The 131,977-nt window shown below is 40.2% G+C and overlaps 1 protein-coding gene and 1 long non-coding RNA gene across 8 annotated transcripts; one reads left to right on the top strand and one right to left on the bottom strand.

Moving 5' to 3' along the window:
- Nucleotides 1–21,192: 21,192 nt before the first annotated feature.
- On the bottom strand, nt 21,193–54,384 carry HMGN3 (high mobility group nucleosomal binding domain 3). 7 transcript variants are annotated; one of them, XM_047763444.1, is made up of 7 exons: nt 54,128–54,373; nt 34,796–34,846; nt 27,895–27,924; nt 24,133–24,183; nt 22,249–22,362; nt 22,088–22,130; nt 21,193–21,676 (listed from the first exon to the last, which is right to left on the bottom strand). In XM_047763444.1, exons 1-7 carry the CDS (start codon nt 54,365–54,367, stop codon nt 21,663–21,665), a joined length of 543 nt encoding a protein of 180 aa, XP_047619400.1. In that variant the 5' UTR covers nt 54,368–54,373; the 3' UTR covers nt 21,193–21,662. The 7 variants fall into 7 exon arrangements, 6 of the variants coding, with proteins under 6 accessions (XP_047619400.1, XP_047619393.1, XP_047619418.1 ...); XM_047763437.1 differs by having other exon boundaries at nt 22,031–22,130; nt 54,128–54,370; XR_007132644.1 differs by having other exon boundaries at nt 22,088–22,362; nt 54,128–54,364.
- Nucleotides 53,211–105,302, top strand: LOC125117539 (uncharacterized). Its single transcript, XR_007132649.1, has 3 exons — nt 53,211–53,269; nt 71,618–71,818; nt 105,159–105,302. It is a non-coding gene; the product is annotated as an uncharacterized LOC125117539 (long non-coding RNA).
- The last annotated feature ends 26,675 nt before the right edge of the window (nt 105,303–131,977 follow it).

Below are 131,977 nucleotides of genomic sequence, written 5' to 3'. Positions count from 1 at the left end.
CCTATCGTGGCCCAGCGGAAACGAATCCGACTAGGAACGCTAGGTGGCAGGTTCGATCCCTGGCCTCGCTCAGTGGGTTAAGGGTCCAGCATTGCCGAGAGCTGTGGTGCAGTTCACAGACATGGTTCAAATCTGGCATTGCTGTGGCTCTGGCATAGGACAGTGGCTGCAGCTCTGATTAGACCCCTAGCCTGGGAACCTCCATATGCTGAGGGTGCGGCCCTAAAAAAGGACAAAAATACAAAAAAAAAAAAAAGAAAAGAAAGTTTCCAGGCTAGGGGTCAAAACAGAGCTGTGGCCATCTGCCTATACTATAGTTACAGCAATGCCAGATTCGAGCCACATCTGTGACCTACACCACAACTCAGGGCAATGCCAGATCCTTTAACTCACTGATTGATGCCAGGGATGAAACCAGAATCCTCATGGATCCTAGTTGGGTTTGTTACCACTGAGCCACGATGGGAACTCCTAAAAAGCCAATTTTAACATTCATTATTTCATCCTGAAGTTCATTCCATAATCTTTTGAATAAATTACCTTTTTAATGCATGCTTTGCCTCAAAGCTATAATTGTTTCCTTTGCTGATCCACTTATAGAGCCCATATTTTGTTTTTTTTTTTTTGTTTTTTTCCAATTTTTTAAAAACTATAGTCGATTTTCAATATTGTGCCAATTTCTGCTGTGCCACAAAGTGACCCAGTCATACATACACATACATTCCTTTTCTTACATCATCTTCCATCACGGTCTATCCCAAGAGGCTGGATAGAGTTCCCTGTACTACTGTGCAGTAGTGAGCCCATATTTTGAATCCAGAGTGGCCATTAACTTTCTATGTTTGAAGAGTTTCCATAACTCAGTGTCATAAATGAAAATCGGGTGGCTTATTTTGGAAACTGGCAAATATTTGTTATCAGTGATGACAACTATAACGATGCTTTTTTTTTTTTTTTGGTTTTAGGGTCACCTGCAGCATATGCATGTTCCCAGGCTAGGGGTAGAAATGGAGCTGCAGCCACTGGCCTATGCCACAGTGGCAGCAACACCAGATCCAAGCCGTGTCTGCAACCTACACCACAGCTCATGACAATGCCAGATCCTTAACCCACTGACTGAGGCCAGGGATGGAACCTGCATCTTCATAGATACTAGTCAGATTTGTTTCCACTGAGCCACGACGGGAACTCCAATGATGCTTTTTCGATGAAAGACTTTATTCCATTTGTTTTTTGGGGAATTATAATCATTTTCACATTGACAACTATGTAGAACTTGACACGTTGAAAACATCTCATCCTCTCTCATCAAAGAAGAATTGTAGGCTGTCATGTAGAATAAAGGAAGGATACACTTTAGAAACAGGTAGAATCTGATGAGATTCCCTCTAAAATTTTATTACCTTTGGGCAAGAATTATTCCCAAATTCCTGTGTTTTTTTTTTTATCTGTAAAATAAAAGCAAAATTCGCCTTAGATTTATAATGAAGATTAAAGGTCATATGTATGTAAAATGCTCAGCACAGTGCCTAGCACTGCAAATCTACAAAGTTGCTCCTTGTGGCCTTAGACAAGATGCTTGAGTTTCCTCACTGACACTTCTTTCCCCAGGGTTAAGACAAGTTTGTGCTGAGACCTACTATAAGGACATAGATATTCTTCTTCTTCTTCTTTGCAAATAGTCAACTTTCTTTGAACCAGAGTATTTGGCTAATATACTGCTCCTAAATTATGGCAGATAACAAAGGCTTACTGTATTTTTCATAAGTCTCTCAATATTTTTCAACTATAAATATTTTGAAAGAACAAAACAAAGCTTAAATAAAAATGGCTACAGGCCCACTTGCCACAGAATCAGTTCATGAACTGTATTGTTGCATTAAAAATTTTTTTTTCCTGTGGAGCACCTGTTTATTTTAATCACCAGAGCATGGGAGATTATATCTGAAAATTTTGCCTCTGAGCCCGGAATCTAAATTTACTTCTCTGATGGTTTCATGATATATCTAGGCAGGAAATACAAATCCTTCATAAAAGTATTAAATACTCTTACAGTTGTTCCCAGGAATGTTTTATGTTTGCAAATGTGATTTGAATTATAAGTGTCTAGGGCTCTACAAAGCCTACAGCAGAGGACCATTGGTGGGAACTGTGCCATTGACATTTTCTGCAACGATCATCTGTAATCCTCAGGACTGTGTTTTTGTCTTGGTCTGCAAAGAGGTTGGGAGTTGTAGAGAGCTGAGTGTTGGGAGTTGTGGAGAGCTGAGTGTTGAAAGTTGTGAGTGTTCTATTCATTTTGGTTGTCCAAGCCAAGATCCCTGTTCTGGTCCAAACTGCTGATTGCATCTTGGAAGTTGAGGAGGTAGTTTCCTTCCAAACAACTGGTGCCTCTTGTTCCATTAGGGTGCAACCCACACAAGGCCAGGGAATACAGATCCTAAGCCCTCATAACTGTCCTTGGTCTATTTCTTGGTAACCAGACTCATCAGTGCTCAGCCAGATAAACAACAAAAGAAGCATGATTGTCCAAGTCCCACCCACTGGTGTCAGTGCTGACGTTTTTATGCTGACACCTCTCACCTTCTATGCTGAGTGTGACCTAGAAATACTTTAGCCCAAGCCCCAAACTTCAAGGCTAAAGGATTGGACACAAGAGATTATAACATAGAAATTAGGAATAGATGATAAGTAATATCCTCTTTTCGTGGAAAAAAAATATTGTCTTTTATTGCCTTTTAATATCCCCAATTAAAAAAAAATCTTGAGGTATAATTTACATACCATAAAATACACTCATTTTAAGTGTAAATTAAATGATTCCAGGGGGCTAATTTACCAAGTTTTACAACAATTGCTAAAATCCACATTTTGGATTGTTCATTGTCAGTATATAGAAGTACAGTTGATTTTTGTATACTGATCTTGAATCCTAAGCTCTTGTTGAGTTTATTTTTTCTCATTAGTTCTAACAGGGATTTTTGCATGTTTTTGCCTTAGCATTTTCTACAAATGGGGATCCTGTTGCCTCTGAATAAAGGTGGTTTTACTTCTCCCCCAATTTTTAATCCAACCATAGATATCAAATCTGGTCTCTTCCTGGGAAAGAGGTTCTGGGAGGAGATACTGATCTTGGCTCATACAAGGCTTCGGAGGGTGTGTGGCAACTGATAAAAACCAAGAACCTATTCTTTGGTTTCAGGAATAGACTACCTTTTCACAGTTATTTATTTATAACTGTGGTTATTTATCAAAGTTAACAGGGTGTTTTCTTTCTTGCATTGAAAAAGAAAGGAAATGCAAGACTGGTAATTCAAATACCTTTCAGTGGCATTTCTGGATAGAACCTGTACGTTTCATATTATAATTTCTCCTAGGAGTTTATCACTGTTACTTCTTACCCAACTGGACAATGAAAGAATCACTCACCACTCCTCCTCCACAAAACTGTTTCCTTTCTTTTCCTTCATAATGTCTCAAGAGCCCTCGACAACTTTATAAATTCCCTTTAACTTCATGTCCATTACTGATGTGTGGCTAAATCTGACTCCTTCTTCCTTATCATATCACTTGCTAGGCTTATCACTCTCCTTTACCATCTGGAAAACCGAAGGTATTTTCTCCATTATTAAAGCTACTCAACATTCTTCCAGATAAAATATCAGTCCACACATTTCTCATTTCCCTTCTCAAGTAATGTACATTACTCTCCTCTCCTCTTGGCCTTACTAATAAATCCCTTCCATTCACCAAAAGTCATTTTCCATCTTTGTTCTTAAAAGAACGAAACTTTATTGGCCTCCTCTTTTGCTAATTCCACTCCCAGGATCTTCATTATCTTGTGAATCTTGTTTGTTTTGCATGTGTAACTCTTTCAGTCTGATCTGGCTCATCTTTTAAGTATGAAGGTGCAAAGCAGCCAAATACGACAAGACATTGGTCTCTGTGTAGCTTATCCTCCTGAAATCATTGCTTCTCTGTCCATTTCAGAGACTAGCACTCATATATGTCTTTTTTCTTTTTTCTTTTTATTAGAGTATAGTTGATTTATGGTGTTGTGTCAATTTCTGCTGTACCCAGTGACTCAGTCATACATATATACACATTATTTTTCTCATATTATCTTCTATCATGGTTTATGCCAGACTGGAGGCCTGGAAGCCAGGGAATGTATTCTGTCCTGGTCACCCATGTACCCAGGCATTTAGCACAGGCACTAGCCCAGAAATGGCACCTCCACCTTCTACCTGATGACCTGGTAGGATCTGGGAACAGAAAGGGGACTGAGAAGCTGCCTAGGGCTTAGATGAACTCAGGATCTGACTCTGGGCAGGTGAAAAGGACAACTAATGAGTTACTGTGATGAGTGCCAAGGTCAAGGCACCAACAAACTTCTGGGGGAACTCAGAGAACACATTTCAGGGAGACTGTCCCCTTGGAATTGGCCTTTAAGGAGATTTGCGAGCAGGAAATCTAAGCAGAAGGGTCCCATGGCACTTCCACTGTCCAAGCAAGGTTGAAAACAACAGTCTAAGAAGAGCGAATGTGCTGGCTGAGCTCTAGTCAACTCTCAGCTATTTGACAGTCCTGTGGTCTTGAGCATATCACTTATCTGTGTTCCAATTTCCTTCCCAGGTGGGGACCTGCTGTGTAGCACAGGGACCTATACTCAGTGTCCTGCCATAACCTATGGTAGAGGAGAAACTGAAGCAGGGAATATATGTACATATGTGCATGTGGCTGAGTCACTTTGCTATACACTTGAGACTGGCTCAGCATTGTGGATTTGCTATACTTTATCTTCCCTTTTTTTTTTTTTTTGCCATTTCTAGGGCCGCACCCGCAGCATATGGATCCGAGCCACATCTACAACCTACACCACAGCTCATGGCAACGCCAGATCGTTAACCCACTGAGCAAGGCCAGAGATCAAACCTGCAACCTCATGGTTCCTAGTTGGATTCGCCAACCACTGAGCCACGATGGGAACTCCGATACTTTAATTAAAAAAAAAAAAAATGGAGTTCCCATTGTGGCTCAGTGGAAACGCATCTGACTAGTATCCAAGAGGATGCATGTTTGATCCCTGGCCTTGCTTAGTGGGTTAAGGATCTGGCGTTGTCATGAGCTGTAGTATAGGTCACAGACATGGCCTGGATCCAGTGTTGTGGCTGTGGTATAGGCCAGCAGCTACAGCTCCAATTTGACTCCGAGTCGGGGAACATCCATATGCCTCAGGTGTGGCCCCAGAAAGACAAAAAATTAAAAAAAAAAAAAGACTGCTTGACTTTTCAGCCAGAGAAAGACAAGTATCATATGATATTACATATATGTGTAAGCTAAAATACAATACAAATGAACTTATTTACAAAATAGGACCAGATCCACAGACATAGAAAACAAACTTAGGGTTACCAAAGGGGAAGGAGTCAGGAGGGAGGGATAAATTAGAAGTTTAGAATTAACATATACGCACTACAATATATAAAAGAGATAACCAGGAAGGGCCTATTGTATAGCACGGAGAACTATACTCAATAATTTATAATAACCTATAGCAGAAAAGAATCAGAAAAAAAAATATATGTGTGTGTGTGTGTGTATATGACTGAATCACTTTGCTGTACACCTGAAACTAACACAACGTTGTAAATTAAGTATACTTCAATTTAAAAAGTCTATTATTTAATAAAAAGACTACTTTACTTTTAAACCACTTGTTTTAAAAATAAATAAAATCAAGAAGTTAGAGTGGAGAAACAGAGAAGGAAGTTTATCTGTGACCTCAAACCTTCCATTCCATAAAATCCCCAAACAGGATCACAGACCCGACCCCTTGGGGCCTGACCTCACACCTGAACTCCCACCTTGACTTCACAGGGGAGGTCTCCAATCTTCTAGAGTGGTATTTCTTAGTTTGGGCTGTACTCTGCTCTCAGAAGGCACTGGAGTCACTTTAGTTGTCACCATGACCAGAGTAGGGAGGTACATGGGGCAGGGCTGGAGGGGGTGACTGGCATTTCCTGGGCAGGAACCAGGAATTCCAGATGTTCTGCAGCGTGTGAACAGTCCTAAGCAGCACAGCATCGTCCTCTCTCATGACTTTCATGTCTGCCTGGACATTCATGTAGATTTTTTTAAAGAATCCTGACTGAAAGTTTCCAAGCCTAGAACCTAACTCTGTTTTATATACACACTGAGTATTCCGAATACTTTTTGCTCAGTTTTTATTTATTTATTTGGCCACAACAGAGGCACATGCAATTTCCTGGGCCAAAGACTGAATTGGAGCCACAGCTGCCACCTGCCCCACAGCTGCTGCAACACCAGATCCTTTAACCCTCTGGGCCGCCTACTATGGATCATACCTGCACTTCCTGAAGCCACTGCGGTGGGATTATTATTATTTTTTTTTTAAGAGATGCACCCCAGGGTATATGGCATATGGAAGTTCCCAGGCTAGGGGTCAAATTGGAGCTATAGCTGCTGGCCTACACCACAGCCACAGCAATGCCACATGACAGCCGTGTCTGAGACCCACACTCCAGCTCACGGCAACTCCAGATCCTTAATCTACTGAGTGGGGCCAGGGATCAAACCAAGTCCTCGAGGATATTATTTGGGTTCATTACCACAGAGCCACAGTGGGAAATCCACAGTCAGATTCTTAATCCACTCCACCACCACAAACTCCTGCAGTTTTTTTTTTTTTTCCTTTAAGGCATCACCTGCAGCACATAGAAGTTTCCAGGCTAAAGGCCGAATCGGAGCTGCAGCTGTAGGTCTACATCACAGCTCACAGCAATGCCAGAGTCTTAACCCACTGAGCGAGGCTGGGGATTAAACCTGCATCCACACAGAGACAAATGTCAAGTCCTTAACCTGCTGAGCCACAATGGGAACTCCACTCCTGCACAGTTTTAAACATTGTACTTAGTTTGGAACTTTAACACGTGTTGGGCAACATTTCAGGAAATCACATCACCCACAGCAGCCATTTGTCGTGTTGGCATCTCCAACGCAAATGCAGCTGTTGCATCACCATGATTCCATGCTTATGTATAAACGTGTCAACCTCCTATTTAAAGTCTCAAGTGTAAAGTATGTTGATAACTCACTGAATATGTCTTTTCTTAGACCAAACCTATTTTATGCATCTGTCTATGATATCATGTCTTCTTGTGCAGTCACACCCAAACTGTTGCATACGAAAATACATAGTTTATTTACTTTGGTTTAATTACTTTGATTTTAATTCTTCTTTATGTTATGGTTAGGGCAGTCTATTGAGATTTTTTTTTAAAAACCGAAGTATAACTGACCTACGTTAGTTTGAGATGTACAACATAATGGTTCTACTATCTACTGCCATGTGATCACAATAAGTCTAGTTAATATTCATTACTATATATAGTCACAGACATTTTTCTCTTAAGATCAACTCTCTTGGAAGCTTTCAAATATGCAATTTGTTATCATTCACTATAGTCATAATGCTGCACACTATATCCACATGACTTACTTTTTATGTTTTTTATAGGTGGCTGAAATTCTGTCTCTTTTGACCACTTCACCCTTCCCAGTCCCTCAATCCCACCCCACAACCACCAATCTGTTCTGTTCTCTGTATCTATGACCTTGATTTTTCTTGTTATGTTGCTTATTTGTTTTGTTTTTTAGATTCCACATATAAATGAGATCATTTGGTCTCGGTCCTCCTCTGACTTATTTCACTTACATAATATCCTCAAAGTCCATCTATGTTGTCACAAATGACAAGATTTCATTCTTGTTCATGGTTGAATAGTATTCCATCCCAATATCTCACACTTCTTTATCCATTCATCCGTCAGTGGACACTTCGATTGTTTCTATATATTGGCTACTGTAAATAATGCTGCAATGAATCTGACAATGGTGCTTATATCTTTTCAAGATGATAATTTCGTTTCCTTTGGATAAATACCCAGAAGCGGAATTGTGGGATCACATGGTAGTTCAATTTTTAATTCCATACTGATTTCCATAGTGGCTGCACAAATTTACATTCCCACCAACAATAAGTTTTGAAATTATGCCTATAGGTGTGTTATATTGTTAGAAGCTTCAGTTTAAGATAGTCAAGGTGTGTTATATATTTGTACACAAAACAATAGGGTTGAATACAACTATTTAGCAAGGCCCGAGGATTCTTTGTATTACAACTGGGTCCCTCCTGTCACAGCTTAAAGCCATTTTCACTTTCAGTCTTTTTTTATTTTTTTTATTTTTTTCTTTTTCCTTTTTGTCTTTTTATGGCCTCACCCACGGCATTTAGAAGTTCCCAGGATAGGGGCTGAATTGGAGCTACAACTGCCAGCCTATACAACAGCGGGATCTGAGCTGTATCTGGAAACTACACTAGAGCTCACGGCAATGCCAGATCCTCAACCCACTGAGCGAGGCCAGGGATCGAACCTATGTTCTCAGGGATACTAGTTGGATTTCTTTCTGCTGAACCACAACAGGAACGCCCTCAGTCATTTTTCTTTTTGGAGATAGAAAATAGCTTCTGAAAATGGCCTTAAATTTTTCTTTCTTTTTTTATGTCCCAAAGTGTAAATGATGTAATAGCTTATGCTCACTAGGTTTGCCATTATGAAGCCTTTTCTGGGGGTATAAAGATGATTTTGCTGGGCTCAAAGTTCAAAACCCGCATTCCTGTGGAATCAGCAAAAAGACAGCAGCAGCTTTCCTGCAGAATCTTCAAGGCCGCCTTTCTCAAGCATCCCTGACCGGCTACAGGAGGGTTCCTGCCCCGTGATCGGTTGGGCCTCGTGCATCACTACCCCTAGAGCTGAGCCTGCTGCACTGCCCATTCTGCCTTCGCACCATTCATTCACCAAGCTAATTAGGCTAGTTAAGGGCCCACAAAGGCAGAAATCTGTTGGAGTAGAGTCTCATTCATTTCTTTCAGAAAAATTTGCAAGGAAGCTCCTGTCAGCTTTTGGAACAGGAACAGAATCTCACAGGCTTGGCAAGAGAAACAGTTGAAGGCGCCAACCTTCCAGGCCAAAGATTCTAGTCACGAAGAGTCCCAATTCAACTTTTTCCCTTGAGACAAACTTCAAAGTATGCAGCAATCAAAAACTCATATAATGAAAATAAACCAAAGGATAACACTTAGCTGAGACTTGCTAGAAACACATTTCTCCCACTATACCTCAATTCCGCCTGCTTCCAGAACTGCCTCGTGGTACTTAATTACTCAGAAGGAAGATAAAGGTGGCTTTGCTGATTCTCACTAACTTTATTCCTCTTGTGCCTGCAAAGTTTCTTTTACTTGTATTTAAAAACTTCTTTTAAATGAGGTTATATAGTTTACAGCCTGGCACTATTCTGAGCACTTTAAAAATATTAATTCATTTAATCCTCATAACAACTCTGTGAGATTGGCACTTTTATTTTATTATTTTTATTTTAGAGATGAGGAAAAACATGTAACACTGTTTCCTATTTTCTGTTGGTTAGGGTTCATGGTTCTTTCTTTTTCCCTTCCTTCCTTCCATCCTTTCTTTCTCTCCTCTTCATTTTTTTCATACATAACATTTTAGGACTGTAATAATTATATTCTGAAACCAAAAAAAATTTTTTTTGACCATTAACAAAATTTGGAAAACAACTATAGCAGAAATCAGAGCAAAGCATTATGTCAAATACAAGGTTTGGAGTTGGGGGGTTTGTTTATTGCAGGGGAACCATAAGCCACTTAGAGAATTCCACAGAAGAGCAAACTAAAGCCTCTTAGAGATTCATTTGCCCATGAGGCTCACGTGAGCAGAATAAAGCAACACCAGAGATTTAATCTCTTGGATTTCTCTTGGTTATTGTTTATGTGCTCTTGGTGTTGCCTAAATTCCCCCTACTAGTGAACTGCTAACCTCCAGGCTTCTGGAAGTAGCAAAGGAAGAACAGCATCTTCACAACCTGTGTCAGAGCATTTGCTCACATATCAGCATATATATTCAAAGAGCAAATGCCCAACTTCATGACCACTGCAGAGCACCACTCACAGCATTTGCTGGCATCTATATAGCACTACCTCTCTGGATGCTTTTGTGACAATTTGATGAACATTTAATGCACATTTAGCTGGAGGGTTTACAAAATTACCAAAGTACTGGCAAAGTATTGGCATTTGTAGCCTGTTCAAATTAAACTTTTCCTATTGGAGTTTTTTTGAATTTTGCAAAAGAGGAGTTTTCATGAGCTTCACTTATATAATTTCTTTAAAGTATTGACATTTTTACCACCCTTATTTTTGAATTCTGAAGCACATGCCATTGAGATCTGGATGACTGTCAACTATCAATTAGTGGAGAGAGGTGTGGGGCTGCTCTCTCTTTTAAAGCATTTTTTCCATGCCACTGAGATTTTATAGCAAGTCTCCTATTAACTGGGATGGCTAGAGAATGGGGAGGTCTTATTACTTGGACAAGGGAAAAGTCTATGAGAAAGCCCATTATGTTAGAACCCTTGGACTTCTTTACAAAATTAATTAGCCCACTTAATGACCTTAGAAAACAAAGTGTGTAGTATTAAACATCACTAAATCTTTCTTTCAGGGCTTGGTGTCTTGCTATGCCTCGGGGTCTTCATTCTGAAGGTTTATTGTTATTCTACAGAACTGCAATTAGAGAAAGGAGGAGACAGGACCCAACCTGGACCTACCTACTCTGGAATTCTCTTCACTAATATCCCTGGGATACGCTTATTTCCTTTGCATCAAGATGCACAAGTTCTGGAGCAGCCTGGCAAGGGTTAAATTCTAGCTCCACCATTTACTATTGCACATGTATAACCTTGGGCAGGGGAATTATCTGTTCCTAAATTTTTCTAATCCGTAAAAGGGCAAACAATAGGTCCTATGACAACTCATTAATGTTCATGTTATGAGTAGGAAATATTCAAACAAAGTATGAAGGATTAGCCAAAATGAACAGCCCAAGGGCACAGTCCCCAACACAGTTCCCACTTCTGACACCAAACTAACTTCTGAACAAGGGCAGTTTCAGGGAGTTCTCAAAGCCACCCCAGATTTGATAATGGGATAAACCTCTAAGAACTCACAGGCCTCACTGAAGGCCATTACACTCATGGTTACAGTTTATTACAGAGAAAGGATACAAACTGGAACCTGCTAAAGGAAGAAACATGTAGGGAAGAGTCTAGGAGGGTTCCAAAAGCAAGGCTTTCATTGTCCTCAGTAAGTGTTAATGCCCCATATTGATGTCTGACAATACACAGGAGCCTGGGGTGTTCACCTGAGCTGTGGTGTGCAGAGTTTTTAGTGGGGCTTCCTTGTATAGTTATTACTATTTTTTGGCTTTACCCAAGGCATGTAGAAGGTCCCAGGTCAGGGATCAAACCTGCACTACAGCAGCGACCTGAGCCACTGCAGTGACAATGCCAGATCCTTAACCCATTCACCCCAAGAGAACTTCCATGCAGGCATGTTTGATTGATGGATTGTGCATGTGGTTGAACTTGGTCTCCAGTCTCCCCACCCCAAGTTTGGACTGAAATCACATGGCCCAGCATCCCACCCTGAATAACAGATACTCTCTTCACTTGGGGGAATACCAAGGGTTTAAAAACTACCACTCAGAAGCTGAGGACAAAGCCTGAATTGCTTATTACATAATCTGGCAGAGAGTAAGTACTTCCCTAATATGTGTGATTATCATTATGATGTAAGGAATAACTGTTACCCACTACTAGACCCAACAATGATCATCTTGCTATATTTGTTGTTGACTCTTTATAGGTAAATATATGTGTACAAATGGTGTACACACATATATTATACAATATATATGCTTATTTTCAAACAATTCAGATGTAGATATAGGAATATATATATATACACACAAACATATATATGAATTGTTTGAAAATAAGTTGCAGCTCTCACAATCCTTCATCTCTAAAAAAAAAAAAAATTAGCACATATTCCAAGAGAATAACCACAATACCATATTTCACCTTAGAAAACTAACGATAGTTCCCTAATATGCAATATCCAGACTATATCCTAACTAAAAGGAAAATATGAGTTAAGTGAGGAATCCAGTTGGCTGCCGAACTCCTCTTCCCAGAACTCCATGCTCATCCTGTCTCTCCCCTGTGGAAGGGTCTATGGGGGCTTACATTTCACGTCTAAGCACTGGTGGAGGCCTCTCTGACCATGGGGACGGCACCTGCCCAGTCTACAACAGCTCGCTCCCACAGACACGACAGAAACTTTCCCAAGGGCTTCCTGTATGTCAGGCCCAGCCCCTGCATGCACTGCTTGCCACTAGCAACCCTCTCCTCCAGTCACACGGGTTTCCAACTTTCCCACACAAACTGTGGTTCACTGACACCTAGGAGGACATGGCCTCTCACCCAGGCCTTTAGAAGTGCCCTAGGTCAGTGCATTTCTAATGCACAGGTCCAGCCAATGAGCCAATGAGCCTTAGAAGCTGGCCAAATTGGTGAGGTGATGGCTACCAAGACGGGTCTCACATGCCCTGCAGTCACCCTCCCCCATCAAAAAAGGATAACTGGTATCCTGCTTCTCTGAAAAATGGTTTTAAAAGCTATTGCTGGAGTTCCCGTTGTGGCTCTACGGTAATGAACCTGACTAGTATCCATGAGGATATGGGTTCAATCCCTGGCCTCACTCAGTGGTATAGGGATCAGGAGTTGCTGTGAGCTGTAGTATAGGTGGCAGATGTGGCTGGGAACCTGTGTTGCTCAGGTAACCAAACCATGGTTTTGGAAGATGAATCTATTCCAGGTATGTCTTATGTCACGTTCTTCCCTCCAGCCTTGGTAAATTTTGTCCCCTGTCCGACAAGTCCTTCTGCTATTCCCGGACTTGCCCTGACCTCCTTCAAAAATAGGGAGCACACATGCTTTCTTTACCACAATCCTGCCACAGCTGCTCAATGTGGTTCTCTTCTCTGGTCTTCCAGGCCTTTTCAGGCTGAACTGCACACATTGAACACTTGAGTTTTTTTTTTACCCTGAATTATTATTATTTTTTTAATGCACATGAGTTTTGCCTCCCTTCAAGGTAGTAGTACTTTGAGTTTTTGTTTGTTTGCTTGTTTTTGTCTTTTTAGGGCAGCACTCTCAGCACATGGAGGTTCCCAGGCTAGGGGTTGAATCCTAGCTGTAGCCGCTGGCCTATGCCAGAGCCACAGCAACACCAGATCCAAGCTGAGTCTGCGACTTATACCACAGGTCACGGCAATGCTGGATCCTTAACCCACTTGAGTGGGGTTGGGATCGAACCTGCATCCTCATGGATACTAGTCAGATTCATTTCCACTGAGCCATGACGGGAATTTTGGTTGTAGTACTTCGAGAGTGGGCCAAACAAGCAGGACTTTTCATTTGGTTCACCTAAACAGTTCATAAACACTAACTACTATGTACTGGGCACCGGATTATAAGAATGCTTTGGCAAATATAAGAAGGAAAATCTCCCTGCCTTCAGAGGCTCCAAAATCTACTTGAGGAAATAGATAAGGGAACATGGTACTTCAGTACCAGACAGAATGGATAAGTATACAATATTGGTCAAGACAGGTGCTCTGAGATTGCACAAGGCAAAGCAACTCATGCTGACAGAAGAGATCAGTCAAGTGTCAATTTGTTTCTGTCCTCTATGTAGTCACTCATTGTAGTCACTCGCCAGTTGTTGATTAACTGAGGATTTTATGCAATTTGATGAATCAGTACCCAGCTCACTGTAAAAAGAAACAAACAAAAACCCAGAGGTGTATATGGGCCAAAGACCTGTCTGTTATTACTTCTTTAGTAAAGTGCTCAGAGCACAATTAGCTGCTTGACAGTGGCTTGTTAAATGTTGTTCATGGGGGTTTTGTATATGCTAAGTACACCAGTTTTTAAGAGTCCCATTCATTACCAATTACCCAAGTTGAATTCCATCAAAAAGAATGCCAATTTGAAAGTTCTACCTTATCCTGATTTAGATCCTACAATGAGAAAACCTCAAACACTTCACAGGAGAAAAAAAAAAAAAAGCAATTCTTTTGGAGTTCAAAGGAGACTCGTCTCTAAGAACAAAACTGCATCAGACAGGTACCCATAAAGGTTGGTTTCATCTTTGAGGCCTCCGTCCTCCCATCCTCCACTCTCCCCAAATTCTGTTTTCCCTTTCAAGTCATTCCAGTTGTGTGATGGACTAGAATCTTCTAGTTCAAACAGACACTGGTGGAAGAGCCATAGGAAGAACTCAAGACCAATTATTTCCAGGAATTACAACTAAACATTTATGCCAAACCCAAAAGGTCATTATTCATGGGCACTCTACAGCAACCAGGTGAATAATGTTTTGAAAATACTATTCAATAAGTTAACTTATTTCATTTTATGTGTGTGTGTTTATGGCTCAAATCTGTTGTAAAATGAAATCCATTAGAATAATTATACAAAGGTTTTATTGTGGAACAGGTTAGGATTCGGTGATGGTTCTTATAAATACACATTTATTTGTGTTACTAAGTAACTAATGATGTTGGCTTTCCCACTAGATTCTAAGCTCAGTAAGAGCAGGACACTGACCTTCTCACCACTACAAACCCAAAGCCTTGCAAAATGCCCAACATTTAGACATTCTGTATGTTCTTAATGAATAGATGAAGGTGGAAGACAGACTTTGGTGCAAACCTGAAGTGCTCTTTGCCCTGCAAACATACTTATTACAGATCAGGATGAACTCACCAGAAGAGACACTAACAAAATTTGCACAAGGGGTAAAGACTGAGGAAAAGTACCAGTCAAACCACGTGAAATTGCTGTTTTTAAATTTCATAGAGAAAATAAGATGAGCATTTCATATAGATCAACCTAATATGATTGTTTCAAAATTTTTCTGCTCCCATTTCTCAACCATCTGAATTCATGAGAAAAAGTTTTTTTGGCCAAGGCGTGCAGTGGCTTGATGTAGGATCTCGGTTCCTAGGAATTGAACCCAGGCCTCAGCAGTGAAAGCACCAATTCCTAACCACTAGACCACCAGGGAACTCCCTGAGACAAATTTAAATACATTACATTTTAAAAAGAGATAGCAATCTTGAAAGGATATCTATAGATATCCTATCTATAAAGATGGCTGAGAGAAACCGAGGTGTTTCCAAGGAGATGAAACAGGTGTCTTCAGATGTTTGGAGGACTGTAGGGGGATGAGGAGAGAATCAGTTCCCCCCAACCCCAGTAGACCTGGTGCCAACAGCTGGAATCTACAAGGATACAGTTCTCAGCTCAACAATAAGAAAGTACTTTGTAACCCTCAGAGCTGTTTCAGTGCTAACTTATTCATGACTGAAGGAATTCTATAAATTTGAGAAAGTTTGCTTGTCGTGTTATAAAGGGGAATCTAAACCATCTCAGAGGGCAACAAGATGACTGCAAGGGCTCCTCCCATCCTCAGCATTGGTGGCTCGGCTTCAAGAAGTCCCATCAACCTCAGTCCAGGTGTATTTATCTCTAAGTGAATATTCTCTGTTCAACTGTTAAGTAATTTGTGATCTCGAAAGAAAAGTATTATAGGAAATAGTGTAACTGTTCAGGAAAAGTGAAGTTGGGTCTGAATTAAAAGTGAGTATACAGGTCAAACTAATGCTGTCCTAAGAACTACTGTTATTATTGTTAAGAAATACTGTTGTCCTCAACCAACAGAAAGATGTTCTTCAAGTATCAGTGTTTTAAAAGGCTTTAGCTTAGGAGTTCCCATTGTGGCTCAGCAGGTTAAGGACCCAACACAGTCTCCATGAGGATGTGGCTTCAATCCCTGGCCTCCCTCAGTGGGTTAAGGATGTGATGTTGCTACGGCTGTGGCGTAGGCTCGCAGCTGCAGCCCTGATTCAAATCCTAGTCTGGGAACTTCCATATACTGCAGGTGTGGCCATAAAAAGAAAAAAATAAAAGGCTTTAGCTTAAATACAAATAAAATGAAATAAAGGCAGTTTAATTTTGGCATTAATTCCAAGGAATACTAGCCTGAATGTAGTTTATCAGTTTGCATGACACTGTCCGATTAGCTGAATTTAGAAACAAACATAGTAATGGCATAATCCTGAGCTTGGTTTTTCCCTGTCTATTGATGACCGCATTGGGTTCAACAAATATTTATTGTTTCTCTACCATGTCTCAAAGGTGAATGAGATCACGCTCACTCCTCTCAAGGAGTTAACATTCCACCTGCTCCATGCTTTGACTCAGAATACTTCTGGAACACTTACTTGGGACCACTGAACACCTGTAACACCCTATAAAGTAATTGCTATTTTTATTCTCATTTATGGATGGAACTTCTAAGATACACAGAGTACAGAGAGACTGAGTAATCTGTTTATGGTCATACAGCCAGTAAGAAACAAAGACAGGATTTGAACCCAAGCAGTCCAGTTTCCAAGTTCACAAGCTTAACCATTACATGATAGTGCTTTTGATATGAACCACAATTCTTCCTTTCACACTATTGAGAGGAGACTCACTGACCCAAGGCTGACTGCTAGGACAGACAGACCTGACACATGCTCATCAGAGCGTATCTCTAAGAGCGTATCTACAAGGCCAATTTCCACTCAGTTGGCATTTACAGAAAACCTACTGCATTTTAGGCATTCTTGGGATGTGATTTCAGAGTGACTATTTCATTCAACCTAACAGCTTTGTCAAACAGATACTATCTCTGCTCTAAGGATGAGAGAATGAGAGGCAGAAGTTAAATGACCTGTCTGGTCCATGCAATTAGTGAGAAGTGGTGCTGAGATTTAAACCCAGACCTTCTGATTCTAAGACCTGTGCTTTCAATATCTTTATAAATGCCACTTTAAAAAGTGTACAAGTTGGTGGTTTTTAGTGGAGTCACAAGGATATGCAACCATCACAGCTAATTCCAGAACTTTTCATCATTCCCAAAAAACTCTGTACCCATTGTCAGTCACTTCCCACTCTCCCCTCCCCTTTTCTTCTGGTCACCATGAATCTACTCTCTGCCATTGTGAATTTGCCAGTTTGCGTCATTTCATATGCATGTAATCATATACTAAGTGATTTTGGTGACTGCCTTCTTTCACTAGCATGATGTTATTGTGGTTCACCTTTGTAGTGGTCTGAACCAGTATTTCAGTCATTTTTATGGCTGAATAATATTCCACTGAGATGTTCAGTGAATGGACTCATCCATGAATAGACATCTGGATTTTTCAACTTTCTGGAAAATAAAAAACAACTGCTATAAACTTTCATGCACACGTTTTTGAGTGAATATGTGTTTTCAATTCTCCTGGGGCTATATACTGAGGAGTAGAATTTCAGAGATATTTAACTTTTTGAGGAGCTTCCAAACCCTTCTTCAAAGATGCTGCTTTACACTATTCACAATAGCCAAGACATGGAAACAACCTAAGTGACCATCAATAGATGAGTGGATTAAGTAGATGTGAAACATATATACAGTGGAATACCACTCAGCCATAAAAATGAACAAAATAATGCCATTTGCACCAAAATGGATGCAACTAGAGATTCTCATACTAAGTGAAGTAAGTCAGAAAGAGAAAGACAAATACCATGATATTTAGACTCCACTTATATGTGGACTCTAAAATATGACACAATGAATCTAAGAAACAGAAATAGACTCACATAGAGAACAGACTTGTGGTTGCCAAGGGGGAGGGGGAGGGAGTGGGATGGACTATGAGTTTGGGGTTAGTAGATGCAAATGATTACATGTAGAATGGATAAGCAATGAGGTCCCTACTGCACAGGGAACTCTATCCCTTGTGATAGAACATGATGGGAGATAACATGAGAAAAAGAATGTATATATATATATGACTGGGTCACTTTGCTGTACAGCAGAAATTGACACCACATTGTAAATCAACTATAATTTAATAAAAAAATTAAAAAATAAAAGAAGAGACACCTTAGCACAGGTGACTGCTATGAATTGGATGACCTCCGTAGGCTTGCTGGGACTGGCAACCTGAGGGATGACACTTGTTGTCTAGCCAAGGGTGATGTCCCCTAAAATTGGGGGACAGGAAGAAAATCTTCATTTTATAACCGAGTTTCAAAACTCCTTAATTATGTAAATGCACATTCAAGATTTTATGAAATAGTCCACCTACTGTTGGACCAGTGTATCTTGATTTTTAGTTTACACTATCTTTTCACAGAATGTAAACTTGGGAATTTCAGAGCTCTCTGCTCCTGGAAGCCCACTCTTCCTTCACCACAACCCATGGGCCGGCCTCAGGGAGAATTTCAGGACTACCACTTACAACTGGACAAGCCGTGCGCTGCTCAACTGCAGGGAGGCACCACTTGACTCAAAGTCACCGTAGATTCCTAGAGTTGCTAGGATTTGGCAACATATTAGCAGACAAGTATTTTGGAGAACATGTATTTTTCTAATGTACATACCCACCAAAGGAGTAAGCAGTGTGCAATGGATGGGATTCCCAAAACTTCCTTGCATCTGCAGGCAGTGTAGCTGTCAGGTCTTCATGTTCTAGGGAACCAATGCAGGGCTCCTGGGTTATTTTGGTAGCTGTTTGCTTTGTAGTATTCCCTTGCTTTGTCAGTATGACAGTGATACCAATAAACTTTAAGAGACAAATACCATACAGAACCCCTGATCTTTGTGTTTGAACTAAAAGTAATGGCATCAATGGTCATTGTAAAATAATGACTTAAAATGCATTGAGGTTCCTGTCATGGTGCAGTGGAAACAAATCCGACTAGGAACCATGAGGATGCGGGTTCAATCCCTGGCCCCACTCAGTTGGTTAAGGATCTGGTGTTGCCATGAGCTGTGTTGTAGGTCGCAGACACAGCTCAGATCCTGTGTTGCTGTGGCTATGGTGTAGGCCAGCAGCTATAGCTCTGATCCGACCCCTCGCCCAGGAACCTCCATACGCCACAGGTGCAGCCTTAAAAAGCAAAAAAAGAAAAAAAAAACAAAAAACCGCACTGATTTCCCAACAGGAAAAGAGAAAACAATCTCAATTCAAAGAAAAAATTCAGGTGACATTAAACATGATAAGCTCATATGTTTAGTAATAGTAATAACATAAATTTAAATTTAAAACAGTAAAGCATTTAGTTTTCATTTACGAGACTGACCAAAACAAAGAGTGCTGACAAAGGCAGGAAGTGATGGCATTTATGTGCTGTCGATGGAAGTGGGTGAGAACCATTTTTTTGGCAATCGTCAAAACATCAAGTGTATATTTCCTTTGATTTGGACATTCCACTTCTAGGAAATTATTTAATTAGTAAAAATATATGAGTAGGCAAAGCTGTGTGTACAAGACTGTTTTACTGCAGTACCAATGGCAGCCCTACAGTACTAATCTTTATCTCCAAGATTTACCAGTTGAATTAAATTCCAAATAGAATGTATAGATTCCCTCTTTTAAAAATTGTGTATATGTACATGTGCAAATGTGTGTACATATACACACGTGGACATAGAAAATACAGAAAATGGTAGGCAGTGATCACCTTTGAGAGAAAGGGATGGTGAAAAAGGGACTTCAATTTTTTAACTTACATATCATTGTAACCTCTGCTGTTTTTTTTAAAAAAATGCCTGTATCACTTCTGTAATTTTTAAAAAAGTAAACCTAGGAAGTTTATACTCTACTTCTGAATTGGAAGCTAGCCAGGAATGAACTTCAACTGTGTACTATCTTCACGTTGAAAATATCTTTGTAAAGTGTTCACAGGAGAGCAGCTATTTCTCTTTGGGGCAAAAGTGGTTTGGGGTATAGCTAACACTCATGAGTTCATAAGATACATTTCAGAATCAGAAGGCAAAGAAACTATAAATGAGATTATTCTGTACCTAATGTGGTTGATATCTGCCAGAGATTAATGGCAAACTTAGGATAATGACACAGGTATGAATTCTGAACCCAAAACATCCACCCGAGAAGGGAGCTTATTTTTGCTCAGAACCAAAACAGATGCGCATCAAAGGCCCAGAGGAACTGCTGCCACCTTTTTACAAGAGTTCCTGAGCAGCCCAGGCAATAATTATTCTCCATCTTAAAAGATTCAAGTCTTCATCTAAGAGCCATATGCAGATGTCAGCTTTTCTGGGATGTCCATGAAGTTACCAAACTTCTCAGGAATGCAAACAAACAAAAAAATACGTGCATTTATAAAACAGCTCCTCTGCTCCTGGGACTGCTATGTCCTTCCAGAAACAGGAGGATACTGCTAGGTTTATGTTCTTCCGAAGTTCCTATGTTGAAATCCTAACTGCCAAAGATGATGGTGTTAGGAGGTGAGGCCTTTCGGAAGGTCTTAAGTTGTGAGCCTGGCACCCTCGGGAAGGCCATTAGCATTATTAGAAAAGAGATCCACAGTTGGAGCTCCCCCATCTGAGGCCTGAAGAGGACCCTGCCCCTGTCCTTCTAAACCCTGATCTCAGACTTCCAGGCTCCAGAACTGTGAGGAAGAAATTTCTGTTGTTTATAAGCCGCCCTGTCTGTGGTATTTCGTTATAGCAGCCTGAACAGACTAAGACTGACGCTATCCCAAAGACCAGGTTCAAGTCCCCATTCTTCTCCTTCCTCTGGGCCTGAAGCAAAGTACATATTCTATTTCTTAGCTTAGAAAGCAGCTCCAATAATACCTAGCCCAACTGTCTTAGGTTGACACAAGGCTGCAGTGGGGTCATGCCAGTAAAGAGCTTTGAAAATTGTAACCAGTGGGAAAATATTTTGACACAAGTGTAACTTTGTATTATTTTGAACCTGGGAATACTGTGAAGGCTGAGTTCTTGTTTATGGTTTTTCACTAGTTTGGGTTTAGCGGACCACTTTCCTATTTATAAGGATTTCAACAAATAGTGTTTTATTAAGTCTTATTGTATGGTAACTATCGCTGGCCACTTCTGGTACAAAGTATATTAGGTGTAATTCTTTTACATTGGCACTCCTAGATAACTTTATGAAAACGACACTTTCAAAGGCCAGAAAATTAAGAAACAATCCTGTTTGACTTATTAGAGAGCCCATCATGGGACAGACTGGAGAAATTCTTTACATCTTCTGCAGCAATAAAATGAAACACTGTCTAAAACTGAGCAAAGACACTACTTAGAGGCAGGTATTTTGCAGGCAAGAAAACCTTTTATTTTAAACCACAAATAGTCAGCAGGTGGCCACAACTATCCACGTTTCATTAAAATCACATAAAACCTAGGTACAAAAGCACCACTGATTATTGCTCTAGAAAAACTGCATGAAAAAATTCAAATACGCACAGTAAAAACACCACTGTATGCACAGGACTACATTTTTAAAGCAAGTGCATGGAATGCTGAATCAATCTTACAGACAGCTTCCAATATGAAATTGATATTTATTTTACTCCAGGATGATGGAAATTTCCAAAAAGCATGACTACGAGAAGGTAAAATGTCCATCCTTATATATTTTTGTATGCCAACTAGTAGAGTCCTAAAAAAATTAGCATTTACAAAATCCTCGGTAAAAATAGCTTTTAAAAGTTGTCCCAAGAGGTACATAAAATCAACCCCAATTTTCATGACAATTCATTCGCCCTCGTTAGCTACAGATTCAGTTTTCTGTGCCTGTGAAAAAAAAGAAAGGAAAACAAGAGAGAGATTGTTACTATTAACCTACTGATAAGCCTGAGAAACGTCCACGTCCACCCCACCCAACACACACTCTCCGGAACACCTGTTTTTGAGCAGCTCTCCTGCAAAACCTACTTCAACTCTGGGTGTAAAAACAGGCAAGGCAGGAATATATTATACAAACACTTGGCTGCATGTATTGCTTTCTGCTTTGCAAATAACCACAGCAGCTTTACCTGCAAGCTCCCGCTGTTGGTCATTAAAAAAAAAAACAACAAAAAACAAACCACACCACCACACTCCTATCTGATGCTAGTCACTGCAAACATGCGGAATTGTCTACTATACCCTTAACTCGCACTGTTTCAATCTGCCCCTTTACTGACAGTGTGCTGGGTGGGGTACCTCTGGAGGCTGACACATTAACAGCTGAGCGAGAGATGTGGATCTGCAATAACATTACAGGCAATAAAGAGACATGATGAACGTGGGAACGCCGGCTGGAGGATCGAGCAATTGCTTTCAAGACACTGATTCGATCAGTGGGAGGTGGTTAAGGAAAGTACCTCTTCAGCTTTAGTTTCACCATTTTCAGATGGTGCAGTACCTTCCTTTCCAGCTTCGTGCTTTTCCTCCTTCTTCCCTTTAGCACCTTTGTTCATCTTTGTTCCAGGTTCTTTCTAACAGAGGATCAAAGAAAGCACAGGGAAATGGAGTGTGTCAGATGTGGTGTGGTGTTGGCTAAACTCACCAGCCTCCAACCAAAATGCAAGAAGAAGCATGACCAGGGCCAACAGGGTGGTTTTTAAGGGGAAATGGAAACCCAGTTTCTCTGAGCTTTCAGTGAGTGGCACTGAGGCTCCATGAAAATGTTAACAGGTGGCTTAGAAAGTCCACTGGACTATCCCTCCTGGGAAAGTGATGATTCTGCCTATGTGCCTGTTTGGTGAGCCTCTCTCTTGCTAAAGCCAGAAGTGGTCCTGCCGTGAGCAGGCAGCAACGAGGGGATGTGGTGAAGGCAGGGCAGATTCCAGCAAGAGAAACAATGCACGTGGGGGCCTGGGGCTTAAGTGACAAGAAAGCTGAGAAAGCCCTTGAGGATGAAGGCCCAGGATAAACAACAAGGCCCTACCATAGAACACAGGGGACTATATTCAATATCCTAAGATAAACTGTGATAAAAAGAATACAAAAAAGAATGTATATCTATGTATAACTGAGTCACTTTGCTGTATAGCGGAAATGAACACAACGCTGTCCATCAAGAGACTTCAATTAGGAAATTAAATAGAGAAAATTAAAATAAAAGCATACCTCTAATTTTCAGATCCCAAAAAAAGGAAAAAAAGAAAAAGAAAGAAAGAAAGAAAGAAAGAAAGACAGACAGACAAAGAAGGCCCAGAGGAAGAAGAATGCCTGATTTTAAGACCCAGCCAGCCACGGAAATGAGCTCCACTTCAGAATCACCTACTCTCACCACAATACACATTGTTTCAAACACTCCACAAGGAAGGTCGCTCTGAAGGGCAGGGCACAGAAAAGCCATGTGAGGGGGTACATTTCTTAATAACTCTGCTGCAGTTACCTCGTCTGCAAAACAGGATATGTGTACCCACCTCCACAGGACTGCTGTGAGGGTTACACGCGAGAAGCAATCAGTACAGGGCGTGGCACAGGCTAAGGGCCTTATAACTGTTGGCTGGTATTGACCTGCTGGCATTCATTGTTCTCCGATCATTACTAGGCATATCAGTCCAGCCTCCTCAGACCAGTTATATGAAGTCAGAAGCTTCTCCCAATCCCCCCAGCTGTGGGCAGCAGTGTCGCCCAGCCTGGCTCACCCTGTCCCAGCATTGGGTCAACTGTGAAAGTAGTTTAACTGCAAAGGCAGTAAACCACAGAAGGCAGCTACCAAACCCTGCCCTGGACTTGAGGCATCTCAGAGCCACATGCTCCAACTTCCTCTGCTTTGTGGACCAAATGGACAACACACTCCTGGTAAAGCCTAACACTGCTCTCTGCCTCCTGAGAAAGCCTGTATGTGCCTATGGTAAGTTTTCTGGTCCATGCGTTGAGCCCGAATCATTTTTTTATTTGTCTTTTTTTTTATGGCCACACCCTGGACGTATGGAAGTTTCCAGGCTAGGGGTGGAATTGGAGCTGCAGCTGCCAGCCTACATCACAGCCACAGCAACAGCAGGTCTCAGTTGCATCTGCAACAACCTATACCATAGCTCATAGCAATGCCAGATCCTTGCCCTACTGAGTGAGGCCAGGGATCGAACCCACATCCTCACGGACACTACATCAGGTTCTCAAGCCACTGAGCCACAATGGGAACTTGGAACCCAAATTGTTAAATATGATCTTTCCTCAGGCAACTCTGGGATGTGGAACTGTAACTTATTCACTGATGAAAAAGCCAAGGTCGGGGAGGGAGCAGTTCTTACCTTAGCAGATGTTTTTCTTGGTTTAGGTTCAGGTTTTGGTGGAGCAGGTTTCTGCAAAGATAAATGATACAAATACTGAAAAAGCCAACCCTGGGCACCCAGAGGAACACAGGACTGCCAAAGACAACAGTCCGTTTGGACTATGCCGTCATTCATTTAAAAAAAAAAAAAAAAACTCATCCTATTTTCAGCATCAGGTAGCAGCATAATGATCTCACATTTCAGAACTATTTTCATCCTGGGTTCTCAAGTGAACAGAGGTGAGATCTGAAAGCCAACTCATGATTCTGGGTCTAGAACACTCTCTGGGAACAGGTTGGAGCTTCTACGCCAGATGCCTCTGTACTTCCTTTTATCACAGCACAGCAGCAAGAGGAATGACTCAGGCCCTCGGCCAAATGACTCCATGACTTTGGTCACACAGGCCCTCCCCACAGTCCAGAAATTCTAGCACCACGACAGGCAGAGGCCACTCAGGAATGATGGCGGCTGCCTGGGAAGTATTTCAAAACCAGTTCCAAATCCTTCTGCCTCTGATGCAGGTTTCAAGGTCCTGTAACCAAGCTTATCCCTACTTTCCTCCTCCAAGGGCAGCTGAAGGTGAGAATCTCCTGTTCACCCGGGCCCAAGGCTATCTGCCCCTAGAGCTTATTATTAAGAGCACAATTATAATGATTCAGTGTTAGCTCCCTAAGTTCAAGATCTCTCCCAGACCTGATCAGCCAAAGAGCCCACCAGGCAACTATTTTTCTCTGGCCTTGTGTGCTTCCTCCCACTTCTGGGTGCAGAGCCCACCTGCTCCCTGGCCCCAGGCCCTTCCACCCAGGGCTTCAGCCCAGCTGCTTCCTAGGGGTCTGGGATGGGTCTCAGAGGCGCTGGGGAAGCTGACACCCAGGCTTTTCTCTAGCAACCTCAGGGTAAATATTTCTCTCATCGAGCAAGAAAAAAATAAGTGTATGTCTCTCCTGGCACTGGGGAGAATGGTCTTTAAATAGAAAACACTGGCTGGAGTCCCCGCCTGTGGAGAAAAACACACCATGTTCCTTTCCAATGCCTCCAGGTGTTCAGGATGATATTGAACTTGGCCCTTTCCATCAAGGGCATAAACTGAAATTGTAGTCAATTCATTTCTCAAAGACTGGCCATTAGACATGACTTCTCAAATCAAAAAAGCAAACTGAGCCTAAAGAGTAGGGGCTGTTTTTATTAATCTTCTGACCACCTGAAATTTGCAGTTTGCTCCCCAAATGTATCAGCTTGCATAGCTCCTCAATTTTTACGATTTAAAAAATTTTAGGAGTTCCCTGGTAGCCTAGTGGTCACTGCTCTGGTGTGAATTCGACCCCAGGCCAGGGAACTTCTGCATAGTGTAGACATGGCAAAAAATAAAAAATAAAATAAAATAAAATTTGGGGCTTCGATATATATTTTTTTCTTTTTCAGCTACACCTGAGCCATATGGAAATTCCAGGCCAGGGATCAAATGTGAGCTGCATCTACAAGCTCTGCCATAGCTGCGGCAACCCCAGATCCTTAACCCACTGCACCTGGCTGGGGATGGAACCTGCATCCCAGCAGAGACAATGCCGGATCCTTAACCTGCTGCACCACGGAGGGAACTCCGTTGGCTTTGATATATTAGCATGCTCTTGTTTCCTCGATTTACAGCAAACATTTTACTTTCATATTATTTTCTATAAGACAAACCTTTCCCCCAAACTCAACATTTGTGTTTTGAAGGGATGGGAAATGATGAGATTTTGTAGCCTGTAATCCCGCTAGCCTCTGAGGAGGCTCTGTTTCAGCATCACAGGTAATGATGTCAGTGGAAGGGGCTTATGTTGCTGGATCCTGGTGCTCAGGAAAGCCCTTCTTTTAAATTCTGATTTATTTATTTTTTTTGTCTTTTTAGGGCTGTACCCACAGCATATGGAGGTTCCCGGGCTAGGGGTCAAATCGGAGCTGTAGATGCTGACCTATATACCACAGCCACGGCAATGCTGGATCCTTAACCCACTGAGCAATGCCAGGGACAGAATCTATCTCCTTATGGATACTAGTCAGATATGTTTCCGCTGAGCCACGACAGTAGCTCCTAAATTTTGATTTTTGACTTAAAAAGCCTACCCCCAGATAGACTAGATAAGGCTTTCAGTATAATCTACAGTGAAATTTTAAAAAGAGGTAGAACATAACTTCTCTACCATGGTGAAAATTACTCCTGGACAAGCACACTGACTTTGAGGGGTTTGGGCAGAATCTGGTTTAACTGGGAAATCACAGCCACACCTCCCAGGCCTTCATTACCCTGTGACTCTGATACTGGGGCTCATGTGAAACACTGGCTCATGCAACCCGAACGTGGCTATTCTTCTGAACTTGTGAGTGATCTTCATATCCATTTATTTTCTTTTCTTTTAAACAGAAATAAGTTTTAGCAAAAATATATTGAGAAGAAAAGCCAGAAACAGTTTTTTGGTTGTTGTCAGTTTTTAGGGCTGCACCTGCAGCATATGGAGGTTCCTAGGCTAGGGGTCAGATTAGAGCTGTAGCCTCAGGCCTACACCACAGCCACAGCAATGCCAGATCCTTAATCCACTGAGTGAGGCCAGGGATTGAACTTGTGTCCTCATGGGTACTAGTCACGTTTGAGCCATGACAGGAACTCATGTGGTTATTTTTGGTTTTTTTGTTTGGTTTTTTAATTTGTAAAACTAGTTTCCACTACCCATTTCTGCTTGGATTCCCTACACTGTGCCAGGCCCAGGTGTGGGCTGAGGAGGAAATCCATGCTCCCCTGGAGGCCCAAGTATCTTGCAGGTCCTGTGCCATCCAGTCTGGGCATCCATGCCGTCGGCCAAGAGGTCCATGCCTTCCCCCCTACATGGCAGTGGGCAACCCAGGGAAATTAACCAAAGTCTCCCACCAGAGAGCCAGGCTGACCAGACTTGGAAGAGAAAGACTGGTTGGTACATGAGCAGAACAGCAGCAAGGAGCAGTGGAGCCAGCCAGGAGCACAGCGTGGTGAGAAGGGCCGGGCATGTTGGGCTAAGGCTTGCTCACACCTGCCCACTCCAACTGCAATGATCTTAACCCTTGTCTCTTCCACGGCCTGGCCCACAGAGGGAGACCCCAAGTAGCAAACTGGTAATCATTACTTTCTCAAAGATTCTCCGGTTCTGAAGTGAGGCTAGAGCATGTAGATTCAGACAACTTTCAGCACATTCTAAGGTATGAGAAAGAACCAGAATTCCTGTCTCTTTTAGCACATCGGGGATAGAATGCAAGACTAGGACTTTGTTTCAGGTGCTTCTGAAATTTTATGGAGTTCCTGGGTCAAGGACTGAATCTGAGTCACAGCTGTGACCTATGCTGGATCCTTTAATCCATGTCACCGGGCCAGGGATAGAACCCACACCTCTGCAGCCACCGAAACCACTGCAGTCAGATTCTTCTTCTGCACCACCACGGGAACCCCTTAATGTGCTTCTTTTGTCACACGGATCCAGCAATATCAAACAACTCCCCGAGTTTGCATTCCCGCCAATGGGGCTGGCACTGTTTCTCTCCAAAACCTCCCATCAAGTGAATTGCTTGGCAACACCGGTCAAAGTTGCTAGAAATTACGACCCAGGGGATTTCCAAAAAAAAAAAAAAAAAAACCTCAAGGGAAATACCAACATAATCTTCCTTCTGCTGCTTTGCTCCAGGCAGAGGGAAGGTTTGTTCATAAGAACTAACAATAGGTTCCAGAGTACTCACCGCTGACAACCTGGCAGACCGTCTGGTGGGCTACAAAGGAAATGAAAAAAAAAAAAATCTGTTGTTGGTAATTATACACAACCAAGTTGACCTTTAAACATTCAATCTTACTGTCTTACTTCAATAAAGAACAGAATGCATGAGTAGCATTACCTTCTCCAGGTGAGCACAGCGAAGCATACCCCAAGAGCCTTGGGCACTGGGAAACTGAGAGGAAGTGTTTTTAAAGAGGTGCAGGTGCCCATGGCCTTTTGTAGTGGGGGTGTTGTGGGCAGGGCAAGGCAAGGAAGATGCATTTGGACCCCAACTCAAACCATAATCGACCTTTGTGATAAAACTGGTAGCAGGAGCACGGAGGTGCTATTTAGGAGCCAGTTCCAGTCTGACTTGCGTTCCCTGCCCACGGAACTGAAGCTTATAAATGAATACAAAAAGAGACTTATATAATGGTGCAGAAACCGAAATAGCAGGAGTCCTCTGCCTTGTTGCTATATTAGAAAGGAGAATGACGACAAATCTGAGGCAGTTAACAAGAGTCTCCCTTACCTGTGACAAAATAAACACGTTTCTTTATCTATGAAAGGCAGGTATTTAAAGACCTAAAGAGTATAAAAAACTCACCCATGTTTTCATTCGGAAGTTTACAAATTTGGAGAAACTATGTTGAGATTGCGATTTTTCAAGGAAATCTCTTCTTCAGGGATGGTGCAGGTTAACACCAAACAAACAAACAAAAAAACACACCAAAAACAAAAAGGCTGCAAAGGATATTTCTAAGAGCACAACTGTTGTAGGTATTTCAGAAAAAAAAAAAGCCTACAGAATCAATGAATATATCTTCTTCCCATCAGTAAAAGATAGATCCCCACGGGATTTCACTTTCTAAAAGTACAAATGCCGTTCTTTAAACATGTTACAGAAGTAAATACTCCCTACTTTTGTCTGTTTTATTCACTGCTCTATCTTTCGTAGCAGAATAGCTTACCACCTAACATATAGCAGATATGCAAGAATATTGGCTGAAAAAAATGAACTCAAGCTTTTCCTTTATTTGCTGCCTTAGGCAGACTCTGCCTCAGGACAATAGCTTAAATGTTTCAAAGTATCTTTTAAGGGGGTCAGCAAAATAGTGAGCAGGTGCCCTGCCATGACTGCAAGGCATCATGGGATTCTTAGGTCAGTCTAGGTCAGCTGGTCAAGGCCAAAGTGGAAGACATAGTTCTTGTCACCTCCACATCTAGGAACATTCTAGCTGAAAATAGCCAGAGGAAGCTAAACTCATGTTTCTTTAAACTATAGAAAGAGATGAATAATGGATAATTAAGTGGATAACTTTAACCCTAGGCTCTCATGGATAGCCTGGAGTTGGACTGGAGGGTAAGAATGTGCAAAGCTGGATACACAGCATGGAGGGGTGCCTGGAGCAGACATTCCACAGGAAAATACCACGGGGTCTGCTGGATTATCACAGGGGCATTCTTTCTGGGAACCTGAATCCCAATACTGCGATGCAATCCCAATCCCAGGATGGTTAATTTAACCGCATGAATTGGGTATCTCCAAAGAAAAGGCATCACAATAGCAATTAAATGGGCAGCAAATGGGTACATTGTGCTTCTTCAATGTGCTTTCAGAGCAGGAAGGGGCATGGAGGACCCTCCAATTACCAAACAGAGCTTGTCTTAAGGCTTCTGTGTGGCCTCAAGGACAAGCCACGCCACTTCACCCATGAAGTGCAGCCAGCAGGAGAGCTCAGAAGAATGCCCTCCCTCCGAGAGGACAGCTGGCAGCCTCTCTGCTAAAGAGGGGTGAATGGATCCTGTCTGAATCCCTGTGCCCTGGGCGTCCCCTGACGTGTACCACGTTGGTCTCCCCTCCCCTGTGTCTCACGTCTGGACCCCTTCTGCATGGAACCACCTTCTCTTGCATTTCTGAAGCTCCAACGTTTACGGGACCCTCAGTAAACGTGGAGGTGAGGGGGATGGGGAAGCCCCAGACACGGACAGTGAGTGTGAACTTGCCGGGGGAGTGTCAAGGACACTACTCGCTTGCTCTCCAGTTTGGGGGCTGAAAGGGGGCAAACACGTTAACTATCGCTTATAACTGCCTCCCTATCTACCAATGAGTTGTCTGGAGTAAGATCTCATTGAGGGGAAGCCCCTCCCTCCTCTCCAGGCACACAGGCTGAAGAGGCAGTGATGTTAGAGCTTACCCCCCCTCACACACACGTATTTCCAGACACACATTCCAACCAAAGCACAGTTCTGGGGGGCCTGGAAGCTGTTCCTCCCCAGAGGACTCACCCCCCTTTCCTGATTCAGGTCTAACACAAGAATTTCAAAATAAAAAGCCTAGGAAAGTAATGCAAAACCCAAGGTTGCTGTTCAGGCTGTCTAAACCGACCTGTCTTTAAAAAAACACATCTTTTACTGTAAAGTCATTTTATTATTTCCTGCCTAAAATTTACCAGCTCTTCTTGCTACGCTATAGATTAAAAAAAAAAAAAAAAAGATTTCTCTTAAATGTCCCTTTTCAGTAACCATCCTAAGGGACTTTGTTCTTCACTGCAGGCAGTGGAGGCTAAGACAAATGTTCGCTCCCAGACAGCAGTACTAATTATGCACCAAGTCTATACACCTTCCCGGAAAGTTTCATCAGCTTTCACAAGCCTTCCAATCTATAAATGACTGGGCTATACTTATTGAATATAAAATAGACTAGACTGCTCTTTTCCCCCCTGAATTTGAAGGATTCATTTGAGACTCAAGATGGTTGGGCAGACCTACTATGGAAAAAAGAATTTTTCTCAATTAACAGCACCAATTCACTGTACAGCACAGTGAACTATATTCCGTAGCTTATAACAAACTTTAATGGAAGGAATATTAAAAAAAGAATATAGGCGGAGTTCCTGCTGTGGTGCAGTGGGTTAAGAATCCCACTTTGGTGAATATGGTTGCTGTGGAGGTACAGGTTCGATCCCTGGCCCAGAGCAGTGGGTTAAAGGATCTGGCATTACCACGGCTGCAGCTCAGACTCAATCCCAGGGCCAGGAACTTCCATATGTCATGGGTGAAGCCATAACACTTTTTTAAAAAGAATATATATATATATATATATATATATATATATGTATGTATAAATAACTTTTCTATATGCCTGAAACTAACACAACATGGTAAATCAACTATACTCCAGTAATAATAAAAAAAATTCTCTCAATTTGTTGATTGTGGATCCTCAGGAAAAGTGGCCCAAAGTATGGTTCTCAGGAAAAAAAGAAGGCTTTCAGAATGACAGGTTGCTAAGAGTTACAGAAACAATGTAAGGGTTTGTCACCACCACGGTACAGAGGTGTCAGGCACAACAGAATTATTCAGTAAGCATGTATTGATTAACTGATCATTCCCTGGGTTGCAGAATATTATGGTGAAAGCTACTCTGAGAGACGTGGAGCCTTTTACTTTAAAGTTCTGGTTGCAAAAGCAACATGTAAATCTAATCTTACTGTGACAAAATTCCCTGGGAGGGCCAGATGCCAACAGGATCACTGGACTTCACTGAATACTGCTTGAAATGTACAGGCCATTCTGTTGGAATCTGGAAGTATATTTTTATGAGATTTCTTAATGCTTCTGAGCTTCACCATGTACTCCCAAGCAAAATCCACAAGCTAAGTTGCTTTTAACTTTCAAAAACAAATGAAGAGCTAAGTAGAAATTACCTTATTTGCAAAACTGGGAAGGGGGGTGCGGGTGAGAGATGTATATCAGAGCCATGGCTAGGGGAGGAAGACAGAAAAGGTACCTACTGGGTGACCAGATTTTTATGATGATCCCCAAAAAGCATGGAGGACAGGAGGTTTTGAGTCAGAAGACTCAGATGTCTTTCTCAGGTCTGCAATTTCCAAGTTGTGACGCCTGGGGAAAACCATATATTTCTCTGAGAACCTTGTTTGCTCTCATAAAATGGGGATAATAACTCCAGCCTGTCTGTTGACCAAAACAGGGCTTCTCTGACATAAGGACAGTGAGCTTCCTCTCACTGCTTTATTTCTCTTCATTGCAGATTTCCAATCATTTCATTTTACTCTCTCCCCATCCCCACCACCACCAAAATGGAAGCGCCACGAAGGCAAGGATTTTTGCTCCTTTTGTTCACCGTGGCATCTGCAGACCCTCTTGTCTTCAGGTGCTCCCTAACATTTTTGATTGCTTTGGTTGGATGGTGTCTCTGGATATCTCAAAGGGGTACTCTGCCTGGACTCATCCCAGGGTAATTTTAAGGATCAGATCAAATGATGGATGTAAAAGGGCTTTGTAAACTGTCCAGGGTAATGACTGTAACATACTGCTTTGGTCATTTATTGATCACATATGATATTCTGCACCAAGGTCTTCAAATACTGTGGAGTGGAAGAGGATTGTCAAAAGAGGGTTCCCATCATGTCTGAAGCTCTTCACTGTAGAGCTGTGTGCGTACTTAATGACACAACTAGAAAATTCAGTCAATTCAGAGGGGGAAAAAAAATCCATCAAGAACTGTCAGACATGGAGTTCCAGTAGTGGTGCAGCAGAAACAAATTTGACTGGGAACCATGAGGTTTCGGGTTCAATCCCTGGCCTTGCTCAGTGGGTTAAGGATCCAGCGTTGCCATGAGCTGTGGTGTAGGTCGAAGACGAGGCTCGGGTCTGGCATTGCTGTGGCTCTGGCATAGGCTGGTGGCTATAGCTCTGATTAGACCCCTAGCCTGGGAACCTCCATATGCCGCAGGAAGCGGCCCTAGAAAAGACAGAAAGACAGTAAAAGAAAAAAAAAAAAGAACTGATGGACAGTTCTTACCCCAAAGCACCACTAACTAACTGAACTTTCCAAACAATTGTGTTGATGTTCTGAAGGCCAAGCACAAGTTTTAATCTGGTCTTGGCTTCAATAACAGAAAAAGAGTCTTTTCTATGATTTTTGTTAGCAATAATATAAGACCCATAATCATGAAAATATTAAAAATAATAATGTAGAGATGGAAATAATAAAAATTCTGAGGCTAAATGAATATGCATAAGAGAGTTGTATAAGCAAAAATCTTTTACATATATTCTAACCAGCGTGATGGCTTTTAGTGTAAAGGAAGGGAAAGGCTGTTTTCAGCCTCCAGGATCTGCTGTGTGTATGACGGTTTCTTGGTTTTCTGACTGACAGATCAATTTTATTTATTTATTTATTTATTTATTTATTTTTTTGTCCTTTTCTGTTGTTGCTGTCGTTGTTGCCGCCGTTGTTGCCACCATTTCCCAGGCTGCTCCCGCGGCACATGGAGGTTCCCAGGCTAGGGGTCTAATCGGAGCTGCAGCCACCGGCCTACGCCAGAGCCACAGCAACGCCGGATCGTTAACCCACTGAGCAAGGGCAGGGACCAAACCCGCAACCTCATGGTTCCTAGTCGGATTCGTTAACCACTGCGCCACGACGGGAACTCCTGACAGATCAATTTAAATAGCTGTCCCTAAGGAGAAACCCAAATGCATTCTGTGCCCAAATCTACAAACACTAAGGTGCAATATACTTAGCCAACTGTCCTACAAATTGTATTCTGCCATTTTTCAAGAAAATTCAAGCATCTGAATTTTGGTTTGATAACACTGTTCAGTTAGTTCTAGACATTTAATGACTTGACTCTGGACCACCAACTTTTATCTCCCTATCTCTGTTAGACACTGAGTACTGGACAAATGGGTGTTGGGGATTTGGCTATAGGCAGTTCTGTTTGTTCTGCTTTTCAATTATCTCTCTATAGATTCTGCTAAAGATTTTCCTCTCAGCAGAATGAACTTCCTTGTACAAATCTTGTGTAGGGGTTTTGGTCTCATGACAGCCTCTGAATTATTAACACAATATGAATCACCCAATCTGAGAATCTGTAACTAGATACTGTTTTTGCCTCTCTCATGACCCCTTTTAGTTTCTTAGTTCAAAGGTTAAGAGCAGCAGTGTCCACATACTGTAAAGCTCTGTGCAAAAGTGAACAGGTGGCATTGCAGTTACCATCTCATTTGCTTTTTAGCTTGTCCTTTAGAAGTCTGTGATATTACCACGAGGGTCAAATCCAAGTTCCTGGCTTTTCAGTTTTCTGTATTTTCATACCAAACTTCTTAGAAGTATTGTCTAATTACCAAGATTTAAGCATTTTCCTGATTAAAATAAAATTTTTAATACTGACATTTTATTCATCCTTCTGTAGTTTTTGACTTTAGAGATGATTCTGTTTAGGCAAATTTTCAGAACCCCCAATACAGTTTCTGGTTCATTCACTGGGAACCAAGAATTTCTTAAATCAACAGTCTTTCATTTCCTTGCTGTGAAAGGTGGACTTTGTTCTCCTTGATGAATTTACCTATTATCTCGCTCTTTGCCCAGAAAGAATTCTCAGTACCTGCTTTAACAGACAGCAGCACCAACAGGTAGAAACATAAACCACAGAGTAAGTGGAAAATGCTTCATGGGTGCCCTTAGCTGAAACCCACCCAGGCTAAGCGAGGCTTTATCTCTGGTTTACATGGTTTCCGAAATCTTGTTTACTTTTTTTACTTTTTATTTTTTTTCTTTCTTTTTTGGCTGCCCTGCAGCATATATGGAAGTTCCCAGGCTAGGGAATGAATCTGAACCACAGCTGCAACCAAGCCACTGTGGAAACCTGTGCCACAACTGTGGCAACACCAGATCCTTGAATTCACTGTGCAGGGTCTGGGAAAAAACCTTTGTCCCAGCGCTTCGGAGACTCCCGGATCCCGCTGTGCCACAGCAGGAACTCCTCCACAGTCTTGTTTAGAATAGTGCTCATTCAGATGACAATATTAAAACCTCCAGTTAATGATTAAATACAGGACATCAAAGATACACTTACCTCCTGTTTAGTTACTTTGGAACCATCCTTTCCCTCTGTATTCTCTGGAGACTAGAAAGAAAATATTTTGGTGAATTGTATTTAAATTGGAAAACATGTATTAAAGGACCACATAAGCCAACAATACTCTGCAGGGAAAGGTAATTTTCTAAGAGGATATGTTTTAAATACACACACACAGAGAGAGAGCATTTATCTGCATAACTGCTCTAATTTTAAACCAGGAGTGTTGCAAGAACTGATCTGAGCCCCTGTTCTCAATGTACATTAGAGTGCTAATCAACGTTCACTGATTGCACCACCAGGCAAAGAACAGGGACCCAGCGGTCAGCAGCAGGGGTGCCTAGGATCCAACATGTGTTTCAGGCACTTTGTGTCTTTAAAGACGAGAGCTGCATGCTGGGAAAGCCCAAACCAAGTGCAGAAGCACATTTTCATCCCCTACTAGCTTAGCTTTGATTTCTGGCCTATTTTTTTGATACGACCTGACAACTTGATGATGAATTCTTCTTTTTCCATGATCCACCCAGTGTCTCTCCCACACTCCCAGCCTTGACTGGACAGCCAAGCACCCTGCCTAATCCCCTTCCTGATTTTGATCCATTCCTTGGGCCAGCACCTGCTCACTCTCCTGACAGCTTCCACCTGACACCTTTCTAGGCTGCAGCCAATAGGGAAAATACACTTCGATCTATGAGATCCATCAATTACTCCAGTCTATTTTGACTGGCTAAAGACAATAAATAAGATTCAAACAATGAAATGAATAAGTAAATTAACACAAGAGAGGAAGAGAGTTTCCGGGGCAAAAAAAAAAAAAAATACAAATAGTAAAACAACATTTGGCACGTTTGGCTTAAGAAAAGAAAACAGGTGTAGGTAATGTCTCATCTGATGAAATGAGAAAAACATTTAAAAGCTCATAAAACCCACTGTTTGCTGGGGCTGGTGACAATATAAATTAATATAATGTTTTCAAAGAACAACCTGGCAATATGAAAAAGGCACATAGGACTGACCATATAGTGACCCAGTAATTCCAATTTGGGGACCGAGACTCAAAGAAAGAAACCACATAAAAACACAGTTTTGTGTCCTGTTTCTAATATGAAATAACTGGAAACAACTCACAGGACCAGTAAATATCAGAGAAATATTTGAGGAAATGAATGAACTACTAATGCAATGGGATCGAAAGTAGTTATGCTATGTGAATACACGGGAAATCCACATAAAATAATGGTAAATTTTTCTTTTTTGGCCGCACCCACAGCATGTGGAAATTCCTGAGCTAGGGATCAAATTTGCAAATAAGGCTACATTTTAAAACTTAGATTATAAAGCAATATGTAAAACACAGGTCTGAAGTAGATAAAGTCTCTGAGAAAGACAAAAGCTTTTCTTCAAGAAAAAGGACACTGGGAACTTTCTCTTCTCCCCTGGGGCTGCCTGTTAACCCAGAGTCCACCAGTTTCTCTCTTGTCAGAACCCCCCATGTCCATGCAGCTCTCCCTAGTTCACAAATCAACCAACTACTTCCTAAGAACATGGAAACTTCTTTATCACGAAGGCAAAGAGAGCTCTTGCACAGATCTTGTGCCATATCAGCCAGTTGAGTTGGAGACAGAAAAATCTTAGGAAGTCTGAGCATTTGGCTTTGCTCACTTCCATGGCTACAAACGTGACCCTCCTGGTCACAAACCAGACTCTCTCTTGTCTAAAGTGCTGGGCTCTCATTCTTACTTTTCAGGCCACTTGGCAGATTCAATCTTGGGTACCTACCCTCCATCTGTAACTGATAGCCTTCCTTCCCCTCTCCCCACTTTTTAGGGCCACACCCTTGGCATATGGAAGTTCCCAGGCTAGGGGCAGAATCAGAGCTGCAGCTGCCAGCCTACTCCACAGCCACAGCAACACTTTTGCATCTGTAATCTACACCACGGCTCACAGCAACACTGGATCCTTAACCCTCTGATCAAAGCTAGGGATCAAACCTGCATCCTCATGACCACTATGTCAGGTTCTTAACCCTCTAAGCCACAGTGGAAACTCCCTGATAGGCTTTTAAAGAAACAGCACAAGAGTTTCCATTGTGGCTCAGCAGTAATGAACCTGACTAGTATCCATGAAGACTGGGTTCGATCCCTGGTCTCACTCAGTGGGTTAAGGATCCAGTGTTGCCATGAACTGTGGTGTAGGTCGCAGATTTGGCTCAGATCCCTCATTGCTGTGGCTGTGGTATAAGCCGGCAGCTGCAGCTCCAATTCGACCCCTAGCCTGGGAACTTCCACATGTTACAGATACGGCCCTAAAAAGACACACACACACACACACACACACACACACACACACACACACAGCAGCAGCAGCAGCACAAAATTACAACTGATGCCAAGTGGCATTTTAACAAATTTTAAAAACTGATGTTAATAATGTTACTTTCAATATTCTTCTAGGCAGTGGATCTGTGACAGCAATGTGACTGAAAGTTCACTCTCTAAACACTGAGCCAATCATGTTTGTAGTAGATACAAATTATTGAAAAAGAGAAACTTGGAAAGAACCCCTATAAAAAAAAAGCAGGTATAACTGAGAATGTTAATGCCTTCAGACAAATGCATGTAAAACTGGAGACATGAAGGCGTACAGCTCCAGCAACGCTGGTTTCTCTGGCAACCTCTCTACAAAGCATTAGATGAACAAAGCCAAGTGACCTTTACCTTGGGATCAGTGGGGCAGTGTGCCATGCTCGAATCTTGGTTCCCTACCTAGAAGCTGTGTGATCTGGGGCAGTGACTTGATCACCTGGCTCAGTCTCTTCATCTGATAGATGATAATGTCTCACAGGGTCATGTTCACGATCAGATGAGATGTTGGGGAGAACACTTCCCAGATTGTGAATTGTTATACACATGTTATACAACACAATACCTGAGATCTTAGCGAGTCTTCTGAATCACCACATATGAAATTATATTCAAGAGCAGAAAAATCATGAACTGTCACAGGCTGCTGAGGAATTCGCCCAAAATGCAATCAAGAGCAATAAAGAGATGAAAAACATAAAAAAGAGGTTGGGGACACGGTGGTTGATCACAAGGTCCCACGTCTATCTAAAGACATTCAGAAGCAGAGAATAGAGATACTAGTGGGAATTTGTGCAAAGTCATAATGGGTGAGAATTTCCCCAAACTGAAGTCGTGAGCCTCCAGGTGGAAAACTCACACCAAGGCACAAATGGGAAACAAACCAAACAATGAGACATCACAAAACTATGGAAAGACAAGGAAAATGAGGAAAACCTTTCGAAGTTATCAGACTTAACAGATGGGTTATCTACAAAGAATTATTTCGCACCAGCATCTGTAAATGTAAGAAAACAAATTTCAGGATGCAAATACTAAGAGCATTTACTCTTAACTGAGCTTTTCTTTCAACAAGGATCTATCACTAAAGGATCAAATTCAGAGATAAGAAAAATGAATTAAGATGGAAGAAAAATAGGAGTTCCCGTCGTGGCTCAGTGGTTAACGAATCCGACTAGGAACCATGAGGTTGCAGGTTCAATCCCTGGCCTTGTTTAGTGGGTTAAGGATCCAGTATTTCCGTGAGCTGTGGTGTGGGTCGCAGACGCAGCTTGGATCTGGCATTGCTGTGGCTGTGGCTGTGGCTGTGGCCGGCAGCTGCAGCTCCGATTAGACCCCTAGCCTGGGAACCTCCATATAAAAGGAGGAAAAGACAAAAAAAAAAGATGGAAGGAAAATATATAAGAAAAATACATAAAATATGCTGGCAGATCTAATTATTGCCTACGGAACCTATTTTTGTATGTTTAAAAATATTTCAGCAGAAGGCCTAGACCGGTGCTGCCCTATAGAATTATAACACATAATCTCAGATTTTCTAATAGCCACATGAAGAAAGTAGAAATAGGTGAAATTAATTTTAGTAATGTATTTTATTTAGATGACTATATCTAACATCTTACCATTTCAACATGTCATCAACAGATAAATTACTGAGATAGTTCACAAACCTTCTTGGCACTAAATCTTCAAAACCTGGCAGGTATTTTACACTTAACAGTATACCTCCATTCAGATACTGAGTTTTCACCAGGAGTACCTAATCCATATTTAGAGGTCATAAAGTTTATAGTAGTTTCACGTATCTGGGTTGTTGCAAACATGTTTAAAATTTCTCAATAATTGAATCTCATATCAGTTTTTAAATTTTTGTTTTTGTTTTTGGGCTGCACCCACAGCATATGGAGGTTCCCAGGCTAGGGGTCAAATCGGAGCTACAGCTGCCGGTCTACACCACAGCCTCAGCAATGCGGGATGCGAGCCACGTCTGCAACCTATACCACAGCTCATGGCAACGCCAGATCCTTAACCCACTGAGGGAGGCCAGGGATTGAACCTGCATCCTCAGGGATCCTAGTCAGGTTCGCTAACCGCTGAGCCACGAAAGGAACTCCCCAGTTTTAAATTTAAATTGAGCAAAATTAGAATTTTAAAAATTCATCTCACTCTTTTTAAGTGGCTAATAGTCTCAGCAGTTAGTGGTCACCATATTGGACAACACAGTTGTAGAAAATAACAACCACACAAGAGAAAAAGGAGTGTGACCAGACCACAAGTCATAGCACATGAAGGTCCTGGTTTTGTCCTGGAGGATGGCACAGACACAGAATAATTTCGGACTTTGTTAAAAACAAAATTTAAAGACAGGCTTTCAAAATGTTAAGAAAATAAAAAGGATATAGAAACTTACAAATCAGGAACAGTGGGAATAAGGCAAAGTTTACAAATCAAAGACAGAGAAGAAAAGAACAAAACAAATGAAAACGTGATAAATAGAAACCACAAAATAAGTCATTAGAAAAAGTCCTAATATATTACTTATAATATACCTAAAGAAGCCATACTCATTTACTATGATATCAAATAACAGAAAAAAACAGAATAATACAGGTACATAATTCCACTTTTAGAAATTTTAAAAGATGTACAAATCAGTATTATGGATTTATAAATGACATACACATCAGAAATGCATAAAATCATGGACTGGAAGGACACACATCAAATTCATGATAACGGTTACCTCTAAGCTGACAAGGAAGGGAACCAAGGGGGTGTTTTTAGAAAGAGTTGAAGTAAATGGGATCCCAAAAATGTGGAATTTCTGAGTGATGAGTAAATAGGTATGTCATATTATTTCCTGGATTCTTCTATATTTAATGTCCCCACAATGTTACCAATATTAAGGGGGGACACTAAGTGCTAAGCCCAGTTGGCAGTGGCTCAGTTGGTCATGGTCTGCCCAGGACCATTAGCATTTTCTGTATTTCTTAAATGGCTTAAAGTCTGGCTCACACACAACCTCTTCCTTTTCTGTTCAAGACACATAATTCACAGTCATTTCTTTGGTTGATGGTACGAAGGAATCTGGAGTTGGCCCAGATGAGAAGCAAGAGCCCTACAAACACTATTTCAGAAATGCTCCTCCTGAGCGGATGTAGGAGCAGAGCTGGGAGGAGGGGGCAAGCGCTCCTCAGCCCACTGCACCCACATTCTCACTTTACACCAAGATGCCAGGATCCTGCATCCGAGGACCTAAGATGCATTGCAGGAGCACAACTAGATTTCCTTAAGACTACAGCCGGACCTCTAGCCCTTCTCAAGAACCCAAGAAAAGAAATACAGAATTTTTATTCTGTTGACCATCTTGTAGGAATTAATAGGACATATCACCAACTGCTGAGTTTGCCCTTCAATAAATGGCTGTTACCACCTTCTAGAGGGGCTCCTGTGGGGGCCACGAACCCAACTTTCTCTGTCCAAACTCAGGAAGGTATCAGAGAAGATGAGAAAAGGCCTAGGCCCTTCAACAGATGCTTGAGAACAGCTCTAGGTGGGCTTAGCCTCTGAATTTGCCACTACAGAGAAAAATACTGAAGGTGTGACAGGAACCTGGAAACACAGGGCTGGAACTTCCTGGTGCCATGTTTCTCAGCCACAGGAGAAGAAAGAGGAGGGCTCTGGGTCCTGAGGAACGAGAACTGGATGTTAAAGTCTCCAAAAGGCTGACTGCTAAGTGTGGGCTCTTAGAGTTTTCCTTCCAGGATTTGAAGGGACAGGAACTACTGTCCCTTATAACTTAAGTGAATTCGTTCAAAGCCTGGAGTATATATGAAATCCCAGGAACCATGAGTCGGCAGCCACGGAGCAAGTCCTGCCTTAACTCTTGGGTTTTCCACACTGATACAGGAAAGCTTGGAGCAGAGGCAACACCACAAATGAACCAACAATCACTTCTTTTCATCTGGGAATGGATTACTTTGGGTGGGGTCTTCCCTATCTTGCTGGCCAATATGTTAAAGTTTTTTCTTTATATTTTCTTTTTTGGCCTTTCTTGGGGCATATGGAAGTTCCTGGGTCGAATCAGAGCTGCAGCTGCAGGCCTACGCCACAGCCAGGGCAATACCAGATCTGAGCTGCACCTGTGACCTATGCTGAAGCTTGTGGCAATGTGAGATCCTTAACCCACGGAGCGAGGCCAGGAACTGAACCTGCATCCTCATGGGTACCAGTCAGATTCTTAACCCAAAGAACGGGAACTGAGCCACAACAGGAACTCCTAGGTTTTCTTTTAAAATTAATTTATAAAAAAATAAAATTAAATTAATGTTTTCTGTTACACACTTAAGGCTGGGGAAACGAAAGCATTCCAATCGTGAGCTAGTTATCCAAGGAAAACCATTCTAGGACAAAAAGATCCAAATAACACATCCAGAGAACGACTGGAATGTGTCCATGATTAACTCTTCACTCTTCTGCTAAACTTGACACATAACTCAATTGTTTGATTAACACAACATTAATTTCCCTCCACAAATGGGGGCACTGTCCATGAAATTCTCATGAAGTGTCCCAAATAACAGGTACTGCCCTTAAATTCAAATATTCATGTATTTGAATTTGACACATGAAACAGACCCTGGAATTTTTATTCAAAGTCACAGGGATCATTGTTTAACATCAGAAAGACTAAAAACAGCCTTCATTCATTCTCTAGGTGTATATTTGGGATCCTCCAATACTGCCTTGCTTTTTAAAATAACCCTTTAAAATCCAGAATTTGGAATTGAGAGATCACACGCAAAGTAATCAAACTGGTGTTAAATTTCCTTATTACCTTCTTTCTCCCTTGCCTGTGCCTATTAATTCAATCAACATCTATAAACCCAAATAGCTAATTAAGGCCATGAGGCTAGTATGTCTTTCCAAAATAAAATAAGATCAAAGTGAGTAAAACTCTGCTTTAACAGACTCTGGATGAACTTGAAATAAACAGCAACTCTCCCTTTTCTGACGCATATTTTTAGGGAAACCATCTCACATTGTATTCAGTCACAAAAGATAACTGAAAGAAGGAAAAAGCCATGTTCAAGTGTGTTCAGTGACATTTTCTTGGTATAAATATGATAATTTAACAATGGAAATTATATTAATACAATATTGTCAGTCAACTATACTTCAGTAAAGAAAGAACATCAAGTCTTGCATTAAAGATAAAATGCAATTAATTAAAAATAAATAATGGAAGTGTATCATCAAAATGACATAATTTAAAATTCTGTACGCATCTCTCTGGTCCGAGCCACCTCTTTCACAAGTTACCCTCTTCCCACATGCTGTGCTGATGGGATTGTAGAGGAAACTCCTGGATGAGATCAGAAGCCTGCCCCTAGTCTGGCTTGTATCTTACAACCCTGGGCTTGAGTTTCTTCACAAGTAAACATACGGGGATGGACCCAAAGATCTCACTCGTCTGAATGGATGCTGGTACACATGCTAATCACACAAGGGACGTGTATACTGTAAGGATGACGTAGGGGAGTCTTGGAAAATGACAAGAGAAGACCCATAGGAACAGTCACAATCTTAAGAAACATGGGTACTGCACTGTACTTATGTGCAGAGCAATGATCTAAATGAGCTCATCTCACCCCAATCCTGTGAGTCTGGTAAACAGCATCATGGCCACTGTATAAAGGAGGAAGTGAAGCCAGAGAGGTTAAGTAACTTAACTAAGATGACCCAGTTGGTAATCTTGGTGGTAAGTGGAAGGGATTTAGACCTGGGTAGGCTGGCTCAGAGTTCCTCTTCTCACCCACGGTGCCACTCTAAGTGGTTTCTGCTGGCTGTCCTAACTTGGAACTTGGATGCATATCTGGGATGCTAGGAGAGCAGAGGGCTTCCAGTTTGGGGAATATCTTAATCTGTAGACCCACGGAAGCAGCACCCAATATGTAATGGAGTGTTTCCTAGTCCCCTTCATTTATGAGCCTCTTGGAATAACAAGAAACAATTTTCCACTAAAAATACATGTTGGGATGCATGTTCATTTACTATTCTGGGTTTGTAAAAGGTCACATATATAGATGCAAGGATGCTTATCTCACTATCAAAAGTAAAGACCAAACATCAAATCATTTCCACCATTTTTTATAGCACTTTACATTTCTCTATGTACTTTCGTACTGCTGCTGTATTTGATCCTCTCAATAGTGCTGAGCTACACAAGGACTGTCTCAATATTCCCATTTTGCAGATGAAGAACAGAGGCTCAAAGAAGTCAAAGAACTGTCCCCAGTAAAGACTGGTGGAGACCACACCAGATCCCAGTCTTCTAGCTTTTACACCAGGGCTTGTAAAGGGGTGTTATCAGATGATTACTTCATTTTCCTGTTTGTCCAGATAGGAATCAACTTCTAATAAATGGTAAACACAGTTATGGTGTCATTTCTATTTCTGCAAAGCTAATCAGGTGGCTCTGACATGATGGACATGTGACCACTAAAAGGGGGAATGGTAAAACTAAAAATTATAATTAAGAGAAGAGGTAAAAGAAAGCAAGACGTAGACAGGAAAGAGAGTTTAAAAAGGTATTATATAGCATACATATGGAACTTCAGAAGCAGTCTTTACAGCTTCACACTTTGATCATGTCTTTAGTGTGTTTATCTCCCACATACAGCAAACCTAATACAACTTCCCACAAAGTCAAATTTAACAAATAACTTTTGTACTCAAACACTAATCAATTGGAAATCCAGAACTCTGAAATAAAAATCCATCCAGTCCTAGGGCCAGGAGATCATCCCAGCTATGAGGCTTTTGTTCTTATCTGATGAGTTCCAAAAACATAAGACCTGCTCATTTTTGAAATCCGATGCCTAAGCAATGGTGGCTTAATATTTACATCATAACCTCTCATTATACTATATAATGTACAAGGGTGTTTACATGTTCCTGGTCACAGCAGACTATCCCTATGATGTGAAATACAACAAATTAATGAAGATACTACATCTTGAATAGAGCAAATCCAGCAGTTTTTGAATTTGAGAAAATAGGAAGTTTCATACTCTCAATACTCAGATACCAATGCATGGGTGAAGAAACTTCACATATACACTTGTGTATGACCTACAGTCCATTAGTTACTAAAATACTCATATATATATATGCTGAAATACCCAGCCTTCATATATATGTATACTCAAAATATATATATACTCACATATATACTTCATATATATACATATATGTGTATATATAAGTATATATATGTCTATACTTATAAGTACATATATAAGTATATATTCATATATATACCAAAAAATATATATACGGAAATACCCAGCCTTCATATATATATATATATATACACACTTCATAAATGTATATACAAGTATATATCTGTATATAAGTATATACATTCATATATATATACACTTCATATATATATTCATACACACACACACACCCCAAAATACATATATATACAGAAATACCCAGAAGCCTTCATGATACTGTGCCTCTTTCAGAAACCAGAGCCCTGGGCCCTGGGGAGCAGCCTTGAGGCATAATCAGAGACAATAAGGACCTGTTGGGTAACTTTCTATGGCTGGCACCTAGAAGCAAAGGCCTTGGCCTCTATCTTAACAAAGACAATGTCTGAAACAGAGGAACACTCACATCTTTACATATAAAGATACCTCTTGCATCATCCTTGCTTCATTCACTGGGCACCTTTCTTTACACATGAATACATGAGGGTATTAGAAAGAAACATTCAGGTACTGCGGTGTAACGGCCGGGAGAAAAATTCTTGAGTAAAAGAAGGCTGGGGTGGAAGTCCTGGTTCTATCACCTCCCAGATGTGTGAGCTGGGGACACGCCTTTCCCTTATTAAATCCCATATATTCCCCCTGTGGATGAGTCAGGCCACAGGGCAAAGGAGGTCAAGACCCTGCTCGACCCTCCCAACTTACAGGGCCTCTGAAGGTCAGCACCCACCTTCCAGGGTGGCAGGGGATGGGGGGGGGGGTGTTGTGAGGGGAGCTTCAGCTCATTAATGTAAAGCACTGGGAACGGGGCCTGAGTCACAGAAAGCCACCTTGGTGTTGCTGACGGTGGCTGTCCAAACCGTGATCTGTGGGATGGGCCTACCCGCCCCCCCAGAACTGGTGGTAGAATAAAGTGATATAATATGAAATTAACACCGTAATACTGCCCAGGAGGATTTACGTATAACAACTTCACCTATTTTAATTTAAGCTAAGCTGTCTCGTGACTATAAAGCACAAAGTCCAAGTTGGGTACAGCCAAGTTAGTCAATAAATGGTAGCCACTTAAAGTTTAATAGTAATAAAATATATGTATATGTTGTTACTGACAGAGGATTCTCTTAAAAGATTACATTTTGTGGGGGCGGGGTTCCCATCGTGGCTCAGTGGAAATGAATCTGACTAGCATCCGTGAAGACGAAGGTTCGATCCCTGGCTTCACTCAGTGGGTTAAGGATATGGTATTGCTGTGGCTGTGGTTTAGGCCAGCAGCTGTAGCTCTGATTTGACCCCTGGCTTGAGAACTTCCATATGCTGCAGATGTGGCCCTAAAAAGACAAAAAAAAAAAAAAGAAAAAAAGATTACATTTTGGTACCACTTTGGAGATTTAAAACCTTTTTCTCTCTTTCCCTACTTCTGAATATGCCTATTATGTCCTTTTTGTGACCAAACATGCATTTGTCTCCGGCAAATCCAAATGGTCCTGTTTCTGGCCATGCTCACAGGATTGTAAAAACACTGGACTTAATAAATACGTTGACCAGGAGCCAACACACAATTTGACTGAAGTCTTCTAAGGAGGCAGTGAAATGTACAATAAATAAGCAGCCAGTGGGAGAAAAAAAATTTCAACATTTTGATTTGGTTTGTTATCTTCAACACTGATTTTTAAATTACTCAGGAGAATAACATCATATTTCAACATACTAGGTACTGTGAAAGCAGACAGCTTAAATGGTGTTTGTTTCAGTCACCATTTCCAAATTGTACCCTGCAGGAAAGTGGAATATTTTTAACTCTGGTGTCAACAAATGCATGTTTTAGGGGGAAGATATAGGAAAAGAGGATCACCTGATAACTGATTTGCCAAGTGAATTCTAATGTTATGCGGTGATATTTTTAAACATATTTTTTTTCTGTGAGAAAAATCAACCATGTAAAAATGCACCAGATGAAAGCTTATGTTCTTTCAAAAACACTACACTTGCTATTTGCTTGTTGAACATCTCCTTCTATAACTGCAGTTACTTAGACATACAGGGTGAGAGATCTGTGTGCCATTTGCCCTACAAAATAGAAGCATAGCTTATTACAAGCCTATTATTTCACTGCAGTTCTCTTCATAACTAAAAATAACCAGCATCACAATAAGGATCATCCATTGACTGTTTCACAGGTGTGAGGCGCTACGCTAAGAATCCTGCATTCACCATTTCTTTTAATTCCTTGAACAATCCAATGAGGTAGACTATTTTTAGCTCATTCTTACAGATGAGGAAACTGTGTCTCAGAGAATGAGGGACTTAGAAGCTTAGGAAGGAGGTAAGTAACAGCCTTCAATCACACAGCTGGTAAACAGTAAAGCTGGGTCCTACTGGACTATCTGTCCAACAAGGATATGAAATCATTAAAGTTATCACTTTCCTCCCTTGAAAACAACTGGCTTAATGCATTCATTCGACAGTTACTGTACCCGTGCTAGGCACTGTGAGGAATTAAAAAAAAAAAAATCAGAGCCTTTGAATGGATAAGCAAGGAGGTCCTACTTTATATTTATAGCACAGGGAACGCTATCTAATCTTTTGGGATAGACCAAGAGGGAAGATAATATAAGAAAAGGGATGTATATATGTATAACTGGGCTGCTTTGGTATATAGCAGAAATTGGCACAACACTGTAAATCAGCTATACTTTAATAACAAAAATTTTTTTTAAAAGACCAGAGCCATCAAGTACTTCATGGCCAAACAGAATCAGAAGGATTACAAAGTTGATTCAAAATTTGGTAATCGGTCAAATAACATGTGGCAATTTAGAAACGCGGTCCCAAACAACTACCTTTTAAACTGAAGAGGGTGATTTAAAGAAAAGCAAAGGGACCAAGAAGCCATGAGATCCTGCTGTGTAGCACTGGGAACTATGTCCAGTCACTTATAATGGAGCATGATAATGTGAGAAAAAAGAATGTATACATGTATGTGTAACTGGATCACCTTGCTATACAGTAGAAAACTGACAGAACACTGTAAACCAGCTATAATGGAAAAAAATAAAAATCATTATAAATTGCAAAAAAAAAAAGAAGACAATACATCTTTACTAGTAAGGGAGGGGAGCTACCGTACTCAGTCTAACCACAGCTGCTATAACAGGCCTTGAATTTAACCTCGTTCTACTTCAAAGATAACAAGACTTAACAAGTCACCTTTATTAACAAACTAGCATTGATCCTCTTGAGATAAAAAAAAAAAAAAGCTAGAATGTCCAACCCATTTAACCAGACAACTTTTTGTCAGTGTTTGTCCTTTGGATATGCAGTACAAATACTCAGAGCTTTTGAATACTTTTGAATACTTTAATACTTCTGAATACTCAGAGCTCATAGTTTTTCTTGTGGCTCATTATCACTGCTTGCCATGAATTATAATACTGCCATATGTATATTACCTTCCCTGTTATACTGAAATATCCTTAAAAATAAGGGCCTTTTCTCATTTGCTTCAAACAATAATTCACTTAATTTCCCAAGGTGATGGTACTTTACCTAAAGGTGATTCCTGATAAATGTTTATTTACCATGAAGTGAGTGAATAAGTGGATAAAATGTATAACCCTTCCATTTTGGAGCCTTTGCTCAAATACAGGCTTTATATTAATATTAACGCAATTAAACTCAGCAGGTATTTGTGGATGGCACACTATAGTCAGCCCCTTTTATTTTCAGACCAGGTAACTCAGTATGGCCAAGAAGGCAATTCTCTCCAACTTGACTTAGAGAGTCAATTCAATCCCTATCAGAATCACAGCAGGCAGGCTGTAGAAATTTACAAACTGATTCCAAACTTTATATGGAAGCACAAAGGATGTAACAACCAAAGCAATTTTGAAAGAGAAGAGTCGGCACTATCAGCACCAAAACTTATTATGAAACCATGGTAATCAAGATAATGTAGTATTAACATCTGAATAAACACAGATAGTGGAATACAACTCAGAGCACTGAAATCAAATGTTAACATTTATGATCAAAATGATTTTCAACAAAGGTGCCTGGGCAATTCAGTGGAAAAAGGATGGTCTTTTCAACCCTTATCTTACCTTCTACACAAATTTAACTCAAAATGGATCAAAGACCTAACTATAAAAGCTAAAGCTATCAAACTTCTAGGAGAAAACATCTGTGACCTTAGACTAGGCAAAGATCTATTAGATATGATATTAAATGGTTTTCATCAAAATTAAAAAACTTTCGTTCTTCAAAAGACATCAACAATTATTCTTTCAGAAAGCCACACACCAGAAGAAAAGATCTACAAATCATATATTTGATAAAGGACTTATATCCAGAAGATATAAAGGATGCTTACAACTCAAGATGAACAATCCAACTTAAAAATGGACAAAATATCTGAAAGGACATTTCACCTAAAATATCCATTACGCTTGTAAACACGCAAAAAGATGCCCATCATCATTACTTCTGAAAATGTAAACTAAACTAATTAGAAGGCTACAAGCAGAAAAACATGACACTACCAGCTATGAGCACAGATGTGGAGAAACTGGAACCCCCTTGCCCTGAGGGTACAACATTTTGGAAAACAGGTTTGAAGTTTCTTAAAACGTTGAAGACAGAGTTTCATACCATTCACCAGTTTATACCCTCGGGAAACTTCCCAAGAGAAATGAAAATATGTCCATGCAAATACTCACATAGAAATATTCACAACAGCCTTATTTCTAAGGACCCCAAGCTGAAATAATCCAAATGCTCATCATTTTGTGAGAGGATAAACAAAGGTCAAATATCCATACAATGGACTATTATTGGTCAAATAAAAAAGAATGGTACTGATACATGTGATAACGTGTGTGACCCTCAAAAACATGACACTAAGTGAAAGAAACCAGATACAACAGATATTGTTTGATTCCTTTCATATAAAATTTCCAGAAAAGCAAATCTAGAGACAGCAGATCAGTGGTTGCCTGGGACTCAGGTGGGAGTAGGATTGCCTGCAAGCAATGGGATAGACCTTTTTGGAGTGATGGGAGTGGTTTAAAACTGGATGATAGTTATATTACACGATGCTCCAAATTTATTAAAAATCACTGATTTGTATACTCTGAATAGATGAATGGATATTAAACACATCATACCTCAGTATGATTTTTTTAAGGAAATTATACTCTCCTCCATATTGCTTGAGAGTTGTTTAAATAAGTGTCAATGTCACTCAATCCTGGGCATTGATTCTTTCAATCTTTTTTTCCAACCAGACAGGTTTGAAAAACTCACATCTCATTATTCTTAATAAAACATTTCTTTGATTTCTAGTAAACCTAAGTATTTCCTTCTATTGAATTTGTTATTTTCTTATAAGGATAGACATGTTTCCTACAAGGACATGTGAGGCTCTTCATCTTTTAAAAAATAGCACACTTTTTTCAGTGATATGTGGTATAAATATTTTTTCCCAGTTTTTCTTACGTTTTAAGATGTTGTTAACAGGATTTTTTTTTTTCTTGGCCATATTAACCTATTCACTTTCATGGAGACAAATTCATCTGTATTTTCATTTACAGAGTCTGTCTCTGGTGTTATGTGATATACTTTTGAAAGAAATCAGAAATTTTGCACCCCTATGTCAAACTCAGCACTACTGGGCTTTTCCATTTTATGAAAAGAAGTAAAACATAATTTCAAATCTCAAAGCTACAGATCAACAGACTTTTCTTCCTAAACCCTCTTTTTTTTTTTTGCTTTTTGGTGCTGAAAGTGCAGCATACAGGAGTCCCAGGCTAGGAGTTGAATTAGAGCTTCAACCTCTGGCCTATACCACGGCCACAGCAATGCCAGATCCAAGCTGTGTCTGTGACCTACACCACAGCTCACGGCAACGCAGGATCCTTAACCCACTGAGCAAGGCCAGGGATCGAACCTGCATCCTCATGGATACTAGTGGGATTCGTTTCCATCTCACCACAACGAGCACTTCCTAAACCTCCATTTTTAAGTATAGAGAGACACTGGTGTTTATAACCCAAGTCCCTGGAAAACTGCCTCATTAGAGAACTTCTGATGTGACACGCTAGACATCTCCAACAGTTCCATTGAGGAGGAACTGGAAAAATTAAAAGATGGATGTGAAAATGGGTTTGCTGTTGCGAGTCATACCAGGACCATGGCTCTGGGCCTCACTGGCTAAGGCCTCTCTGAACATCAGATCATCACATAACAAGCATTTGCAGATGTCTGACCAGCATAGTCTAGAACTAAGCCATTCATTGTCCCGCCACTACCTGAGTCCACAAATATTATCATTTCCCTTTCTGTTTCACTCAGTGTAAGTCAGTAATGCGTTCCCATCAGTTAGGTAATGAATACAAGAAAGTCAAATTTATTTCAATCTCACCAACTCAGGAAGAGATTTAACAGCAACTTTATTTTTATTTATTTATCTGTTTCGTCATTTAGGGCCATACCTGTGGCATATGGAGGTTCCTAGCTAGGGGTCCAATGGGAGCTGCAGCTGCTGGCCTACACCACAGCCACAACAACACCAGATCAGAGCTGCGTCTGTGACCTACACCACAAGTCATGGCAATGGCAGCTCCTTAACCCACTGAGGCCAGGGATGGAAACTGTGTCTTCAAGGATGCTAGCTGGATTTGTTTCCACTGAGCCATGATGGGAATTCCTAACAGCAACTTTAGAACTCATCTCTGTTGAGGGCTGTTCTGCTTCAAAAAATACTACTGCAGTTATAAAAACCATGTGGTCTTGTGTAGCTATGACTATCACACATGAAGATATAGACAAAAGTCACAAAGATAGGATTAAGAAATGGCATAAGAATGTTTTGTGTTAATGTGGCTACTGTGGCCTTGAAAGTGGATACCTGAGACCTTTTAAGAAATAATCAGAAGAGGCACTGAAATGCCTGAACACAGAAAATGATTGTTAAGAGTCTCACCCACAGTTTCAAGACTGGCTCCAAGTCCACCTTCTTTCCTTATCTATCCTACTGCTTTCAAATCTATACTATATATTCTGCGACATATATATAGGCTTAACATCATTCAACTGTCTTGCACCTGCCACTCTTAGCACTTGGAAGTTCTATGAGAGCAACTTTGTGTTCCTGGGGCAGGAAATCAGTACTAGGATTCTAGATGCTTTTATTGACTTTCTTAGTGCTGTTTCTTACTCTGCAGAACAGCCTCAACAGTGCTCATTAAGTAACATATTTTGGTTTCTGGGAAAAGTTGAAAAAAAGAGGCCAAGATGGCAAAAAAAAGTATTATGGGGGCACTTTCAAAACTTACTATAATGTAGAACAGGTAGTGTGTTAGCCACAAAAATATCGTGGAGTAGTATGTAAATAACCCAGCTTCCCAGATCTCAAACAGCAACGTCCAGATTGTCTCCATTTTCTTGCATCTAGGCAGGTTTTACCTAATGTCTATGGTTGCCTACATAAGTTCCAGTGAATTCCAGGGTCCCATGGGGGGGGGGGGCCTCCAAGGTTTGGCTTGTAGGCTGGATGACCATGTAACCATGTTTAATTTGTAGCTGCTCCTGTCCAGTTACCAGCCCAGGTCTTTGGGCTGCAGGAATTAATGAAAAGCCTTTCTATTAATCAAGGAGAGGTTTCCCATCTCTGAAAACACTCTGATATCCTGAGCGACAACACATAGATGCGTGCACACAGTTCTGCCCTGAGTTCCAGGATATCTGGCTAGCTTCTTGGGGTGTCCTGCCTTCCAGGAAAATAAAGTAATAATCAAGTCAGTTCCTCTGCTTTTCAACCCTTCTGTTTCCTTAAGACAGGTGGGCAGTGAGGACAATGTTTAAGAATAATGTTTTTCCAACCCTGAGTCGAACAACAAGGATTCCAGAACATCAGGGTCCATTATAATAAAGAAACTGTGCTCATCTAACTTACTATTTGTCTAAATTTGTTAATAATTCCCAGGAAAGGAGATGGCACCAATTCACTCTGTAACCCATTTCTTGACAACTCTACTAGAATTCCCAACCTTGTAATGAAACCACAGATAAATGTTGAAAATGTTGGCCTCCTTCAAATGTTCTCATTCTAGTACTGCAAAAACAACGCTTTCATAAAAATTAAGTTTAAATAGTGAATCTAAAGTATTAGTATTCTTAATAGGCCATCCATTATCTTAGGCTTTGCATTTCAAATTCTTCTTGACCCACTCACCACTAAATGAAGAGCATGAGTAAATAAGATAAGGCCTTTAGATCTACAGGATCTAATTAAATCTTTGGTACTAGCTATTGGTTGGTGAGGCCGTTGGGTAATTCGTGTCTCTAAGCCGCAGTTCAACTGCCATAACACCTGTCCAGGTGTTCTGAGAATTAAATGAGATGTTAAATCAAACTCTACCCACAATATGAGGCGCAGAGTGTGCCCACAAACTCTAAGATCTAAAAACTTTTAAAGATTATTTTTTAAATGGAGGACACAAGCCTCCACCACATTCTTAGTAAAGACAGGTTAAAAAGGCAAAAGCGTCTGCACTGCTAAACTTCAATATTTTAAAATAATATTCACTTAACACAAATCATTCCACCATCTTTAATCGATAAAGCAGAATATTATTTGCCATTTTGCTTCAAATGTAGTATCTTCACTGGTGAACACGAGGGCAGGCAGTGAGAGGGTGCAAAAGCATTTTCTTAGAAACAGCTGCCAAACCGCGGTTTTTCCTCAGGGTGGAGAAAAGCCTTCCTTCCCTTCCCTCCCTGGGACAATGACAAGTGGCGGCCGGACTCCGAGGGAAACGTGCCTCCCAGTGCGAGTAAGTTGGTGGCCTGGGCCTGCGCGGAAGGGGACATACTAGTCCGCGAGGAGTAACCCTGATACCCTGTACGCTCCAAGGGGCGCGGGGACACGCGGACCCCGCCTCCCTGACCTGAGCGTGGGTTTGGGTGACCGGATGGGAGCCGGCGGCCCCTGCCCTTTGCTGCCCCCGGCGACGTCCGGTCCTGCGTGTGGCCACCTAGGCCGCTCCCGCCGCCAACTGCAGGCAAGTCCGGGCCGCCTGGGGCCCCGCCTGCGTTGTCCCCGGCCCGGAGTGACACCGGAGTTGGTACATACGGGTCTGCAGCGGAGGCGAACAGGGAGTGAACGCTATTTTAAACATGGCTTTCCCTCTACTGGGGCCTCAGAACCATTGCCGCGCACCCAGAGTGGGCCCGGCCCCCAGAGGAGTAACCCCCACATCTCCTACTTATTTCCTTCCTTCTCGATCTCCCTCCGCGTGTACTTGGTTCACCCCTCTCGCGGCTGTTCCTCCACGCTAACCACAAGCTGGCAGTTTGCAAAGAGGAAACTCCCCTCTGGGAAAGGGGGGGGGGGATGAAAAGCGCTTTGGCTTCTTGCTCGAGGTTGAAACCATTCCGTCCAGAATGAGTTTTAAAAGAGGGGAGGCCGCGTCGCTGGAGAGAAAGTAACATTCCCAGATCGATGAGGGCGGAGGGAGGGCCAGAGGGAGGGAGCAATGTTTGCAACAGGCATCTGAAAACAAGCGTGAAGAAGCAGAGATTCACAATCCCCAAGTTAACTACCGAGTGCATTCCGCACAATCCATCGCAATGACAAGGTTTGCTGTTAGCACAATTTGAAGGCCTTCGAAATCTTTTTTGGTAAGACTTACCTTTCTTTTCGGCATAATGACTGTGTTCGTGCAGCTAAAAAGTAAAGCGACGGGCTGGTACTGCTGGCACAGCCGCTGGATGCTGCCGCCGCCGCCGCCGCCGCAGCTGCTCACGCGCAGGGCACCGCGTAGCCCGGCCTCCCGAACCCAAACCTCCGCGGCTCCCACCCGGGGCCCTCTACTCGCTCGCCTCCCCGCTCCTCCAATGAGAAGCCCCGGCAGCCGGCCGCGAGGCCTCATTGGCTGCGGCAACGTTCTAAATTCCACGAGGGCACGCCCACCTCCGCGCGCATGGTACGCGCAGTTGTAGTTGCCACTTCACCGACAAATCTGCCTGGCGACTGAGCATGCTCAGTTCAACTAGTAACCCCCAAGCCGCAAGATCCTGGAGTTTCATTGTTTGGCTGCTCCCTATTTGGATTGTATCAGTAGGAAGTGGGGGCTTTCATAAGGAGGAAAAAGAGGACACATTAACTTTATAAGGTAATTGTATTCACAGCAGGCACTTGCTATATTTCCTGTAAAGCCTTGTAATGAATGGTATATGATGGAGAGCGGGAAGAGTTTGGCAGTCGACTCCTAAGTGTCTCCGTTTCCCCTTCCAGTTATCTACTGACAATAATCCCCCCAAATCTTTAGGAATAATTTCCTGAAATTGATTACAAATCACTCACTAATTCAGCCACCTTTAACTAGGCTTGAAGATGAATAGAGTATGTTTGTTATGGAAATTTGAAGAAGGCTGAACAAGGCCAGAACGGATTATTTTGTATTTGAAATATATTTAAATATACATGATTAAATGTTCCTCGAAGTTCTGCAAGGTATCAAACAGCCCCTGTAAACACTTCTGAATTTATTTTATGAAGTAATTCTTTCCCTGAAAGACTTCAAGGAAAGAGAGCTACAAATCAGTATCCTACATAAAAATCAGCACAACAGTCTTGAACAAAATTTAGTAAATCTAATAACTATAAATGAAATGTAAACTTAAACATTGTGAATGACCTGGAACTTACATAATATTGTACATCAACTATACTTCAATGAAAAAGTTTTTTTTAGTAAATCAATCCAACAACATTTAAAAGGATGACATCGCAATCAGTGAAGTTTATGCGGAGAATGAAAAATTGGTTTAACATCTTAAAACCAATGAATGTAACTCTTCGTATTACAGAATAAAGGAAAAAACAACAATACCATCATTTCGACAGATACAGGAACAGCACTAGTGAACTGTTAAGCAGACTGCGGTAACTACATGCAATAGAATACTATTCAGCTTAATAAAAAGGAACAAAATATTCTTACATGGATGAATGTCAAAATGTTATGTGAATGAAGTCAAATACAAAAGACCATGCTGAATAATTTCATTCATATGAAGTCATTTTAAAAAAAGCAAATCTAGGCATGGTTAGTTTCATAATCGTATTAGAAGGCAAAAGTTACGTTATAGGAAAACCTAATGAAAACTTACAAATATGGCCCAATCCACTTTGGTCACGCAGAGGCTGCAAATATAAAACAACATCATCAAGTAATTAATTATAATGTCCAATGTTTTTCTTTAGTAATTTTCAGAATAATGAATTGATATCCTAGGAGACTCGAGAAGTGGTCAATACTTTGTTTCTTGTCATATTTTTAGGAACTCATGTATTTTTTTATATATATTTGGCATGCTTCGATCCATTGCCGTTATTACATTTTTGATACTCGTATCACCCCAATATGAGAGACCCTTTTCAAATTAGTGTCTATGTACTTTTGACATGATCCCCATTGTCTCTTTTTAAAAATTTCATTGAAGTAGATTTACAAGGTTGTGATAATTTCTGCTCTACAACAGAGAGATTCAGTTATACATGTATGCACGTCCATTCTCTTTCAGATTCTTTTCCCACATGGATTATCACAGAACACTGGGTAGAGTTCTCTGTGCTATAAAGCAGGTCCTACGTTGGCCAGTCAATCCATACACCACAGTGTGCATATGCCGATCCCAAACCCCCAGTCCATCCCCTGCCACCTGTCCTCTTTGGTAACAATAAGTTTTTCAAAGTCTGTGAGGCTGTTTCTGTTCTGCAAATAAGTTCATTTGTGTTCATTTTTAGATTCCACATATAAGCAATGTCATATGATGGTTGTCCTTTACTGTCTAACTTCACTTAGTATACTTTCTAGGTCCATCCATATTGCTGCAAATAGCATTATTTCATTCCTTCTTATGGCTGAGTAATAATCTGTTATATATGTGTACCACATCTTTATCCATTCCTGTATCACTGGATATTTAGGTTACTTCCATGTCACGACTATTGTAACCAATGCTGCAGTGAACAATGGGGTGCATGTATATTTTGAATTATGGTTTCCTCCAGATAGATGCTGAGGAGTGGGTTTGCTGAATCATATGGTAATCCTACTTTTAGTTTTGTTTTTGTTTTTGTTTTTGTTTTTTTTGTCTTTTTGCCATTTCTTGGGCAGCTCCTGCGGCATATAGAGGTTCCCAGGCCAGGGGTCAAATCGGAGCTGTAGATGCCAGCCTACGCCACAGCCACAGCAATGCAGGATCTGAGCCTACACCACAGCTCACAGCAACGCTGGATCCTTAACCCACTAAGGCCAGGGATCGAACCCGAAACCTCCTGGTTCCTAGTCAGATTCGTTAACCACTGCACCACGATGGGAACTCCCTATTTTTAGTTTTTTGAGGAATCTCCATACTATTTTCCATAACTGGAGAGAGTGTGGAGAAAATGGACTCTCTTACACTGTTGGTGGGAATGTAAGTTGATCCCAATTGTCTTTGATAGATTCCTTGTTTTCAGGTATTAGTGGATCACAATATACTCAAAAGAACTGAGATGAAACCAGTACTTTGCTTTAGAACTGGATAGAAAATTTGAAGTTTATAATTTTACCATGGTAATTTATATGAAGTTGTTTTGGAAGAGAGTTAATTGCAAAGTGGCTTTTAAAAAAAAGCCAGTGTGGAAGTTCTCACTATGGCTCAATGGGTTAAGAACCTCAGGTTATCTCTGTGAGGATGCGGGTTTGATCCCTGGCCTTGCTCAGTGGATTAAGGATCACGTGTTGCCATGAGCTGTGGTGTAATGTGCGAATGCATCTCGGATCTGGTGTTGCAGTGGCTTTAGCATAGGCCTACAGCTGCAGCTATGATTTGCAGCTATGTTAAAATATATTATATATACATTATACATAATTTATGCATAATTTAAATTTAAACAGCCAGTGAGGACGTTTTAAAATAAATATGTGTGGGAAGGATGCTGGGTAGCCCTTGAAATCTGGGTTGAATTGTTGTTTTTCTCTATGGAGATAAAAAGCTATCATAGCCAAGGTGGGACTAGGGTGATTTTTTTTCTTCCCTCTGTGATGAAAAGTGACTCATGGGAGAGTTCCCATCGTGGCTCAGTGGAAATGAATCTGACTAGTATCCGTGAGGATAAAGGTTCTATTCTGGCCACACTCAGTGGGTTGGGGATCTGGTGATGCCATGAGCTGTGGTGTAGTTTAGAGAAATGTCTTGGATCTGGTGTGGCTGTGGCTGTCGCTGTGGTATAGGCCGGCAGCTGTAGCTCCAATTCGACCCCTAGCCTGGGAACGCTGCAGGTGTGGCCCTAAAAAGCAAAAAGAACAAAAAACCTGACTCACTCGAGGTTGGCTTCTTCAGTTGGTATTTTTCAAGGCTAACTACTTGGTCAAACAGCAAACAAAAGTGTGACTGTCTTTAGTGCACATAATTAAATGGCAACCACACAAGAGAACCTTGCTAGTTGGACAAAGAAGGTTGATTGTGGGGGCTGTAGATCATTTTCGTCCCATAGTTCATTTACAAGTGATGAAAATAATGGGTTTAGTTGTGAAATGAATAACAGCATTGGTCCTTTTTACTATGATGTAGGCTGTACCTGCCTGAGCAGGACTCTAGGGAAGAGAAGGTTCACCCTGTGCCTTCAGTAGCCTTCCAGGTCTGGGAAAATGCCAATGGACCTCTGCTGGCAGCTCTTAGAGTAAGAGGAGCAGGTGAGGTGACAAGGTAAACACACCTGGGCAGAAATGAGCATCCGCATACAGGACATCGAGGAGACCAACCTGGTTTAAAAAAAAAAAAAAAGACTCGTTTGTTTATTGGTATATTCTGCTGAGTGTTTCTCTTGCTTTGAAATATCAGCCTCTGTAAGACTTCAGAGTCTTCTCTATAGACTATGGCTGCTGTCTTAGCCAAGACAGACAAGGGATAAATGAAGAGTTACTATCTGAGAAAGGAAGAAGGACAAATGAGTGACCAAACCTCATTTCCAATGCTAACTCATCTCCCCTTCTTTCCCGCTCAGAACGGTTAGAATCTCACACTTATCCCAGCATTTTTCAAACAGCAAAATCAAGTCATGTATGTTCCCATGACTGTCATTAAGGAAGGTGGGGGAAGGGTGAAGGGAAAAGAAAAAAAAAGAGCAGAGCTTATAAATAGCAGACTGAATTTCGCATAGCAAAGATCAATAGTGTTTTCATAAAGTGTTTCAATTGTCCGTACATTTCCACATAAACTCAAACCACACGTGTACCATTATGTGGAATGTGTGGAGGTTGTGTGTGTGTAGATGTGAGGATGTATGGATTCTGCACTGCAACTTGAAATATATTTTTATTTATGTGGTTTGATTAATTGATTTTTTTTTTTTTGCCCTTTTAGGGCTGCATCTGGCAGCATATGGAAGTTCCCAGGCTAGGGGTTACATTGGAGCTTCAGCTGCCTGCCTACACCACAGCCACAGCAATGAGGGATCTGATTTGCCTCTGTGACCTACACCACAGCTCACGGCAATGCTGGATCCTTAACCCACTGAATGGGGCCAGGGATTGAACCCACGTCCTCAGGGATGCTAGCTGAGTTCATTACCGCTGAGCCATGACAGGAACTCCTTGTTTTATTTTTTCTGGCTGCACCCCCAGCATATGGAAATGTATTTTTAAGATAGGTCTTGGTGAAAAAACCTTCAAGCTATTGCACAGCCTTCATGAATCTTATGGATCTTGGGGGCTCCAGCAGTTTCTTCCTCTGGAAGAAAGGTACTTGGTCTTCAAACCTTGAAAGGAAGTTTTGAAGGGAAGGGATCACTTGCAAGTCACCTCCCTCTTGATCTGTCCCTCCTTCCTGCTTTCACACAGGCCCAGGTGGACTTTTGCTCTAAATAATGGGAAACTGTGGAGGAATCAGAACTCTAATCTATCTATTGTTGCATTTGATAGCTCTGTGATTCCAAGATAAGTTATTTCATTCAGTAAATAGGCCAGAGATCCTAAAGGTGAACAAATATGAGGTAGCAAAAAAATACTCGTGTGTGTGTGTGTGTGTGTGTGTGTGTGTGTGTGTATATCAGTCAAGTCTCTGATTTGACTGGGTGCTAACTTTTGAAGAGACCACATTTAGTTCTTACAAAGTGACTAGGACAGTCCAAGAGCCACTCGTCCCACATCACAGGAGCTGCCTGAAAATAATGCAGATTCCCAGACCCTAAACCCAGTTTACCGAATCAGAATCTTTTATGCTGTTCTTGGGAACCCATGTTTCAAACAAGCTTCTCATGTGATTTTTATACTAGAATTTAAAAATTCTTTTTTTATGATTTTTATTTTTTCCATTACAGTTGGTTTACAGTGTTCTGTCAATTTCTATTATATAGAAAAGTGACCCAGTCATAAATATATATATATATATATATATTCTTTTTCTTACATTCTCCTCCATCATGTTCCATCTCGTGACTAGATGTAGTTCCCTGTGCTATACAGCAGGATCTCATTGCTTATCCACTCCAAATGCAGTACTTTGCATCTATTAACCCCAGACTTCTAGTCCCTCCCCCTCCCCCTTGGCAACCACAAATTTCTTCTCCAAGTCCTTGAGTTTCTTTTCTGTGGAAAGGTTCATTTGTGCCATATATTAGATTCCAGATATCATATGGTGTTTGTCTTTCTCTGACTTCACTTAGTATGAGAGTCTCTAGTTCCATTGGTGTTGCTGCAAATGACATTATTTCATTCTTTTTATGGCTGAGTAGTATTCCATTGTGTATATGTACCACATCTTCTTAATCCATTCATCTGTTGATGGACATCTGGGTTGTTTCCATGTCTTGGCTATTGTGTTCACTTTTCAGTGCTACAGTGAACATATGGGTGCAGGTATCTTTTTCAGTGAAAGTTTGGTCCAGATATATGCCCAAGAGTGGGATTTCTGGGTCTTATGGTAGTTCTGTATTTAGTTTTCTGAGGTACCTCCATACTGTTTTTCCATAGTGGTCATACCAATTTACATTCCCACCAACAGTGGCCATTCTGACAGGTGTGAGGTCATGCCTTAGTAGTTTTGATTTGCATTTTTCTAATAATTAGTGATGTTGAGCATTTTTTTTCATGTGCTTGTTGGCCATCTGTATATCTTCTTTGGAGAAATATCTATTCAGGTCTTTTGCCCATTTTTCAATTGAGTTGTTTTTTGTTTTGTTTTGTTTTTTGCTATTGAGTTGTGTAAGTTGTTTGTATATTATAGAGATTAAGCCCTTGAAAATTCTCTTCTAGTCCTGAATTCTGATACTTAAATTATAATGATGTTTATCTATGAAAGCTTTTGACATCTTATGACACTTCCAAAGCAGGAGCATAATTCTGTGGGTGAAATTTCTCTGCATAGACCTCACCTTGTGTTGTGCTCCATCTCCCCCCAATTCCAGTTTTGCCAGACATTACCTGACTTCTCTAGTTTCAAGGATCCTGAATGGAGATTAAAAACATCCCCCCTCAAATGTAAACTGGTATAACCACTATGGAAGACAGTACGGAGACTCCTCAGAAAACGAAATATAGAACTACTAAATGAAGTAGCAATCCCACTCATGGCATATATCCAGACAAAACTAAAATTCAAAAGTATACATGCACCCTTATGTTCATAGGAGCACTATTCACAACAGCCAAGATATGGAAACAACCTAAATATCCATTGACAGATGAATAGATTAAGAAGATGTGGTACACATACACAATGGAATACTACTCAGCTGTAAAAAAGAATGAAATAATACCATTTGCAGCAATATGGATGCAACTAGAGATTCTCATACTTAGGGAAGTAAGTCAGAAAGACAAATATATGATATCACTTATACCTGGAAACTAAAATATGGCACAAATGAACCTATCTAAAGAACAGAAACAGACTTACAGACATGGAGAATGGACTTGTGGTTGCCAAAGGGGAGATGGGAGGGAGTGGGATGGATGGGGAGTTTGGGGTTAGTAGATACAAACTAATACATTTAGAATGGATAAGCAATGAGGTCCTACTGTATAGCACAGGGAACTATATCCAATCTCCTGTGATAAAACATGATGGAAGATAATATGAGAAAAATAATGTATATATATATCTATGACTGGGCCACTTTACTGTACAGCAGAAATTGACACAATGTTGTAAATCAACTATCCTTAAATTTAAAAAAAGAAAAACAAGAAAATAGAAAGAATAGAAATTTTAAGGAATAAAACAAAACAAAAAACTTCCCACTTCCAGATCCTTAGAAAAGCACCTGCTCCCAGCTTCCCAGGCAGCACTGTAGGCAGCTCCTCAGTCCCTGGCAAGATTCAATTCCCTGGCCCCACATCCTCAAAGGAAATTAGGTTAGCCTGAGCCAAAACCCTCCAAGCCACACCCTTTCAAGGCTTTATGATTTCAGTGATTATACAAGCATACCTTGTAACTACATCATCAAGGAGGGCCAGCATTCTGGGGTCTTCCAACAGGAACCCACTTTTTGTTTTTCCCCACCTCCAATCACATTTAATCTGTGTGCAGATTCCTTACTCCGACTGTGTTTTATAGTTTTTCTACCCCTAGTCCTTTTCTGGTACAATCTCTGTGTTATTTACCTTTCCTTCTTCTTGTTTGCTCAAGCCCACAGGAGTGTAATTAATTTACTCTTGGTAGTTCCTAAGTGACTATTAGATGTGAATTAGCCATGCTCTGTAGCTAGAACCAGGGCTTGGTTCTCCCATCCCTGCAGGCTAGATTGTTCGCATGTGCCAAGAGCCAGGTTCAAGGAGGTGAAAGTTAAGGGAGGGAAGTTCCCAAGGTTCAATGTGAGGCCAGCAAAGTAAGGACACATCCCATCTCTGTAAGAGAAAAGCCACAGGCTTTCAGGTGCCCAAGACCAGTTGGGGTGGTCGTTGGGTCCCTAGACTGTTCTGCATTCTTTTAGACTTTGCCATGGCCATGCACTCCCAGACAGGCCCACCCCTGCCCTTGTAGCTGAGATCTTGGTACCCATTCTTGATGTCTTCTGTGTTTCCTTCAAACCCCAGAATCCCTGGGAGCTTGTAAGATGCATCCAGTGGTCCCATTCCTGTCACTATTCCCTGGGGGCCTGCCTTTCATGGCAGATCAAACCATTTCCTTTTGTCAATGACAGCAACAACAACAACAAAAAAATCCAGGTGTAGAGAAGTGAGAATCAAATGAATCATTCCGGAAAAGACCATATAGCAATTGGAAATGATTTTCAGGTTAGCTTAGTTAAGAGCTGTTTTACATAATGGAAGATAATGTGAGAAAAAAGAATGTTTATATATGTATGACTGGGTCACCTTACTGTTCAGCAGAAATTGACAGAACATTGTAAATCAACTCTACTTTAAAGAAATTTTTTTTTTTTTTTAAAAGAGCTGTTTTGGAGTTCCTGTCGTGGTGCAGTGGTTAATGAATACGAGTAGGAACTATGAGGTTGCGGGTTCAATTCCTGGCCTTGCTCAGTGGGATAAGGATCTGGTGTTGCCGTGAGCTGTGGTGTAGGTCGCAGACACGGCTCGGATCCCGCATTGCTATGACTCTGGCGTAGGCCGGTGGCTATGGCTCCGATTTGACCCCTAGCCTGGGAATCTCCATATGCCATAAATGACTTTGCCAGGGCAGAATGGTTGCTGGCCACAAGGTCATGAATTTTCACCCCGCAGTTGGAAACTAGCCTGAAAATGTGCCATAATTTTTAAGGCTGCTTTTATGGAGGGTGTTTGTTGTTGTTGGAGAAGGAGATTGTGCTGTTCCCACAGAAAATCTTGTCCTTTCCCCCTTTCCCTTTCTTACTCCCACTTCTGCTCTCCAGTATCTTTAGCAAATGGTTTCTTTTTGCTAGTTTGTTTTCTAAGTAATTCGATTTACCTCTTCATAGGTCAAATTTTTTTATTTTTATTTTTTTTAAATCTTTTTCTAGGGCCGCACCCGCAGAACATGGAGGTTCCCAGGTTAGGGGTCTAATCGGAGCTGTAGTCGCCGGCCTACACCACAGCCACAGCAACGTGGGATCCGAGCCACATCTGTGACCGACACCACAGCTCACAGCAATGCCAGATCCTTAACCCACTGAGCAAGGCCAGGGATTTAACCCGCAACCTCATATTTCCTAGTCAGATTCGTTAACCACTGAGCCACAATGGGAACTCCCCAATTTTTTTGTTTGTTTGTTTTAATGATTTTAAAAATAAATTCCTGGAGTTCCTACTGTTGCTCAGCAGTAACAAACCCAGCTAATATCCATGAGGACGCAGGTTCTATCCCTGGCCTTGCTCATTGGGTTAAGGATCTAGCATTGCTGTGGCTGTGGTACAGGCCGGCAGGTGCAGCTTCAGTTCAACCCCTAGCCTCGGAACTTCCATATGCCATGGGTGCAGCCCTAAAAAGCAAAATAAATAAATAAATAAATAAATTCTTGTCAGAAAGCCTGGAATTTGCAGTCATAAGGCATGGATTCAAATCCCAAGTCACTGAGCCCTGCTCATATTACTCAATCTCTTTCAACCCTGATTTACCTGTTGTAAAATGAAGAAAATACTGTTTATCCAAGGCTGATGACACTGCCCGTCACCTGACCAATACTCACACTAGTTTTCTTCCTTACTAGCAGGATTCTGATTTTGGCGCATTTTGCCAAGTTTTTTGGCAGAAACCTTTGGTTTTCCAGTTCTGCAGCAGAGCGAGGGTGCTCTGTGACACTGTTTTGGAAGCGGAGGTCATGAGGTCGGAAGGTAGACGTCACCTAGAACAGGGCTGAGCCAGCCCACTGCTGCCTTCTGCCCTTGTTCCTCCCCTCTCCCTTCTGGAAATTGCTAGAAAGTTCTGGAAGTACATCAGCTCTCTTGTGTCGGTGAGGATGAGGGCCCCAAGTTTAGGATAAAAGAAAGAAAAAAGACATCTGAGTCCCTGTACTGGTCCTGGATTGCTCCGCCCACACTGTTTATTATGTATGGAAAATAAACACCATGCCAGTTCAAGCCACTGTCACTGGGTATCTGTGACCTGCCACTGAATACAGTCCCTAACTGATACATGACCTGGTAGAATTGGTGTGAGAACAGAAGAAGGTAAACTGTGGGAAGACCCATCTGCCTAAAGCACAGTACTTAACATATTTTGTTTGATCAAAGTATATTATCTTTCCCCATAGATTATAAAAGAGCCAGAAAAATATTAGCTATTCCTGAGTCCCTAAGGGCCTGATTATGGACATTTAGTTTAAACATCTTCAAATTACTTTAAAGTAGCCAGGGGTGAAAATGATAAACAAGCTTTATTGTTGCTGTAGCATGCGCTGGCCTACACTGTGGCCTACTGCTGTGTGTTAAGGGATGGCTGCGTTGGCTTGCTCCTCAAATTCATTTTGCTGTGGTGTGCCTCCCGCTACTGTAGATGCTAGAGTCTAAAAATCACATCCCAGGAGTTCCCTGGTGGTACAGTGGTTTAAGGGTCGGGCATTGTCACTGCTGTGGCTCGTGTTTGATTTCTGACCTGGGCACTTCTGGTTCTGGGCAGGATTTGGATTTCGCCAGTCATGATATTTAGATGCAGAGGTTTAGGAGGAGGCCACACTTAGCCATGTCTGCTGTAGCTGCTACTTTGCATCTTCCTATGACAGTAGCAGCAGAGATGCTGGGCACCAGCTTTGTGGGTTTTGAGAGGCAGGCTTTGCTGCCTCCACCCTGTGGACATAGACTGTAGCAGGTGTGGTGTGGACCTGGCAGCAGTGGTGGCTTCTGGATTGAGAGAGTTTTCATCCTCAAGGAATCCTGACCCTCACTAATGGATTCCTGATTGCGGGAGAGGCCCAGCACCTTGATGACCTTCTGGGGCTGTGACTTTGGGAGACTTTTCTGAAAGTTCAACCGACAGTCTGTTTCTCTGGTCCCTCCAACTATCCATGAACCATTGGATCCTTGAATCTCTCTCTTCCTCTTTAAATTAGATACAGTGGGTTCTATTCCCTGCATATGAACTCAGAACTGTAGAGAACTCAAAACTATAGAGCTTCTGTTAATGCTGCTTACCAAATACTTCCAGTGTTTGAAGGCACCCTCTCTTCACCTGGACCTGTGCTTATGGGAGCAGATGTCGAGATGGAGACTATTGACCACGGTGAATAGGTTCTTCTGAAGACCCTTCCATACCTGGCACAAGAGATAAGAAACCTTTTAGTTACACTGCTGATAGTTGGGACGAAATTTATCACTGCAGGATTATCTGTCTTATCCTGAAATGATACATAACTTGGACCCTAAGAGTAAGGTGCTGCTTTAATAATAAAATAAACCCTAAAATATGTGGCATCAGCTTAACAGCTGGTCAGAGCCAATCAAGGAAACTGAGGATGGGAGGACTGGAAAGCCATGTTTCCTAGTAGAAAACATTTGGTGAAAGTGTTGCCAGCATTACATTGGAAGGTAAAAGGCACATTTAACTTTAAGGAAGAGACTGAAAACAAATTAGTATTTTTACTGTTTACTTGGTGGCTTTTGGCTACATTTGGCAAGATATTACAAGAAAGATATGTTGAGAGAATTTAGGTCAGCTGAGAATGATAATCAAAGAGAAAGAGAGGCTACAAATTCAAGAACTTAAAAGGCTGGAAAAGGCAACTTCTTCTCAACCCAAAGGATAAAGATAAAATTGATGTTTCGAGCAAAGAAGCCTATTAAAAAATCCAGCTTTGCAGTGATCACAGAGCATGGATTTGGGCGTGGTGGCCTGAAATTCCCTTCAGTTGGGCCCAATGGCTTGAAAGATTCAGGGGAAGAGGTGCAATCTCACAGCTAGTCTTGAGGAACCTACAATTAGGGAAGGAGGGAGAGAGGCAGGCACTGGGGCAAGAGAGCAGAGAAATATGGCAGAGAAGCATGTGTAGAAAGGTAACCTGGGAGTAGGTAAGAAGCCAAACAGGTTTAAATTTTGAAAACAGTTTTAGTGTTCAAAGAGGCACCAACTGGGATTAAATGCAGTTGTGACTATTTGGGACTTAAAATGACCCTCGGATTCCCCATCAGAGATGGGCAAGAAGTATGCTGAGAAGACTACTCAACCCCTAAAGCAAGTGAAGTCATTCCAGGGTATCCACCGGGCATGGATTCCAGGCCCTCTGTGGTTACTGAACTCAGCTGGATGCTCAACTCCACATAGGATGGTGTAGAACGCCGGCCCTTCTGATCCACGGCTGTATTGTAACCCCAGATTCGAATTCAGACTAACTATGTATCTTTCAGTGCCTGCTTCAGAGGTTTAAGGACAACAACGGAAAAGGAGGAGTCTCACAGAGGGAAAATCCGAGGCCCGTGGAGACAGGGGACCACCTCCTAGAAAACCTAGATGGATCCTCATCAGGGACAGTTTCTCGTCCGTTGCGTGGGGAGCGGAAACCTGCCCAGGCTAATATCAGAAAGGTAACGGGCCAGTGACTGCCATGGGTTTCCCATTCTTCTTATTTTTCATGTGAGTGCTTATTAAAATTATCTTGATCCTGCCTCACCACTAGAGAGTGTGTGTGTGTGTGTGTGTGTGTGTGTGTGTGTGTGTGTGTGCGCGCGCGCGCTCATGCGCGTGCACACGCGCTACATTTGGAGGAGGTGGGTCTCTGGATCAAGAGGAGGTGCACAGGGACCTGTGGGAGAAGCTGCTAACACATCCCCGCCCCACACCCCATGTAAAGAATTCGCATCCTCCTCCGGAAATCCTGGGCTGTGAGCGTGACGCCGTTCCAGAGTCGATTTTTCTAGAAAGGGAATGAAGGAATGCATTTTGTATGCAGGAAGGAAGGTGAAAGAAATATATCATGCCTAGGGGGAGAGATTGTAATAATAATGCTGTTCACCAAACATGTTTGCTTTACTGCGAAAGGGCCCCTACTAGGATTATACCTCTCCTCCCCCTACTCTTAAAGTCAGGCTTAGTGACTTAACTTGTTCTGCTAATTAAATGTGAACAGAAGTGACATGTAACTTTCCTGAGCACCATCTTTCAAAATGGTGGCTAAAAAATGCATACCATGCAATTCACCATCTTAGTCATTTTTAAGTATGCAATTCTGTAGTGTTAAGCATATTCACATGAATAGGACTGTGAAACATAGCTCCTGAACTTTTCATCTTGCAAAACTGAAACTCTGTACCCATTAAACAACAAACTCCTCTTTCCCCTCCCAGCAGCTCCTGGTAACCACCATTCTACTTTCTGTCTCTATAAATCTGACTACCCTAGTTACTTCTTAATAAGTAGAATCAGGTGGACAGTATTAGTCTTTTGTGACTGCTCTTTTCCTTAGCATAACGTCCTCAAAGTTTATCCATGTTGTAGCATGTGATATGCTAGCCTTCATTTTTAAAGGCTGAAGAATTTTTTTATTCATTCATACATCAATGGACGTTTGGGTTGCTTCCACCTCCTGGCTATTGTGAATAGTGCTACTCTGCTGAGCACCACATTTTTTAAGTCAGTGAATTTTATGACATTTATAGTTGTATTATGATCATCACAACCCAATTTTATAGCATTTCCATCCCAAACCCCCAGCCCACCCTCCCACCCCCAACCTGTCTCCTCTGGAAACCATAAGTTTTTCAAAGTCTGTGAGTATCTGTTCTGCAAAGAAGTTCATTGTGTCCTTTTTTTTAGATTCCACATGTACGTGATAGCATATGATGTTGGTGTCTCACTGTCTGACTGACTTCACTTAGCATGATCATTTCTAGGTCCATCCATGTTGCTGCAAATGCCGGTATTTCTTTCCTTTTAATGGCTGAGTAATATTCCATTGTGTACATGTATCACATCTTCTTTATCCACTCCGCTGTCGATGGACATTTAGGTTGTTGCCATGTCTTGGCTATTGTATATAGTGCTGCAATGAACACTGGAGTACACATGCCTTTTCGAGTCATGGTTGTCTCTGGCTAGATGTCTCTGGATAGATGCCCCGGAGTGGGATTGCTGGATCAAATGGTAATTCTATTTTTAGTTTTTTGAGGAATCTCCATACTGTTTTCCACAGTGGTCATACCAATTTACATTCCCACCAACAGTGTGATAAGGTTCCTTTTTCTCCACACCCTCTCCAGCATTTCCAGTACTTACTGTTTGTAGACTTTTGGATGACGGCCATTCTGGCTGGTGTAAGGTGGTACCTCAGAGTAGTTTTGATTTGCATTTCTCCTATAATTAGTGATGTTGAACATCATTTCGTGTGTTTTTCAGCCATCCGTATGTCTTCTTTGAAGAATTGTCTGTTTAGATTTGCTGCCCATTATTTTTTGTCTTTTTGTCTTTTTAGGGCTGTACCCACAGCATATGGATGTTCCCAAACTAGGGTCCAGTCGGAGGTGTAGTCACCAGAGCCACAGCAACATAGGATCTGAGCTACATCTGTGACCTACACCACAGGTCACAGCAACACTGGGTCCTTAACCTGCTGAGCAAGGGCAGGGATCGAACACACTCCTCACAGATGCTAGTCAGGCTTGCTAACCACTGAGCCACAATAGGAACTCTGATCTTCTGCCCCCTTTTTGATGGGGTTGTTTGTTTTTTTGGTATTGAGCTGCATGAGGTGTTTATAAATTTTGGATATTAATCCCATGTCAGTTGCTTCATTTACAAATATTTTTTCCCATTCTGTGGGCTGTCTTTTCATTTTATTTAGGGTTTCCTTTGCTGTGCAGAAACTTTAGGTTTAGTTAAGCCCCATTTGTTGATTTTTGTTTTTATCGTCATTACTCTAGGTAATCAGAAGATATTGCTGTAGTTTATGTCTGAGAGGTTCTGCCTGTTTTCCTCTAAGAGTTTTATAGTATCCAGTCTTATATCTAGGTTTTTAATCCATTTTGAGTTTATTTTTGTGTATGGTGTTAGGAAATGTTCTAATTTCATTCTTTCATATGTAGCTGTCCAGTTTTCCCAGCACCACTTATTGAAGGGGCTGTCTTTTCTCCATTGTATATTCTTGCCTCCTTTGTCATAGATTAGTTGACTGTAGGTGCGTGGGTTTAATTCTGGGCTTTCTATGCTGTTCCACTGACCTATATTTCTGTGCTGAGTACCAATTTTAAGAGCTAGCGTGTGAGCCAGAATGGCCATCATCAAAAAGTGTACAAACAATAAATGCTGGAAATGCTGGAGAGGGTGTGGAGAAAAAGGAACCTTATCACACTGTTGGTGGGAATGTAAATTGGTATGACCACTGTGGAAAACAGTATGGAGATTCCTCAAAAAACTAAAAATAGAATTACCATTTGATCCAGCAATCCCACTCCGGGGCATCTATCCAGAGACATCTAGCCAGAGACAACCATGACTCGAAAAGGCATGTGTACTCCAGTGTTCATTGCAGCACTATATACAATAGCCAAGACATGGCAACAACCTAAATGTCCATCGACAGCGGAGTGGATAAAGAAGATGTGATACATGTACACAATGGAATATTACTCAGCCATTAAAAGGAAAGAAATACCGGCATTTGCAGCAACATGGATGGACCTAGAAATGATCATGCTAAGTGAAGTCAGTCAGACAGTGAGACACCAACATCATATGCTATCACGTACATGTGGAATCTAAAAAAAAGGACACAATGAACTTCTTTGCAGAACAGATACTCACAGACTTTGAAAAACTTATGGTTTCCAGAGGAGACAGGTTGGGGGTGGGAGGGTGGGCTGGGGGTTTGGGATGGAAATGCTATAAAATTGGGTTGTGATGATCATAGTACAACTATAAATGTCATAAAATTCATTGACTTAAAAAAAAAAAGAAGCAGTGTATGGTTGACCATACTCCCTTTTCCTGCTTCAGTGTGCAGAGGGGCACACATTAAGATGAGTTTTGCTTGGAGTTCCCATTGTAGTTCAGCAGGCTAAGAACCAGACTAGTATCCATGAGGATAAAGGTTAGATCCCTGGCCTCACAGGGGGTTAAGGATCTGGCATAGCTACAAACTGTGGCTGTGGCTCCGATCTGGCATTGCTGTGATGTAGGAAACTTCCATATGCCATGGGTGCAGCCCTAAGAAGACCAAAAAAAAAAAAAAGATGAGCTTTTCATTGCTAAAATGAGTGGTTCTCTCTGCTGACCTGCACTGAACATGTGCAGCGAGTGAGAAATAAGCCTTTGTTATTTTAAACCACTAAGACATTGGGGTCCTTTTTTTTCCCCAATGAAAACTGATAAGGTTTTAACTTTTAAAGTTAAAATTCAACTCCTGTAAAGTTTGTAGAGAAAGGTATTGATCAGAGGCTCCCATTGCATACCTGCATTTGAACCCTATACTTTTGTTGTGCTATACTTTCTTCTTGATGTTTTGTTTTGTCTTTGTCATACTCATGACTTCTCCTTCTTTAGCTGCCCAAAGCCTGGAGAAATTTCAAATCCCTTTTTCTCATTTCCTAGCCATTTATCCTGATTTCTGTCCTTTGGATTGGCAGTGTCTTTGCATCCTGTGTATTTGATAGGGGCGAGTTTGAGCATCCAAACCCCCTGGTAACAGAGGCTAAGAAGATAGAAGTTAATTTCCCCCTCAACTAACCAACACAGGGTCAATATGGTAGCTCCTGATCCCCTAGGATGTAGTCTCTCTCCTTATGACTCTATCGTCCTCCTCATGCAGCTTCTCTGTCACATTCTAGGCTTCCTGATCCAGCTTCCCTGCTCGTGTGTGCAGTTTGGCCAGCAGGAAGGATAAAAAAAAAGGGAAAGACATGCCCTCTCTCTTCCAGAAGCTGCACATACCACTTCCGCTTACATCCTATGGTAGAAATTCAGTCACACCAGCCATGGTCTGGGAAATACGAACTTTATTCTGGGCAATGAGGTTCCCTGGTTTCAGTAAATAACATGAATGTCCTACTTCTGAAGAAGTGGGAAACGGCTATTGAGGTATTTGCCTATGGTAGGCAGAATCATTGTCCCCCAAAGATACTGACATCCTAACTCTCAGAATATTCCTGGGCATAGGTTACTTTTTATGGGGAAAAAAATGACTTTACAGTAAGAACCTTGAGATGGGGGAAATTATTCTGGATTATCCAGATGGGCACAATCTAATCACATGAACTCTTAAAGAACTTTTCTTGGTTGTGGTTTGGAAGGCAGGTCAGAGAGATTGCACATGAAAAAAGACTCAACCTGCTGCTTCTGGATTTAAAGAAGAAGGGACCATGAGCCAAGGAAGGCAGGTGGCCTCTGTAACCTGGAGAAGGAGAGGGAACAGATTCTCCCCCAGAGCCTCTAGGAAGGAACGCCTTAATCCTGGCCCAGTGGGACATGTTGAACTTCTCACCCATAGAACTGTAAGTTAATACTTTCCTGTTGTCTTAAGCCACTAAACTTATGGTAATTTGTTATAGCAACAATGGAAAACAAAAACCCTAGCATCTCAGCCACAAAGCTCTCCTTTGGTGACTCAAATACCTGTGCCTAATCTTTTCTTCACACATAAAACAGATTCAACTTCTGTCCTAGAGAGAAACCTCTCAAATCCCATCCATCTTTTCCATTTACATTGTCCAGCTCAAAGTCCAGGACTTAAGAAGCTACTCAGCCCTCTCCATCAGGCACAGATGTAGCCGAGTTATCTGCTCCCTGAAACCTGCTATATTGGGACTCAGTAGACAATACTCAGTCTCTACCTCTGAGTTCCTTGATGGGCTCCTCTGGCACCCTGGATGGCAAGATCTCTGCTCCAGGAGGATCTCCCATGCCCACTTTCACACAAACACCCCGACTCTGCCCTCTAGGAGGGTCTTCCTTGTGCTTCATCCTCCAGGGCCAAAAGGAAGTGGGCATTGAAAGAATTTGTACCATTTTGGTCTCCCACTTCTTCCTTTTCTGGGGTAGAGTTCCCAATGATTGCTTTGAAGGTTAAACAGTTTGGGTTTTTCCAAGTTTGCAGTTTCTTTGACAATATCCTTCTCCCCAAGGCTTGGTAGACTTTGCATTTATTTGCCTTCAGTCAATACCATTGGCAATTAACAATGGCAAGATATTGTTTAGATATAATTATTAAGCCTTAAGATTATTATTTATACCTTAAGATTATTAATTAATGAGCAAATAGAAACATAAAGATGTTGGGCTATGCCTGTCAGCTTCACAGAGACCCTAATGGGTTTTTCTTTAATGGTCTACCTCATGAAAATTAATAATGGGCATTTTAATTGGCAAAGTTTTGCAAAACAGAGGTGCCAGAGCCAGAATGACCTGCACCATGGCCAGCTTTCCCACAAATACATCCCTTTGGCTGTCTGGGGGACCAGGTGCCAAGACAGTCTCAGATCCAACCATGTAATTCTAGATATAGTGAAATAGGCTTTTGGGCTTCTCTTAATGATGGGGAAAGCCTTCAATATTTTGGTTAAGTTCAGAAGCACTTTTTATGTTTCATTGGCCTGTTTCCCAGTAGACATGAAAAAGGAGCTTAGAGAGCTTAACTTATGCCTTTGGACTTGAAGGGAAGCTTTGAGAAATGATCAGTGGTTTCCAAAGATGTATTTTTGAAGCTTTAGGATGAATTAGGTTATAAATAAACCAAATCTTATTTACATAGCAAAATGAGTATAATTTTTTCCTCTTCAGATTTTTTTAAATTCAGTTTTTGGCTAACACATCACTTTATTTAGTGTACAAGAATCCCCTCCCTTCATGGAAATGACCACATAATGGAACACACAACTTTAGAAAGACACTTTCTCTGCCCAGCTCTGGGCCTTTATAACCTGTGCTTTACACAGGGCCGCCTGACAGAGACAGTAGAAACCCCTAGATCTTTAATCTAGTCTGGTATTTTACACTATTTTGACTGACATCTTTCATTAGATCAAAGAGAAAAGGCTCTAATGAGACTTCATATCTGCTTTGGGACCTAACAGGCAACCATGAGAAATTTTAGTTGGAAGATGAAGATCAAGTGACTTTACATAAAAGGATTTGACGAACCTTTGCCCTACAATCTGAGCATCAGCCTTGTTCTCAGCGTTGTGACACATTTCTAAATATTTCATTTTGGCTCCCTCTCTGTCCTGAGACCCCCTTCAGAGTAACCTGCCTATGTGTCACTATCCTTTTTTTTTTTTTGGCTGCCTACAGCATATAGAATTCCTGTGTCAGGGATTAGATCTGAGCCACAGTGCAACCTAAACCACATCTGCAGTAACACAGGATCCTTAATCCAGGATGGGGAGCCAGGAATTGAACCTGTGTCCCAGCACTCCCAAACACCGCTGATTCTGTTGCACCACAGCAGGAACTCCTCTGTCACTATCTTTAGACTGGAGAAGGAATCCTCATCCCAGATGCTGACATGCCAGTCCTTCCTTAAAGGTTAAAATCAAACAAAATCCCTATATACTATTGATTTTTTTCCCTTTATCAAAACAGCAAAAATTAAAACAAGTAAACAAATGGCATTCTACTTCAGTTAGAAACCTGGGACAATCACGTCCATCTTTAAATTAATTGAACTAAGAAAATTATTTTTAAAAGAGGGTTGTTGAATGCAAAGAAGTCTAAAGAAACTAAACCCCAGAGAGGGAACAAATCCTGTGTGTGTGTATGGTGTGTGTGTGTGTGTGTGTGTGTGTGTGTGTGTGCGTGTGTGTACATATGATAATAGCAATGTAACTGAATATTATCAAAAAATTCACTCAAAAGTGTTATTTTTCCACCAAAAGTATAATAATTAACAATTAATTTCACAATTATTTAGTAACAACTTTTTAAATATTTAAGTTCATTATTGAAATATAGTTGATTTGCAGTTTTACTTTAGTATAATATATGTTGTATACAACATAGTGATTCAGTATTTTTTTTTTTCTTTTAGGACTGCGCCTGCAGCATATGAAAGTTCCCAGACCAGGGGTCAAATCGGAGCTGAGGCTGCCAGCCTATGCCTCAGCCGCAATGCCAGATTTGAGCCACCTCTGCAACCTACACCACAGCTCATGGCAACGATGCGAGATCCCCAACCCACCGAGCCAAGGCCGGGGACTGAACCCACATCTTCATGGATACTAGTTGGGTTTGTAACCCGCTGAGCCACAATGGAAATTCCGTGATTCAGTATTTTTGTAGACTATCCTCCATTGAAAGTTATTATATAATAATGGCTATATTTTCCTGTGCTGTGTAAAATTAACTTTTGCTGGATATGAGAATATAACTTCTAGTTTAGCTGCTAGACAGTCATGCCAATATTGTTGACATTTTTCTTTTCAGCACTTGACATAAATAAAAGAGTATCAAATAATTTTGTCAAGTTAAATAATAAAAGATAAACAGTTTTTATTTCATTCTCAAACTCCTGCTTACACACAGAAGCATGAGGAGCAAACATAAACAGCATTAATGAGGCCAACAGCAGCCCATGGCCATGCACAGACCACCCCTCGTAATGTGAGACCCAACAATAGAGCAGGAAAAGTCCTCAATTCCCAGCCTTCCATTAGCCGTAGTTCTATAGAACTGACCCATCATACATTTTGTGTACCTTCTATGAATTCAATGTCAAGCTACTTATGTGATACTCCTAAAAACCAAAACCCCAACAAGAGAAGTTAAATACTAAGAATAAGTTTTTGTTAGGTAGGGTTGAGCTTTAGCATGCTACATGTCGTTGCAATATTAAGAGCTTTTTGTTGTTTTTGTTGCTTTTTTTTTTTTTTTTTTTTTAATGGCTGCACCATATGTAGGATCCCAGGCCAGGGACTGAATCTGAGCCACAGCTTTGACCTACACCACAGCTGTAGCAATGCCTGATCCTTTAACCCACTGCACCACAGCAGGAACTTCAAGTTTTTTTAAACATTTCCCAGAGAACAATTTTTGTCCTGTTTGATGCGGTAGTGCCCCACTGAGAATGAATGCATCTATAAATGAATTTAAACCACTGATAGAAAAGATGGATGAAATGAATATTTGCAAGAAAGATATAGTTTCCCTTGAACTATAAAATTTTAAAAAAGATCGGGTGTTTCTGTTGTGGCTCAGCAGTAACAAACCTGACTGGTAACCATGAGGATGTGGGTTTGATCCCTGGCCTCACTTAGTGGACTAAGGATCTGTCGTTGCCATGAGCTGTGATATAGATTCCAGACATGGCTCAGATCCTGCATTGCTGTGGCTGTAGCATAAGCCGGCAGCTGCAGCTTTAACCTGGGAACTTTCACATGCCAAAGGTGTGGCCCTAAAAAGAAAAAAATTTTTTTTTAATTTCTTAGATGTAATTTTATATGTACAAGGGACAACTGCCTCCCCTTTAAAATTTTTTCCCTAGGTTGATAACACAAGTCAGTGTCCCCAAAACTCACTTAATAAAAATTCATTTTGGAGCACACTTTTCCAAGAGACTTCAGGGATCATGCAATGATGTCCAGCCCGAGATCTCTGAATAATTACAAAAGTAGTTATGGGTGTCATGAGCTATTTTCAGTATATCAAAATGCCAAGACAAAAATTTTTACTCTTGCTCAGCTTTTTCCCCCCTAATGTGGTTATAGGTCTTTGTTCCATAAAAACAGAACATCAGATTGTTGCTTAATTACCTGATGAAACTGACCTGTCCTTATAGCCCAATCACCTATCCTGCCCTCTCACTCCCAACACTTCACTCCTTTATGTCACTACCATTTCTGATCTCCCTTAGAGGTTTGTCGGAATTTTTAACAAAACAAACAAAAATGAAACATTAATTATTGCTCACTAAGTGACTCTTTCTAGACACAATATTTTGAAGCCCAAGCTCTCCATGGTTAAAAGTTATTAGCAGGAGGGCTTAGTGGTGAAAATGTTTCAACTATTGATCTGGTTTAACTTTCTATAGAGGATTAAAGAGGTCAAATGCATTTTCCAAGGTCATGCAACTGGTTAATGATGGAGGCAGGACCAAGTTCCAAATTTCTGGTCAAAATCTGTCATGCTTTTCACTACGTTAGTGTGTCCTCAGAGTGGACGGCATTAAACACTTGGGCTGTGGGTAGCATGAAGGGCATTTTCTATGGGCAGAGGTTAGTGGCTGCCGTCACACCCCCAGGCTTGTGAGAACTACTTCTGCATGCCTGCCTGTGTGCCAGGGCACTGTCATCAGCCCAGACATAGCAGAAGGCTTGGAGGCAAAATACTGCTGCAGCACAGATCCCTGAAAGCAAGCTCATGTTGTCCGTGACCACTGAGTTGTGCTGTGATGATTCTGGTTCACAACCAAGATGTCCCCAAGGCTCTGCAGGTCCCCAGGATGCCATATGAAGTATCAAAGTGTTATTATGCTTGGCACAGTTGTAGCATTTACTACATATGATGGCCTTGTTTTTTGGGTTTTGTTATTGTTGTTTTTTTTTTGTTTTGTTTTGTTTTTGCTTTTTAGGGCCGCACAGATGGCATATGGAGGTTCCCAGGCTAGGGGTTGAATCAGAGCTGCCTGCACCGGCCCACGCCACAGCCACAGCAATGCCAGATCCAAGCCATGCCTGAGAGCTATACCACAGCTCACGGCAATGCTGGATCCTTAATCTACTGAGCGAGGTCAGGGATCAAACCTGCATCCTCATGGATGCTAGTCAGATTCATTTCTGCTTAGCCACAACAGGAACTCTATGATGGCATTCTAAGGTGACAGTGTGACAACTCTCAATCAAAGACAATTGTTGGACTTGAAAATAAGTTTTCTGGAATACAATTTAATAGAAGACTCAAGGTCTAGGGTCATAGTGCTTGTTTTTATAGTTTACATTTGTCATAATTGTTTTACTTTTGCCTCAGCAAACCTCTGCTGACTGCTATGGTATGGCTCTCATTGATTTCTTTTTTTACATCTTTGAACTATTCAACCTTTGGAGTTCTTTAAAACAATTCATCATTTATGCATTTGTTTAATATGTTCATTGAGCACTTACTATGCACCAGATTTATGCCAGATACTGGAGAGACACTGGTGAAAGAACAGACATAAAACTTAGAGACTATAGAACTGATAGCACAAATAAATATGAAATTACAGCTGTGATAAGTGTCACTGAAGGGGGGTATGGTGACATCACAGTTTATTCAAGGCAGATTTGATGGAATTGGCGATAAAAGAATAGGATTCCTTGAGGAAGGAATGATTAAACAAAAGTATAAAGAAATAGCCTTTATATAGGCAAGGAAAGCAGAGAAGAGGCTTCCAGCAGAACAGCATGAACACAGAGGGTGGTTTAATGAAATGATGGCCAGTATTTCTGAAGGATGGACAGCGTCTGAGGTTCTTATATGAGATGATATGAGTCAGGACTGGGCATTTGCAGGCAGTGCTAGGCATTTGGCTTTATTATGAGCGCTCTTGAAAGACTTGACAGAGGTAGGGTGATCAAGATTCATGTTTTGGAAAATCGTTCTGTTCTGTGAGGAACAGACCAGAAGCCAAGGAGATACAGTAGAGCCCCCTTATCCATGGGGTTAGATTCCAAGACCCCCAGTGAATGCCTGAAATCAAAGCTAGTACTGAACCTTCTATATACTATGCTGTTTCCTATTCATACATATCTAGGATAAAATTTTGGTTATCTCTTGATGTGCTTAATTTATAAATAACTGATAAATAATGTTAGACATAAATAATAATAAAATTGAACAATTATAACAATATACTGTAATAAAAGTTATGTGAATGTGGTCTCTCTCTCAAAATATTGTACAAACTTAAAAGTTAACTAAGCACTTTTGCAGTTGGAGGTGGCAGAGCAAAAACAGCATGAATTTCTTTTTCCTTCTTCACGATTTCATGGATAGAAGATTTGTTCATACTGTAGACCTTGGCAACTTCAGCCTATGATTTTTTTTTCTTTCCTTAATAGTTCGAGAACTTTCACCTTTTCATTTAGAGGTAGCGCTTTATGTTTTCTCTTTGGTGGATCTGAATTGCCAGCATCACTACTCTTGTGCTTTGGGACCATTATTCAGTAAAATAAGGGTCCTTTGAACACAAGTACCAGGGATAGCTGGTAACCAGAGGATTACTAAGTGACCAATGGGAGAGAGATTCACTGGGGTGACTCACAGTCTGGACTGGACAGAGCAGGATGGAACGAGATTTCATCAGGCTATTCAGAATGATGCACAATTTTAGATTTAGATATTGTTGATTTCTGGAATTTTCCATTTAAAAATTTCAGGCTGAGGGTAACTAAAAGCATGGAAAGTGAAATCCCAGACAAGGATGGACTACTGTATTGAGATCTATGAGGAGGTTTTGTTTTTTTTTTTTAGGAAAACATATTAATTGTTCACTGGGGACAGAAAATAAAATCTTAGCTATTGCAGTGGTTTGTGATGCTCCAAAGTTCGCCTAACAGATAGAATCTTATTCTTTATTATTTTATTTCTCTCATTTAGGTTTTGGCGTTGTTTTGAGTTTTCACATGAGCAGCAGTGGCACTGAATTCATGGAAGATACACAAAATATATGCAAGGTCAGTGCTGTGTAGCTAAAGGAAATACCTAGCTGTGACTGGGAACTTTCTCTTGCATGACTATCCAATCTTGAATTCATATTTGCGAAGATGCCCTGAGCATGGCTTTGAGCTGCTATTGGCCACCTTGTAGATATTGTCTATGGTATTTTAAATATTTTTTAAAATGATAGCTGATGTATAGTGTTCTGTCAATTTGTGCTGTGCAGGAAAGTAACCCAGTCATATATATTTTTTTCTTTTTCTCACATTATCCACCATCATGTTCCATCACAAGTGGCTAGACAGAGTTTCTTGTGCTATACACCAGGATCCATTGCTTATCCAGTCCAAATGCAATAATTTGCATATACTAACTCCAAACTCCCAGGCCATCCCACTCCCTCCCTCTTAAACACAAGTCTGTTCTCCATGTCCATGAGTTTTTCATTTTTCTTTTTTTTTCTATAGATAGGTTCATTTGTGCCATATTTTCGATTCCAGATATAGTAATATTGCACAGTATTTGTTTTTCTCTTTCTGACTTACTTCCCTTAGTATGAGAGTCTCTAGATCCATCCATGTTGCTGCAAGTGGCATTTTTATGGCTGAGTAGTACTCCATTGTGTATACATACTGCATCTTCTTAATCCATTCATCTGTTGATGGACGTTTAGGTTGTTTCCATGTCTTGGCTATTGTGAATAGTGCTGCTATGAACATAGGGGAAAGTTTTGGAAACTGGAAAGTTTTGTCTAGATATATGCTGCTATGAACATAGGGGAAAGTTTTAGAAGTCTACAAAGTTTTGTCCAGATATATGCCCAAGAGTGGGATTGCTGGATCTTATGGTAGTTCCATATTTAGTTTTCTGAGGTACCTCCATACTGTTTTCCATAGTGGTTGTACCAGTTTACATTCCCACCAAGACTGTAGGAGGGTTCCCTTTTCTCCACACCCTCTCCAGCATTTGTTACTTGTGGACGTATTAATGACAGCCATTCTGACTGGTGTGAGGTGGTACCTCATAGTAGTTTTGATTTTCATTTCTCTAATAATCAGTGATGTTGAGCATTTTTGCATATGCTTGTTGACCATCTGTATATCTTCTTTGGTGAAATGTCTATTCAGGTCTTTTGCCCATTTTTCAATTGGGTTGTTTGTTTTATTTGCTGTTGAGTTGTATAAGTTGTTTGTATATTTTAGAGATTAAGCCCTTGTTGTTTGCACCATTTGAAACTATTTTCTCCCATTACATGGGTTGTCTTTTTTTTTTTTTTTATGGTTCACTTTGCTGTGCAAAAGCTTGTCAATTTGATTAGGTCTCGTTGGTTTATTTTTGTTTTTATTTCTGTTGCCTTGGGAGACTGATGTGAGAAAACATTTGTACAGTAGACGTCAAAGAATGTTTTGCCATTGTTCTCTTCTAGGAGTTTGATGGTGTCTTGTCTTATGTTTACATCCTTAAGTCAATTTGAGTTTATTTTTGTGCATGCTGTGAGGTGTGTTCCAGTTTCGCTGATTTGCATGCAGCTGTCCAGGTTTCCCAGAACTACTTGCTGAAGAGACTTTTTCCCATTTTGTATTCTTGCCTCCTTTATTGAAGATTAATTGACATTAGGTGTCTCGGTTCACTTCTAGGTTCTCTCTTCTGTTCCATTGATCAGAATGTCTGTTTTAGTACCAGTACCACCCTGTCTTGATTACTGTGGCTTTGTAATATTGCCTGAAGTCTGGGAGAGTTATGCCTCCTGCTTGGTTTTTGTTCCTCAGGATTGTTTTAGAAATTCTGGGTCTTTTATGGTTCCATATAAGTTTTTGGATTGTTTGTTCTGGTTCTGTGAAAAAATGTCATGGGTAAATTGATAGGGATTGCATTGAATCTCTAGATTGCTTTGGGTAGTATGGTCATTTTTACAATATTAATTTTTCCAACCCAGGAGCATGGTACATCTTTCCATTTCTTTGAATCCTCTTTAATTCCTTGATTAATGTTTTATAGTTTGCAGCATATAAACCTTTCACCTCCTTGGTCAGGTTTATTCCCAGGTTTTTTATTTTTAGGGGTGCAATTTAAAAGGTATTGTATTTTTGTAGTACTTTTCTGATGTTTCATTGTTAGTATACAGAAATGCGAGTGATTTCTGAATGTTAATCTTATATCCTCCTACTTTGCTGAATTTGTTGGTCAGGTCAAGTAATTTTTGGGTTGAGTCCTTAGGGTTTTCTATATATAATATCATGTCACCTGCATACAGTGACAATTTTACCTCTTTTCTTCCTATTTGTATGCCTTTTATTTCCTTTGTTTGATTGCTGAGGCTAGGACTTCCAATATTATGTTGAATAACAGTGGATAGAGTGGGCATCCTTATCTTGTTCCAGATTTTAGTGAGAAGGCTTTCAGTTTTTCTCCATTGAGTATTTTATTTGCTGTGAGTTTGTCATAAATGGCTTTTATTATGTTAAGGTATGTTCCCTCTATACCCACTTTGGTAAGAGTTTTTATCTTCATGATATGGATGTTGAACTTTGTCAAATGTTTTTTCTTCATGCATTGAGATGATCATAGGGTTTTTGACTTTTCTTTTTTTAATGTGGTATATGATGTTTATGATTTGCATATGTTGAACCATCCTTGTGAACTCAGGATGAAACCCCTTTGGTCATTGTGTATGATCTTTTTTATATGTTGTTGGATTTGGTTTACTAAAATTTTGTTAAGAATTTCTGCATCTATATTCATCAAGATATTGGCCTATAATTTTATTTTTTGGTAGTATCTTTGTCTAGTTTTGGTATTAGGGTGATGGTGGCACTATGGGATGTCTTTGGGAGTGTTCTTTCCTCAGTCTTTTGGAAAAGTTTAAGCAGGGTGGGTATAAGTTCTTTGCTTGGTAGAATTTGCCTGTGAAGCCATATGGTTCTGGACTTTTGTTTTTAGGGAGTATTTTTTATTACAACTTCAATTTCATTTCTAGTTATTGGTCTGTTTAATTAATGTTTCTTCTTGGTTCAGTTTTGGTGGGCTGTATGTCTCTAGAAAGTTGACCATTTCTTCTAGGTTTTCAAATTTGTTGGCATGTAATTGTCCATCATATTCTGTTACGGTTTTAGAATTTCTGCAGTTGGGATTTCTGTTGGGATTTCTCCTTTTTCATTTCTTATTTTGAGTTCTTTCTCTCCTCTTCTTGGTGAGTCTGGCCAGAGGTTTATCAATTTTGTTTACCCTTTCAATGAACCAGCTCTTGGTTTTATTGATTTTTTCTATTGTTTTTTGAATCTCTATTTTATTGATTTCCTCTCTGACCTTTATGATTTACTGCCTTCTGCTGACTTTAGGTTTCATTTGTTCTTCTTTTTCTAATTCCTTTAGGTTGCTGCTTAAGTTGTTGATTTGAGATTTTTCTTCTTTTCTGAGAAAGTCTTATATTTCTATGAACTTCCCTTTAAGAACTGCTTTTGGAGCATCCTATAGATTTTGAATGGTTGTATTTTCATTATCGTTTATCTTGAGTTATTTTTATTTATTTAATATTTTTTTTATTTTCCCACTGTACAGCAAGGGGGTCAGGTTATCCTTACATGTATACATTACAATTACATTTTTTCCCCACCCTTTCTTCTGTTGCAACATGAGTATCTAGACATAGTTCTAAATGCTATTCAGCAGGATCTCCTTGTAAATCTATTCTAAGTTGTGTCTGATAAGCCCAAGCTCCTGATCCCTCCCATTCCCTCCCCCTCCCATCAGGCAGCCACAAGTCTCTTCTCTAAGTCCAAGATTTTCTTTTCTGAGGAGATGTTCATTTGTGCTGGATATTAGATTCCAGTTATAAGTGATATCATATGGTATTTGTCTTTGTCTTTCTGGCTCATTTCACTCAGTATGAGATTCTCTAGTACCATCCATGTTGCTTGCAAATGGCATGATGTCATTCTTTTTTACGGCTGAGTAGTATTCCATTGTGTATATACCACCTCTTCCGAATCCAATCATCTGTCGATGGACATTTGGGTTGTTTCCATGTCCTGGCTATTGTGAATAGTGCTGCAATGAACATGCGGGTGCACGTGTCTCTTTTAAGGAGAGTTTTGTCCAGATAGATGCCCAAGAGTGGGATTGTGGGGGTCATATGGTAGTTCTATGTATAGATTTCTAAGGTATCTCCAAACTGTTCTCCATAGTGGCTGTACCAGTTTACATTCCCACCAACAGTGTAGGAGGGTTCCCTTTTCTCCACAGCCCCTCCAGCACTTGTTATTTGTGGATTTATTAATGATGGCCATTCTGACTGGTGTGAGGTGGTATCTCATGGTAGTTTTGATTTGTATTTCTTTTAAAACCAGCGATGTTGAGCATTTTTTCATGTGTTTGCTGGCCATCTGTATATCTTCTTTGGAGAAATGTCTATTCAGGTCTTTTGCCCATTTTTCCATTGATTGATTGGTTTTTTTTTGCTGTTGGGTTGTATAAGTTGTTTATATATTCTAGAGATTAAGCCCTTGTCGGTTGCATCATTTGAAACTATTTTCTCCCATTCTGTAAGTGGTCTTTTTGTTTTCTTTTTGGTTTCCTTTGCTGTGCAAAAGCTTTTCCGTTTGATGAGGTCCCATAGGTTTATTTTTGCTCTAATTTCGATTGCTTTGGGAGACTGACCTGAGAAAATATTCATGCTGTTGATGTCAGAGAGTGTTTGGCCTATGTTTTCTTCTAGGAGTTGATGGTGTCCTGTCGTATATTTAAGTCTTTCAGCCATTTGGAGTTTATTTTTGTGCATGGTGTGAGGGTGTGTCCTAGTTTCATTGCTTTGCATGCAGCTGCCCAGGTTCCCAGCAATGCTTGCTGAATAGACTTTCTTTTTCCCATTTGATGTTCTTGCCTCCCTTGTCAAAGATTAATTGACCATAGGTGTCAGGGTTTATTTCCGGATTCTCTATTCTGTCCCATTGGTCTGTCTGTCTGTTTTGATACCAGTACCACACTGTTTTGATGACTGTGGCTTTGTAGTATTTCTTGAAGTCTGGGAGGGTTCTGCCTCCTGCTTGGTTTTTGTTTCTCAGGATTGCTTTGGCGATTCTGGGTCTTTTGTGGTTCCCTATAAATGTTTGGATTGTTTGTTCTAGTTCTGTGAAAAATGTCCTGGGTAATTGATAGGGATTGCATTGACTCTGTAGATTGCTTTGGGTAGTATGGCCCTTTCTACAATATTGATTTTCCCAATCCAGGAACATGGAATATCTTTCCATTTCTTTACATCTTCTTTGATTTATTTGATTAAAGTTTTATAGTTCTCGGCATATAGGTCCTTTACCTCCTTGGTCAGGTGTATTCCGAGGTATTTGATTTTGTGAGGTACAATTTTAAAAGGTATCATATTTTTGTATTTCTTTTCTAATGTTTCATTGCTGGTATACAGAAATGCAACTGACTTCTGAATGTTAATCTTATATCCTGCTACTTTGCTGAATTTATTAATCAGTTCAAGTAGTTTTGGGGTTGAGTCCTTAGGGTTTTCTATGTATAGTATCATGTCATCTGCATACAGTGACAGTTTTGATCTCTTCTCTTCCTATATGGATGCCTTTTATTTCTTTGTTTGTCTAATTGCTGTGGCTAGGACTTCCAAAGCTATGTTGAAGAGCAGTGGTGAGAGTGGGCATCCCTGTCTTGTTCCAGATTTGAGGGAGAAGGCTTTCAGTTTTTCCCCATTGAGGATTATATTTGCTGTGGGTTTCTCATAAATGGCTTTGATTATATTCAGGAATGTTCCCTCTATACCCACTTTGGCAAGGGTCTTGATCATGAATGGATGTTGGACTTTGTGACATGCTTTTTCTGCATCTATTGAGATGATCATATGATTTTTGACTTTTCTTTTGTTAATGTGGTGTATGATGCTGATTGATTTGCATATGTTGAACCATCCTTGTGAACCTGGGATGAACCCAACCTGGTCATGGTGTATAATTTTTTTGGTATGTTGTTGGATTCGGTTGGGTAAGATTTTGTTGAGAATTTTGGCATCTACATTCATCAATGATATTGGGTGATAGTTTTCTTTTTTGGTGGTATCTCTGTCTGGTTTTGGAATGAGGGTGATGGTGGCATCATAGACTGTCTTTGGGAGTATTCCTTCTTCTTCAACCTTTTGAAAGAGTTTAAGGAGGATGGGCACCAATTGCTCTATATATGTTTGATAGAATTCACCTGTGAAGCCATCAGGTCCTGGACTTTTATTTGTAGGGAGTGATTTTATGACCTCTTCAATTTCATTCCTAGTGATGGGTCTGTTCAGTTGGTCTGTTTCTACTTGATTCAGTTTTGGCAGGCTGTAAGATTCTAGAAATTGTCCATTTCTTCCAGATTGTCAAACTTGTTGCCGTAGAGTTGTTCGTAGTATTCTCTTATGGTTCTTTGTATTTCTGCTGTATCCGTTGTGATTTCTCCTTTTTCATTTCTAATTTTGGTTATTTGGGTTCTTTCTCTCCTCCTTTTAGTGAGTCTGGCCAGGGGTTTGTCAATTTTGTTCACCTTTTCAAAGAACCAGCTCTTGGTCTTGTTAATTTTCTCTATTGTTTTTTGAGTCTCTATTTTATTGATTTCTTCTTTGATCTTTATAATTTCCTTCCTTCTGCTGACTTTAGGACTTTTTTTGTTCTTCTTTTTCTAATTTGTGTATGTTGAGGGTTAAGTTGTCAATTTGGGATCTTTCTTCTTTTTTGAGAAAGGCGTGTATTGCTATAAATGTCCCTCTGAGCACTGCTTTCGCAGCATCCCATAGGTTTTGAGCGGTTGTGTCTTCATTATCATTTGTTTCAAGGTAGTTTTTAATTTCCTTCTTGATTTCCTCATTGACCCATTGGTTTTTTAGTAGCATGTTGTTTAGTCTCCATGCAGTAGGTTTTTTTCTCTTTCCTTTTCCCATGGTTGATTTCTAATTTCATGGCATTGTGGTCAGAGAAGATACTTGAGATAATTTCTATGCTCCTAAATTTATTGAGATTCGCTTTGTGTCCCAATATGTGGTCGATTCTTGAGAATGTTCCATGAGCATTTGAGAAGAATGTGTATTCTGCTTTTTTTTGGATGTAGTGTCCTGAAGATATCAATTCAGTCTAACTTTTCTATTGTTTCCTTTAGGATCTCTGGTGCTATATTGGTTTCTGTCTAGAGGATCTGTCCATTGATGTGAGGGGGGCATTAAGGTCTCCTACTATGGTTGTATTCTCATCAATATCTCCCTTATGTCTGTTAATATTTGTTGTATGTATCTGGGTGCTCCTATATTTGGGGCATATGTGTTGATGATAGTAACATCCTCTCCTTGGATGGATCCCTTAATCATTAAATAGTGTCCTTCTTTGTCTTTCTTTATGTCTTGTGTTTTAAAGTCTATTTTGTCTGATATGAGCATTGCGACTCCTGCTTTTCTGTCATGTCTATTGGCATGAAATATTTTTCCCCCACCCTTTCACTTTCAATCTATATGTATCTTTTGTCCTAAGGTGAGTTTCTTGTAGGCAGCAGATTGAAGGTTTTTGCCTTTTTATCCACTCAGCCACTCTGTGTCTTTTGATTGGGGCATTCAGTCCATTGACATTTAAGGTGATAATTGATAGATGATTATTTATTGCCATTTGAACCTCGTGTTCCAGTTGATTGAAGGTTCTCCATTCTTCCTTTGTTTTTTTTTTTTTTTTTGGTTGGATGGTCTGCTGTTATTATCTGCTTGAGCGTTTTTATTTATTTATTTATTTATTTTTTTGCAAATGCAATATTTGGTTTTGGCTTGTGGTTGCCCTGTTTGTTAAGTATGCTAACCCCTTCCCATAATTGTGTGTTTTAGCCTGATGGTCCTGTAAGTTCAAACACTTCATTACTATATTAAAATTAAGAAGAGAAACATACAACCAAACAAAAAGGATTATTTACTTCCTAACATCCCTTGCCCACATTTTATGGTTTTGATGACTCTTTTTTATTTTTTTCTTTTTAATTTTATTTTGTGTGAAGCGTGTTCATGATTAAATCTGTATGCTGGCTTATTTGAGTGACTGCTCTCTGATTGCAGTTTCCTCAATCCTAGTTCTTCCTCTTCTTCTTTTTTTTTCTTTTCTTTTTTCTTCCCTTTCCTTCCTTTCTTTTTGGTTTAGAGAAGCCCTTTCAATATTCCTTTAGCCTGGGTTTTGTGCTGCTGTATTCTTTAAGTTTTTGTTTGTTGGAAAAAATTTTTATTTCCCCTTCTATTTTAAATGATATTTTTGCTGGATAGAGTATTCTAGGTTGCATATTTTTTCCTTTGAGCACTTTAAATATCTCTTGGCCATTCCCTCCTGGCCTGTAGTGTTTCTGTAGAGAAATCAGCTGATAATCTTACGGGGGTTCCCTTGTAGGTAACATTCTGTTTTTCTCTTGCTGCCTTTAGGATCCTCTCTTTATCACTAACTTTGGCCATTTTTATTATGATGTGTCTTGCTGTGGGTCTATTTGGGTTCAGTTTGTTTGGGGCCCTCTGTGCTTCTTGTATCTTGAACCCAGCATCCTTTAGATTTGGGAAGTTTCCAGTGATAATTTCTTCAAATATATTTTCCATCCCCTTATCTTTTTCTACTCCTCTGGAATTCCTATTATGTGTAGATTGGCCCACTTTTTATTATCCCATAGGTCTCTTATATTGCTTTCAGTTTTTTGCTTTGGTTTTCTGTCTGCTGACCTGATTGGGTGATTTCCATTATTCTATCTTCCATATCACTGATTCGTTCTTCTGCATTATTCATTCTGGTTTTTACTGCCCTTAGTTCAGTTTGCATCTCTGCAAATGAATGTTCTAGTTTTTCTTGGCTCCTCCTTATATGTTCTAGTTCCTTTCTGAGGGTATCTGCATTACTGTTCATATCTTCTCTTAATTCCTTCCGTATTTTCACTATTTCTCTTTTGAACTCCAGGTCTGTCAGACTGCAGAGATCTGTTTCATTGTTGACTGTTTTAGGTGAGTTCTCCTGTTGGTTTGACTGGGGGTGGTTTCTCAGCTTCTTCATCTTGCTTGTTGTTTTCTTTCTCCTGAGGGAGTTGTACTCTCTGTTATTGGGCAGTGTTTGCCTTGTCACTGCCGTGGAATATTTCCTGAGGGCTGGCATTGTTGGTCAATGTTTTTTGAGGCAGTGTGGCTTTTCTGGAGTGTTGATGGGGCTAACAGTGTTTCTTTGAAGCAAAGGAGGGCTTCCTGAGGTCAGACAGGACTGGGAGGTCCACACCACGATGGTAGCAGATTTCACTTGGTCATGCAGAGCTTGCTCTCTGGTGGGGTTCTTGCAGGGGGTTGGCGGTGTTGGGCAGCTGTTCCTCAGGAGTGCAGCACCCCCTGGGGGCTGGAGCAGCTATCTGGGTCACTGAGAACCTAAGAGGCTCTTCTCTAGGGCAGCCCAACTCAGAAGGATGGCCTGAGAATGTAGACAGATCTTTTCACAGTCTGGCCGAGCTTGTTGCAGCTTTTCTGGGCTGCAGGGGCACTTCCAGGGGGCTGGTGGTGCTGAGCAGCTATTCCGCAGGAGTGGGGCACCCCCTGGGGGCTTGGGAGGGTAGCAGGGCCACTGGAAACCCAAGAGGCTCCTCCTCAGGGCAGCCCGACTCAGAAGACTGTCTGAGATCTTTTCCCGACTCGGCCGAGCTTGTTGCAGCTTTTCTGGGCTGTAGGGGGTCCTGCCTGGAGCTGGCAGTCCTATGCAGCTGGTCCACTAGGTCTCAGCACCCCCTGGGGGCTTGGGCAGGTAGCAGGGCCGTTGGAGACCCAAGAGGCTCCTCCCCGGGGCAGCCCGACTCAGAAAAACCGTCTGAGATCTTTTCCTGACTCGGCCAGCCTTGTTGCAGCTTTTCTGGGCTGCAGGCCTTTTCTCGGGGACTGGTGGTGTTTTGGTGCTGCTCTGCGGAAGTGTAGCCCCTCCAAAGGGCAAGCAGGCCTGTGCAGGGACAGCCCCTGTGGTGGTAGGCTTCAGGCAGTTGTTGAGGCCAGCCCTCCTGGATGGCAGGCAGCCCCAGGTCCGGTGAGAGTGTAGGGGGTGGCGGGGGTGGGGGGAGGGGATGCACTGGGAAGCACAGCTTTCTGCTAGCTAGCGGGCCTGTAAGCTTGCTGTGGCATGGGGGGTATTCTATGGGGACCCACCCCTTCTTCTCTCCCCTCCCCAGCACGGGCGCAGACCAGGCTCTTCTCCCAGGTTCCCTCTGATGCAGCTTTTCACTTCCCCGCCCCTAGAGTATTGTTCCCTTCCTCTGTGACAGCTTTGTTTTCTAGTCTCCCAGGCAGTCTCTGCCCCGTCAAATGGTTTCTAGACCTCCCAAGCAGTTTCCGCTCCACCCCGCCCCCCCAGCCTGTTCTCAGGGTCTAACCTCTGGAGCCTAGGTCTCAGTGCCCAGCTCCCACCCAGGTGTCCCCCGGCCCTTTCCCAGGGACTAACCTCTGGAGCCGGGGATTCGGTGCCCAGCCCCCACCCAGGCGTCTCAATTTTTGGTGACTGTGCCCGTAGTTCAGATGGTCCGTTGGGTTCTTGATCGGCTTTTCCATACTCCAACTTACTGCTGCACTCTTCTCTGCATCTGGAGATTCCTCCGGTTGTTTGATCTTTCCCTCTGTAGGTGACTTTCCAGGGTGCGGGATCCCTTTCTCCTCCACAGTTCCCTTTCGGGAGCACCCGTCCCACTCGGATTCACCTTCTCTCACTCTCCTCTTTTCTCCCGTTCTGCCCAGTAATGTCACGAACTTCTTGCCATTATTGGAGTTTAGGTTCCTCTGCCAGCGATTTGTTGCTGTTCTGTGCGAGTCATTTATTCTGTAGATGTGCTTTTTTGTTGTGTTTGTGGGAGAGAGCGAGCGTGTCCCCCTACTCCTCTGCCATCTTGTCCTCTCTCTTGAGTTATTTTTTAATTTCCCTTTTGATTTCCTCATTGACCCATTGGTTTTAGTAGCATGTTGTTTAGTCTCCATGTAAACAGTAATGTCCTGAATATGTCAATTAAGTCTAACTTTTCAATTATGTCATTTAGGATCTCTGTTGCCTTATTTATTTTCTATCTGGAGGATCTGTACATTGATGTGAGTGGGGTGTTAAAGTCTCCTAATATTATTGTATCCTCATCAATTTCCCCTGTTATATCTGTTAGTATTTCTTGTCTGCATTTGGGTGCTCCTATATTAGGGGCATATATATTGATGATTGTAATATCCTCTTCTTGAATGGATCCTTTATCATTAAATGTGTTCTTTGTCTTTCTTTATGGGTTTCATTTTAAAGTCTATTTTGTCTGATATGAGGATTTCAACTCCTGCTTTCCTATCTTTTCCATTCACATGAAATATCTTTTTCCATCCTCTCACTTTTAATTTATATGTGTCCTTTCCCCTAAGGTGAGTTTCTTGTAGGCAGCATATTGTAGGCTCTTGCTTTGTTATCCAATCTGCCACTCTGTGTCTTTTGATTGGGACATTCAGTCCATTGACATTTAAGGTAATTATTGATAAGTATGTATTTATTGCCATTTTAAACCTTGTTTTCTAGTTGATTCTATGTTTCTCCTTTGTTTCTTTTTTTTTGGTAGGATGACTTCTTTTTATTTTATGCTTGTGTCCTCTTTTTAGTTTTTATGGATATAATATTTGGTTTTGATTTTAGGTTGCACTGTTTTTCAAGTATGTTAACCCCTTCCTATATCTGCTTGCTTTAGCATGATAGTTATATAGGCTCAAAACACATTAAAAAAAAAAGAGAGCCTAGATTTTCTTACTTCCTTTCCACACATTTTATGATTTTTATTTTTACTTTTTTGTATTTTCAGGGCCACACCTGTGGCATATGGAGGTTTCCAGGCTAGGGGTCCAGTTGGAGCTGTAGCTGCCAGCCTATGCCAGAGCCACAGCAATGCAGGATCCGAGCTGCATCTGCGACGTACACCACAGTTCAAGGCAGCACCATATCCTTAACCCACTGACCAGGGCCAGGGATGGAACCCACATCCTCATGGATACTATTTGGATTCGTTAACCATTGAGTCATAACAGGAACTCCACATTTTATGATTTCAAAGTCCTTTATTAACATCTTCATCTTTGTCCTTTTGCTCTTCCTTGTGTTTATCATGACTTTTATAAGTTTTTTTCCTTTTAGATCTGTATACTGGCTTATTTAAGTGATTGCTTTCCAGTCGTGATTTCCTCCATCCTATTTCTTCTTACTTCTTTTTTATTTAGAGAAGTCCTTTCAGTATTTCTTTAAGAATGGGTTTAGTATTGCTGTACTCTTTTAGTTTTTCTTTTTTGAAGAAAGCCTTTATTTCTCCTTCTATTTTGACTGATATTCTTGCTGGGTAGAGTATTCTAGTCTGCAAATTTTTCCGTTTAGAACTTTGAAAATATCTTGCCACTCTCTTCTGGCCTGTAGTGTTTCTGTAGAGAAATCAGCTGATAGCCTTATGGGTGTTCCCTTATAATTAATGCTTTGTTTTTCTTTTGCTGCCTTTAGAATCCTCTCTTTATCCTTTTGCTATTTCTGCTATAATGTAACTTGGTGTGGGCCTTTTTGGGTTCAACTTGTTTGGGGCTCTCTGTGCTTCCTTTATCTTGATATCTGTTTCCTTTAGATTTGGAAAGTTTTCAGCCATAACTTCTTCAAATATATTTTCAATCTCTTTTTCTTTTTCCTCTCCTTCTGGAATTCCTATTACACATAGACTGGCCTGCTTTGTTATCACATAGATCTCTCATATTACTTTCATTTTTTTTTTGTCTTTTTGCTATTTCTTGGGCCACTCCCATGGCATGTGGAGATTCCCAGGCTAGGGGTCAAATCGGAGCCGTAGCCACCGGCCTACGCCAGAGCCACAGCAATGCAGGATCCGAGCCGTGTCTGCATCCTACACCACAGCTCAGGGCAACACCAGATCATTAACCCACTGAGCAAGGGCAAGGACCGAACCAGCAACCTCATGGTTCCTAGTCGGATTCGTTAACCACTGCACCACGACGGGAACTCCTACTTTCATGTTTTTTCATTTGTCTGCTGTCCTGATGGGGTGATTGCCATTATTCTATCTTCCAAGTCACTAATTTATTCCTCTACATTATTCATTCTGCTCTTCCTTGCCTTTAACTGAGCTCGCATCTCTGCAAATGAATTTTCTAATTTTTATTGGCTCTTTCATATATTTTCTAGTTCCTTTCTCAAGTAATCTGCATTACTGCTCATATCTACTCTTAATTCCTTCATATTTGCTCTTAATTCCTTTAGTATTTCACTATCTCCTTTTGACCTTGTGTCTGTTAGACTGCACAGGTCGGTTTCATTGTTTGCTCCTTCAGGTGAATTCTTCTGTTCTTTTAACTGGGAATGTTTCCTGAGCTTCTTCATTGTGCTTATATTTTTCTTATTCTGTGAGTTTAGGGAAAATAGCTACTGTAGTCTTGGAGGGCTATTTATATTCCTGAGTGTCCCTGGGTATTTGGGGGGGCTTACTATTTATTTTTAGGGTGCAATGCATGCTTCCAGGGAGATGGAGGCAATGGGCAGGGCCAGTAGCCAGTGCCTGGTTGCTGGACCCTTGACAGTGACAAGGACCCACTGGAAGGTGTTACAGGCTTCTCCTAGCTCCATGGCCCTGGGAAGTGACAGTGATTTTCAGGCAGGGCTAGGCGGCACCTGGAGCATTTGGCAGTGCCAGCAGCAGGGTATGTGCATTCCTAGGGGAGTGAGAGCAACAACAGGTGGTGCTTAGTTGCAGTGCCCTCCTGTGTGCCAACTTCTGAGGTTCTGGGGCCACAGGTGATGCCTGTTCATGGACCCCTAGTGATGGTGGGCCACACCCACATCTGGTGTCTGAAATGACTGCTGTAGTTTGCCCCCACCACCTGCAGACCATGCAAGAGGTGCCATGTTGCACTTGGCCCCATGCTAAGAGGGGTGCCTGGCCACCCATAGCCACACAAGAGGTGTCCTGTCTCCTGTAGACCATGCAAGTGGCCCCTTGTCACCCATAGCCTGTGCCAGAGGCACCCGGTCTCTGAGAGTCCTTGCACATGTGCACAGGGAAAGATATTCCTATAGTGGTTCACCCCTCCTCTCACCCTCCCCAACAATGTCACCTTCCTTCTCCTGTGGGCCCAAACCTCTCTTGCGGGCCCAAACCTCCCCCTGACTTCCTTCAGCTGTGGCATTCTGCTCCCCAGTCTGTGGCACACTGCTCCCTGGCCCCTCAGGCCGTCTTCACACAACCAACCCTAGTCCTTTCCCAGGAATTGACCTCCAGAGCCCAAGTCTCAATGCCCAGCCCTGACCTGAACATCTCGGGCTGGGGTGTCCAGGGGCAGTAGTACCAGTGGTCTGTGTGGCTCTCACTTTGCTTTGCCCTCCTTAGTCCAGCTACTCCAAGACTTTGAGATCCCTCCAACTTGGCTGATCTCCCTGTGGGTTAGGTGTCTTCCCAGAAAGTGGATGTCTTTCCTCTTTCACAGCTCCCTCTCAGGAGTACTAGTCTTGTCCTAATTCCTTCCTTGCTCTCTCTCTCTTTTTAAAATTTTTTTCCTTTTGTTCTACCTAGTTATGTGAAGGATTTTTTGCCCTTTTGGAGGTTTAAAATCTTCTGCCGGTGTTTCAGTAGATAGTCTATGTGATTTGTTCTACATGTAGATTTTTTTTTTGATGTGTTTGTGGGAGCAGGTGAATGCTGTCTCTTACTCCTCCACCACATTGATCCCTCTCTCTATCAATTTTTGATCTTTATGCTTTTGTGTGTGTGTTGGGCTTAAAGAACTAAATAAAAATAGTTTATAATTTGTTATTTAACTTCACAAAAGTTAATTGACTCACCATTCATTTTTCAAATGCTGCACACAAAAAATTTTGGCAATATTTGATTGAATACCTAGCACCTAATTAAGTAAAAATTTTATTTTCTCATATCAAGCAAAAGTCAAATGTTAAGTCCCTAAAATATTTTTTAAGCAATTAATTCAATTTTTCAATAATTTTGCTGAAAAATATAATGAGATTGTTTGTTTGTTTGTTTATTGTCTTTTTCAGGGCTCCAACCGTGGCTTATGGAGGTTCCCAGGCTAGGGGTTGAACTGGAGCTGCAGCCGCTGGCCTGTGCCACAGCCCCAGCAATGCCAGATATGAGCTACATCTGTGACCGCCACCATAGCTCACAGCAATACCAGATCCTTAACCCACTGAGAAAGGCCAGGAAGAGATGATTAAAAAAAAATTTTTTTTGATTCCATGGCCACTCTAATTTATTTATATAAATTGTTCACTTAGGAGTTCCTGTTATGGCTCAGCGGGTTAGGGAAACAACATAGTGTCCATAAGGATGCAAGTTCGATCCCTGGCCTTGCTCAGTGGGTTAAAGTTTGGCATTGCCACAAGCTACAGCATAGGTCACAGATGTGGCTCAGATCCAGTGTTGCCATGGCTGTGGTCAAATCAGAGCTGCAGTAATTGCAGCTCTGATTTGACCCCTAGCCCAGGAACTTCCACATGCCTCAGGTGAGGTCATAGAAAGAAAAAAAATTATCAGAAAAAGAAATAAAAACATACAAAAATGAAATAAATAAAATGCTCATTTGCTTATATGCATATATTTGATACATTAAAATTTATGTAAGCTGAGAAATTACATTAAACAGTTCTCAGCATGCATAGTTTTAAAGTTAATTTAAATGTTGAGAGCTTTCTAATTTACCTTTTAACTTGGAAATTTTACTTAATCATTCTTAATCCTGTATTGAATTAAATGAGTAAGCTTTATATTTACTCTTTTTATATAAATCACAGCTCTACAGTATATTTACATTTCATAGATTGGACAATTAGGAAAAAGTATCTAACAGTCTTCTTAGGGCATAATAATGAGAAAAAAGGTTAGTAAAATTTATTTAGATTAGGGTGATAGAATTAGAAATACAGAAATACAGAAAATATAAGGGAAGTAAATCACTAGGATTCAATGAAAAATAGGATCTTAAGAAGGAAAGAGGGGAGGGTTTTTAAAATTACTCCTAGGTCTAGTTTATACAACGACGTAGATGACTCAGCTAGCCATCAAGACTGGGAAGCAGTGGAAGAGCACCAGGAAATTTGTCATCCATGTGTTGTTGTTTTTTTTTTTTAATGGGGGGGATGGTAATTTAATGAAAGGTCTTTGACACACTGACTTTTAGGTACTTATGGTAGGCAGGATAATGATCTTCTCAAAATGTCCATATCCAAATCCCTGGAACCTGTGAATAAATTATGTTACATGGCAAAGATGAATTAAGGTTAGATGGAACAGATGGAAGCAAGGTTGTTAATTAGCAAAACTTCAAGATATTAATGCTAATTCCCAGGGAACCACTAAGAAAATAAGTCAGAAATATATAGTAAATAATAAATACTACCAAGGAATTAAAACACTATAGTAGAAAATGTCCACTTAACACAAAAGAAGGCGTTATTGGAGAAACCAAGGAACACAAAGACATACAAAGAACAAATAGCAATGTATCACAACAGAATAGAACTTACTATCTGTAGAGTAATTAACAGACATCTATGGATAATAAATTCCATTTTATCAATAATTGTGTTAAATAGGGAGTTACTATTGTGGCTCAGTGGGTTAAGGACCCAACATGACACTGACTCTGTGAGGATGTGGGTTCAATCCTTGGCCTTACTTAGTGGGCTAAGGATCTGGTATTTCTGTGGCTGTTGTGTAGGCCTTAGTTCTAGCTCTGATTCGACCCCTAGCCAGGGAACTTCCATATACCACAGGTGTGGCTGTAAATAGAAAAAAAAATGATTGCATTAATTATAAATGTATTAAACTATCCAATTAAAAGGCAGATGGGCAGATGAGATTTTAAAAGACATGATTCAACAATATGCTGCCTAAAAGACTCACTTTAGATCCAAAGACACAAGTTTGAATGCAAAAGGGTGGAAAAGAGATAACTGCGAACAGTAAGCAAAAGACAGTTGTAGTGGCTATACTAATATTAGACAAAATGAACTCAAAGAGAAAAATCATTTCAAGGACAAAAGTGGACATTTTATAGTGATAAAAGATCAATCTACCAGGAAAATACAGTAAATATAAACATACTGTTACCTAACAGAGACTCTATATATATGAAGAAAAAGCTGATTAAAATTAAACAGAGAAATATTCAACACAATAATACTTGAAGACTTTAATATCCCCCTTGCCATAATGAATAGGGAAGTAGAAAGATCAGTAAGAAGGCAGATTTGGACAACACTATAAACCTAACAGGCATCTATAGAACACTCAACCCCAAAGCAACAGAATATGTATTCTTCTCCAGTGCTCTTGGAACGTTCACCAGGCTAGACCACTATTGGACCATTAAATGAGTCTCAATAAATTTAAAAGGATTGAAATCATACAAAATATGTACTTCAAAACACAATGGAAAGAAATCAGAAATTTTAAAAGGAAAATTGAAAATTCATACATATGTGGTAATTAAACTACACATATCTAAAGAATCAATGATTCGAAGTAGAAATCACAAGGGGAATTAGAAAAGACTTTGAGATATTACAGATATTTATAGAATTTTCCACCCCAAAGCAGAGACCAAACATTCTTCTCAGGCACACATGGAACATTCTCTAGGGTAGATCATATTTTGGGCCACAAATCAAGTCTCAGTAAATTTAAGAAAATTGAAATCATATCAAGCATCTTTCAGACCACAGTGTTCTAAGGCTAGAAATCAACAACAACAAGAAAAAAAACCTGGGAAAAAAAAAACCCATGGAGACTGAACAACATGCTACTAAACAACCAATTGATCACTGAAGAAATCAAAGAGGAAATTTAAAAATACCTAGAGACAAATAATAGTGAAGACACAACAATCCAAAACCTATTGATTCAACAAAAGCAGTTCTAAGAGGGATGTTTATAACAATACTAGCCTACCTCAGGAAGCAGAAAAAATCTCAAACAAGCTAACCTTACACCTGAAACAACTAGAGAAAGAACAAACAAAATCCAAAGTGAGTAGAGGGAAAGAAATCATAAAGATCAGAGCAGAAATAAATGAAATAGTAATGGAGAAAGCAGTAAAAAAGATCATGAAACTAAAAGCTGGTTCTTTAAAAAGATAACAAGATTGATAAATCCTTAGCCAGACACATCAAGAAAAAAAGATCAAGGACTCAAATCAATAAAATTGGAGATGAAAAAGAAAAGTTACAGTGGACATTACGGAAATATAAAGTATTGTAAGAGTCTACTACAGTTAACTGTATGTCAATAAAATGGACAACCTTGAAGAAATGGACAAATTCTTAGAAATGTATACTCTTCCAAGACTAAACCATGAAGACATAGAAAAGATGAATGGACCAATCACGAGTGCTGACATTGAAATTGATTAATAAACTTTCAAGAAACAAAAGTCCAGGACTGGATAGCTTCACAGGTGAGTTCTATCAAACATTTAGAAAAAAGTTAACACCTATTCTTCTGAAACTCTTCCCCCAAAAAATTGCAGAGGAAGGAACTCTACCAAACTCATTCTGTGAGGCCACCATCACTCTGATACCAAAACCAGACAAAAACATCACAAAAAAAGAAAATTATAGGTCAATATCATTGATGAACATAGATGCAAAAATCCTCAATAAAGTACTAGCAAGCCAAATCTAGCAATACATTAAAAGGATCATACTCCGTGTTCAAGTAGGATTTATCTCAGGGATGCAGGGATTTTTCAATATCTACAAATCAATAGTTATGTTACACCACATTAACAAACAAGAATAAAAACCACATGATCATCTTAGTAGATGCAGAAAAAGGTTTTGACAAAACCTAACACCCATTTCTGAGAAAAACCCTCCATAAAGTGGGCATAGAGGGAACCTACCTCAACATAATAAAGGTCATATATGACAAACCCAGAGCTAACATCATTCTCAATAGTGAAAAGCTGAAAGAATTCCTACTAAGGTCAGGAACAAGACAAGGATGTCCACTCTCACCACTCTTATTCAACATAGTTTTAGAATTCCTAGCCACAGCAGTCAGAGAAGAAAAAGAAATAAAAGGAATCCAAATTGGAAAGGAAGCAGTGAAACTATCACTGTTTACAGATAACATGATACTATGCCTAGAAAATCCTAAAGACACTACCAGAAAACTGTTAGAGCTCATCAATGAGTTTTGTCAAGTTTTGCAGGGTACAAAATTAATACACAGAAATTGATTGCATTTCTATATACTAACAATGAAAGATCAGAAAGAGAAATTAGGGAAACAATCCCATTTACTATTGCATCAAAAAGGATAAAATACCTCGGAATAAACCTACCTAAAAAGACAAAACACCTGTACTGTGAAAACTATGAGACACTGATGAAAGAAATCAAAGATGACACAAACAGATAGAAAGATATACCATGCTCTTGAGTTGGAAGAATCAATATTGTCAAAGTGAGTATATTACCCAAGGCAGTCTATAGATTCAATACAATCCCTATCAAATTACCAATGGCATTTTCACAAAACTAGATAAAAAATTTTTACATCTGTATGGAAACTTAAAGGCTCTGAACACCCAAAGCAATCTTGAGAAAGAAAAATGGAGCTGAAGGAATCAGGCCCCCTGACTTCAGACTGTACTACAAAGCTACAGTCTCAAAACTGTATGGTACTGACACAAAAACAAAAATATAGATCAATGGGACCAGATAGAAAGCCCAGAAATGAGTCCACTCACCTATGGTTAACAAATCTGACATAGGGGTTAAGACAATATAATGCAGAAAAGACAGTCTTTTCAATAAGTGGTGCTGGAATAACTGGACAGCTATATAAAGTAAATTAGAATACTCCCTTACACCATACACAAAAATACACTCAAAATGGATTAAAGACCTAAATGTAGGATCAGATACTATAAAACATAGGCCAAACACTCTTTGGCATAAACTGCATCAATATCTTCTCAGCTCTACCTCCTTGAGTAATGAAAATAAAAACAAATCTAAACAAATGAGACCTAATTAAACTGAAAGTTTTTGCACAGGAAAGGAAACCATAAAAAAAAGACAAAAAGACAAACCACAGAATGGGAGAATATATTTGCAAGCGAAGCAACTGATAAGGGATTAATCTCCAAAACATACATACACCCCTTGCATACACCAAAAAACAAATATTAATCTCCAAAACATACATACACCCCATACATACACCAAAAAAACAAAAACAGAAACCCAATCATAAAATGGGCGGAAGATCTAAACAGACATTTTTCCAAATAAGACATCGAGGTTGCCAAAAAAACACATGAAAAGATGCTCAGCGTCACTAATTATTAGAGAAATGCAAATCAAAACTACTATGAGGTACCAACTTACACCAGCCAGAATGACCATCATCAGAAAGTCTGTGAACAATAAATGTTGGAAAGTGCACAGAGGAAAGAGAACCCTCTTACACTGTTTGTGGGAATGTATGGAAACAGTATGAAGTTTTCCCAAAAAAATAAATATAGAACTACCATATGATCCAGCAATCCCACTCCTGGCCATCTATCTGGAGAAAACCAAATTCAAAAAAATACATGCACCCTGATGTTCACTGCAGTACTGTTTACAATAGCCAAGACATGGAAGCAACCCAAATGTCCATCAACAGAGGACTAGATGAAGATGTGGTACATATATACAATGGAATATTATTCAGCCATAAAAATATGACCCATGCCATTTTCAGCAATATGGATGGACCTAGAAATGAACATACTAACTGAAGTTAGACAGTGAATGACAAACATCATAGATATCACTTATATGTGGAATGTAAAAAAGGATACAAATGAACTTATTTGCAGAACAAAAACAAACCCACAGACTTTGAAAAACGTATGCTTACCAAAGCAGACAGGTTGGGGTTGGATGGGAGGGATGGACTGTGGATTTGGGATTGGCATATGCACACTGAGGTATATGGAATGATTGGCCAGTGGGGACCTGCTGTACAGCATAGAGAACACTACCCAATCTGTGATAATTTGTGTGGGAAAACAATCTGAAAGAGAATGGATATATATATTGTATGGGCAAATCACTTTGTTGTGCAGCATTTATTATCACAACCTTGTAAATAAACTATACTTCAATAAAATTTAACAAAAGAAAAAAGAAAAAACATAAAAAATTTTAAAGATACTAAACAACACACATCTAAATAACCAGTGATTCAAGAAAGAATCACAAGGGGAATTAGAAAATGCTTTGAGATGATTGAAAGATGTGTGAAAATACAAATACTAAAACTTACAGGATGCAGAAGAAAACAATGATCAGAGGGAAATTTATTTAAGCACCTGCATTTACAAAAGATGGAATAGCTCAGATCAATAATCTACTTTATAAGAAAAAAAGAGCAAGGCAAACCCCAAGCACACAGAGGATGGAAGTAATAAAGATTATGTCTAAAATGTTTACAATTAGAGAATAGAAAAATAATACAGGAAATCAAAAGTTGGTTCTTTGAAGAGATCAACAAAATTGACAAACTTTTAAGTTGTTTGACCATGATAAAAGAGAGAATGTTCAATTACTAACATTAGGAATGAAAAAGGTAACAGTTACCAACCTTATGGAAATAAATTGGCTTATAATGAAATACTATAAATAATGATATGCTGCAAATTAGATTACCTAGATGAAATAGAAAATTCTTATGACACAAATTATCGGCACTCAAGAAGAAACAGAAAATATGTATCAATTTATAAAAAAGAAGGAGATTGAGTCAAAAATCTTGCATCTAAGAAAAGCCCAGGACTAGATGGCTTTACTGGTGAATTTAACCAAGTATTTAAAGAAGAATTGGCATCAATTCTTCACAAACTCTTCCAAAAAGTAAAAGAGAAAGGAAAACTTTCTGACTCATTCTATGAGGCCACTATTACCTTGACCAAAGCCAAATAAGAATATCATAAGAAAACTACAGACCAATTCCCCTTATTAATCTTCAATTACTAGTAAACCAAGCCATTAACATATAAAAGGATTATAGACCATGACCAAGTGGGGTTTATTCCAGGAATCCAAGGTTGTTGCAATATACAAAAATGAATCAACTAAATATATCATAAAATGTTTTAAAATCTCCACATGATCATTTCAATAGAAGTGAAAAAAAGCATTTGACTAAATCCAATATCTTTTCATAATAAAATACTAAACTAGGAGCAGAAGGGAATTTCCTAATAAAGGACAGCTATGAAAAAGCCACAGCTAATACTATACTTGATGACAAAAGACTAAAAGCTCTTCTGCTAATCCCAGGGAATAAGCAAATAATGTCAGCTCTTATCACTTCTATTTAACAGAAGGGAAAATCAGTAGACATCCAGATTGAATAAGAAGAGGTAAAACTATCTCTATTTGTAGATGACATTATCTTATACAGAGAAAATCCTAAAGAGTCCACAAGAAAAAAGCTGTTATGACAAATATATTCAGCAGATTTGCAGGATATGAGATTAATATATGAAAGTGATTTGCATTTTATACCTTAGAATGAGCAGTCTAAAAATGAAATTAAGGAAACAATTTCACTTACAGTAGCATAAACAAGTAGAAAATACTTAAGAATAAATTTAACCAAAGAGGCACAGTCTTGTATACTTAAAAATATAAGACATTGCCGAAAGAACTTGAAGAATACCTACATACATGGAAAGATATTCTATGTTCTTTAATTAAAGACTTAACAGTAAGGTGCCAATACCACTGAAGTTAATCTACAATACAGTGCAATCCCCATTAAAATTCCAAATGCCTTTTTTACAGCATTAGACAGCCTAATTCCGTAATTCATGTGGAATTATAAGGAATCCAAAACAATCTTGAAAAAGAACAGAGTTGTAGGATTCACTTCCTGATTTTAAACCCTAATTTGAAGAAACAGTCATCAAAGCATTGTGGCATAAGCATAAACATATAGATCAGTGGAACAGAATTGAGAGTCCAGAAATTAATTTATACATCTATGGTTCATTGATTTCTGACAAGGGTGCCGAGAGCATTTAATAGGGGAAATGATATCCACATGCTAAAAAATGAATTCTGGACCTTTTAATCATATGATAAACAAAAATTAACTCAGAGTGGATCAAGGATCTAATGTAAGAACTAGAACTATAATATTCTCTGAAGAAAACATCGATGTAAGTCTTCATAACCTTTGACTAAGCAATGGCTTCATAGATATGACACCAAAAGTACAAGCCACCAAAGAAAAAATATATTGGACTTCATCAAAAGTAAAAACTTTTATACATCAAAGTGCGCTATTAAAAAAGTAAGACAACCCACAGTGTGGAAGAAAGTATTTTCATATCATATATCTGAGAAGAGTCTAGTATCTAGATTATAAAAAGAACTTCTACAACTCAATAATAAAAAGATAAGGAACTCAAAAAGAGGCAAAAGATTAGACATTTCTCCAAAGAAGATATATGAATGGTCAACAAGCATATGAAAATATCCTCAGTGTCATTAATCATTAGGAAAATGCAAATCAAAACCACCAGGAGTTGCTACCTCACAGCTACTAGGATGGCTATAGACTAAAAGAGAAAAGAAGAGAGAAAAGAAAAAATAAATAGCAAGTGTTAGCGAGGATTTGGAACACTACTTGTGGCAATGGAAAATGGCTCAGCCACCTTGAGTAATGGTGTAGTAGTTCCAGAAAAGGTTAAATGTAGGGTTACACTATAGTTCTAATATACCCAAGAGTACAGAAATATTGAAAACAAATGTTCATACAAAAACTTGTACAGGAATGTTCACAACAGCATTATTTATAATAGCCAAAATGTAGAAACAACCCAAATATCCATCAACTGATGAGCAGATAAAAATGTGATATATCCATACAATAGAATATTTTCGGTCATAGAAAGGATGGAAGTACTTATACGTGCTACCGCATGATGAACTAAGTGAAAGAAGCCAGACACAAAAGGCCATGTATTGTATGTTTCTGTTTATATGAAATGTTCATAGTAGGCAAATTCGTAGAGTTGCAAGGATAGTGATTGCCAGGGGCTGGGGGAGAGAGAAGTGAGGAATGACTGCTAAGGGTATGGGATGTCTTTTTACAGTGATGGGAAAACTGTGAAATAGGTGATGATACTTATACAGCTTTGTAAATATGCTAAAAACCACTGAGTTTTATACTTCAGTCAATTTATGGTACATGATTACATCTCAAAGTTTTAAAAAGTGAAGAGAGGCAGAAGACAGAGAAAGAGAAGCAATGTTGCTGGCTTTGAAGATGGAGCAGGGCCCATTACCCAAGGGTTGCAGGTGGCCTCTAGAGGCTAGAGAAGGCAGGGAAGCAGATTTCCCTCTTGAGCTTCCAGAAAGGAAATTAGCCCTACCTTCACCTTGATTTTAGCCCATAGAGACCCAGGTCAAACTTCTAACCTTCAGAACTGTAAGATAATAAATTTGTGGCACTTTATTACTGCAACACTAGAAAAGTACTAATGTAGTACTTTTGAGACATCTAAGTGGAAATGTTCACTCTGCAGTTCAATATGTGAGTCCAAGGTTCAGAAGAAAGATGAGTTCTAGGCTCTCATCTGACTAACTTATATATGCATGTGAGAGAATCAATGCATTTAATACCCGCAGGTCTTTGAGGTTAGTTATTACTCATTTTTACATCACACAGGGAACAATTGGTCCTACGTAGGAGAAGGGAGGATTCTTTTATATCAAAGTAGGGGGAAAAGGATGGGATGGGTTAATACATTTGGCATCGGGAGGGTGAGGAAGTTGCTGAGGGCGTCTTAGGTTTTCTCCCCTCTAATGAGATATGATTCAAGGTCACACGGGGAGTGAGGGAGGTGCCAGGGGTAGAGGTGAAGTTGGCAGTTGTGGCTGATGCAGCTACCACATTGCATCAGAAATTTGAAGAAAGTAGAGAAAGTTTGAATATGCATTTGGAGAGTGGGAGAATAAATTGACCAGAGGGGTAGAGGAGTACTTTTTCAGTTTCAAGGGTGTATTTAAGGATTTATCTGGTTTGCTCCTATGGTCTAGAGTTGTTGTTAAATTATCATATGTGTCTTCTTATCCTCAATTGTGCTGTAAAATTCTTCGGATGTCTTTGAAATGTCTAGGACAGTGTTGAGAAAGCATTTGAGAAGTATTTTTGGATTGGTTAACTGGAACATTCAATTGATCAGAATATCTTAGTTCCCAACATGTCCAAATAAAGGAAGTTTATTATAACAACTTTAAAGGGCAAATAGTTTATATGTCTCTCCCAAATCCTGATTTTAGTCTTCCATTAAAAAAAAAAAAACAGTTATAGAGTATCTGTTTTAAAGTTTTATTTATTTATTTATTTATTTATTTATTTATTTATTTATTTTTGTCTTTTTGTCTTTAGGGCCACACTGGTGGCATATGGAGGTTCCCAGGCTAGGAGTCGAATCGGAGCTGTAGCCACCGGCCTATGCTAGAGCCACAGCAATGCAGGATCTGAGCTGTGTCTTCGACTTACACCACAGCTGGTGGCAACGCCAGATCCTGACCCACTGAGGGAGGCCAGGGATTGAACCCGCCTCCTCATGGATGCTAGTCGGTTTCGTTAACCACTGAGCCGTGATGGGAACTCCGTGTTTTAAAGTTTAAAAGGATTGGATTTTGTCAAAAGTTTATGATCTACCCACAAAACAGAAACAGATCACAGATATGGAGATCAGACCTGTGTTTGCCCCGGGGGGTTGGGGAAAAGGCAGAAGGGGACAGATGGGGAGTTTGGGGTTGGTAGATGCAAACTATTACATTTAGAATGACTAAGTAATAGTGTCCTACTGTACAGCACAGTGAACTGTACCCAGTCTCTTGGGCTAGAACACGATGGAGGATAGTATGAAAAAAAAGAAAAGAATGTATTTGTATGTGTGACTGGGTCACTTTGCTGTACAGCAGAAATTGAAGGAACATGGTAAATCAACTATAATAAAAAAAATGTAAAAAATAAAAAAAAAATTAAAAATAAAGTTTAAAAGGAAAATAATAACACAAAGACCTTATCCCACAAAAGAGAGTTGAAGCTCTCTCATTTGTATTTTGAGGGTAAAAAACCTCCTCCTTTTTCTTTTTTAAGTCCACAGATCCATTACCAATGCAGTGGACGATTCACACTGGAATGCTGAGTAGTGAGGAAGAAAGATCCCTTCAGAGGAAGCAGATGGTAAAATAAGGCACAAGGACAAAACAGTATGAGAAAAAGAATGTATATGTATGTATAACTGGGTCACTTTGCTGTGCAGCAGAAATTGAAGGAACATGGTAAATCAACTGTAATTTAAGAAATTAGGAAAAGAAAGAAGACATGAGGGATGACTCTGGGCAGAGATAAGGTGACTCCTTGAAAATTCTTTCCCTGCCTGTTTCAGTCCACAAACATGTTTGTAGTTGCAGTTGAACTTCCCTGAGACTCTGATCCATTCCAGAGGCTGGTAAAAATGCAACCATTTAGCTACAAAGGAAAATCTCTGAGCACTAGAAGCATAGCCAACCAGAAGACAGTCCCAAGGAAATCACCCGGCAACAGTAAGAGAGTTGAGAACAAAGCAACCCAGTAACCAAAACAGAACCCAGACATACTAAGGAAAGAAAGGGATGTTCAGGCAAGGATGCTCTGTGTCAGGTTCAAGTCAGCAGTGACACCAGACTTGTATTTGCTCACTCATATTTAATGAATGCAGTGCTTTTCCAAGAATTATCCAGTTCTAGGTTGAATAAGAAACAGTCCCTTTCTTCAATAAAATGATGATAATGGAATATTATTCACCCATAAAAAGAAATAATGCCATTTGCGGCAACATGGATGGACCTAGAGATCATGATAGTAAGTGAAGTAAGTCAGACAGTGAAAGACAAGCATCATATGATATCACTTATATGAGGAATCTAAAAAAAGGATGCAAATCAAATTTGCAGAATAGAAATAGACTCACAAACTTTGAAAACAAACTTATGGTTACCAAAGGGGACAGGTGAGGGGAGGATGGATGGACTGGGGGTTTGGGATTGGCATATGCACATTGAGGTATATGGAATGATTGGCCACCAAGGACCTGCGTACAGCACAGAGAACTCTACCCAATGTTCTGTGATCATCTATGTGGGAAAATAATCTGAAAGAGAATGGATGTGTGTGCATGTATAACTGAATCACTTTGATGTATAGCAGAAATTATCACAACATTGTAAATCAACTATACTTCAATAAAAGTTAAAAAAATGATGAAAATATATTTAAAACCCTTACCTGTACAGTGTGATAAATGCTAGTATAAATCATCAGCAAAGACCGTGGGAGCACAGAGAGCTAGGGAGTTTGATTTGAGGTATTTGGGGGACGCTCCAGTGTGTCTACTCATTTGGCAGTTGGATTCGCCACAGGCCAGAGGCTTGATCAGGCAACGTGAATGGTGATATTGGTGTAGGAATCTGTATACGTGGGAGGGGAAGTCGTGGTTTGGAAAAAGCAGCAGAGAAACTCAAGAACTACTCTGAGTAAAGAACTCTGTGGAGGGTTAACAAATAAAAAGGAAACTAGAGAGGAGCAGATGGAAGGAGGTAGAGGTGAATCAGGAAGGAGAAACCACAGGAAGGGAGGGAAGGAAATGTCAACCAGCCCTCAACGTCTACATGGAATTAGAACCGCACAGGTCAGTGGTGACATTCATCAAATCAAATCGGCTCAGAGTCGAGCTGGGCAGAAGCCAAGCTGCCATTGCTGGGAAGTCATTTAGGCTGAAGAAGGAGGAAGAGCAAACATAAATATTTTCATGGTGCAGAAAAATGGAACAACTTTGCATTTTGCAGGGCGCTCTCTGACACACCCCTGCTAGCGGCTGTTCCTTCCAGTAATCATTCTAGGCTCTATTTAAGACTCACCCCTCATTAGCAAAATCTGCAATCAAACCCTGAGAAGCCAGGAGAGCGGCAAAGGGAACTGACACTTTCCAGCAATTATCAGGTACAAAGTCCTTTATATGATTTCATTTAAGCCCCACAAAGGAAAAAAAAATCACTTTTTTTTTTTTTTGCTTTTTGGGCCATACCCACAGCACATGGAAGCTCCCAGGCTAGGGGTCGAATTGGAGCTATAGCTGCCGGCCTATGCCACAGCCACTGCAGTGTGCCATCCGAGCCACATCTGTGACCTACATCCACCACAGCTCATGGCAACGCCAGATCTTTAACTCACTGAGCGAGGCCAGGGATCCAACCCGCATCCCCATGGATTCTAGTCAGGTTCGTTGACTGCTGAGCCATGAAGGAAATGCCTACAAAAAAATCTTTTAATAAAATTTTCATTTTTGCCTTAAGATGTGAAGTAATGGCAAAAGTGAGGTGTAAGTTACGTATCAATTTTACTGACCTCAACTGTTACCACCTTGCTTTGATTTTTATCACCTCAGGAAGACCTTTCATTTCTCCTACTTGTGGTCTTCCAGATTTTGATAAGCGTTGGGCCACTGGCTGTCTGTGATTTACCTGAATACTGCTTTTAGCATCCATCCGTCCTTCTACAAGCTGTATTCCAGGATCCCTGCCCACATCAGAGGGACCAGCTGTCAGGGCTCAGCTCTCATCACTTAGCTGATCCCAGGGAATCCTCAAACCAGCGTTTCTTTCAACCTCCTTTTTTTCCCCTTTTGGTCATAAACTGAAAATCTCCTGTTGCATCTAGAAGCTGTGTCCAAGTCTTTGATTTTCTTCCAACTGGAAAAATGTACTTTGAGCAGCTAGTTGCCATCATTCACCTACTGCTCATATTTCCATTTTGTATCAAGTTGACTGTGTGAAACTGCCATTTTTGGAAGTCAGAAATATTAAATGCCAGAAAGTCCATGCGAGCTTTTGGTGATCATTTGAGCTCCATGGCGAAAGTAATGGGAATATTGACTCTTGGTACTTTAATTTAATGTTTATGCAGTTTTCATGCATTTTAGCTCTATTTTTAAATGTATGTTATTTACATATTAGGAAAGTCAGTCTACTATGTTAATGTTTAGGAGATACACTAATTAATAGACCAGGACCCTATAATGGTAGAGATGAACTGAGAAACCCTTTTAAAGCTTTATTACCATTTAGAGGGAATATATCTAGAAGCTGAGATTTTATAGCACAGCTTTTAAATAAGAAACTACCAAGAATTATGAGCAACCCTAAGCACTTTAATCAGGCCTCTGTGTTGCTGAATAATGCACCTTATACAAATTCAGATCTGGGGCTAAACCTTAACCCATTTTCAATTTCTCAAGCATCATGTGAACAAAAGCCATATTTACTTTATATTTTTTAATTTTTTTTTTTTTTTTTTTTTTTTTTTTTTGCTATTTAGGGCATATGGCATGGCAAATGGAGGTTCCCAGGCTAGGGGTCAAATCAGAGCCTCAACTGCTGGCCCATGCCACAGCCACAGCAACACAGGATCCAAGCCGCATCTGCGACCTACAGCACAGCTCACGGCAACTCCAGATCCTTAACCCACTGAGTGAGGCCAGGGATTAAACTGCAACCTCATGGTTCTTAGATTCATTTCTGCTGCACCACGATGGGAACTCCAACAAAACCCATATTTACTTTTTTTTTTTTTTGGTCTTTTTCTAGGGCCGCACCCATGGATATGTGGGTTCCCAGGCTAGGGGTCCAATCAGAGCTGTAGCAGCTGGACTACACCACAGCCACAGCAACATGGGATCCGAGCTGCATCTGCGACCTACACCACAGCTCACGGCAACACCAAATCCCTAACCCACTGAGTGAGGCCAGGGATTGAACCCACAACCTCGTGGTTCCTAGTCAGATTCATTAACCACTGAGCCACAACAGGAACTCCTATATTTACTTTAAATATAAACTGTGTGTTTATATTGACAAAAAAATATTACAATTAAATCACATAGGCTAAATGCCTACTCTTTATTTGGTTTGAGTTCATTTAAATACATTCTTATTTCCTAGAGGCTTAGACTCTTAGATCATGTAGCCTACCCTTTGCTACACTCTAAAATCAAGCTGTTTGGGAGTTGTATTGTGTTGAAGCAGAAATGAATCTGACTAGTATCCATAAGGACGCAGTTTCGATCCCTGACCTTGCTCAGCGTTTCAGGGATCCGGCGTTGCTATGGGCAGATGCACCTCAGATCCTGTGTTGCTGTGGCTGTGGTGTAGGTCAGCAGCTACATCTGCAGTTTGACCCCTAGCTCAAGGAATTTCCATATGCTTCAGGTGCGGCCCTAAAAAGCAAAAAAATAAAAATTAATAAAATAAAATAAAACTGTTAGATTTAAACATTTCACCAAACACTAACAGAATGCTACCACCACCTTTGTACAGTTCTGGAGTAAAACAGAAAACCCTCAAACTGGAAGATCATCAAATTCAAACCCCATTCCTTAAGTTTGAAGAAGCTATAAAATAGTTTCCACATAAAAGTCAATGTAAATATTACTTATACTATAAAAAATATAACTTTAATATCAATAAATTTGTCCTAACTATAATCGTTGGTTCCAGTATAAATATATCCATTCCACTTCCAGCTGACAATCTGTTTTTTTTTGTTTGTTTCCATTCTTAGCTAGACCCTCTGAATTCATGTCCTTCCTTAACTCCCTGATTGCCCACAGCAACTAACAGATCTTTGTCATTTTCAAATCCCCCCTTCCATTCTGCCTGGAATTTCTCAAGAGCATATACAAGCTATTTCATCTACATATAACTGCATCTACATATTGGCATCAATTTCAATTCTTTTTTTTTTTTTTTTTTTAATTTTCATGGCCATATCTGCAGCTTACGGAAGTTCTTGGGGCAGGGGTCAATCGGAGCTACAGCTGCCAGCCTACACCACAGCCACTGGATCCAAGCCTTGTCTTTGACCTATACCACAGCTTGTGGCAGCAATGCCAGATCCTTAACTCATTGAGTGAGACCAGGGGTCGAACCCTATCCTTACAGACACTATGTCAGGTTATTAACCCACTGAGTCATAATGAGAACTCTCCCAACTGACAATCCTTTTGATTTTTTCAGAAAACTGTAATATCCCTTCTACTGTCAGCTTCATTGTATGATTTTGATGTGCAGTGTTATTTTGCGGGAAGAAATACTATCTTTCTATTCTCATGTTTTCAGTCATAAACTCTACCTTGCCATGTGATAGTGATAGTTGTGTACAAAAAAAAAAGGCCCAAGTTCAGTCTGTGATGTTTGAAAATAGATGTGCATCTAATATGAAATAATAATAAAATAATTTGTATGAAAATTGATTCCTATACTCACTAATTTCTTTATTTGGGAAAAAAAGTATTGAATCTAGAAGGAAAGAAATTAAAGGACTGAAAAAAAATGCTTCCCCCAAATCTAAACTAGAAATATTTAAGAAATGTTTTCTTATTAAGACATGCAGAGAATAAAGTAAATTGAGCTGGAAAGAGGATTGCATAACTGGCTGTGAAAATAGCCATTTGTTAAAAATAAGACAAATCTTCATCAGAAGAAGGAAGTGGTTGTACAAAGGCTAATAATTTTGTAGGAAAACTTACAAGTATTTCAAGGGCAGGGCTGTGCTAGTGTTTGTATATCCAGCTTTAGTCTAGAAAGGCTGGGTTGTTCTAAACTATCAGAGAGTATGATGTCCCAAGGGTTTGGAAATGGAGATTTATGGTAGAATGTAAAATCCCTAGTCAATAACCATATGGGGGGAGGAAGAGACTTTGGTGATGAGCCCTATTAGTTGAAGCATATTACAAAGGAAACATGATGAGCTTAAAGAGAAGAGATTCCAATAAGTGTAAAAGGAGAAAAAGAGAGGGTAAGACCCAGACTTCACACCTGTGACCTTCTCGTAGCATGGCCCAGTCAGTGAATGTTAGAGCTGGAAGTGGCCTTGAAAGCCTCTGCTTCTTTTGCCTCCATTTCAGATGGCAGAAGTGAGCATGTAGATTAGAAAAGCATGGATCCAAGTGGAACCATCAAGAAATCCAACATTTTTGAGTGATAAGCAGAGAAGGAGTGACACAGGAGACCAAGAAGGAACGGTTAAAAGTCAGGAAAAGGGCTTATTTTCCATCAATTACTTATGAAAAATGGCTAAATATGGTCTGTATAAAGCAAAATCAATAAGCAAGACATGGAAGCAACCGAAGTGTCCACTAACAGATAAATGGATAAAGATGTGGTACATAAAGACATATATTACTCAGCCATAAAAAAGAATGAAATAATGCCATTTGCAGCAACATGAATGGACCTAGAGGCTATCATACTAAGTGAAGTTAGAGAAAGACAAATATCATATGATATCACTTATATGTGGAATCTCATAAAAAGACAAAAGATCTTACAGAAGAACTTATAAAACAGAAATAAACTCACAGATTTCAAAATCAGTCCTTTCTCTCTCTCTCTTTTCTTTTTTTTTTTTTTTTGTCTTTTTACACCTGCAATGTATGGAGGTTCCCAGGCTAGGGATCCAATTGAAGCTTGTAGTCACAGGCCTATACTACAGCCACAGAAACATGGGATCCAAGCTGCCTCTGTGACCTACACCACAGCTCACAGCAACGCCAGATCCTTAACCCAATGAGCAAGGCCAGGGATTGAACCCATGTCCTCATGGATACTAGTCGGGTTCATTAACTGCTGAGCCACAATGGGAATGCCTCAAAACCAATCTTAAGGTTACTGTAATTGAAACCATTAAGGGGAGGAAAGAATTGGGTGGGTAGGAATAACACATATACACTACTACATAAAAGGGATGCTTAACAAGAAACTGCTGTATCTATAGCATAGGAAAATCTACTCAACAGTTTGTAATAACCTATATGGGAAAAAAGAATGGATAGATATATATATACATGACTGATTCACTTTGCCGTACACTTGAAACTAATACAACATTGTAAATCAGCTATACTTCAATGAAATTAAAATTTAAAAAAATGATTAATCTCAAAATAATTATACTGGTTGAAAAACCCAGACTAGAAAGGGTATATATCATAGGATTTAATTTACATGAAATTCTAAAAAGTCAAACTAATCTACAGTGATAAAAAGCATAGACATGGTGGTTTCAGAATGGAGAGGGAAGTGGAAGGAGGGATTACAAAGGCATAAAAAAAATTGGAGGCATGATGGATATGTTCATTATCTTGAATGTGGTGATGGTTTCACAAAAGTATCAAATATCAAATTTTACCCTTCAAACATATGCAGCTGATATTGTATAAATTGTGTCAATAAAACTTTTTTTTTTTTTTTTTTTTTTTAAAGAACACACGGGTGGAGTTCGCTTTATGGCTCAGCAGTTAACAAACCCGACCAGGATCCATGAGGATGTGGGTTCAATCCCTGGCCTCACTCAATGGGGCAAGGATCTAGCATTGCCATGAGCTGTGGTGTAGGTCACAGATGTGGCTCGGATCTGGCATTGCTGTGGCTGTGGTGTAGCCTAACAGCTGTAGTTCCAATTCGACCACTAGCCTGGAAACCTCCATATGCCACAGGTGTGGCCCTAAAAAAAACAGAAAGTAAATAAATAAATAAAAGAACACATGTATGCTGCCTTTTGATCTCTATGCCCAGGTTTCATACTCATGTGTTTTGGAGGCTGCTGGGTTGGTTAACATATGGAAAACCCATGATCATTGAGCTTCCCTCAGGGAAACGTCTTTAGGGGCTAAAGACAGCCTCCCAAGCATGCTTGTTTCTCTCTCGCTCAGAACTATACCCAGGGCAGCCTTGGCTCCTCCATCCTTCTTACTGGCAATGTCAGAGAGCACATTCTGGGGCAGAAAGCACCTGCCATTCAACTTCATCATCATCCAAGCAACTTACCTGGGGCTTGCAAATGTCGAGTATGTATTTGTATCCTGAAGTGTTTTGATTTTGTGTGTGTGTGTTTTAGGGCCGCACCTGTGGCATACAGAAGTTCCCAGGCTAGGGGTCGAATGGGAGCTGCAGATGCCAGCCTACACCACAGCCATGGTAATGCCAGATCTGAACCACATCTGTGAGCTGCACTGCAGCTTGCGGCAACGCCAGATCCTTAACCGAATGAGCAAGTGGGGATCGAACCTGCATCCTCATGAGTACTAGTCGGGTTCTTTTTTTTTTATTTTATTTTTGTCTTTTGTCCTTTTTTTAGAGCCGCACCCTGGGCATATGGATGTTCCCAGGCTACAGGTCTAGTCGGAGCTACAGCTGCTGGCCTACGCCAGAGGCACAGCAACACCAGATTCGAGCTGCATCTGTGACCTACACCACAGCTCATAGCAATGCCAGATCCTTAACCCACTGAGCAAGGCCAGGGATCAAACCCACAACCTCATGGTTCCTAGTCGGATTCGTTTCCTCTGTGCCACAATGGGAACTCCTCTAGTCGGGTTGTTAACCTGCGGAGCCATAATGGGAGAGTCACAGTGTTCTTAACTATGGTCATTACATCCACTCATAGGTATCCTTTGGCCCAGAATTTTACAAGAAGCTCATTAACTCAGGTAACTTTTGCTTTTGTATGCAAGGTGTATGGTCTCACAGCACATAAACTATCTGCTTAAATTCCCAACCATTTTGCAAGTCCCTGGCCATCAATACTGGAGTGTTTGACAACTGAGCACAACTATCCAGAATCTTGGTCTGTGTCTCATCTTTCTATAACTGCAGACTTCTAACTCTCTAGGTTATGAATCTACAGTCAGGTTGTTTATGTGGATCTTCTGCAACCATCGTCATAACCCTGCCTTACTGCTCCCACAGACCCAGTACAATGTTTCTTGACACTGTCTACCAGTAACTCCTACCAGAACAAACAAACAAAACACAAATACAGGCAGAACAGACAAAAACTACCTTCTCAGTGGTTTTTAACCTTGGCTGCACTTCAGGGTCATCTGGAGAGTTTTGTTTTTTTTTTTTTTTGTAGTGTGCTATCATCTTTTAATAGAATCAGTCAGTGCTTGCTCCCTTGCTTTTTAAAAAACTGTTGTTATAGTTGATTTCTAATGTTGGGTCAATTTCTGCTTTACAGAATATATATATACACACATTTTTTTCTGATATTATCTTCTATCATGGTCTAACACAAGTGATTGGATATAGTTCCCTGTGCTACACAGCAGGACCTCATGGCTTATCTATTCTAATATAGTTTGCATCTACTAACCCCAAACTCCCTGTCCATCCCACTCCCTCCCCCTTGGCAACCACAAGTCTGTTCTCCATGTCTGTGAGTCTGTTTCTGTTCTGTAGATAGGTTCATTTTTGCCCTATTTTAGATTCCACATATAAGTGATATCATATGGTATTTGTCTCTCTTTCTGACTGCTTTCCCTTAGTATGAGAATCTTCAGTTGCATCCATGTTGCTGCAAATGGCATTATTTGTTCTTTTTTATGGCTGGGTAGTATACCATATCTTCTTAATCTATTCATCTGTCAATGGACATTAGGTTGTTTCCATGGCTATTGTGAATAGTGTGGCGATGAACGTAGGGGTGCATGTATTTTTTGAATGAAAGTTTTGTCTGGATATATGCCCAGGAATGGGATTGCTGGATCATATGGTAGTTCTCTATTTAGTTTTCTGAGGAACCTCCATACTGTCTTCCATTGTTTTTCCACAGTGGTTGTACCAATTTACATTCCCACCAATAGTATAATCTCTCCTTTTTGGAGAGATATTTTTTAGGAGCCAGAGATACCTTTACTTGACAAATTTGAAGATTCCTCCTACCCCACACTCTCCTACCCTTTAAAATTTTTGTTCATTGAGGTCTGGTTGATGTACAATATTATGTAAGTTTCAGGTGCTCAACATAGTGATTCCACGATTTTTAAAGGTTATACTCCGTTTATAGTGTGATTATCATTTACTTGTGGAATCTAAAAAACATAACAAACTAGCAAATATAAGAAAACAGAAATAGATTCACAGATTTAGGGAAAAAACTAATGGTTACCAGTGGGAAGGGGGAAGGAGGGAGGGGCAAGATGGGGGAGGGGATGGAAAGGAATAAACTCCTATGTATAAAATAAATAATCTACAAGGATATATTGTACAGCACGGGGAACACAGTCACTGGAGAGATTGTAAAAGCATGATGGGCCCCGCCTCAGACCAATTAAATCAGAATCCCTAGGGAGTGCCCCTGAACATGAGGTTTTCTTTTCTTTTAAGCTCCTCAGGAAATTCTAACATGCAGCTATTTGAAAACCACTGCTGGGTTGATGGTATCATCTTTTTGAGCAGAAAGTCAGCACTTTCTTAAGATGTCTGAAAAAAAAAAAAAACAATTTAACTGACTGCCTTTGTTCTAGCCTCTAGAGCTACATTTTCCCAAAAGGTCAAGTTTTCTCATTGGTTATGTACAGGTCACGGTAGTAATGGGAAGATTTATCCTGTAATTAGGAATAAAATGAAACTTAATTTCTGTAGAAAATTACATTGTACCATGTAGTAAATTACACTTTTCATTGGGAAATTATGAAAAAAAAAAAAGAAAACAATTTGGCATTGGCTAGAGTAATGTAATGTGGAACTTTTTTAAATTATATAATGAAAAGATCATAGCTAAATAGGTCATAATTTGGTTAATTGCAGTGATTAAATGATTGCTTCCATGATGTCAATTACTTGTCCACATTGTCAGTGATTTAAAATAGTTGCTAAACATATAGCAGTGTTTTAAATGGCCTGTATTTGGGAGTTCCTGTTGTGGCTCAGTGGTAATGAACCTGACTAGGATCCACGATGATGTGGGTTTGATCCCTGGCCCCACTAAGTAGGTTAAGGTTCTGGCGTTGCTGTGAGCTGTGGTGTAGGCTGGCAGCTACAGCTCTGATTTGACCCCTAGCCTGAGAACTTCCAAGTATCCCAAGTTCGGCCCTAATAAGAAAAATAAATAAATAAGTAAACGGCCTGTATCTGGTTGACAGTCTCCCTGTGACCACTTTGTCAGCTGCACCAAGGAAGCAACCAGGAGACTATCATCCAGGGCTGCGAGGGCATATCAGGAGTCTTAGCTAAGCAGAACTCCTAACTCCCATGGGAGCAAGAAAGGAATCTCTCTAGGTACTTGCGCTCATGCTCAATATGGTCTTTGTGTTTTGAAAAACTCTGAGTTTCAGTTTCTTCCCGTGTGAGAAGGGAAAAATGAAGCCTGCCTTGCAGGATGTGGTTGCCTCCATATGCACAGTGATAAAGCACTTAGCATAATACCTGGCATATAGTTAATATTCATGAAATGACAGTAATTATATTTTTAAGTTATATTCTTTGCACCAGATCTTTCTTTTTCTTTTTTATTATAGTCAACTGACAATGTGCCAGTTTCTGCTGTACAGCTTAGTGGCCCAGTCACACATATACATACATTCTTTTTCCTATACTATTCTTCCATCATGTTCTATCCCAAGAGATTGGATATAGCTCCCTGTGCTGTACAGTAGGACTTCATTGCTTATAGTGCTCCTGGCCCAACACTTGGTTGGCCACCAAGAGGCCCTATGGAATCAGAGAGGTGCTGCAGAGTTGGCTGGGTCCACTGGGTTCTGGGTGACAGTTCCTGGAGCTGCAAGACAGAGCAACAGGTGGAGGTGAGGCTGCGTGCTCTGGGTCTCTCCTCCATCGAGAAAGGCTTGGGAATTGAGGCAAGTGAAGTCCTTAGGAAGAGGTCATCCTTGGAGTCAGCACTGAGGGAGAGTCACTGCTCCCTAAACTACCCTCACATACCCAGACCCGGAAAGCGATGCCAGCAGACATTAACAGTAGAAAACAAATCTATTTAACACAACTTCCTAGGGAAATTTTAAGTCTGTTTCTTGCTATCTATTAGGAAACAATGTTTTCCTTCTTTATCTTTTGCAAGGTTTTTACTTCCTGACTTTCCCTTTCTCTGACATTATTCACACTAATTGAAATTGAGCCAATACTCTGCATCTGAGTGGAGAAGAGTGGGATAACTTATCATTAAATCATAGACTTAGTTTTGGAAGGGCTCATTGAGATTTGGGCTTTTTTTTTTTCTTTTGTCTTTTGGGGGCCACATCCATGGCACATGGAAGTTCCCAGGCTAGGGGTCAAATCGGAGCTACAGCTGCCGGCCTACGCCACAGCCACAGCAACGCAGGATCCGAGCTGCATCTGCAACTTACACCACAGCTCAGGGCAATGCTGGATCCCCAACCCACTGAGCGAGGCCAGGAATCCTCATCCTCATGGATACTAGTTGGGCTCGTTAACCACTGAGCCATGATGGGAACTCCCAAGATTTGGGCTTTTAAGATCCGTCTTCAGTCTCCTAAGTGAGGGGACTCAGAGGCTAATGCAGCCCAAGGAGAGGGGAGAGGGTGAGTCAACCTTTCACCTTACCTGCAGTCTCCCCACTTCAAATTAAGGGATTCCACTTTGATCTGTTCTATATGTTGGGATTTTTGAATAAAGTTCTAATTGCAAATAAGGATTCTGGTATTAAAAAAGTGGAAAGCTATAGAATTAATGTCTTCCCTTTCCTAAATGGAGCTGAGAGTGGTAAATTTGTTTGAAGTTACACATCTTAAAAAAATCATAGAACTAGGACTGGTAATCAGTTCTGACTTTCAGTCCATAGACATAGTCCTTATTTTTACTTTTTATTTATTTTTTTACTCAGTGAATTTTACTACATTTATAGTTGTACAGCAATCATCACAACCCAGTTTTATAGCATTTCCATCCCAAACCCCAGGTGCATCCCCCCCACCCCCAACCTGTCTCATTTGGAAACCATGAGTTTCTCAAAGTCTATGAGTCAGTATCTGTTCTACAAAGAAGTTCATTGTGTCCTTTTTTAGATTCCACATGTATGTGACAGCATATGATGTTGGTGTCTCACTGTCTGGCTAACTTAGCATGATAATTTCTAGGTCCATCCATGTTGCTGCAAATGCTGGTATTTCTTTCCTTTTAATGGATGAGTAATATTCCACTGTGTATATGTACCACATCTTCTTTATCCACTCCTCTGTCGATGGACATTTAGGGTTCATTGCAGCACTATATACAATAGCTAAGACATGGAAATGACATAGTCCCTTTTATTATGTTGCTTCTTAAAAGGTAGGGACAGGCAGATAGGAATTAGAGTACACTTTTCAGGTCACAGCTATGAACACATTGCAAGAGAAATCTTCCAACAAAGTGGAAAGAAAACATCTTAATAGCAGAATTACCATTGTGAAGGAAAACTATATTTGAAAAAAGGACACAGAAGGGTGCTTTTCCTTCATTTCTCTCTTCCATTCAAAGCATTCTATTGTACTGCCCATTAAGTGACATGATTTGGGATAAGGCTCTTTAGAAACTGTACAAAGATTTGGAAAGGGAGGAAAGACCCTGTAATATGTTAGTTTCATGACAGATCCTCAGGATAATTTCAGAGAAACTCAAATGGGTATGTTTCTCACTGATGACATTTAGGATCCATTATTTATGGCATGAACCCTGTGTGGTCCTCAGCTGAAGCGTTAATGGGCAATCATTATCTGCCAAAAGAATGCACCTTTCTCAAAAGTACTTAATGGAACCCTGTAATTCCCATCAACCATACCCCATGTGCTCTTCTTTCCTTGACCTGGACTTCCATTCTCTTCTACCCTGGTGGTCTTACTTCAAAGTGTGACATGATTCCTCTCTAGGAATCTTGGTTTCTAGCTCATCTTTAATCTGGATAAGGTCTCCATTTCAGCACCTCCACCATAACTTCCAGCACTCCCAATAAACCCTCCTTCAGGTAACATACAACAAAGTAAAACAGAGGGCTTGCTTCTCCTCACATCCAGCTCCAAGCAGGCCTCTATCTGTAAATTCCTCCTATCTGCAAATGCTTTTTTAAAAAATGATTTGTATTTTTTCCATTATAGCTGGTTTACAGTGTTCTGTCAATTTTCTACTGTACAGCAAAGTGACCCAGTCACACATACACATATACATTCCTCTTTCTTACATTATCATGCTCCATCCTAAGTGACTAGATATAGTTCCCAGTGCTATACAGCAGGATCTCATGAGGATTTCATTGCTTATCTATTCCAAAGGCAACAGTTTGCATCTATTAAATTCAAATGTTGCGGAAGAGAAGAAATCTTCAATACTTACAGGGTAAGTGAAAGCAATGCGTTCAATGAAAAGAACATGGGCAAAACATCTACACAGTTGGAAAGAAAAGTAGTCAACTGGAGCAAAGAAATAAAATGCAAGCATTGGTGAGTTTTGATTAATCAGAACTGATAAAATGATCTCATTCCCTGGTTCACTGTGGGGTTTTTTTATCCACCCCCGAGATACGTGGAAGTTTGAACCCCACACCACAGCAGTGACGGGAACCACAGCAGATCCTTAACTGCTAGACCACCAGGGAACTCTGACACTATGGTTTCGAAGGTAGTCCCTCCCAGGGCGGGACTGCAGGTGGAAGTCAAAAGCCTAGTCCTGATTTTCTTTAGTGCCAAATTGCATTTGAGAAGCTTGCAGATCATCATTGCTAAACCTGCCTCTAGATTCTTCTCCTTTAATTCAATGCTACATAACATGATTCTAATTGGCAGCGTGAAGCTCTTTTTTTTTTTTTTAAGGAATAAAATAAGGACAAAAGGCAATCACATTGTTGGCAAGAAGTATTCCATATGATGTACTTTGGGTTGTTTTAACATTAGAATTCAACTAAACTGACCTTGGTTATTAGACCAATTGAATAGGGATGTATTACTCTTGATTTCACAAAGGGATGAAAGAATCATTAAAACATAAAATTTATGCATGCACTAGCTAATTACCTCTCTGTAGTTAAATGCAATTGCAGTTTTTTCCAGCAGAAGAATTTGTGGAGAATGAAAAAAAGAAAGAAAGGCTTGGGAAAGTAGCACCGAATGGATAGCAAATATGAAATTAATTATCTCAACGCCCACCAAAATCTGTTTCTTATAAAGATTTGGAGGTCTGTTGAACTTCAGAATTACTTACAATTTTTTTTTCAGGAATGTTCTCACTGTCAGTGGAAGAATAACATGTAAAGAAGAGTTTTGTCACGTGAGGATTATGGTATAGAGCTGGGAAAGAGTCCCAAAAGCTCATCCGGTTCAGTCCTGTGTCCAATCAGATAACTACTCCAGCTCCTTGAAATAAGTGGTTCTGGGCTACTTTTGCCCACTCTTTCTTTTCAGTAAAAACAAACAACCAAACAGAAAAGGAAGATTGGTTTTTCTTCTTGCTTCTTAAATTTCTTCAAAAACAAGTTTATCCCTGGAGTTCCCTGGTAGCCTAGTGGTTAAAGGTCCAGCATTGTCATTGCTGTGGCTCAGGTCACTGCTGTGGCGCAGGTTCAATCCCTGGCCCAGGAACTACCATATGCTGTGCATGTGGCCAAAAAAAACCCAAACCAAAAAACAACCAAAAAAGTTTATCCCTAATGTTAATATTTCAGATTCAGTTTTAAGTCTGGTTTTTTTTTTTTTTTCTATTTCATGTAATAATACTAAGCAAAGCGTCAGGTTATCAGCAATGCACTAACATTTTCCCAACAGGTATTTATTAATTTAGTTTTAATTTAAAAAGAGGGGCCTATTTAAAGGGAGATTAGGTAGAATTAAAAGCACTGAAAAAGGAAAATTGTTAAAGAAAATCATAACGGTGTTCATTTAGCCATATCCAGAGGAAAAAAAGGGTTGGTAACCAGACCTAAAGTATTTGAATCACACGGGCATCTCACATCTATTTTGGGATCAATGCATCAGGATGACTTAGCTTGAAGACATTAAACTTGAAATTCAATTGGCTCCCGATTCAATGCTCATCAGAAAACTTCTGTTAGTTTTTGGATTTATGCCTACAAAGAAAAAAAAAAAAACATTACTTTGGACAGACCATAAAACACTTATAATCGGAGGCATATCTAGAATTTTATTCTGGGAGAGAGTAACCTTTGGAAATTCTTTGGGTTTGAGGTTGACTGGGCTTGTGGGTGGGAAACAAGTGAAATCAATTCCACTCCCTGACTGGACATAGTGGTTCTAAGGATGTGCACCTGGTTAGGCAAACAGAGATCCAGGAGCCAGATACTAAACTCCACCCCAGCAGCTCAGTCTCCTTCAGAGGGTATGACTCTGAGATGTCCCTGGAGTGGGAGAGCTTTTGGCCACAGAACTTTTGGCTAACACTACAGATGTCAAACCATGTTTCCAGCAACCTTGGAAGCCAGGTGGGCTTTTCAGCCTTAGAAGCCCTTCATTGAGATGCTTCACTGAGATGCTCCAGATGGAATCTGCAAAGGTAAGAATCCAGGTTAATTTCTTATGTGTGTTGTGTATCTACGAGAGACTTAGATTCTATACATCTTTTCATATTTCAGATTTTACACTTTTTAAAAATCTCTTATTAATGGCAGGGGAGGGCAATGTTTATTGGAGGAATATTTGCCATTAATAAAGGTGGGCTGGCTGGGAATTTCTAAATGCATCTGATTCAATTCCTTGACAAATAGGTTATGATTTACCTCTATACCCAAATAGTTCTCCTGCTGGGATGTGTGCTTTCTGTTTGGACATATGGCCACCCTTAGATGGTTTTTCGAGCTTTTACTTCTATTTATTTATATCCTGGCAGAGTTAATTATCTCCAAGGAATATTTGTGGTGTGTTCAATAGACAGCTAGAGAATAGCTCTGGAGATGGACGTGTTTAATTAAACTAAAAATTCTCCAACACATGCCTATGGAACCTGGCAGTGCAGAAATCTTGTTCCTGAAACAAAAATCTGGGCCACATTTAAATCTGTATCCATCAAAGCCTGCATATTATGGTTATTTTCTGCACACTGTATTGGGGTTGATGTGGGTGGAAAGGTAGAGAGAAAGCCAAGAAAGACAAAAAAAAAAAAAAAAGGCTATACAGACATACAAATCAGAATAATACAGTCACATGTCTTCAGTATATGAAACTAAAGATGTGTCAGAAATGGCTGATAAATTAACAATTTTTTTCAAGAGCCTCTTCATTATCTAACAATTATGTGTTCTTAATACACTTTGAAAAGTTTGTTGATACAAAGCAGGATAGATACCTTGAACTCATACTTGTAATCACAACTAAATTCTGCGTGTTCATATTGTACCTTTTGAAAATCTAGTCGCTTGGGACAAATGGATGCTGTGGGGTGTTGCTCCGATGACATCATCAGCAGGTGGTGCTTACTCCCCCAGTTTCCCAGAGTGTGGGGAGTGCTGATGGATCACAGCTGAGTTCCTCAGGGAGCAGCCTGCCTCCCAGGATTGGATCAGCCTCTCCTCTCCATTGTAACTGAATTTCAGCTCAACCTCTCTTCTTTTCCCAGTCCCCACAGTTCCCGTTCTGAAACGTGTTGCCTCTGAGAACACTCCCCTAAAAACCTTTGGCATGCTTATTTCTGCAGCAGAGTTTCCCCAGGGAACAAGGCCTAAAACAGAAGCAAACTGTGTTTTATTTGATAAAATTTCAAGCTAAATTTTTTGTATCTGCAATTTTAAGATGAGTCTGGCATCTTTTAGAAATATCATCAGGCTTTGGAATTAATCTGGCTTCAAAAAATGAATTAGAATTGCTCCCCCTTTTTTCCATGGCCTGGAAATGTTTAAACAACTTTGGAATCGTCTGGTATTTAAAGGTTAAACTCCTGTGGTCTTTGTGCCTTTTTCCATGATGGATCCTTAATCACCAGCCTGACATCTTCTACAGTGATTGGCAATTTAAGTAATTGATATTTTGTTAGGAAATCATTCACTTCCTCTGTGTTTTCAAATGTGTAGCCATGGAATCGCAAGCAGTAATCTCGTATAATTCTTTTAATCACACTTATATCTGTGGTTTGTCTCCTTAGCTTTAATCCTGTATGTTTTCCTAAAATCCCTCTCTTGTATGTGCTTGCCATGTGAATGCTCTCCTTTAATCAAATTCACAGAGATTTTATCTGCTTTATTGGTCATAAATAGATTTTTTTTTTAACTTTTGGACTTATTTATCCTTTCTGCTTTTCTAGCTTATTAATTTTAGCTTTTATTGAATCCTTCTCAGTTTCTTTATCTCCTAGTCCAATTGTTTTTGGCCTCCATCGTGAACATCCTCTTCTTCACTTCGCGTGCTCAGTTGTTTCATAGGGAAATTGTGGCTTTCTTTAGCTCCAGAAAATGTGTGTGTGTGTGTGTGTGTGTGTGTGTACACGTGTACTTTATTTGACTCTTTTTGAATGTCTTGCCCTCATCTTCCTCTCACAGCAGTTCCGTTTCACCAGGAATGTGTATTTGTCCTGACTGACCTTCTTTCTGACTGCTGGGCCCTCAGCTGGGTTCTTCCATCACTGGCTTTTTTCTGGGCTGCTTGATGAGTTGTCCCATGTGATGACAGTGTGGTGGATGATGGGTGGTGGCAATCTCAAGAGAGCTGTTGAGGCAGAGGCCAGCAGGTTGTCTGCCTCCAAGTCAGCTACCAAAAGAGCCTCTGGAATCTCAATCTTTTTTTACCTTCAGCCTCAGGAGTGGGAGAACATAACACCCATTCAGCTCTTGCCTGGCTTATTGAGGCAGTAGGATTTGATGCCTTAATGTGGGCCATATAAAGTCTTTTTCTATGGTAGGCAGATCCTTGGGGCATAAGATTTTTCCAAAATTTCTGCTCTGATTCTAGCTCAGGGAAGTCTGATGAAGGTTTCAAGCGCTTACTCATCCCCAGGGAAAAGCCTCTGTTGGCCTCTCACCCAGATGCCCTCAGGGCCCAAAGCTTTGCCTTGGTCTAAGCCACTGGTCAAAATCAGCATGAAGCCTGGATTTGGGAGTAGAGAAGGCATAAAAGCAATCATTTCCTAGGATCCTCTCTTAGTATAAAAGACATGCATTGTACAAGGGTAAAACAGAAATACTTCTCTGCTAATTCCTCCCTTTTTTTATCCAGTGGCTTAGTGATTTTATCTACTTTTGTGTGACCTCCTCTATGACACATGCCCATGATATTTTCTTGAACTATCAGTGGCCTTGGAGGAAACTGGCCCAATAGCCCATCATTTATAATCATAATGGTTTAATGTCATTACTTTAAATGAAATTCATCATTTTTGGTCGTTGGCCTATAGCACATAATTGGTTTATGCAAAATAACTTTAAATCACTGATCATTAGACTTAATTACCTAGGATAATAGTTTACACACTGTTCCTTTTCAAAGTTTCTCCAAGTTAAATGGCTCAAAAATAGACATGACATATAGCATATAGATCTGTAGATATATATGGTAATCCTAATATGTATAGCCATATTTAGCCCCAAACAATAACCACCAAGACATTCAGTTAAATTGAATTTCAAATAAACAATAAAGTTTTTGAATAAGTATGTCCCATCCAGTTTTTAACATACATATGCTAAAATTTTATTCATTGTTTATCTAAAGTTTAAATGGTAATAGATGTCCTATATTTTATCTGGCAACCCCGGATAAAATAATTATAATTATGTGTGAAAATATAGATTTGGGGTGTGAGAGAGAGATGAAGATTGGTAATTGGTTCTTCCTGCCTTGAAATTTTTCAAGGCTATAATCACTGTGGCCAGGCTTTTTGGCAGAGATTCTAAAACTACGCTGGTGGTAAAGTGGATGAAGGTGTGACTCTCTCTTGCTCACTGATGGGGAATCTTTATAATTTATCAAAGTGCTTGACAAGCTGTTTTCAGTGAATGTTTTCTAAATCCCAGAGCCCAGATGGTAATTCAAATAAAAAGCAATAATATATACTTTCTACTAAAATGTGAAATCTTTTAAACTTAAACCAAAGTACCTATCCATCATTTTTATCTGTTTATTTATTGATTCCATTATGAGGAGAATTGTTTGAGAGTTTCCAAACTATTATCCTATGAAATAGAACTTATTCATCCATGTGTATTTTGGCATAGATCATCATTTTCTGAGAAACTCCGTTGGAGATTGGATGTGTCCTGGTTAGGGTTTTATCTTGCATAAGGTAATATATACAACCTGCGTGCTAGGTGCTTCCATGTAACTTTCACCTTTCTTTTTTTTTTTTTTTGCTTTTTAGGGCCACACCCACCGCACATGGAAGTTCCCAGGCTAGAGGTCAAATTGGAGCCCTATCTGCCAGCCTACACCACAGCCACAGCTATGCCAGATCCGAGCCACATCTGCAACCTATACCACAGCTCACGGCAGTGCTGGATCCTTCACCCACTGAGTGAGGCTAGGGATTGAACCTGTGTCCTCATGGATACTAGTCGGGTTCATAAACTGCTGAGCCACAATCAGAACTACCAACTTTCAGCTTTTTTAATGCTTATCATGAGTATTGTGAGAAATACTATTTGTTGAGAAATTGCCCAGACATGGAGTCTACTCATTATTTTAGATGTTGAATTCTGCTTGAAACAAGTAAGATTATCATTACTCTTGGAGCTCATTTTTTAAATTCTTTTCTTTTTTTTTTGGCTGCACCCTCAGCATGCAGAAGTTTCCTGGCCAAGGATCAAAGCTGCATCACTCTAGTACCCAGAGACACTGTAGTAACAACTCCAGGTCCTTAACTCACTGAGCCACAAGGAAACTCTGTTTTGTTTTTTTTGTTGTTTTTTTTTTTTGTTGTTGTTGTTTTTTTGTCTTTTTGCCATTTTCTTGGGCCGCTCCTGTGGCATATGGAGGTTCCCAAGCTAGGGGTCGAATCAGAGCTGTAGCCACTGGCCTACACCAGAGCCACAGCAACGTGGGATCCAAGCCACATCTGCGACCTACACCACAGCTCACGGCAACACTGGATCCTTAACCCACTGAACTAGGCCAGGGATTGAACCTGCAACCCCATGGTTCCTGGTCGGACTCGTTAACCACTGAGCCACGACGGGAACTCCCGGGTGTTTTTTTTGTTGTTGTTGTTTTGTTTTGTTTTTTTGTCTTTTTGTCTTTTTAGGGCCATACCTCAGCATGGAGGTTCCTAAGCTAGGGGTCAAATTGGAGCCCTAGCTGCCAGCCTATGCCACAGCCATAGCAATGCCAGATCTGAGCCGCTTCTGCAACCTACACCAGCTCATGGCAACACCAGATCCCTAACGCACTGAGTGAGGTCAGGGATGGACCCTGCATCCTCATGGATGCCAGTCAGTTCATTTCCACTGAGCCAAGACAGGAACTCCTCTCATTTTTTGAACTCTTGAATTTTGCCCTTCCTGATTTATACTTTGGTATGATGTTATAGGCCAGCACTGGAAAAAAAAAAAGAGGAAAATTAATATTTTAGATTTTTTAATTTATTAACATTGATTTTGTTTTCCATCTGGCATATACAAAGGGATTATCAATTCATTTATTGAAAATTTAAGCTACACTATCGTGGAGGCAATCCTGTTCTGTGAGTTTTGACTACTAGGATATATGACACTCTCACAATGATCAAGATCCAGAACAGTTCCAGCATTTAAAAAAATCTCCTCCTGCTGTAGCTCAGTCATCAGCCCCTCTCTACAACCCCACCCCAGGCAACCACTGGCCTGATTTCTGTCACTATGAATTAATTTCCATTTTCTAGAGTTTTATACAAATAGATCCATCGGAGTTCCCGTCATGGCTCAGGGGAAAAGAATCTGACTAGCATCCATGAGGACGTAGGTTTGATCCCTGGCCTCATTCAGTGGGTTAAGGATCTGGCATCACCCTGAGCTGTGGTGTAGGTCAGATCTGGCATTGCTGTGGCTGTGGAGTAGGCCAGTGGCTATAGCTCGATTCAACCTCTACCCTGGGAACTTCCATATGCCATGGGTGTGGCCCTAAAAAGACAAAAACAACAACAACAACAACAACAACAACAAAACAAATGGATCTATCATTTGTTCTCTTTTGGTCTGGCTGCTTTAACTCAACATAATTATTGTGGGGTTTATCCAAGTTGTTGCATGTATCAGTAACTCATTCTTTCTTCTTGCTGAGTAATTTTCCATTGTATGGATTGACTACCATTGTTTAGCTATTCATCTGTTGATGGACATTTGGGTTGTTTGCAGTTTGGGATTCTTATGAATAAAGCAACTGTGAACACTTAAGTATAAGTCTTAATGTGAATAATGCATTTTCTTCTTTTGGAAAAAATATCCAAGAGTGGAAAAGCTGGATCATACAGTAGGTGTATGCTTAACTTTTTAAGAAATTGCCCAAACCATTTCCAAAGCAGTTGTACCATTTTGCCTTCCTACAGTGGTTCCTCCACATCCTCTCTAACACTTGGCCCAGTCACTTCTAAATTTTAATTGTTCTGATTGATTTGTAATGATATCATGTTATGTTTTAAATTTGTCCTTCTCTCATGTCTAATAATGCTGAGCATTTTTTATATGCTAATTCACCATCTTCTTTGGTGATGTGTCTCTTCAAATCCTTTTTAACCATCCCTTTTTAAATTGTGTCATTATTGAGTTTTGAGGATTCTTGATACATTCCAGATATACGTGCTTTACCAGATGTATAATTTGCAAATATTTTCTCTCAGTCTGTCTTATCTCTTTATTTTCTTAGCAGTGTCTTTTGAAGAACAGGAAAAAAAATTAATTTTGATGAAGTTCAATTAGGTACTTCTTTTATGAATTGGGCTTTTGATCATTTAGGTCTATAATCCATTTCTGAGTTAATTTTTATGTGATGTGAGATAGTGATCAAAGTTCATTTTCCTGTGTGTGTTAAAGTTCTGCATCTTTAAGCTTGAAGTATTTGGATGATGAGCCAATATTATTTCCCCCTAGAAGGATGAAGATTATAAAAATATCCTTAATTTAGTGCATACCTCTGAGAGTCAAATGAATAATCATCTTTTTCTCATTTAGTGGGGGTGGGGAGGTTATATCTTTAAGAAAATGCCTGTGACATTGATAAGACATAGCTTTCTTTTTTAGCCACAAAGACTGGGCTTTGAAATTACTACTACTCAGTAATTGTTTAACATCAAGTTGCTTTACTTTTCTCAGCTTCTCTTTCCTAATCTATAAAGACCTTATTATGAGGTTTAGTTAGATAATAAGTTCCAAGTCATAGATACCATTTTAATGATAACCTCCTCCCCTCTACCTTGGGCAAGATACAGAACCCACCCGCTCTATAGTAAAGGGTAATTAATTACTTGAAGACATTTGCCAGATATGGGACAGACCTGTGTAGAGCTGCATTTTAACACAGGATACACAGCCTGTCCCATCAGTAGACTGGCGTGTGATCTCACTAACATATTTATCCAAAGATCGGCTTGATGCTGACTGTGGCACAAGTATATGTCTTTAACTCCCAGCTTCCTGCTCCACTCTCTACATTAGTGGTCAGGGAATCAGCAGGGAATTCAAACCAGCCACCTTGGGAATTTGGGCTCAGAGCCCTGGGAGAGGTGGCCACCACTGAGCTGCCGCAGACCTGGGATACAGCATCCTATTGTTTTGTTTTCTAGGGAATTGCAAGTCTGGTTTTTATGTGGAATCTCTTGTTTTTTTTAAATGCTGGACCTGTTTTGGGGTTTTTGTTTTTGTTTTTGTTTTTTGTTTTTTTAAACAACAACAACCAAAAAAACCCAGCATTTGGTTGAATAAAACGTGTCTGTGGCTGCCAGTTTGCTGCCTCAGCTTTCCACACCGCCCACTTTGATGGGGACTTGCTCTTGGCTGCGCACAGATGCCTCTTGAGAAATCCATTGCCTGTAGATGTGCTTAGCATCAGCATGTTCACTTATTCATGTAGATCTGTGTGCTTGGAACTGGGGCTGGCTCCAAATAAGACGCTAAGATTTTAATTTAAAAGTGCAATTCTAATAAATGAAACACAGGAAAGATCTCTAAATGCTATGGCTGCTCTAAAGGGTACCTAGCCTAATTCTGCAGGTTTTTTTTTTTTTTCCCCCATTCGTTCTGGGGAAGAACATGATGCAATAAATCTCTCTATGTTTATTTGGTGTGTGAAGCCAAATACTCAAATGCTGAGTGCATTTAAAAAAAATCAAAATCAGCAATTCAATTATTTTTCTTTATTAGAACAGCCGGGAGTGAGCTTGTTAAGATGGATCTGCTTTGTTGTAGCTTGCTCTGCTGGCAATGTCTAAATGAATTAAATGAGTCAGAGTCAAAGAAATCTCGCAGGCGGCTTTAATCTCCTGTCAGAAAGAATAGCTAGCTGAGTCTAACATCAGTCATTTTTTTTTTCTTGGCTCCCCTCAGAAGCTTGGGTTACATATTAATCTTAAAATCACACTCCTAACATATTCTTAAGATTGGGCATTTAGGTGTCCAGTCCTCTAAGTTAGCGATTTGCTGGTACTTAAAAATTACCCACATAAAAATGCCGTCTCTCCCCTGAAACTTGCAAGAGGCAGTTTCTTTATTACTAGGTTCAATACCAGAACCTACCACAAACAGCTTGTTTTCTGTTCTGATAAGGAAATTTGGGAACTTGCTGGTCTTTTTTTTTTTTTTTTTTTTAACTTCTAGTACACATATTAGAAACGTATATATAACATGTCACAATGTGAGCCTCTGTTGAGGTCAAATGTAGGGAGATGTGGTTCTCTTCATGCATCATGTAAAATTCTATAAAACACCCTATGGCTGGGAAATGTGTCTCAAAAGGTAATCCAGAAATGATGTCAGACTTTTTTTGGCTAGGGAGGCCTTCAACCTCTTGGGCATTAGGGCTACTACTCTTCAAGTCAGTTCCTCTTTTTAAGAACTAACTGGTGGAATAAGCTCCAGTGGGCAGGAAGAAAAAGACTTCCTACCAGAATGGGTCTTTCCAAAAGTTGAAAGAGAAGAAGAGAAATGAAGGAAGGGAGGGAGAAAAATGTGGTTAGCTGGTGGCAGGTGTCTAGTAGGTTGAAAGCCATAATGTGGAAGAAACATCAATTGCTGACTTAAGAGTCTGTGAGGACCCTAAGTGCTACACAGAAAAGCTAAAGTATTCTGTCTCACTGTAAGGAGGTCTTTGTTCTTAGAGAGTAACCGAGTGACTATCATGGGTTTTGACATTGGTGGCTTATCAATTACACACAGAAAATACAACCACAGTAGAGCAATGCCATTGTTTTCTGGGAAGTATCAGAGCCCCATAAATAGGGACCACCTCCTGACTTCTCAGGTGACTCATGAAGGTGCCTATAATAGGCTTCTAGTTTTTTGTCAAGACTTTTCTCCCATCCTGAGTCCTCCATTCTCACTGGGTATTTTCTAGTTTGATGCATGTTCATTAGCACCAGGGTTGTAGATTTTCATATTTTGGTAAGCATGTTCTCCTTCCCCTGCAAATATAAGAATCTCCAATCTTTCTGCACTGGAATTAAGTAGAAAAAAATGTAATCTTTGACCTACTTGTGTTTAGTTTTACTTTGACCATAAAAAGTATAAAGAAAACCCATGACCCTACCAACCACCTTAAGAAATTATAACATTATAGATTGTAGCTCCTATAAATTCCTCCTTTATTCCGTTCTCTTCTATCCCTCTCCAGAGACAATCATTGTTCTGTTTTTTTAAATGATTTTTTTCTGGTTTTTTAATGCAATATTATTAAATACTATTTAGTATTTAACATATTATACTAAATTAAAATTACATCATATTTATGTATCCTCCTGGAAGATTTTTACATCTATGATACTATAATTATTTCTCCCTCAAAAAAGAAAGTTTTCCTGTAGATTTAAAAATCTCTGTGGGGATATTTTTTAACATCCCAAATCATTTTTACCAAATATAGGAAAGTAATAAACTGCTTGGACTTGCAGAATAAATGTAGTCTTTATAGCTTAGTACCACTTAGTTCAACCACTTGTCATCTCTGCCTCGTCTATCATTTACTATTCTGTTGTTGTTTTTTTATATAGTTTACACTTTACTTTTCATAAGTTATTCATCTTAAACTCAAACAAGAAAACCTCACCCATTTCACCCATGTGCATACCCTCATAACCAGCAATGTCAATTCTTAACCAGTTAAATACTCATATGTTCAAGTAGAAGTGCCCAAGAAAGTGTGTTGCAGCACTGTGGTAATAGCAAAATTAACACTTCAAGTTAAATAAACTACAGTCCAAACAATGTAGCAATTAAAAGGAATGAGTTACATATGTATTTAGTGAGCATAGATAAAAAAGGAAATACTCTAAGAGATATTATTTTTTAAAGGCAATTGCAAAACAAAATTAACTGGGTCACTTTGTTGTACAGCAAAAATTGACAGACCATTGTAAATCAACTGAAAGAACATTGTAAATCAACTATAATAAAAAATTTAAAAAAACAAAATTAACATTATGGTGCTGTTTATGTTTTAAAACTATGTTTCAATGTGAGCTTATATAGCTTTACAAATATATATAGAAAAAGTTGTGCAAGCAAATGTTGAAAGCTAGTGAGTGATTATCTCTAGGACTGGAGTAGGAGGTCAGGGAGACTTTCTTTTACCAGTTAGTTGGATTTTTACAACAAGAAATTTTCTTTTCTTTTCTTTTCTTTTCTTTTTTTTTTTTTTGTCTTTTTAGGTCTGCACCTGCGGCATATGGAGGTTCCCAGGCTAGGGGTCTGATCGGACCTCCAGCTGCCAGCCTACGCCAGAGGCATAGCAGTGCCAGATCTGAGCTGTGTCTGCGACCTACACCACAGCTCACAGCAATGCCAGATCCTTAACCCACTGAGCAAGACCAGGGATTGAACCTGCAACCTCATGGTTCCTAGTTGGATTCATTTCTGCTGTGCCACAACGGGAACTCCCAAGAAATTTTCAAATGTTAAATCAACTATACTTCCATAATACTTTTAAAAATAGAAACAAATATGAATAAATAATAAAATTGTGTTAATTGATTAATTAAAAT

The sequence above is a fragment of the Phacochoerus africanus genome, chromosome 2 (assembly GCF_016906955.1).
Source record: "Phacochoerus africanus isolate WHEZ1 chromosome 2, ROS_Pafr_v1, whole genome shotgun sequence".
NCBI classification, from domain to species: domain Eukaryota; kingdom Metazoa; phylum Chordata; class Mammalia; order Artiodactyla; family Suidae; genus Phacochoerus; species Phacochoerus africanus.
Note: the sequence above shows the minus strand (reverse complement) of the source record. Positions and strands in the feature narration are given on the sequence as shown.

Coding starts and splice junctions, on each gene's coding strand:
- HMGN3 (XM_047763428.1), bottom strand. CDS start 54,367: ATGAGGCCTCGCGGCCGGCTGCCGGGGCTTCTCATTGGAGGAGCGGGG. Junction 34,847..54,127: donor TCATTATGCCGAAAAGAAAG/GTAAGTCTTACC, acceptor TTTTCTTTCTAG/TCTCCAGAGAATACAGAGGG. Junction 22,363..24,132: donor CAAGAAAAACATCTGCTAAG/GTAAGAACTGCT, acceptor ATCCTCTGTTAG/AAAGAACCTGGAACAAAGAT.